The following is a 144,179-nucleotide window of genomic DNA, read 5'->3' on the forward strand; positions in this document are numbered from 1 at the left end:
CACAATTCGGCCCCCACCTACATCACTAACCTAGTCTCACAATACCAACCAAATCATTCCGTTTACTCCTCCCAAGACCTCCTGTTATCTAGCTCCCATGCCCATCTCCAGGACTTCTCCTGAGCCTCTCTCATCCTTTGGAACTCCATATCCCAGTCTGTCCGACTATCTCCTACTCGGTCCACTTTTAGGAAATCCCTGAAAACCCTTCTCGTAAGAGAGGCCTATCCTGCCCCCTACTTAACAAATGGACTTTTATTTTCTCCATCAGCCTATCCCCCACGGATATTAGGCCAGATTCAGATAGATTAGCGGATCTTTAGATCTATCTGATTTACGATCCGCCTGTGCAATTTTGCAAGGCTAGTGCAGTATTCACAAAGCACTTACCTCGAAACTTGCACCGGCGGATCGTAACTCCCCCGGCGGAATTCAAATTCCGCAGCTAGGGGGAGTGTAGTATTTAAATCAGGCGGTGCATTGCTCACAATGACGTCGCTAGGACGTCAGTGGTTTCGGCGTGAGCGTAACTAGCGTCGGGCCGAATTCTGAATCGACGTACGCAAACGACGTTAAAATGTAAAACTCGGCGCAGGAACGACGGCCGACCCCGACGGGTGGGCGTTCGTTTCTGAATCGGCGGTTTTCCTCATTTGCATATTCGTTGCGTAAAAAACCGAAGCGACACCTAGCGGCCGGCGGGAGATTGCAGCCTAAGATCCGACGGTGTAAATCACTTACACCTGTCGGATCTAAGGTAGATCTATGCGGAACTGATTCTTATGAATCAGTCGCATAGATCCGACCGTCGGATCTCAGAGATACGACGGCGTATCAGGAGATACACCGTCGTATCTCTTTGTGAATCTGGCCCAGAGTCTTTTGTTTCCTTTGGCCCTCCCTCTTAGATTGTAAGCTCTAAAGAGCAGGGCCCTCTGACTCCTCCTGTATTATATTGCATTGTAACTGTCCTGTCTGCCCTTGTGCTGTGGCACAATATAAATCCTGTGTATATGTGTGTATTATTATCTGCTGGAGATAAAAGACGTCACAGTGACTATGGAGGAAGAGGACAGACATGACGGGGTTACTGGGTGTAAATAGAAAATAAGATCTTATTACCTCCTCTGCTGCCACTTTCAGCCTTCACCTCTACGTCGTATTACAAGGAGCTTCCTGTCTGTAGCTGACATCACTTCCTGTCTTCCATAGAGACTTCCTGTCTAGGTAGAAGTGTGATCACCATCTTGTGGAGCTCAGAGGAACTGCAGCCCCGAGAAACGTCTTGTAGTGTGAACACGGCCTTGTGCTCTGTGTGTGTATGTACTGTATATCCTTATAGATGTGTAGCGCTCCCCCCACAGGAGCCACTGATGATAACTGGTTCTTTCCCAAACAGTACAGAGGCCCCTCAGTTACCCAAGTAACAATCCATTCACTCCGGCTCCAATAAACAGTCTAGGGGTCTTTTTGTAATGTATTGCTTGTAGAATCTGTAAAAGGAGAGTGCTTGGGGGCAGAGGCATAAATATAGGGCCGCAATTGTGACCTAGCCCCATGCTTCAAGGGGCCAATGCGTCTCCCCTGTCATATTTGTCTACACTTAGATACAAGGGGGGCGGCGTACAGAGGAGCCAATCGCCTCAATCTCCCTCCAGTCATCAATCTGCCTTCAAGTCCCACCCCTCCCCCCAACTTCTGGCTCCGTTTTTTTACCTGTAGGCTGCTCCTGGTTAAGTAAGAGAATTGCTTCCCGCCCCGAGGCCGCTCCCGCCTGGCAGCCTACAAATGCCACAGTGTATTCCTGAGTCTGGAGGAACAGACGGTGCCCAGCACCTGAGCGAGTATAGTGTGGGACTACATGTCCCTTCCTGTCACACCGGCACCCCGTCACACTGACTCCTCCCCTTCACACTTCCCACAACACACTAGCTCCCCCCGTCATACTGCTCCCCTCCTGCATTCTGTGTATTACACTACTCCCGTCCCCTGCATTCTGTACATTACACTTTCCCCTCCCCTGCATTTTGTACATTACACACTCCCATCCCCTGCATTCTGTACATTACACACTCCCGTCCCCTGCATTCTTTACATTATACACTCCTGTCCCCTGCATTCTGTACATTACACACTCCTGTCCCCTGCATTCTGTACATTACACACTCCCGTCCCCTGCATTCTGTACATTATACACTCCTGTCCCCTGCATTCTGTACATTACACACTCCTGTCCCCTGCATTCTGTACATTACACACTCCCTTCCCCTGCATTCTTTACATTATACACTCCTGTCCCCTGCATTCTGTACATTACACACTCCTGTCCCCTGCATTCTGTACATTACACACTCCCGTCCCCTGCATTCTTTACATTAGACACTCCCGTCCCCTGCATTCTGTACATTACACACTCCTGTCCCCTGCATTCTGTACATTACACACTCCTGTCCCCTACATTCTGTACATTACACACTCCTGTCCTCTGCATTCTGTACATTACACACTCCTGTCCCCTGCATTCTGTACATTACACACTCCTGTCCCCTACATTCTGTACATTACACACTCCTGTCCCCTGCATTCTGTACATTACACACTCCTGTCCCCTACATTCTGTACATTACACACTCCTGTCCCCTGTATTCTGTGCATTACACACTCCTGTTCCTTACATTCTGTACATTACACACTCCTGTCCGCTGTATTCTGTGCATTACACACTCCTGTCCCCTGTATTCTGTACATTACACACTCCTGTCCTCTGCATTCTGTACATTACACATTCCTGTCCCCTGTATTCTGTGCATTACACACTCCTGTCCCCTGTATTCTGTACATTACACACTCCTGTCCCCTGTATTCTGTACACACGGCTTCTCCTTTGTGTGAGATCTCTGATGTCTGCAAAGATGGGACTGCCGTTAAAAACATTTCCCGCACTCAGGACAGGAATACGACTTCCAGCAGACTGGTTGGGGAGTTGAGCTAAGGAATGTTCTGTTTTTGTCTTTTTAGATCTCTGATGTCAGCAAAAATAGGACCATTAAAAACATTTCCCTCACTCAGGACTGTTGTGGAAATTTCAAGATGTATTTAATATGTATTGTCATCGTGTCACCCAGTGTTTAGCACTTCCGCAACCCGCTCTAAAGAGCTGACTGGGGCAGTCTGAGGCTGGTTGAATCCCGTCTGGTAGTGGAAAATGTCTTGAGGTTGGAGTGTGATGTTTGCGGCGTGGGGATATGTCCGCCAACGAGGGGGCCCTCTGTGTATTAGCGCGGACGATCGCTGAGGAGGGGATATGCTCACTCCGTAAGAACATTAGTGGTTATAGGCGGATGTGCACTCTTGTCTCTGCTGTGTCTGATCAGCATGGTCGGGATTCGTAGCACACGCCTGTAGATAGCCTCCATTCCACCTACAATTATGGCATAATCAGAATATGCGTTATTCTATGAAATGGCGCAAAATAAGGATTCCTATCAGCGGTAATATGAGAGCTTGTGAGCGTATTCAGAGTCAGGGAAGGCGTCCATGTTTTAAAAGCAATACGGTTTTGTTTGCTACTAGCATACATGCGTTTCCTGTCCAGACACGCCCATAAGACTTTAGCCAGCATTGTATTGTGTTGTATACATGTATTGTATTCATTGTATTGTGTTGTATACATGTATTGTATTCATTGTATTGTGTTGTATACATGTATTGTATTGTGTTGTATTCATTGTATTGTGTTGTATTCATTGTATTGTGTTGTATACATGTATTGTATTGTGTTCTATTCATGTATTGTATTGGACATCCTGTTAGAGGGATGCCCTTATATGGTGTTTCCTGTGTGAAGGGGACATCCTGTGATGACCACTCCCATGGGGGAGGTGATTAGCTGCTGCAGCGATCACTTCCTGTTTGTGAGAATAAAAGGAGCCATGAGGAGCTGGGCAACCCAGTGATTGCTGTGATGCTGAACTGAGAACAGGATGGTGGTGTTTGGTTATTTGATTGAATGGCAGAGTGAATTAATGGCGAGTGAACCTTTTAGCTTAAAGATGGATTATTTCACTGAGACGAAATGTGTTACTATTAGAGACTAGATTCAGGTAGGGGCGCGCAATCTAACGGCGGCGCAGCGTATCGTATTTACGCTACGCCGCCGCAACTTACAGGAGCAAGTGCAGTATTCACAAAGCACTTGCTCCTTAAGTTGCGGCGGAGTAGCGTAAATGGGGCCGGCGTAAGCGCGCGTAATTCAAATGTGTAAAGGGGGGGCGTGTTTTATGTTAATGTGTCCGTGTACATATCCCAGTGTGCATTGCTCCAAATGATGTCGAAAGGACGTCATTGGTTTAGACTTGAACGTAAATTACGTCCAGCCCTATTCGCGAACGACTTACGCAAACAACGTAAAAAATTCAAAAATCGAAGCGGGAACGACGTCCATACTTAACATTTGGTGCGCCTCATAGAAGCAGGCACAACGTTACGCCGAAAAAGCCTTACGCAAACAACGTAAAAAACGAATGCAGGGCGCACGTACATTTGTGAATCGACGTAACTAGGTAATTTGCATATTCTATGCCAAAAACAACGGAAGCGCCACCTAGCGGCCAGCGTGAGAATGCACCCTAAGACACGACGGCGTAATAGAATTACGCCAGTCGGATCTTAGGCTAATGTCGGCGTATCTAGCTTTCTGAATACAGAAAGTAGATGCAAAGCTGCGCCGGCGTATTTACACGGTGTATCTATGGATACGCCGGCGTAATTCTTTGCTGAATCTAGCCCGATATTTGTCCGTGTGCTCCGCATACAGCCTGATTTCCCTTACAGGGACAGGAATATGGCTTCTCCCCCGTGTGAGATCTCTGAGGCCTCGTACACACGGCCGAGGAACTCGACGTGCCAAACACGTCGAGTTCCTCGGCGAGTTCAGCCCTGAAGCCGCCGAGGAGCTCGGCGGGCCGAGAGCTCCCATAGAACAACGAGAAAATAGAGAACATGTTCTCTATTTTCTCGACGAGTTCCTCGGCGGCTCCATCGGGCTGAAAGTGTACACACGACAGAGTTTCTCGGCAGAATCCGGCTCTGACCGAGTTTCTCGCCGAATTCTGCCGAGAAACTCTGTCGTGTGTACGAGGCCTGATGTCTGCAAAGATGGGACTTCCATGAAAAACATTTCCCTCACTCAGGACAGGAATACGGCTTCTCTCTCCCCTGTGTGAGATCTCTTATGCCGCGTACACAGGATCATTTCAAAGTTTTTCAGGCTCTCGAAAAAACGACTTTTTTCAACTTCATCATTAAAACGGCCTTGCCTACACACAATCGTTTAAAAAAATGCTCTAGCAAAGCGCGGTGACGTACAACACGTACGACGGCACTATAAAGGGGAAGTTCCATGTGGATGGCGCCACCCTTGGGGCTGCTTTAGCTGATTCCGTGTTAGTAAAAGTCGATTCGCTCTTTTCTGTCTGTTACAGCGTGATGAATGTGCATTACGAACGCTAGTTTTACCAGAACGAGCGCTCCCGTCTCATAACTTGCTTGTGAGCATGCGCGGGTTTTTCACTTCGTTAAAGCCCACACACGATTATTTTTTACAACCCGAAAGACGACATCGTTTAAAACGTCGTGAAAAAATAGAGCATGTTCGGAAAAAAAACTGTCGTTTTTCAGAACCCGAAAAATGCTCTGAAGCCCACACACAATCGTTTTAAATTACATTTTTAAAAAAACTTTGGGCCGGATTCAAAGAGATTTGCGCATTTATTACGGAGGCGCAGGGCAACGATTTTGCCCTGCGCCCCCGCAATTTTTTTGTGCTGCCCTCGATTCACGGAGCATAAGCTCCGTAAATTGTGCGGGCGCGCCGGCAAAATGCCCGGCGCAAGAGCACGCAATTTAAATGATCCTGTAGGGGGCGGGAATCATTTAAATTAGGCGCGTTCCCGCGCCGAGCGTAGAGCGCATGCTCCTTCGGGAAAGTTTCCCAACGTGCATTGCGGCAAATGACGTCGCAAGGACGTCATTTGCTTCAAAGTGAACGTGAATGGCATCCAGCGCCATTCACGATTCACTTACGCAAACTACGTAAAATTCAAATTTCGCGACGTGGGAACGACGGGTATACGTAACATGGGCTGCCCCTGCTAATAGCAGGGGCAGCCTTGCGCGAAAACCGCCGTACGTAAACGACGTAAATTGCGTACGCAGGGCTCGCGCAACGTTGTGAATCGGCGTTAGTATGCGATTTGCATACTATACGCTGAGCACAACGGGAACGCCACCTAGCGGCCACCGCTAGAATGCAGCCTAAGATATGCGGGCATAAGAGCCTTATGCCACGCAGATCTTAGGCTGCAGTCGGCATAACGAGGTTCCTGAATCAGGAGCACTCGTTACGCCGGGGCACGTAAGCAATTGCGCTGTGTAACTATGGTTACACAGGCGCAATTGCTTCTTGAATCTACCCCTTTGTTTTTTACACCCCGAAAAATTATCGTGTGTACGCAGCATAATGGTTAAAAAATCTGATCTTATCTGAAAAACATTTCCCGCACTCAAAACAGGAAAACGGCTTCTGCTTCATGCGAGATTTCCAGTGTTTATTTAAACTGTACTTATCTGAGAAACATTTCTTGCACTTAGGACAACAATACGGCTTTAACCCCCCCCGTATGAGACCCCTGATGAATGACAAGTTGTGACTTTTGTACAAAACATTTCCCTCACTCAGTACAGGAATACGGCTTTTCTGCTGTGTGCAATCTCTGATGTCTGTAAAGGTTGCTCGTTCGTGAAAAACGTTTCCCACATTCAGGACAGGAAAATGGCTTCTCCCCCGTGTGAGACCTCTGATGTGCAACAAATTCAGATTTTTGTACAAAACATTTCCCGCACTCAGAACAGGAATACGGCGTCTTTCCCATGTGAAATTTGATGTGTTTATAAACATTGCACTTATCTGAAAAACATTTCCCGCACTCAGGACAACAATACGGCTTTTCGCCCGTGTGAGACCTCTGATGCGTGACAAGTTTTGAATTTTTTACAAAACATTTCCCGCACTCAATACAGGAATACGGCTTTTCTCCCGTATGCAGTTTCTTGTGTGTGTGACAATTGGATTTCCTCGAAAAACATTTCCCGCACTCAGGACAGGAAAACGGCTTCTCCCCCGTGTGAGAGTTCTGATGTGCGACAAGTTCTCTTTTGTGCCCAAAACATTTCCCACACTCAGTACAGGAATACGGCTTCTCACCTGAGTGTGATATCCGATGTCTGTCAAGATGGGCCTTCCGTGAAAAACATTTCCCGCACTCGGGACAGGAATAAGGCTTATCACCTGTGTGCAATATTATATGTGCGTTAAGATGGGACTTCCGTGAAAAACATTTCCCGCACTCGGAACAGGAAAACGGCTTCTCCCCCATGTGCATTCTCTGGTGTCTAAAAAATTTGGACTTATCTGAAAAACATTTCCCGCACTCAGGACAGGAATAAGGCTTATTACCTGTGTGCAATCTTATATGTGTGTTAAGATGGGACTTCTGTGAAAAACATTTCCCGCACTCAGGACAGGAATACGGCTTCTCCCCCATGTGCATTCTCTGGTGTCTAGAATATTTGGACTTATCTGAAAAACATTTCCCGCAATCAGGGCAGGAATATGGCTTCTCGCCTGTGTGAGTTATTTTATGCAAATTAAGTTTGGATTTCAAACGGAAACACTTCCCGCACTCAGTACAGGGAAATCTCTTATGTGTTGGAAGGACGGCACCGTCCCGCACAGTCTGAGGTTCCTCAGGATAAGAGGAATACGATGGTCCGGCACCGTCCCGCACAGTCTGAGGTTCCTCAGGATAAGAGGAATACGATGGTGCGGCACCGTCCCTCACAGTCTGAGGTTCCTCGGGATAAGAGGAATACGATGGTCCGGCACCGTCCCGCACAGTCTGAGGTTCCTCAGGATAAGAGGAATACGATGGTCCGGCACCGTCCCGCACAGTCTGAGGTTCCTCGGGATAAGAGGAATACGATGGTCTGGCACTGTCCCGCACAGTCTGAGGTTCCTCAGGATAAGAGGAATACGATGGTCCGGCACCGTCCCGCACAGTCTGAGGTTCCTCAGGATAAGAGGAATACGATGGTCTGGCACTGTCCCGCACAGTCTAACCAGAAAATCTACTACTGCAGGAGGGAACAGACACAAAAGATACACTCCGCATCTTCCCAAATGTGGCGTAGCCGTTCTCCGGGTGAAAGTGTGTGGTGTACATTCCTTCTGTGTGAATGGGGGGGGGGGGGAAGATGAATGTTACAATCGTTTCCCAGCCGTTCCGAATTCTGGCCCCGATTTAAAAAAAAAACAATAATTTCCTATAATCGTCGGCAACATCGAGCGGCCATAATTTCTTCTGAAAAACCTTAATCGTAAAAATAGAGAACTAACACATTATGGCCACTAGATGGAGCCAATGACCATAGGAAATCACTGAAATAAAATATGACCAATACCGGTCACGACTGGGGGGATGCGCGTCACATTTGTTCTGGAATTTTATTGATAGGCAACTCCTATCCTCATATTGATTGGCGGTTCCAAATAAATAACTACTGCAGGAGGGAAGAGACACAGAAGATACGCTCCGCCTCTTCCCACATAAGTGTTGTGTTTTATTATGAGACAATGGAAGGTTTGTATACACATGATTACGTAGCGATCACATTAATATTACAATTGTACTTTTATGGTAACAAGGGGCGTAACATAGGCGGGGCTAATTCTAATCAGGACTGGAAAGAATGCAAACATGGAATGAAAACATTATTAGTGCCGTGTGCAATACATACAACATAGAATACAATTCTATACAGAACTTACACATTTCCTTTACACATTCATTCTACAAAGTTTATAGAAACAGACCTGGAAGTGTTTGTGAAATCTTCCCCCACAAAATGTCCTCAGCCAATGAGAGGGAATGACTCCATTTTTATTTTAAAAGGCCTAGAGGACCGCCTTTTAAGTGGTGGGGTTAACGTGTTTCGTCCTGGAAGACGACTTGAGAAAACAGACCTCTTGCAAGACAATAACAGACCTCTAAGTCTCCATACCACAAAATGTACTCAGCCAATGAGAGGTGATGACTCCATTTTTATTTTAAAAGGCCTAGAGGACCGCCTTCTTAGTGGTGGGGTTAACGCTTTTCGTCCTGGAAGACGACTTGAGAAAACAGACCTCTTGCAACAGAATAATAGACCTCCAAGTCTCCACACCACAAAATGTACTCAGCCAATGAGAGGTAATGACTCCATTTTTATTTTTCTCCTGCTATCAATGGCCAACACGGTACAACACTTCATCCATGTCTTTGGTGATCTCTGATCTCCTTATGAAGTGTTTCTTACATGATGAAGATCAGCCATGGAGTATATCTGAGGTGTATATCAGGGTGTGCTTCTTCCCCACATGTCCAGCAACATTCATATACAAGACATTTCCCGCACTCACTAATACACCTCGAGGGTTGTGTGGGACCCCTGATGTACAGGAGGACCGAACTTCAGTGAGGAACATTTCCCTCACTCAGGACAGGGAAGTGCTGTCTTTGTGTGCAATTTCTGATGTCTGGAAAGATCAGACTTCTGTGAAAAGCATTTCCCACACTCAGGACAGGAATACGGCTTCTCCCCCGTGTGAGACCTCTGATGTGCGACAAGGTGTGATTTTTGTATAAAACATTTCCCGCACTCAGAACAGGAAAATGGCTTCTCCCCCGTGTGATACCTCTGATGTTCGACAAGGTGTGATTTTTGTATAAAACATTTCCCGCACTCAGAACAGGAATGCGGCTTGTCTCCCGTGTGAGATCTCCGATGTTTATTAAAACTGTTCTTTTCTGAGAAACATTTCCCGCACTCAGGACAACAAAACGGCTTTTCCCCTGTGTGCAATCTCTGATGTATGACAAGTTCTTTTTTTTGTACAAAACATTTCCCGCACTCAGCACAGGAATGTGGCTTCTCTTCGTTGTGAGATCTCTGGTGTTTATTAAAACTGTACTTCTCTGAGAAACATTTCCCGCACTCAGGACAACAAAACGGCTTTTCCCCTGTGTGAGACCTCCGATGTATGACAAGTTCATTTTTTTGAACAAAACATTTCCCGCACTCAGTACAGGAATGCCGCTTTTCTCCTGTATGAATTCTCTGATGTGTATAAAGGTTGTCCTTTTGTGAAAAACATTTTCCGCACTCAGGGCAGGAAAATGGTTTCTCTCCCGTGTGAGACCTCTGATGTTTGGCAAGATGTGATTTTTGTATAAAACATTTTCCGCACTCAGGGCAGGAAAATGGTTTCTCTCCCGTGTGAGACCTCTGATGATCGGCAAGATGTGATTTTTGTATATAACATTTCCCGCACTCAGAACAGCAATACGGCTTCTCTCCTGTGTGAGATCTCTGGTGTTTATTAAAGTAGGACTTCTCTGAAAAACATTTCCCGCACTCATCACAGGTATACGATTTTTCTCCCTTATGCAATCTCTGATGTGTGTAAAGATTGGACTTCCTTGAAAAACATTTCCCGCACTCAGGACAGGAAAACGGCTTCACCTCCGTGTGAGATCTCTGATGTTCAACAAGTGCTATTTTCTCTCCAAAACATTTTCTGCACTCAGGACAGGAATACGGCTTCTCCCCTGTGTGAGATCTCAGATGTCTGTTAAGTTGGGACTTCTGTGAAAAACATTTTCTGCACTCAGAACAGGAAAATGGTTTCTCTCCTGTGTGAGACCTCTGATGTTTGACAAGATGGAATTTTTGCATAAAACATTTTCCACACTCAGGACAGGAAAATGGCTTCTCCCCCGTGTGAGTCCTCTGATGACTGGCAAGATGTGATTTTTGTATAAAACATTTCCCGCACACAGAGCAGCAATACGGCTTCTCTCCTGTGTGAATTCTCTGGTGTTTATGAAAATGGGACTTCTCTGAGAAACATTTCCCGCACTCAGCACAGGAATACGGCTTGTCTGCCATATGCCATCTCTGATGTATGTAAAGATTGGACTTCCTTGAAAAACATTTCCCGCACTCAAGACAGGAAAATGGCTTCTCCCCCGTGTGAGATCTCTGATGTGTGACAAGTTCTATTTTCTCTCCAAAACATTTCCAACACTCAGTACAGGAATATGGCTTCTCCTCCGTGTGTGATCTCAGATGTCTGTTAAGTTGGGACTTCTGCGAAAAACATTTCCCACACTCAGGACAGGAATGCGGCTTCTCACCTGTGTGCACTCTCATATGTCCATTAAGATGGGACTTTTGTGAAAAACATTTTCCGCACTCAGAACAGGAATACGGCTTCTCCCCCGTGTGAGATCTCTGATGTCTTGAAAATTTGGACTTATCTAAAAAACATTTCCCGCACTCAAGACAGGAATACCTCACATACGTTGGAAGGACGGCACCGTCCCGCACAGTCTGAGGTTCCTCAGGATAAGAGGAATACGATGGTCCATCTACACTGTGTGGTGCCGGATGGACATTTGAGGTAGTCGGGTTTTCTCCTGGACTATACTGTGTGATGTCCTCATCTTCTACTTTACAGTCTGGAGACAAAGTGAAACAATGTTTAGAGGGGAGAGAGCAGAAGTCAAGACTATGAAATGTACAAGATATTGTATAAGATAAAACACTTAAGACTGTATAACATATGTACAGGATATTTCCTGTCTGAGATCTTGCTACACTCAGGGCACCGGACAGGTTGAGAAAATGGTGAAACTGGAAGCCAACATTTTGCTGCCAGCTGAACCCCAGAATCTCCATAAATCCAGTCTAGAGACATAAATTGTGTCTGCAGCACAGAGAAGGAAGATTATCCGAGAGAAATACAGGAATACAGGACGGGGAACACAGCTCAGGAAAGTGACCAGGGGATTACAGGCTGATATCACCCAGTCCCCGCCCTACTCTGGACCAATCAGTGAGCAGTATAGGTGGAGGAATGGATTTAGTGTTAATGACCCACCTGTGCTGATCTCTGTAGGAGTGTCCTCCTCTATAAATGTCCCCGTTATTCCATCCTCCTCCATAGACTGCTGATCATCCCTCACATACGTCTCTTCTTCTTCTGATTTCACCTCAAATTCTATATCGATTGGATCTCCACTCTAAACCAAGAAAAAGAGAGAGAATATCATCTGTAAGATATAAGCTTTAATATTGTGACGTCACATAAATAAATCCCCTTGTCTACTCAAGTCCATGTTCTAGATGTTCCGTTCCACCAACCTTTAAATATTGAGGGATGGTGTGACCTTCCTGTGTGGAATCCCGGGAATACAGAGGACGGGGACATCTCTCTGGTGGGTTCCTGGTATTAGGTGGCTCCATCATATCCTTGTGTCCTTCTGAAAACTCCTCCATCACTCCATACTCCTCATCCTCCTCTTTATACTCTTCTTTAATATCAATATTATCATCCCCGAGGTTTCCACTCTGAATATATAATAAAACATTCATTATAATAAACATGTTTGTGTATAAATCATAACCACCAATAATTGTTCCTCATCTACCTGATGATGGTGGGGGATGGTGTGACCTTCCTGTGTGGAATCCCGGGAATACAGAGGACGGGGACATCTCTCTGGTGGGTTCCCATTACTGGATCCATCTGTAGGAAACACACACACTGACTGAATACATTGTTTCTATGTGTTTATCAGATGATGGGGGATCTAGGTGGAGCCTCCGTACTGCTCTCTCCTTTACAATAAAGTCTCCTCTTACCCGGTGATGTGAGGGGCGGCTGATTCTCCATCATGACGTCCTTCCCGGCACCGCTCACCTCTCCTGTCAGCAGCTCGATGATCTCTCTGGTGACTTCTAGGATCTTCTTTGTATTTCTCTATTCTATCAGGGAGGGAGGTGGAGGCAATGTGATGGTCATGTGATCTCCAGACTTCACAGGAGGAAAACTCTAGATCTGAACACAAATAGTAAAATCAAATGACATTCCCAGAATCCTCCTCACCTCACTGGTCAGGTCTCTTTATTTAAACCCCACTTCATGCTGAGGTTTCTGATATTACATACAATGCAGGTCCAATAGCCCTACTTTGAAAGTGAGGATGCTATTGTGTGAAGATGTCCTGTGTTTACACTTATTATACTGTGTATTTTATAGCAGGTGAGCGAGGAGATGTGACGTCTACCCTGTAAGGTCATATCTATGTCACCTGGTCTGGGTAAATGATTAGTTAATTAGCTCATGTTAATTTATGTTCTAGTTACCTCCTCTTTAAGACCCCTTTCACACTGGGGCGTTTTTTGAGCGTTATTCGAGCGAAGCCTCTTCTGCAATCCCAATGTGAAAGCCCGAGTACTTTCAGAGCCTTTTCACACTGCCAGCGCCCGAAACGTTTTAGGGCGTTTTTGCAGTGCCTCAGTGTGAAAGGGTAAGGCGTTTTTACAGCGCTTTTCAATTCATTTTAATGGAGAGGGGCGTTTTTGGAGTGTTTTTTTCAGCGCCCAAAAGCTGCTCCAAAGATGCTGCTTGCAGGACTTTTCTCAACGACCCGCCAGTGCAACGCCTCAGTGTGAAAGGGTAAAGCGTTTTACAGCGCTTTCAATTCATTTCAATGGAGAGGGGTGTTTTTGGAGCATTTTTTTCAGCGCCCAAAAGCTGCTGAAAAGATGCTGCTTGCAGGACTCAGTGTGAAAGGGTCCATTGAGATGCATGGAGAGCGTTTTAATAGCGCTATTTTTAACGCTAAAACGCTGTAAAAACGATTCAGTGTGAAAGGGGTCTAACTGTATATAAGATTGTATTCTTATTTCTAATAAAGACTCCATGTTCAGCAGACAAACAAGTCTCGTCTCGTTGTGTGCTTGAGAGCAGCTGGAATATCTGATATCTATATCCAGACTGATAGGAAGCGGTATATGACGGAAGCACTCAAGCGGAGTGTGGGGGACGTTCCGTGACACCACTCAACTCACGTCTTCCAGCACATAGACAAAGGAGGTAGGGTGGGTCATTCCTGTGACTACGAGCCATAATGATAAGACTTGTCTCGGTGCCCAGCTGTTAATTAGATTAATGTTTAAAATGTTGCATTGTCGTGTTTTTACGTCTTATCTATGCCAATACCCCCAAGAGGGGAACGTCCTCCTGGGGGTATAAAGAATGTGTCTGACTCGCCTCTCACCCAGACTATGGCCCAGATTCACAAAGCACTTACGCCGACGTATAACAAGTTACGCCGACGTAAGTGCAAATGTGCGCCGTCGTATCTGTGCGCCAGACCAGGGTTTGACAAATTTGCTTGGAATCTAGGAGCCAGCTAAAAAAAGTTAGGAGCCAGAAAACGCGCCCCGTCCCGACGAGCTTGCGCGCAGAAGCGATCACATACGTGAGCAGCGCCCACATATGTAAACGGTGTTCAAACCACACATGTGAGATATCACCGCGATTGGTAGAGAGCGAGAGCAATAATTCTAGCCCTAGACCTCCTCTGTAACTCAAAACATACAACCTGTAGATTTTTTTAAACGTCGCCTATGAAGATTTTAAAGGGTAAAAGTTTGTCGGCATTCCACGAGCGGACGCAATTTTGAAGCGTGACATGTTGGGTATGAATTTACTCGGCGTAACATTATCTTTCATAATATTAACAAAAAATGTGGATAACTTTACTGTTGTCTTATTTTTTAATTGAAAAAGTGTAATTTTTTTCCCAAAAAAGTGCGCTTGTAAGACCGCTGCGCAAATACGGCGTGACAGAAAGTATTGCAACGATCGCCATTTTATTTTCTAGGGTGTTAGGATAAAAAATATATATAATGTTTGGGTGTTCTAATTAGAGGGAAGAAGATGGCAGTGAAAATAGTGAAAAATTACATTAGAATTGCTGTTTAACTTGTAATGCTTAACTTGTAATACCAACGGCCACCACCAGATGGTGCCATCTTACACATCTGGTGGTAATAACTTGTAATACCAACGGCCACCACCAGATGGCGCCAGCTCACACATCTGGTGGTAATAACTTGTAATACCAACGGCTCACCACCAGATGACGCCACCTTCCAAGCCAAGTCGCCAGGACACCATTTCTAGTCGCCATGGCGACCTGGCGCCCGGGATTTGTCGAGCCCTGGTTCAGAGCATTTTTGGAGTTCTAAAAAATGGTCCAAAAAAAATTCCAACATGCTCTATTTTTTCACTGCGTTTTTAACGTTGTAAAAAATGTTCGTGTGTGGGTTTTAACGACGTGAAAAAAACGAGCATGCTCAGAAGCAAGTTATGAGACGGGAGCGCTCGTTCTGGTAAAAGTAGCGTTCGTAATGGAGATCGCACATTCATCACGCTGTAACAGACAGAAATGCGCGAATCGTCTTTTACTAACACGGAATCAGCTAAAAGCAGCCCCAAGGGTGGCGTCATCCGAATGGAACTTCCCCTTTATAGTGCCGTCGTACGCGCTGTACGTCACCGCGCTTTGCTAGAGCATTTTTTTTTCACGATCGTGTGTAGGCAAGGCCGTTTTAATGATCGGGTTGAAAAAAACGTTGTTTTTTCTAGAGCCTGAAAAACGTAATTTTTTAGAACCCGAAAAACGGTCGTGTGTACGCGGCATTACTCCTGGATCTCTCTGTTGCCTTTAAATCCGTGGACCACGCCCCCCTCCTCAAAAAACTCCACTGCTTTGGTCTCTGGGAATGTACTCATTTGTTTTCATCCTACCCATCCCCCCTCACCTTCAGTGTCACCTACAATTCGACTTCTTCCTTTCTCTGTCGGGGTCCCCCAAGGTTCTGTTCTTGGACCTCTCCTATTCTTGATCTACACCTCCTCCATGGGTTAGCTTATAGCCTCCATGCCGCAGGGATCCTCAAACTGCGGCTCTCCAGCTGTTACGGAACTACAAATCCCATGAAGCATTGCAAAACTCTGACATTCACAGACATGACTAGGCATGATGGGAATTGTAGTTCCTGAACACCTGGAGGGCCGTAGTTTGAAGACCCCTGCTCCATGGCTTCCAATACCATTTCCATACTGATGCCACCCAAATCTCTCTCTCTACCCCTCAACCCACTCCTTCAGTCTCCTCACGTATCACTAATTTACTAACAGACATATCAATCTCGATGTCACACCACTTCCTCCAACTCGGTCTATTCAAAGCTGAGCTCATAACATCAACCCGTCGCCGCATTCCAGAGCTCTAGGTGTAATCCTGGACTCTGAACTTTTCGTACGGCCCCACATCCAATCACTGGCCCAGATTCAATAAGATTTGCGCGATATTTGCGTGGGAGCAGGGCAACGATTTTGCCCTGCGCCCACGCAAATATTTTGCGCTGCCCTCGATTCACGGAGCAGTAGCTCCGTGACTCGCGAGGGCGCGCCGGCAAATTTGCCCGGCGTAAGCTTGCGCAAGTTAAATGATCCCGCCGGGGGCGGGAATCATTTAAATTAGGCGCGCTCCCGCGCCGAGCGTACAGCGCATTCTCCGTCGGGAAACTTTCCCGACGTGCATTGCGGCAAATGACGTCGAAAGGACGTCATTTGCTTCAAAGTGAACGTGAATGGCGTCCAGCGCCATTCACGAAGCACTTACGCAAACAACGTAACATTTGAACGTCGCGATGCGGGAACGGCGGTATACTTTAGCACAGGCTGCCCCTGCTATTAGAAGGGGCAGCCTTGCGCTAAAGTAGCCGTACGGAAACTCCGTACCTGGCTTGCGCGGGGCCCGCGCAAGATTGTGAATCAGTGGTAGTATGCAATTTGCATACTACACGCTGATACACAATGGGAGCGCCCCCCGCAAGAATGCAGCCTAAAATCTGCGTGGCATAAGAGCCTTATGCCGCGCAGATTTTAGGCTGCAGCCGGTGTAACGAGGTTCCTGAATCAGGAGCACTCGTTACACCGGAGCAAGTAAGCAATTGCGCCGTGTAACTCATGGTTACACGGGCGCAATTGCTTCTTGAATCTGGGCCACTGTCCAAAGCATGCGGCCTCAACCTCCGCAACATCTCAAAAATACGCCCCTCTGGTCACCTCTGGCCCTGACTACTGCAACTTCCTCCTCATTGGATTACCTTAACATAGGCTCCTCCCCTTCAGTACATCATGAATGCTGCTGCCAGATTTGTTCACCTTACCAACTGTTCACTGTCCTCCACCCCTCTCCGCCAATTCCTCTACTGGCCTTCATACAGTGTCCTCCACCCCTCTCCGCCAATTCCTCTACTGGCCTCCAATTCAGTGTCCTCCACCCCTCTCTGCCAATCCCTCCACTGGTTTCCATTCAGTGTCCTCCACCCCTCTCCACCAATTCCTTTACTGACCTTCAGACAGTGTCCTCCACCCCTCTCCGCCAATTCCTCTACTGGCCTCCAATTCAGTGTCCTCCACCCCTCTCCACCAATTCCTCTACTGGCCTCCAATTCAGTGTCCTCCACCCCTCTCTGCCAATCCCTCCACTGGCCTCCATTCCGTGTCCTCCACCCCTCTCTACCAATCCCTCCACTGGTTTCCATTCAGTGTCCTCCACCCCTCTTTGCCAATCCCTCCACTGGTTTCCATTCAGTGTCCTCCACCCCTCTCTGCCAATCCCTCCACTGGTTTCCATTCAGTGTCCTCCACCCTCTCTGCCAATCCCTCCACTGGTTTCCATTCAGTGTCCTCCACCCCTCTTTGCCAATCCCTCCACTGGTTTCCATTCAGTGTCCTCCACCCCTCTCTGCCAATCCCTCCACTGGTTTCCATTCAGTGTCCTCCACCCTCTCTGCCAATCCCTCCACTGGTTTCCATTCAGTGTCCTCCACCCTCTCTGCCAATCCCTCCACTGGTTTCCATTCAGTGTCCTCCACCCCTCTCTGCCAATCACTCCACTGGTTTCCGTTCAGTGTCCTCCACCCCTCCCTGCCAATCCCTCCACTGGTTTCCATTCAGTGTCCTCCACCCCTCTCTGCCAATCCCTCCACTGGCCTCCATTCAGTGTCCTCCACCCCTCTCTGCCAATCCCTCCACTGGTTTCCATTCAGTGTCCTCCACCCTCTCTGCCAATCCCTCCACTGGTTTCCATTCAGTGTCCTCCACCCCTCTCTGCCAATCCCTCCACTGGTTTCCGTTCAGTGTCCTCCACCCCTCTCTGCCAATCCCTCCACTGGTTTCCATTCAGTGTCCTCCACCCCTCTCTGCCAATCCCTCCACTGGTTTCCGTTCAGTGTCCTCCACCCCTCTCTGCCAATCACTCCACTGGTTTCCGTTCAGTGTCCTCCACCCCTCCCTGCCAATCCCTCAACTGGTTTCCATTCAGTGTCCTCCACCCCTCTCTGCCAATCCCTCCACTGGCCTCCATTCAGTGTCCTCCACCCCTCTCCGCCAATTCCTCTACTGGCCTCCAATTCAGTGTCCTCCACCCCTCTCTGCCAATCCCTCCACTGGTTTCCATTCAGTGTCCTCCACCCCTCTCTGCCAATCCCTCCACTGGCTTCCATTCAGTGTCCTCCACCCTCTCTGCCAATCCCTCCACTGGTTTCCATTCAGTGTCCTCCACCCCTCTCTACCAATCCCTCCACTGACCTCCATTCAGTGTCCTCCACCCCTCTCTGCCAATCACTCCACTGGTTTCCATTCAGTGTCCTCCACCCCTCTCTACCAATCCCTCCACTGGCCTCCATTCAGTGCCCTCCACCCCTCTCTGCCAATCCCTCCACTGGTTTCCATTCAGTGTCCTCCACCCCTCTCTGCCAATCCCTGCACTGGTTTCCATTCAGTGTCCTCCACCCCTCTCCACCAATCCCTCCCCTGGCCTCCATTCAGTGTCCTCCACCCCTCTCTGCCAATCCCTCCCCTGGCTTCCATTCAGTGTCCTCCACCCCTCTCTGCCAATCCCTCCACTGGCTTCCATTCAGTGTCCTCCACCCTCTCTGCCAATCCCTCCACTGGTTTCCATTCAGTGTCCTCCACCCCTCTCTGCCAATCCCTCCACTGGCTTCCATTCAGTGTCCTCTACCCCTCTCTGCCAATCCCTCCACTGGCCTCCAATTCAGTGTCCTCCACCCCTCTCTACCAATCCCTCCACTGGCCTCCATTCAGTGTCCTCCACCCCTCTCTGCCAATCCCTCCACTGGTTTCCATTCAGTGTCCTCCACCCCTCTCTGCCAATCCCTCCACTGACCTCCATCCAGTGTCCTCCACCCCTCTCTGCCAATCCCTCCACTGGCTTTCGCTCACCCAACCAATTTAATTCAAAATAGTTACAACAACTTACAAAGTCATACACAACTCGGCCCCCAGCTACATCACTAACTTAGTCTTACAATACCAACCAAATCGATCTCTTCATACCTCCCAAGACCTCCTGTTATCTAGCTCCCTCATCACTTCCTCCCGTACTCATTTCCAGAGCCTCTCCCATCCTCTGGAACTCCCTATCCCAATTTGTCTGACTATCTCCTACTCTGTCCACATTTAGGCGATCCCTGAAAACCCTTCCCTTCAGAGAAGCCTATCCCACCCCCACCCAACACCTGGACTTCCATTTTGTCCATCTGCCCATCCCCCACAGTTATTGCCTTTTGTATCCTTTGGCCCCCCTTCTAGATTGTAAGCTCTAACGAGCAGGGTCCTCTGATTCCTCCTGTATTGTAACTGTACTGTCTGCCCTCAATGTTGTTAAAACTGTTGTCTTAATATAAATCCTATATAAAAATAATATATATGTGTGTATCATCATCTGCTGGAGATAAAGGATGTCAAAGTGACTATGGAGGAAGAAGACGGACATGACGGGGGTTAAAAAATAAGATCTTATTACCTCCTCAGCTGCCACTTCCAAACACGTCTCCTCTCTACTTCTTCCCGACTCGCCTCTCACCCGGAACTTCTTATTTGTACCTGACATCACTTCCTGTCTTCCATAGAGACTTCCTGTCTCTATGGAAGAAGTGAGATCACCGTCTTGTGGAGCTCAGAGGAACTGCAGCCCCAAGAAACGTCTCGTAGTCTGAACACGGCCTTGTGCTGTGTGTGTATGTATTGTATTATCCTTATAGATGTGTAGTGCTCCCCCCGCAGGAGCCACTGATGATAACTGGTTCTTTCCCAAACAGTACAGAGGCCACCAGTCACCCACCCAAGTAACAGTCCATTCACTCCGGTTCCAATAAACAGTGGCCCAGATTCAAAGAGAATTGCGCTTTTTTTGCGGAGGTGCAGGGCAGCGATTTTGCCCTGCGCCCCCGCAAATTTGCTCCGCTGCCCTCGATTCACGGAGCAGTAGCTCCGTAAATTGCGAGGGCGCGCCGGCAAAATTGCCCGGCGCTAGAGCACGCAATTTAAATGATCCCGTAGGGGGCAGAATTCATTTAAATTAGGCGCGCTCCTGCGCCGAACGTAGGGCGCATGCTCCATCGGGAAACTTTCCCGACATGCTTTGCGGCAAATGACGTCGCAAGGACGTCATTTGCTTCATAGTGAACGTGAATGGCGTCCAGCGCCATTCACGAATCACTTACGCAAACGACGTAACATTCAAATATCGCGACGCGGGAACGACGGGTATCCTTTAGCATTGGCTGCCCCTACTATTAGAAGGGGCAGCCTTACGCTAAACACGCCATACGGAAACGACGTAACTTGCGTACGCAGGGCTCGCGCAACATTGTGAATCGGTGTTAGTATGCAATTTGCATACTATACACTGAGCACAATGGGAGCGCCCCCTAGCGGGCATCGCAAGAATGCAGCCTAAAATATGCGTGGCATAAGAGCCTTATGCCACGCAGATTTTAGGCTGCAGTCGGCGTTACGATGTTCCTGAATCAGGAGCATTCGTAACGCCGGAGCAAGTAAGCAATTGCGCTGTGTAACCTATGGTTACACAGGCGCAATTGCTACTTGAATCTGGGCCAGTGTCATGTGTTTGTATTTTTGTAATGAATTGCTGGTAGAAGTCGGGGGTTTGGGATACTCCAAAACGGCTGGCAACATTAACCCCTTGCCTACCGGGCAATTTTACCCCCTTCCTACCCAGGCCAGTTTTCAGTGCAGTCACACTTTGAATGACAATTACTCGGTCATGTAACACTTTATATGACATTTTTATAATTTTCTTCACACAAATAGGGCTTTTTTTTGGGCGGTATTTAATCACTGCTGGGATTTTTTATTTATTTCTTCATAAAAAAAACTTAAAAGACAGAAAATGTTCTTAGTTTCTGTCAGTAAATTTTGTAAATAAGTGATTTTTCTCCTTTACAGATGTGCGCTGATGAGGCGGCACTCATTGGCACCAATAGGCTGCACTGATTAGGTGGCACTGATGAGTAGGCACTAATATTCTGCACTTACGGGCAGTTATAGGTGGCACTGATGGGTGGCAGTGGTGTACACTGATGGGTGGCAGTGGTGGACACTGATGGGTGGCAGTGGTGAGCACTGATAGGCATTAATAGCTGGCACTGGTGGGCACTGATGGGTGAAACTGATAAGCTTTACTGCTGGGCAGCACTGAAAGCCAGCACTGAGTGGCATTGCTAATGGGCACTGATTTCTGGCTCTGGTGGGCGCTGATTGCTGGCACTGATAGGTGGCACTGACAGGCATTGATATCTGGCACTGATGGGTGGAACTGATAAGCTTTACTGCTGGGCAGCACCGTTAGGCAGCACTGAAAGCAAGCACTGAGTGGCATTACTAATGGGCACTGATTTCTGGCTCTGGTGGGCGCTGATTGCTGGCACTGACAGGCATTGATATCTGGCACTGGTGGGTGGAACTGATAAGCTTTACTGCTGGGCTGCACTATTAGGCGGCACTAAAAGCCAGCACTGAGTGGCATTACTAATGGGCACTGATTTCTGGCTCTGGTGGGTGCTGATTGCTGGCACTGATAGGTGGCACTGACAGGCATTGATATCTGGCACTGGTGGGCACTGATGGGTGGAACTGATAAGCTTTACTGCTGGGCAGCACCGTTAGGCGGCACTGAAAGCCAGCACTGAGTGGCATTACTAATGGGCACTGATTTCTGGCACTTGTGGGCACTGGTTGCGCTCGAATGTAATCAGGGCACTGATGATCAGTGACCTGATTACATCTCTGACTGTTCCCTGCTAAAAGATCCCACTGATTGCCTCTCCTCCCCACACACTCTGTCAATGTGAGGCGAGGAGCGCCGATAAATGTCACTTCCTTGTTTACATGTGATCGGCTGTGATTGGACACAGCCGATCACATGATTAAAGAACCGCTTTAACCGTGCCCTAGCAACTGTGATCGCCATGCCCCATGCGGGACCAGCCGCTCGGGTGCGCCGCCACATGATGTTCACCCAGAATAAGAGGCACGAGGAAAGGAATGCCGATAACTGGCTTGTGTTTACATTGTGATCAGCTGTGATTGGACACAGCTAATCACATGGTAAAGAGCCGCCGATTGGCTCTTTAGCCCTAATTTATATTAATTCCCTCCTACTTTTCATTTAACCCTGAGTGCAGCCTCATCGCCCATGTGATGTCCATCTCTAGACCGCACCCTGCATACACCCACTTCCACGTTATCCATCTGAGGACAGACACCGCCACACACGGAGCCGCACAAATGAAGTGTGTTTGGCAGACGACCTCCATGTGGACTTTGTCCATGCGGCACTAGGAGCCTTTCAGCATGGTCGGGGAGTGGTGAGATTGCACGGTGTATATTGTCCATTGGACACCCACCCACATCCAGCCGGCTTCCTTGCGTCATCCTGCATGCACTCCGCTCCTACCGGCACCCACTTACAGACCGGCCCCATACAGCCAGATCAGTCACGGGGATACCATTCAGAGTACTGGTGTGCAGACATCTGTCAGCCATTTTTACTGTAGAGTGATGGTCAGAGGTATAGGGTGACCCCGGGGCTGCTGTTAAAAATCACGGGTCCCCAAACAGCCTGACAGGGCCCCCACACCCACCCCCAGCCAGAAGTGACTGAGGACACAGATTGACCAGTTTCGTTCTCTGTAGCCTCAGCTGCACAGATGAATGAATTTGAAGCACTCTGAAGGTTCTTTCTCATTCGCAAACTGAAGCATAGTATACACAGTTTACTATTCTTCGATTGTGAATGGGCACATGGGTGATTGGTACTGATCACTTACTGTGGTCGTTCAGGACAATAAGGGACCAATAAATGATATGTACTGGCCCCTTCCCCCGCTCTCCATCCTGAAACATCCCCCTGTGTGCCCGGCAGCAGAGGAGAGGAGGGAAGCCAGGAGCTGCTGTGGGGTTAAGGGGAGCACACGGGGGCCCAGATGGCAGATGGAAGGGTTGCATGTACTAGAACCACTCCCCCCTACAGGGCAGCCGGAAGGAGAAGCTGGCCGCACTGCAGGGGAAGACAGAAGAGGATAAGTATCTGCAATAAAACAGTACAGTCGACCCCCCTGCTCAGCAGGTGACTGGGCCCCCGCACCCCTTTTTAACTGATGGGGCCCAGTACAGGAGGGCTGTCTGTACTATTTTATCAGCTGCCCTGGGTGACCCTCTCTTACCTGTCCAATATGCTAGACAATATATAAAGTCCAAGGTTCATCCGTCATGGTGGGCATACCCCCCAAGGGGGTCCTCAGGGACTGGGTTCCATAGCGATGGACCCCCACTCTGGACCTGCATAGCAACCTGCAGCTAACTCGAGTTGCACAAAATGCCAGTGTGAGCGCCCCCACGCAGGATCCAGTGCCTGAAGCAACATTACAGGCCGTCTTCATGGTGCGGGGTCCAGGTACGACTCCCAACTGAGGATGTCCTCATCCGGACACATTGCTTCTGTATAGGTGTTAGAAGACGGCGAGGTGTTGATTGAATAATTCAAATAAAACTACAAAGAAACACGTCAAGCGGATTTCTCCATGAGGGAGAAGAGGTCAATCACCTTCAGACACCAGCAGAAAACTGAGGACTCACTGAGTGGGGGAGGGTTGGGGGAAGGTGCCCCAGAAGGGGAGGGCAGGTACTATACATCTCTATGAATTGGGGTAAAAAAATTATGTTTTTAGGCCATTTGAATGTTTTCCTTTGATTTAAAATGGAGAATGTTGCATTTGGCCACTAGGTGGAGCTAATGCCTATGATACTTAGTGCCATGTAATAGCCAAATGCAGTTTTCTCCGTATTACATTACTGGTTGGTATATTATTTCTGGTTTATGTCCTTTAATGTGACAAACATTCGCCCAGCTGTGCCAAATTCTGCCCGTATTTTTATTATCACAGCAATTTCCTATCACCGTCATCTCAATTATGGGACAATAATGCCGTATTAATACTGCAGTGCCACACTATGGCCACTAGATGGAGCCAATGACCACAGGAAATCACTGAAATAAAATATGACCAATACCGGTCACGGCTGGGGGGATGGGCGTCACATTTGTTCTGGAATCTTATTGATAGGAAACTCCTATCCTCATATTGATTGGCGGTTCCAAATAAATAACTACTGCAGGAGGGAACAGACACAGAAGATACGCTCCGCCTCTTCCCAAATAAGTGTTGTGTTTTATTATGAGACAATGGAAGGTTTTTATACACATGATTACGTAGCGATCACATTAATATTACAATTGTACTTTTATGGTAACAAGGGGTGTAACATAGGCGGGGCTAATTCTAATCAGGACTGGAAAGAATGCAAACATGGAATGAAAACATTATTAGTGCCGTGTGCAATACATACAACATAGAATACAATTCTATACAGAACTTACACATTTCCTTTACACATTCATTCTACAAAGTTTATAGAAACAGACCTGGAAGTGTTTGTGAAATCTTCCCCCACAAAATGTACTCAGCCAATCAGAGGGAATGACTCCATTTTTATTTTAAAAGGCCTAGAGGACCGCCTTTTAAGTGGTGGGGTTAACGCGTTTCGTCCTGGAAGACGACTTGAGAAAACAGACCTCTTGCAAAACAATAATAGACCTCTAAGTCTCCACACCACAAAATGTCCTCAGCCAATGAGAGGGAATGACTCTATTTTTATTTAAAAATCCCTAGAGGACCGCCTTTTATGTGGTGGGGTTAACACGTTTCGTCCTGGAAGACGACTTGAGAAAACAGACCTCTTGCAAGAGTTTCCACCACAAAATGTACTCAGCCAATGAGAGGGAATGACTCCATTTTTATTTTTCTCCTGCTATCAATGGCCAACACGGTACAACACTTCATCCATGTCTTTGGTGATCTCTGATCTCCTTATGAACTGTTTCTTACATGATGAAGATCAGCCATGGAGTATATCTGAGGTGTATATCAGGGTGTGCTTCTTCCCCACATGTCCAGCAACATTCATATACAAGACATTTCCCGCACTCACTAATACACCTCGAGGGTTGTGTGGGACCCCTGATGTACAGGAAGATGGGACTTCAGTGAGGAACAATTCCCTCACTCAGGACAGGAATACGGCTTCTTTTTCGAGTGCACTCTCTGATGTTTGGAAAGATGACACTTCTGTGAAAAACCTTTCCCGCACTCAGGACAAGAATACGGCTTCTCTCCCGTGTGAAATCTCAGATGTCTTTTATGAGAGGACGTGTCTGAAAAACATTTCCCGCATTTAAAACAGCAATATGGCTTCTCCCCCGTATGCAATCTCTGATGTTTGGAAAGATCGGCCTTCAATGAAAAACATTTCCCGCATTCGGGACAGGCATACGGCTTCTCCTCCATGTGCAATTTCTGATGATGGGTAAGATTGGACTTCTGTGAAAAACATTTCCCACACTCAGGACAGGAATATGGCTTCTCCCCCGTGTGCACTTTCTGATGATGGGAAAGATTGGACTTCTGTGAAAAACATTTCCCGCACTCAGGACAGGAATATGGCTTTTCCCCCGTGTGAGATCTCTGATGTTTGTAAAGACTGGACTTTTCTGTAAAACATTTCCCGCACTCAGAACAGGAATACGGCTTCTCCCCCGTGTGAGAGCTCTGATGTGCAGTAAGACGGGACTTCACTGTAAAACATTTCCCACACTCAGTACAGGAATACGGCTTTTCCCCCATGTGCAATTTCTGATGATGGTAAAGGGTGGACTTCTGTGAAAAACATTTCCCGCACTCAGGACAGGAATACGCCTTCTCCCCCGTGTGCAATTTCTGATGATTGGTAAGATGGGACTTCTGTGAAAAACATTTCCCGCACTCAGGACAGGTATATGGCTTTTCCCCCGTATGCAATTTCTGATGACCGGAAAGATGGGACTTCTGTGAAAAACATTTCCCGCACTCAGGACAGGAATACGGCTTCTCCCCCATGTGCAATTTCTGATGTCTTTGAAGATTGCTCTTTAGTGTAAAACAATCCCCGCACTCGGGACAGGAATACGGCTTCTCCCCCGTGTGAGATCTCTGATGTGTGGAAAGATGGGACTTCAATGTAAAACATTTCCCGCACTCAGTACATGAATACAGCTTCTCCCCCGTGTGAGATCTCTGATGTGTGGAAAGATGGGAGCTCTGTGAAAAACATTTCCCGCACTCAGAACAGGAATACGGCTTCTCCCCAGTGTGAGATCTCTGATGTGTGTAAAGATGGGACTTCTGTGAAAAACATTTCCCACACACAGAACAGGAAAGTGGCTTCTCACCCGTGTGCAATTTCTGATGATGGGAAAGATGGGACTTCTGTGAAAAACATTTCCCGCACTCAGGACAAGAATATGTCTTCTCCCCCGTGTGCAATTTCTGATGAATGGAAAGATAGGACTTCTGTGAAAAACATTTCCCGCACTCAGGACAAGAATATGTCTTCTCCCCCGTGTGCAATTTCTGATGAATGGAAAGATAGGACTTCTGTGAAAAACATTTCCCGCACTCAGGACAAGAATACGGCTTCTCCCCCGTGTGCAATTTCTGATGATGGGAAAGACGGGACTTACGTGGAAAACATTTCCCGCACTCAGGACAAGTATATGGCTTCTCCCCCGTGTGCAATTTCTGATGATGGAAAAGATTGGACTTCCGTGAAAAACATTTCCCACACTCAGGACAGGAATTCGGCTTCTCCCCCATGTGCAATTTCTGATGTTTGGAAAGCATAGACTTCATTGAAAAACATTTCCCGCACTCAGTACAAGCATACAGCTTCTCCCCCATGTGCAATCTTAGATGAGAGATAAGACTGGACTTCAATGAAAAACATTTCCCGCACTCAGTACAAGCATACGGCTTCTCCCCCGTGTGCAATCTCTGATGAGAGATAAGACTGGACTTCATTGAAAAACATTTCCCGCACTCAGTACAGGAATATGGCTTCACCCCCGTGTGCAATCTCTGATGATAGATAAGACTGGACTTCATTGAAAAACATTTCCCGCACTCAGTACAGGAATATGGCTTCTCCCCCGTGTGCAATCTCTGATGATAGGAAAGACTGGACTTCATTGAAAAACATTTCCCGCACTCAGTACAGGAATATGGCTTCTCCCCCGTGTGAGATCTCTGATGCGTGGAAAGACTGGACTTATGTGAAAAACATTTCCCGCACTCATCACAGGAATACGGCTTCTCCCCTGTGTGAGATCTTTTATGTGCATTAAGACGGTATTTAAAACGGAAACACTTTCCGCACTCAGTACAGGCAAATGTCTTATCTTTTGGAAGGACGGCACCGTCCCGCACAGTCTGAGGTTCCTCAGGATAAGAGGAATACGATGGTCCGGCACCGTCCCGTACAGTCTGAGGTTCCTCAGGATAAGAGGAATACGATGGTCCGGCACCATCCCGCATAGTCTGAGGTTCCTCAGGATAAGAGGAATACGATGGTCCGGCACCGTCCCGCACAGTCTGAGGTTCCTCAGGATAAGAGGAATACGATGGTCCATCTACACTGTGTGGTGCCGGATGGACATTTGAGGTAGTCGGGTTTTCTCCTGGACTATACTGTGTGATGTCCTCATCTTCTACTTTACAGTCTGGAGACAAAGTGAGACAATCCTCTGAGGTTTTCCTCATCTCCCGTCCATCTACTAAAATAGAAATACAAAGATTATTACTAGACATGAGCTGATTGGTTCCCCTAAACCAGGACTCCGCCCACATCAGGCAGCTTTGTCTCTGAGGATCTTACAATTCCCCCCTCAAGGTAACTAGTAAATGGGTCCTCTGATCTCCTACCAGATCATTTCTTTATATATGGACCTTAGTCAGAGAGTGAGGAAACAACGAGAACTGTCTTATATAGGAGTGACAGTTACATAGTAGGTGAGGCTGAAAAAAGACACAAGTCCCCCCTCTGTGTGTGATTATATGTCAGCATTACATTGTAAATCCCTGTATGTTGCGGTCATTCAGGTGCTTATCTAATCATTTTTTTTAACTGTCGATGTCCCCCGCTGAGATCACCGCCTGTGGAAGGGAATTCAAAACCCTTGCCGCTCCTACAGTAAAGAACCCCCTACGCAGTTTAAAGATAAACTTATTGTTAAGTTAAATTAAACAATAAATTAAATTACCTTACCTAGAAAAGTTTTCTCACCAGTACGGTATTTGTACAATGAAATCATCTCCCCTCTCAAGAGTCTCTTCTCCAGAGAGAATAAGTTCAGAGCTCACAACTAGAGTTGAGCGGACACCTGGATGTTCGGATTCGACCGAACTTCGGAAAAAAGTCTGGGTTCGGAACCCGAATTTGACCCCGTACCCGAACCCCATTGAAGTCAATGGGGACCCGGACTCTTGACTACTAAAATGTCTCTAAAAAAACGAATGGAAAGGGCTAGAGGGCTGCAAATGGCAGAAAAATGTGGATCGGGAAAATAACTTAAAATAACATAAAAAAAATAAAATAAAATCTTGACCTAGGAGGACGAGGTCCATATGGAGTAGGAGGTTGAGGGTTAGGGTTAGGGTTAGGGTTGGCTAGAGGGCTGCAAATGGCAACAAAATGTCGGGAAGAGCATGGCAAGTACTCTGCAAAGAATTGTGGATCGGGAAATAACTTAAACTAACATTAAAAAATATATATATGTAATCTTGACCTAGGAGGACGAGGTCCATATGGAGTAGGAGGTTGAGGTGGCGGTGTAGGTGGAAGCGGCGGTGGAGGAGGACGAGGTAGCCAACACAGCAGGTTTTGGTTTTTAATTGATTTATTTTTTAAATTAGGGTACACCCCAAAAGAGTGAGAAAGATCTACGGTTGCCACCTAATCCCTTTAAACCCGAACACATAGGCCCAGATTCTTAAAGGACTTACGACGGCGTAGCGCCATGTACGCCGTCGTAAGTCCGAATGAGAGCCGTCGTATCTATGCGCCTGATTCTTAGAATCAGTTACGCATAGATTTGTATTACATCTGACCAGCGTAAGTCTTTTACGCTGTCAGATCGTAACTGCATATTTACGCTGGCCGCTAGGGGCGTGTACGCTGATTTACGCTTAGAAATATGTAGATAAGCTAGCTATTTACGCTACGCCGCCACAACTTTGTTTTCAGAATACGGCACGTGCCCGAAAAAATTGCAGAGGCGTAACGTAAATAGGATACGTTACGCCCGCACAAAGATACGCGCATCTACATGAATCCGGGCCATAGTAATTACACAGGTTCTGGGGCTAATTTAATGTCGATAAGGCACCAAGTGAGTTTAATTAGCAGCACCTTAATCAGCCAGAGAACCTGTGTAATTAATATGTTTTTGCATTTAAAGGGATGAGGTGGCAACCCTAGAAAGCTCAGAAAAAAACAATGGCTGGGTAAGGCCGGCCCGGTGTCTATTCTGCACAAGGTACGGACAAGTCCTCTGGGATCCATGCCTGGTTCATTTTAATGAACGTGAGCTTGTCCACATTGTCTCTGGACAGGCGGCTGCGCTTGTCTGTGATAAGGCCCCCTGCCGTGCCAAATACACGTTCAGACAATACACTGGCCGCAGGGCAGGCCAGCACCTCCAAGGCGTAAAGGTCAAGCTCAGGCCATGTGCCCAATTTGGAGACCCAGAAGTTTAAGGGGGCAGACCCGTCATTCAGTACGTGTAGGGGTGTGCTCACATACTGCTCCACCATGTTGCTGAAATGCTGCCTCCTGCTAAAACGTTCCATATCAGCTGGTGGTGCTGGTTGTTGTGGCGTGCTGACAAAGATTGTCCACATTTTGGCTATGCTAACCCTGCCTTCTGAGGTGCTGGCGGTGCCCCGGCTGCGTTGGCAACCTCTTCCTCCTCCTCTGCCTTCGCCTTGTGCCCCCGCTGTCAGGTGGGAATTCCACCAGCAGTGCGTCTACCAGTGTGCGCTTGTACTCGCATCTTGCGATCACGCTCCAGTGAGGGAATTAAGGACGGTACATTGTCCTTGTAACGGGGATCCAGCAGGGTGGCCACCCAGTAATCAGCACCTGTTATAATGTGCGAAACACGCCGGTCGTTGCGGAGACACTGCAGCATGTAATTGCTCATGTGTGCCAGGCTGCCCAGAGGCAACAAAAAGCTGTCCTCTGTGGGAGGTGTATCATCTGTGTCCTCTGTATCCCCCCAGCCACGCACCAGTGATGGCCATGAGCTGGTCTGGGTGCCACCCTGCTGTGAACATGGTTCCTCCTCCACCTCATCATCCTCCAGAACTTTGCCCCTGCTGGACAATTGTGTACCTGGCCTTTGTTGGTGCACAAACCCACCCTCGGAGCCACTTGTGAATGACTGCCCTGAAAGCCTTGGAAATGATCCCGATTCCTCCTCCTCCTCCTGTGCCACATCCTCTTCCATCATCGCCCGTAGCGTTTTTTCAAGGAGGCATAGAACTGGGATAGTCACGCTGAGAGCGGCGTCATCGGCACTGGCCATGTTGGTGGAGTACTCGAAACAGCGCAACGAGGCACAAAGGTCTCGCATGGAGGCCCAGTTATTGGTGGTGAAGTGGTTCTGTTCCGCAGAGCGACTCACGCGTGCGTGCTGCAGCTGGAACTCCACTATCGCCTGCTGCTGCTCGCACAGTCTGGCCAGCATGTGCAAGGTGGAGTTCCACCTTGTGGGCACATCACATATGAGGCGGTGAGCGGGAAGGCCGAAGTTACGCTGCAGCGCTGCCAGGCAAGCAGCAGCAGGGTGAGAACTCCGAAAGTGCGCACAGATGGCCCGCACTTTCTGCAGCAGCTGTGGCATATCTGGATAAGTTTTCAGGAAACTTTGCACCACCAAATTCAGCACATGCGCCAGGCAAGGGATGTGCGTCAAACCGGCTAGGCCCAGAGCTGATACGAGATTTCGCCAATTATCGCACACCACCAGGACCGCCTTGAGGCTCACTGACGCCAACCACTCATCGGTCTGTTGTTCCATGTCCCTCCACAACTCATGCGCGGTGTGGGGTTTTTCCCCCAAACAGGAAAGTTTTAAAACTGCCTGCTGGCGTTTACCCATGGCTGTGCTGAAGTTGGTGGTGAAAGTGTTACGCTGACCGGTTGAGGAGGCGGTCTGCCTCCTCAACTGCCCTCCTTGTCGGTCTGCACAATTGCAAAAGCACCAGCAGTGGGAAACACGACAAGAAAAAAAGAGAGCTGGTTTAAAATTTTTTTGCAGGCAGTTTTTTCGTCGAGAAAACTGCTAGGGAGCATACACACGACCGGTGTTCACGGCAGATATAAAAAATGGCAGTTTTCTCGTTGTGAAAACCAGTCGTGTGTACAAGGCATTAGAGTTAGGAACAATGGTCTGGCAATTACTTGACTGAGTCCCTTAAGGAGCCTCGGGTGCAAGCCATCTGGTCGCGGTGACTTATCAATGTTAAGTTTCCCAAGTCTATTTTTCATTCTATACTCTATTAGCCATGAGGGTGCTTCCTGTGACGTGTTATGAAGAGAAACCTTGCAGTTTTGGTTACTGAAGCCCCCCGATTCCCTCGTGAAGACTGAGAAGTTCCTTGTGTTCTATCTTAGCCACCCTAATTGCACCCTTACATTTCTTGTTGCATTCTTTGTAAAGTTGGAATGCTGGTGATGATCCCTCAGTCTTGTATTTTTTGAAGGCCTTCTCTTTTGCTTTTATATGCATTTTTACGTTGGAGTTAAGTCACCCAGGACTTCTGTTCGCTCTTTTAAATGTATTTCCCATTGGGATACACTGGCTAAAACATTTATTTAATATGTTCCTAGAGCATACCCATTTTCCCTCCGTGTTCCTAAGATTTTATCCCAATTTATATCTTCTAGCAAGGAACGTAGTTTAGGGAAATTGGCCTCTTCCGAAATTCAGTGTCTTTGTATTCCCCTTTTGTTTTCCTATTTGTGTGATTTATACTGAAACTAATTGCCCTGTGATCACTGTTTCCTAAATTGCCTCGTATTTCCACATCCGTGATGAGGTCTGTATTGTTGGTAATCAGTAGGTTTAGTAACGCTTTGTTTCTTGTTGGTGCATTTACCAGCTGACCCATGAAATTTTAAATACAATGCCGGTATATAAACAGAATAGAGAAAAAAAGGGCAACTTCATCTTATCGAAATGGGACAATTTTTGGGTATTTGAGGCTTTTTGTTAGATCCAGCTCTGGCATTGGCAGAAGCCAAAATCCAGAGCAACCTCAATACGTACATGGTACGAACACCACAGATAGATAACCAAAACACCAGCTCCTCAAAAATTCAAATAACTGAGCGAGGTGGGGTTCACCGCTCCAGGGAAATCCCAAGTGGCCATGAATAAGCACTAAGTGTGAAACGCGTCGGCTGTTTTTGATTTCTGCTGTGTATTTGCGGTGTTTGCTTATGTTCCTTCAATAAAGACAACTCAAGACTTTTTTGGTGTGCGGCCGTCCGCAAATTAAGTACAAAGCGATTGAGCGTCTAGACATTCCTGTCTTCTTCCATGAGAAAGGACGCCGTCACCCGGATGCCCCCCATGTGCGGGATAATAGAGTATAAAGATTCTGGGCCAGATTCTTGAAAATTCTGCGGCGGCGTAGCGTAAGCCATTTACACTACACCGCAACTTACTGGAGCAAGTGCTGTATTCTTCAACCACTTGCTCCGTAGTTTGTGGCGGCGTAGTGTAAATGGGCCGGCGTATCCCCGCGTAATTCAAAGGGGGCGGCTTGTATTTAAATTAAGCGCGCCCCCGCGTCGATTGAACTGCGCATGCGCCGGGCTGAAAAATAGCCCAGTGCGCATGCTCCAGCTCACGACGGAAAACGTCAATGACGCCGACGTGTGCGTCATTGACGTAAAGTCGTATTCAAGAACGACTTAGGAAAACAACTTACCCGACGGGAAAAGACGACGCGGACCCGACGCCATACTTAACATGGCATACGTGGGACTGGCGTAAGGTTACCCCTCATATAGCAGGGCTAACCTTACGCCTACGGATACAACGTAAGCGACGACTACGCAACGCAAATTCGTTCGGGAATCTGCGTAGCAGGCTCATTTGCATAGTCAAATGAGACCTGAACGTAAACCCCACCTAGCGGCCAGCGGCGAATTACATTTAAGATCCGACAGTGTAAGTCACTTACACCTGTCGGATCTTGGCCGTATCTATGCGAAAATGATTCTAGGAATCACTCGCATAGATACGCGGGTCAAAAAAGAGAGATACGACGGAGTTTCCTGAGATACTCCGTCGTAACTCTTCTGAGAATCTGGCCCTCTATATCTATAGCAATGACAAGGGCGCTCAGGGAAACATGGGTTTATGCAAGACGGCACACATGCAACATGAGACTGTTGCATTTTGGACTCTTTTCTCCTTCCTCATGTTACATGTCTGCCATCTTACATAAAAGATACTCGAGCGACTGCCAGCTGAACCCCAGAATCTCCATAAATCCAGTCTAGAGACATAAATTGTGTCTGCAGCACAGAGAAGGAAGATTATCCGAGAGAAATACAGGAATACAGGACGGGGAACACAGCTCAGGAAAGTGACCAGGGGATTACAGGCTGATATCCAGTCCCCGCCCTACTCTGGACCAATCAGTGAGCAGTATGGGTGGAGGAATGGATTTAGTGTTTGTGACGGTATCGGTATGATATCCCCGTCAACGTTCCCTTCTTCCCATAACGAAAATCACCCCAATATTCCACGAGGAGGGATATCCCTGGAATCGCCCAGAAAGCCACACATGAGACAAGCTTACTGCTTGAACAACACAGACTTTAATGTTATATAATGTTATATCACACAGCTTATATGTCATTTCCAAAACTGTTACAATGACAAATCTCCGCCCCCCTCACACTGGGGCTTCCATACAGATGACTAGGTAGACACGACGGGGCCGATGCTGAAAACACATTTTCTTTAGACAATGACATCAATGACGCTGAGCACTAGCTGTACTGAATACATCAACCAGACCGCTCGACCCCGCATATAGAGAGATAATTACCACAATGAAGCAATCAGAATAATTAACACAAGCCACTTAAACACAGCTCTCCTTCACACAACACAATAGATCAATTAACCTTTAGAAATAGTGAGGGGACATTAGCACGTCAATAACCTGTCAGAGGAATGAATCACATGAAATTCCTTTCTACCTCTACCCATATGGCTAGCAGGGAGCAGTAAACTGAGACATATAGGCAAATGTATCACAATGGCCCCCCTTTTGCTCCCTGCTCCGGCAAACCCGGTTGGACCTTCCCTGGTCCAGTAGGGTTGACGGGTTCAGAGCTTTTAGTCCGAGGTTAACTCCGTTTGGCATGACTGACCTCCCTTGGCAACTGCTTCAGACTCAGGTATGTCACCGGGTCGTCAGATCACACGCCGGTCAGTCCCCAAGTCTTTGTGCGATCTGCAAAGTCACCAGAAGTCAGTGTGAAGACAGCGAATGGGTCTGTGCGCCGCCGTCTAGGTGTCCCGCTATGGGAGGGGGCAGGTTATGGCTCTGAAGTGACAATCCCAGGAGATTCATAAAAAGAAAAAGTTATATTTGTTGAAATGCTGTAGCACTGGTGCTCAGAGTCCTGGGGGGGGGGGGGGAATCAGAGCCCCATAAGGTCAGCCACCCCCTGCTCCCTCCGCAGCCGCCTGTTCTCCTCTTGGAGCTTCTCCAGCTCCATCTCCAGTTCATGGAGCCTGGGGGGGTCAGCCTGCTGTGACCTCAGGTGGTTGTTCTCCTCCTCCATGCGGCTTATGCACTCCTCCAGCTCTATGTACTCACGGATCAGATCCTGCTTGCTCATGTCCTGCAGGCTCTCCACGTGGTCCTTCATCATCAGGAACTGGGTGGTGGTGTAAGGGGCCACCGGTGGGCCCTTGGCGAACATCTCGGCACGCATCTGGGACGCCCGCTGCGACTCCCTCTCCTCCAGTCGCTTCTTCTCCTCCCAGGTCAGCTTGTTATACGGCTTCCAGGACCTCTTCTTCTTGAAGGGTGGCCGGCGGTGCCTCTTTCTGCCCAGCTCCTTCCAGGGCCCCTCCGGCTCAGGGCTGTCGCCCATGACCAGCTGACAATGGTGTTCCCTGTTGTCCGTAATAACAGATTGTACCATGAGGGCTTCGTAAGGGGTGCCCAATGGTTCTTCCTGACCCAGCTCCTGGGGATCCCAAGCCGAGTCTACACAATGGGCTGCTGCTGGTGGGCGGTACCCAGGTTGAGACCAATTTGACCTGGTGTTGTCATTCATGGGGCAATTCTGCTTGAAGTGACCCAGCTGTTTGCACCGGAAGCAGCGTTGTTCGTTGCCCTCCTGGCGTGGATAGCGAGGGCTAGATGTCACCGGTCTGTTAGGAGGTTGGTATCTAGCGGTTGGTGGGTGTGAGGGCACCGTTTGTGGTGGAAGTTGTTCCTGTGGTGTGACCTGGTTCGTCTTGCGAGTATCTGCATATTCATCCGCCAACTTAGCGGCCTCTGGTAGAGTCATGGGCCTGCGATCTCTCACCCAGTCTTTGACGTCCGTCTGGATGTGATTGTAAAATTGCTCCAGGAGCATTAGTTGCAAAATGTCCTCTGCGGTGGTGGCCTGGCTGCTGTTAGCCCAGTTAGAGGCCGACCGGGACAATTGGCATGCCCATTCCGCATAAGAGTCTTTCGTGGTTTTGCGTGAGTCCCTGAACTTCTGTCGGTGGGACTCTGGGGTTACTGCATAACGAGCCAGGAGCGCTTCTTTAACCCGGGCGTAGCTATGGATATCCTGATCTGGCACGGTACGGAAAGCATCAGAAGCTTTGCCTGACAGTTTGCCTGACAATATTGCAACCCACTCTCCTCTAGCTATTCGGTGCAGGTTACATTGTCGCTCAAAATCCGCCAGGAAGTTATCAATCTCACAGTCCTTTTCATCAAAAGCTTTAAAAGCGCTAAACGGAATCTTCCTTGCGTCTGCTGTGCTGTACTCACTGTTTGGAGAATGTGCGGCTGCTTGTTGGACTGCTGCCAGTTTTAACTGTAGCTCTGCGTCTCTTATTTCTTTAGCCTTCTGTAGTTCTGCGTCTCTTATTTGTTTATTTTCCTCCGCTAACAGGTCCATCACTTTCAGCACCACATCCGGCGTTGGGTTCGGGCCGAACCACGCTAGCTTCTCTCTCATTAGCTTGTTGGCTGGCGATTCCTCCTCCTGAATCACTGGTGTCTCCATCTCTTGTACTGCTGGCGTTGCTGCAATCCCGTCCTCCTGGTCTAGCTCCATTGATTCTGCTATGATGACCCGCTTGGTTTTGTTGCTAGCAATCCTTCCACGAACTTCCAGTAGTTCTTCCAGTGTCTGCTTGGAATCCGGGTGTGAAGGGGAATAGAAGGGAAAAATCCCACTGCTACCAACCAATTGTGACGGTATCGGTATGATATCCCCGTCAACGTTCCCTTCTTCCCATAACGAAAATCACCCCAATATTCCACGAGGAGGGATATCCCTGGAATCGCCCAGAAAGCCACACATGAGACAAGCTTACTGCTTGAACAACACAGACTTTAATGTTATATCACACAGCTTATATGTCATTTCCAAAACTGTTACAATGACAAATCTCCGCCCCCCTCACACTGGGGCTTCCATACAGATGACTAGGTAGACACGACGGGGCCGATGCTGAAAACACATTTTCTTTAGACAATGACATCAATGACGCTGAGCACTAGCTGTACTGAATACATCAACCAGACCGCTCGACCCCGCATATAGAGAGATAATTACCACAATGAAGCAATCAGAATAATTAACACAAGCCACTTAAACACAGCTCTCCTTCACACAACACAATAGATCAATTAACCTTTAGAAATAGTGAGGGGACATTAGCACGTCAATAACCTGTCAGAGGAATGAATCACATGAAATTCCTTTCTACCTCTACCCATATGGCTAGCAGGGAGCAGTAAACTGAGACATATAGGCAAATGTATCACAGTGTTAATGACCCACCTGTGCTGATCTCTGTAGGAGTGTCCTCCTTTATAAATGTCCCCGTTATTCCATCCTCCTCCATAGACTGCTGATCATCCCTCACATACGTCTCTTCTTCTTCTGATTTCACCTCAAATTCTATATCGATTGGATCCCCACTCTAAACCAAGAGAATGAGAGAAAATATCATCTGTAAGATATAAGCTTTTTTATTGTGACATCACATTGTCTACTCAAGTTCATGTTCTAGATGCTCCGATCCACCAACCTTTAAATAAGGAGGGATGGTGTGACCTTCCTGTGTGGAATCCCGGGAATACAGAGGACGGGGACATCTCTCTGGGGGGTTCCTGGTATTAGGTGGCTCCATCATATCCTTGTGTCCTTCTGAAAACTCCTCCATCACTCCATACTCCTCATCCTCCTCTTTATACTCTTCTTTTAAAGCAATATTATCCTTGGGGTTTTCGATCTGAAAGATACAATACTACATTCATTGTAACAAACACACTTGTATAACAATTTTAACTTAAAATAATTGTTTCTCATCTACCTGATGATGGTGGGGGATGGTGTGACCTTCCTGTGTGGAATCCCGGGAATACAGAGGACGGGGACATCTCTCTGGTGGGTTTCTATAGCTGGATGACTCCACCATGGTGTCCTGGTACAGATCTTTGTGTTCTTCCTCCATCACCCCATCCTCATCATCCTCCTCTTTTATCTCTTCTTTAACCTCAACTTTAGGATCTCTCAGGTTTCCACTCTGAATATAGAATAAAAATGACATCAATGGTAACAATGCAGATAATGTACAGATCCTAATGATACTACCAGTGATTGTTCCTCATCTACCTGATGATGGTGGGGGATGGTGTGACCTTCCTGTGTGGAATCCCGGGAATACAGAGGACGGGGACATCTCTCTGGTGGGTTCCCATTACTGGATCCATCTGTAGGAAACACACACACTGACTGAATACATTGTTTCTATGTGTTTATCAGATGATGGGGGATCTAGGTGGATCCTCCGTACTGCTCTCTCCTTTACAATAAAGTTTCCTCTTACCCGGTGATGTGAGGGGCGGCTGATTCTCCATCATGACGTCCTTCCCGGCACCGCTCACCTCTCCTGTCAGCAGCTCGATGATCTCTCTGGTGACTTCTAGAATCTTCTTTGTATTTCTCTATCCTATCAGGGAGGGAGGTGGAGGCAATGTGATGGTCATGTGATCTCCAGACTTCACAGGAGGAAAACTCTAGATCTGAACACAAATAGTAAAATCAAATGACATTCCCAGAATCCCCCTCACCTCACTGGTCAGGTCTTTTTATTTAAACCCCACTTCATGCCGAGGTTTCTGATATTACATACAATGCAGGTCCAACAGCCCTACTTTGAAAGTGAAGAGGCCAGGGGCCGGCCCACATCCTAAAAGCATCAGAAAAAAGAGTTGGATAGAGAGAGATATTAGGAGGAGGCGCTGTAAGGTCAGTGTGATGTCATAGTATTCTCTGACTCTGATTGGAGGGACGTCGGGAGGAGGAGCTGTGAGGTCAGTGTGATGTCCTAGGTTTCTCTGACTCTGATTAAAGGGACGTTAGGAGGAGGAGCAGTGTGGTCAGTGTGATGTCATAGGATTTTCTGACTCTGATTGGACGGACGTTGGGAGGAGGAGCAGTGAGGTCAGTGTGATGTCATAGGATTCTCTGACTCTGATTGGAGGGACGTTGGGAGGAGGAGCTGTGAAATTAGTGTGATGTCATAGGATTCTCTGACTCTGATTGGAGGGACGTTGGGAGGAGGAGCTGTGAGGTCAGTGTGATGTCATAGGATTCTCTGACTCTGATTGGAGGGACGTTGGGAGGAGGAGCTGTGAGGTCAGTGTGATGTCATAGGATTCTCTGACTCTGATTGGAGGGACGTTGGGAGGAGGAGCAGTGAGGTCAGTGTGATGTCATAGGATTCTCTGACTCTGATTGGAGGGACATTGGGAGGAGGAGCTGTGAGGTCAGTGTGATGTTATAGGATTCTCTGACTCTGATTGGAGGGATGTTAGGAGGAGCTGTGAGGTCAGTGTGATGTCATAGGTTTCTCTGACTCTGATTGGAGGGACGTTGGGAGGAGGAGCTGTGGGGGGCCCCTCTGTGAGGTTTCTGTACACATTTCTACAGGGTGTGTCCCTCTCCTAAACTGAAAGATTAACGTTTCTCATTAAAGGTTTGACCAGTTCCAAGGATAAACAATCATATCCACATCCCAATATATCTAGTAAAATCAAAGGATAGGGAGGAAAGAATCCCTCCCATACATTAGGTAGGATTTTTGAGAATATGATCACGTTCTCAGCTATTCATCCTAAAATGTGATCAGTAAAGTCTCCGGAGTACGCGGAGATCACAGGAATATGATGTGTCCTGGCAAAGCCCATAGACAGCGTTCATCTTTCAAAGTAAAATCAAAGGACAGGGAGGAAAGTTTCCCTTCCATACATTAGTTAGGATTTTGGAGGATATGAGGCTGCCGTTGAGGTGAACACAAAAACACAAAATGAATTTAAAATATAATTTTATTATACAAACACCAGTAAAAATATCATAAAAACATGTATATGTATGAGTAACATATGGCACATAGTCAATAATACTTGTTCCCTGTATATGGCCTCGTACACACCACCGAGAATCTTGTCGTAAAAGAAACGTCGTTTTCCTCGACGAGGTTCTTGTCTAGCTTTCTTTGCATACACACTGTCAAGACAAAATCTCGTCGTTCTCAAACGCGGTGACGTACAACACGTACGACGGCACTATAAAGGGGAAGTTCGATTCCACTGGCGCCACCCCTGGGGCTGCTTTTGCTAATCTCGTATTACCGCGTGTTAAAGCGGGAGTTCACCCATAAACATTTTTTTACCCGTAGATGGATGCTCATTTAGTTTAGGGGAATCGGCTAGTTGTTTTAAAATCCGAGCATTACTTACCGTTGTAGAGAGCGATCTTCTCCGCCGCTTCCGGGTATGGGTCTTCGGGAGTGGGTGTTCCTTCTTGATTTACAGGCTTCCGACGGTAGCATCCATCGCGTCACGAGTAGCCGAAAGAAGCCGAACGTCGGTGCGGCTCTATACGGCGCCTGCGCACCGACGTTCGGCTACTTTCGGAAAATCGTGACGCGATGGATGCGACCGTCGGAAGCCTGTCAATCAAAATAAGAAACGCCCAGTCCCGCAGCCCATACCCGGAAGCGGCGGAGAAGATCGCTCTCTACAACGGTAAGTACTGCTTCGATTTTAAAACAACTAGCCGATTCCCCTTCACAAAATGAGCCTCAATCTAAGGGTAAAAAGTGGTAATTCCGGGTGAACCTCCACTTTAAGTAAAAGTTTGGTAAGAGACGATTCGCGCTTTTCTGTCTGTTACAGCGTGACGAATGTGCTATCTCCATTACGAAACGCTACTTTTACCGAAGGTGCGCTCCTGTCTCATACTTTATTCTGAGCATGCGCGGGTTTCTAAGCATACACACGAACGTGTTTTTCTCATCGTAAACCGGCCCGACGAGAACCACGACCAGAAAATTGAGACTCCCGACGAGAAAAAAGAGAGCATGTTCTCCTTTTTTCAAGTCGAGATCCACGACAGTTTTCTCGACGAAAGACATACACACGACAGGAAAACTGTTGTGTGTACGAGGCCTATGATTAAATTCTTGAGCATAGAGTAGACCCAACGCGTTTCGCGGAGCTAGATCACCAATTTCATCGAAATCTGTCTGTGTATTGGTGAACACAATATCTATGGAATGCTTTTTTGATTGCCATTTTTTATGCTATTCTAAAATGATAAAATGGTATGTGGATTGTTGTGATTGGAATTATATCCCTTTAAATTTAATTTAAATGGTCACTAAAGGAAAACATTTTTTTTTCTGAAATGACTGTTTATTGGGTATAGAGACATAAAAGTTAACTGATTCCTTTTAAAAATGATTAAAAATTGAATTTAATCTATCATATAATGTGCCTCTAGTTTCACTTTCGGTTTTAAAGGTACATACATGAAGTTCCGGGTGAGAGGTGAGTCGGGAAGACTCACAGAACAAAAACAAACAAATCCAGGGCAGTGTTTTGTTTTTAAAATGAATCTGATTGGTTCTGAGGAGTTTTAGATACACAGTAATGACAGCTTAGACCACCGCGAAAATCTCCCAGTACCATGGTTATAAGGAAACAGGCAACCAGGAAGTGTGGAGATCACAGCAGAATTACAGCTACTTCAAAGCAAAAACGAACAATGAGGACATGAAACCAGTACTGCAGTAAGGTAAAGGAAGCTATTTAGCTAAAAAAAAAATTCCTTTAGTGACCCTTTAATTTAAAGTCTACATGCATATTGAGCTTCTCATAAGAAACGCGTTGAGGAATTGAAAAAGCATCTGCCAACCGTGACCCGTGTGACATCACAAGATCCAGATCGTCATTATTCAGTGAAGTGACCACTGATAGGATGGTAAGTTGGGCTGCTGGAACTCTCCCTCCAGATGAAGAGCGGACACGCCGCTGTGTATAGCTAAGGTCAGGTCCCTCCGAGTTCCCTGTGTCCATGGAGGGCTATCTTCCGGAATACGATGGAGTGCGGGCGTCACGTGACGCTGGTGACGTCAACGTGTTTCGCAAGGGGGAAAGCCTCGTCTGGACGGCAATTTTTTCATTGGATATTCCGACCGTGTTTGCGCCCCATCTGAGTTCTTCCATTGGAAATTCAGACGGACTTAGAAAGAGAACATGTTCTCTTTTTTTTACCCAATGAAAAAAAAACCTATAGAAAATTCAGTTCGTCTGTATGGAACTCCGACGGAGAAAAAAACCACGCATGCTCAGAATCAAGTCGACGCATTCTCGGAAGCATTGAACTTCATTTTTTTCGGCTCGTCGTAGTTTTGCACGTCACCGCGTTTTGGACGGTCGGAATTTGGTGTGACAGTGTGTATGCAACTCTAGCTCCCTCGCCAACTTCCTCCTCGCTTGCCTCCAGGACTTCTTCCGAGCCTCTCCCACCATCTCGAACTCCCGATCCAAATTCGTCTATTTCCTACTCTGTCAACTTTTAGACGATCCTTGAAAAATCTTCTATTCAGAGAGGCTTTTCCTTCCCTCACCCTAACCGGTTAAGGACCGGCTCCTGTACATATACGTCGGCAGAATGGCACGGCTGGGAAATGAACGTATATATACGTCACTTTGAAATTCCCGCTGTGCGGGCGCGCGCCTGCCACAAGCTCTGTGACCATGTCCGCAGGACCCGCGGACTCGATGTCCGCCGGTCGCCCCGCGATCGGGTCACAGAGCTGCAGAACGGGGAAAAGTGTAAACAAGCATCTCCCCGTTCTGCATAGTGACACTGATCGTATGCTCCCTCTCATCGGGAGCAGCGATCAGTGACGTGTCACTCGTATCCATGCCCCCTAACAGTTAGAATCACTCCCTAGGACACACTTAACCCCTTCAGCGCCACCTAGTGGTTAACCCCTTCACTGCCAGTGTAATTTTCACAGTAATCAGTGCATTTTTATAGCTCTGATCGCTGTAAAAATGACAATGGTCCCAAAAATGTGTCAAAAGTGTCCGATGTGTCCGCCATAAAGTCGCAGTCACGATAAAAATTTGCAGATAACCGCCATTACTAGTTAAAAAAAAAAAAAGTCATAAAACTATCCCCTAATTTGTAGACGCTATAACTTTTGCGCAAACCAATCAATAAACGCTTATTTCGATTTTACCAAAAATAGGTAGAAGAATACGTATCGGCCTAAACTGAGGAAAAAAATTTGCTTTTTTATATATTTTTTGGGGGATATTTATTATAGCAAAAAGTAAAAAATATTGGCCCAGATTCAGGTAGGGGGGCGCACTGTTACGGCGGCGCAGCGTTTCGTTTTTACGCTACGCCTCCGTAAATTACTGGAGCTACGCTTCATTCACGAAGCATTTGCTCCGTAATTTGCGGCGGCGTTTCGTAAAAGGGGACGGCGTAACCCCGCGTAATTTAAATGATCCCGTAGGGGCCGTGGATCATTTAAATTAGGCGCGTTCCCGCGCCGAATGTACTGCGCATGCTCCGTCGGGAAAATTTCCCGACGTGCATTGCGGTAAATGACGTCGCAAGGACGTCATTGGCTTCGACGTGAACGTAAATGGCGTCCAGCGCCATTCACGAACGAGTTACGCAAACGATGCAAAATTTGAAAATCGCGACGCGGGAACAACGTCCATACTTAACATTGGCTGCGCCTCCTAATAGCAGGAGCAGCCTTACGACGAAACCAACTTACGCAAACGACGTAAAAAACTAACGTCAGCTGCGCGTACGTTTGTGAATCAGCGCAAGTATGCAATTTGCATACTCTACGCTGACAACTACGGGAACGCCACCTAGCGGCCAGCGTCAGAATGCACCCTAAGATACGACGACATAAGAGACTTAAGCCAGTCGTATCTTTGGCTAAAGTCGGCGTATCTACCTTTCTGAATACAGAAAGTAGATACGCCGGCGCTACTTAGCAATTACGCTGCGTATCTATGGATACGCAGGCGTAATTGCTTGCTGAATCTACCCCCATTGTATTTTTTTCAAAATTGTCGCACTATTTTTGTTTATAGAGCAAAAAATAAAAACCGCAGAGGTGATCAAATACCACCAAAAGAAAGCTCTATTTTGGGTTGAAAAAAGGACATGAACTTTGTTTGGGAGCCACGTCGCACGACCGCGCAATTGCCAGTTAAAGCGACGCAGTGCCGAATCGCAAAAAGTCCTCTGGTCTTTGGCCAGCGAAAATGGTCTGGGGCTGAAGTGGTTAAACCTGGACTTTTATTTTCTCCATCAGCTCATCCCCCACAGTTATTACCTTTTGTATCCTTGGACCTTTCCTCTTAGGCCCCGTACACACGGAGCTGGATTCTGCCGAGAAACTCGGTCGTGTGTACACTTTTCAGCGAGGAAGCCGACGAGGAACTCGTCGGGCCGAAAAGAGAACATGTTCTCTATTTCCTCGTTGTTCAATGAGGAAAGTTGGCCCGCCGACATCTCGGCAGCTTCCACACGGAACTCGACGAGGAACTCGATGTGTTTGGCACGTCGAGTTCCTCGGACGTGTGTACGGGGCCTTAGATTGTAAGCTCTCTGGATCAGGGCTCTCTGACTCCTCCTGTATTATATTGTATTGTAAATGTACTGCCTGCCCTCACGTTGTGCAAACTGTTGACGCCATATAAATCCTGTATAATAATAATAATATATGTGTGTATTATCATCATCTGCTGGAGATAAAAGACGTCACAGTGACTATGGAGGAAGAGGACGGACATGACGGGGTTACTGGGTGTAAATAGAAAATAAGATCTTATTACCTCATCTGCTGCCGATCTCAGCAATGTGACCTCCAACACGTATCACAACAAGGCGTTTCCTGATTGTACCTGACATCACTTCCTGTCATCCATAGAGACTTCCTGTCTGGGTAGATGTGAGAAGATCATCACCTTGTGGAGCTCAGAGGAACTGCAGCCCAGAGAAACGTCTCGTAGTGTGAACACGGCCTTGTGATGTGTGTGTATGTGCTGTATATCCTTATAGATGTGTAGCGCTCCCCCCGCAGGAGCCACTCATGATAACTGTCTCTTCCCCATACAGTATAGAGACCGCCAGTCACAGTCACAAGAGTGACCTAACTGGTGGAATTATACGAGTTACCTCAATTCCCATCTATGCATGTTGCTTTTGAGCGTTTCCGCAGTGCTTTTTGAGGTCACCGCCCGGGGTATGATGGGTCAGTGACGTCACAAGGAGGCGTGGCCTCTGGATGACTTATTCCGATTTCCACGCCACCATCGTTATTTAAGAAATGCTTAATATTGGTGCGGACGCAGCATCGGAGGAGGGTCGTCGGTGGGAGCGACGGCAGAAAAAGAACAACAACGGACAACGAAGAAGAGCGGAAGAAAAAGCAGGGGAAGGAGAAGACCGGAGGATGACGATGTGGCAGAAGATGGAGGAAAAAGTGGAGAATAAGAAGATATTTTGTATAAAAGACTTTTCAAAAAACTGTCTGCTGTATTTTTTTTACCCCATACTCATTTACATGAGGGCCGTGATCTTCCATATTCCGATAAGCCTGCCCGCAGATCCTGACCCTGACAACCACCGGGCAAGGGTTGTTGGGAAGAGGCCCTTGTCCCCATCAATATGGGGGCAAGTGGCTTTGGAGTGGGGGATTCAGAGCCCCCCCTGTCCCAAGGCACCCACCCCCCCCCATGTAAACCTTGTGGAGCTCAGAGGAACTGCAGCCCCGAGAAACGTCTCGTAGTGTGAACACGGCCTTGTGCTGTGTGTGTATGTACTGTATATCCTTATAGATGTGTAGTGCGCCCCCCGCACGAGCATCTGGTGATAACCGGTTGTTTCCCATACAGTACAGAGGCCACCAGTCACCCAAGCAACCGTCCATTCACTCCGGCTCCAATAAACAGTCTAGGGGATTGTCTATTTGTAATGAATTGCTTGTAGAACTCGGGGTTTGGGATATTCTAAAGCTGCTAGCAACCTTCACAGCTGTGTATAAGGGGGGAACTAATGCGCAAAACCACTCTAACCAAGGGCACTAAAAGCTAAATATTAAAATAATATAAAATTGAGTACGAAATAAAATAGGAAATAAAAAGCAGCAGCCACTACCAAAAGGTGCTCACACACCGAAGATCATATGAAAAAGAGGGGGTGTAATGGCGCTTGCCAATAAAAAAGGTCAATATAAATAAACGCACATAAATTTAGATGCCTGACCAATGTATCCAATTAAAACGTGTTCCACTCCTAATTCCTTATGTCCCACCATACATCAACAACCATGATGAGAGGGGTGGATAACGTGAAGATAATGAATATCCAAAGTATATGATTGACTAAAAAAGATTTTTCGGTCATCAAAAATTGTTTGTGAAGAATAAATATGAGGGGCCAGATTCACAAAGAGATACTCCGGTGTATTATCTCCTGATATCTACAGATACACCATCGTATCTCTGACTTACACTGGTCCTATCTATGCGCCTCATTCATAGAATCACATACGCATAGATAGGGCTAGATCCGACAGTGTTACACTGTGTTACACTGTCGGATCTTATTTTCGATTTAAAAATGGCGCCGGGGGTGTTCCCGCTGATTTACCTTGAATAATATGTAAATCAGCGAGATACGCAAATTCACGAACGTACGCGGATCCGACGCAGTCTTCTTACGACGTTTCCGTAGCGGCTTTACCGTCGTATACTTACCCCTGCTTTTATCAGGCGCAGCCAATGTTAAGTATAGCCGGCGTTCCCGCGTCGAATTTGAATTTTCTAACGTCGTTTGCGTACGCCGATTCACAAACACGTGCATCGCAAGTCCCGCTCACGTCGAAACCACTGACGTCCTAGTGACGTCAGTGGGAGCAATGCACGCCGGGAAATTCCCCGGACGGCGCATGCGCATTTAAATCGGCGCGGGAACGCGCCTGATTTAAATAGTACACCTCCCCTAGCCGCGGAATTTGAATTCCGCCGGGGGATTTAGGATCCGCCGCCGCAAGTTTGGAGGTAAGTGGTTTGTGAATTAGCCACTTGCCTCTCAAACTTGCGGGAGCGGATCTTAATTCACGTAGATCGAGCGGATCTATAGATCCGCTGATCTACGTGAATCTGGCCCATAAAGTGAAAACCCCTTAGTGGGTGAAGATAGTCCAGTACAAAAATGTAATGAAAATATAATAAATAATGAAAAAGGTAATAATATAAATATATAATCAATAATAATACCAATAAATAATAAATGCAAAAAAAGTCTATAAGTGCACAATCACGTGCTAAATAAATCAAAGTGTTCAAAAATAGCAGTGTTTCAATAAAATTTCCAAAGTGCACAGTGCTCCAAAACAAAGTCCGGTAATAAAGTGCTTGATTGAATATTCCCAAAGTGCAATAGTGCTTGAAAAATGATGCTGCAATCCACCGCACGATCACTAAGGCCCCGTACACACGAGAGGATCCATCCGCTGGAATTGATCCACGGACCGGCTCCAGCGGATAGATCCCCTGGTGTGTACAATCCAGCGGATCTGTTTTTATCCCCTGGGATGGATTTCAAGCGGATAAAAATTTGAAGACATGCTTTCAAATCTATCCGCTTGAATCCATCCCAACGGATTGATCCGCTGGTCTGTACAGACTCACCGGATCAATCCGTCCGAATGGATCCCCCGTATGCGTCGTAATGATTCGACGCATGCGTGGAATTCCTTTTATGACAGCGTCGCGCGAGAGGATTTATCCACCGGACCGTTTCCGCGGATAAATCCTCTCGAGGATTTGCGAGGATTTGGATCCGATGGAGTGTACTCACCATCGGATCGAAATCCGCGCCGAAATCCCTTCGCGATGACGTGTCGCGACGTCGCCGCGTCATCATCGCGGCGACGGCGCGACACGTCATCGCGAGGGGATTTCGGCGCGGATTTCGATCCGATGATGAGTACACTCCATCGGATCCAAATCCTCGAGAGGATTTATCCGCGGAAACGGTCCGGTGGACCGTATCCGCGGATAAATCCTCTCGTGTGTACTAGGCCTCAGTGTAGTTGTGAAGACCAAACTCCAATATATGGTAATGCTAGCCTCTCACCTTAAACAAGGCTAAATGAGCCTGTAATGATGTCAAAGCCCAGCAGATTCAACTGCAGATCTGTGTCTCCAGGTCAGCCCCGCTGCTCCAAACACCCGGCCGCAGATCCCCCAGATCGCTCCCAGAATGGCACTCAATGAAAGCACAGTAGAATCCCCCATAGTGTAGTAGGTAAAACACGATTTTAATACAAATAATTAAGCACTTACAATTAAAATGACTGCAATCAGCATAAGGCTGGTGACCATGAGGTATCTACCTGAACAGTCTCAGACCCTCACAGCTGAGGACCATGAGTCTCTTTGCGGCATCCGTTTACCCTGTGCAACGGCACAGATATTGTCATCCAGTGCATTCTCAGGAACCCCGCACAGTTCAGGAGGGCGCTCTTCTTTTCGCTCACAGATGAGATTCTTACTGGGGACCGCGGAATGGCCAGTATCTGAAACCCTACGAGAGTGGTCTCAGTCCAAGCAGCCTCTGGCACCCAGTGTCAGCATAGCTCCCAACTGTCCCTGATTTGGAGCAATGTCCCTCTTTCCTTCTGTCCCCCTCATTTTGGTCTGATCTATTTAGTTGTACATAAAATGCACTTTTTATCTTTCAAAAGGTGTTTCTCAGTGCTAAACTTTTCAATCAAATTCTAAATTTCTACATTTGGAAATTTTAGAAGCCAATATAAAGGAATTGTAGTGGTAAAAAAAGTCCTTGTGAATTTAATTAACCTTTTTTTTGTCTAATTCTCCTTTAAGGGGGTGTGGCTGGGGGGCCGAGCGTGTCCTATTTAAAAAATTGTTTTTTAAAGCCGGTCCTCCGCTTTTATGTGGACCTAAAGCTCTTTACCAAATGACTTGCTTCTCGTCTCCAACCACGGTAATTCTGAAGGAAGGGAAGCATCCATCGGAATACGGGAGCTATCGGCCAATTTCATTTTTTAATCTGGACTTAAAGCTTTTTATCAAATTACTCTCGTCTCCAACCACGGTAATTCTGAAGGAAGGGAAGCATCCATCGGAATACGGGAGCTATCGGCCAATTTCATTTTTTAATCTGGACTTAAAGCTTTTTATCAAATTACTCTCGTCTCCAACCACGGTAATTCTGAAGGAAGGGAAAGATCCGTCGGAATGCGGGAGCCATCGACTAATTTCATTACTTAATCTGGACCTAAGGCTTCTTACCAAATTCCTCGCTTCTCGTCTCCACCCACGGTAATTTTCGAAGGAAGGGAAAGATCTGTCGGGATGCGGGAGCCATCGACCAATTTCATTACTTAATCTGGACCTAAAGCTTCTTACCAAATTCCTCGCTTCTCGTCTCCAACCACGGTAATTTTCGAAGGAAGGGAAAGAGCCGTCGGAATACGGGAGCCATCGGCCAATTTCATTACTTAATCTGGACCTAAAGCTTCTTACCAAATTATTTGCTTTCTCATCTCCAACCACAACTTTTTCAGCTGGTATTTAGATCAAGTAGGGTTTTTTTTTTTCTTCACGTGAAGCGAGGGACAATAGCATTAAAGTTCACCATGCTAATAAAACAAAAACTCCCTGGGCCAGATTCACAAAGAGATACGACGGTGTATCTCCTGATATCTCCTGATCCCCCATCGTATCTCTGACTTACACTGGTCCTATCTATGTGCCTCATTCATAGAATCAGATACGCATAGATAGGGCTTAGATCCGACAGTGTTACACTGTGTTACACTGTCGGATCTATTTTTAAATTTAAAAATGGCGCCGGGGGCGTTCCCGCTGATTTACGATAAATAATATGTAAATCAGCGAGATACGCAAATTCACAAATGTACGCGGACCCGACGCAGTCTTCTTACGACGTTTCCGTAGCGGCGTACCCGTCGTATACTTACCCCTTCTTTTATCAGGTGCAGCCAATGTTAAGTATAGCCGGCGTTCCCGCGTCGAATTTGAATTTTTTAACGTCGTTTGCGTAAGTCGTTCTCGAATACGGACGGACGTCGTTTACGTAAGCGTCGAAACCACTGATGTCCTAGCGACGTCAGTGGGAGCAATGCACGCCGGGAAATTCCGCTGACGGCGCCTGCGCATTTAAAGCGGCGCGGGAACACGCCTGATTTAAAAAGTACACTCCCCTAGCCGCGGAATTTGAATTCCGCCGGGGGAGTTAGGATCCGCCGTCGCAAGTTTGGAGGTAAATTGTTTGTGAATTAGCCACTTGCCTCCTAAACTTGCGGGAGTGGATCTTAATTCACGTAAATCGAGCGGATCTATAGATCCGCTGCGCTACGTGAATCTGGCCCTTTGCGTTTTTCTGAGCACTGATGCAGAAAAAAGCATTTGATAGAGTCAACTGGCAGTTGATGTTTGAAGTCCTGAGGCACATGGGACTGGGGGATCATATGCTCCGGTGGATTGCCGGGGTCTATACCTCCCCACAGGCTGTGGTGAAAGTAAATGGAGTATTCTCAAAACCCATTAAGATCTCAAATGGTATGCGTCAGGGATGTCCTCTCTCTCCCCTGTTGTTCGCTCTTTCGCTAGAACCATTATTGAACAAAATCCAGCAAAATCCTGATATTCAGGGACTACAATTAGAAGATTATACCTACAAAGTCTCAGCCTACGCAGATTATTTGTTGTTCTTTATGTTTAGGCCACACGTCTCACTGCCTAATCTTATTAAGGAGTTGAATGTTTACGGAGCTGTATCAAATTTAAAAATAAATTACACCAAATCGGAGGCTATGGGAGTTATATTGCCTTTATCGGCATGTCGCACTATACAACCTAACTTTAGCTTTAAATGGGTACCTGTAGCACTAAAATACCTGGGTACATAGGGCCAGATTCACAGAAGAGATACGCCGGAGTACCTGCTGATACTCCGGCGTATTTTCAAATTTGCTGCGTCGTATCTTAATTTGTGATTCACAAACAAAGATACGACGGCTTTTGGCTAAGATCCGACAGGCTTACGGCTTCGTACGCCTTCGGATCTTAGGATGCAATACTTCGGCCGCCGCTGGGTGGAGTTTGCGTCGTTTTCCTGCGTCGGGTATGCAAATTAGCTTTTACGGCGATCCACAAAGGTTTTCGCGTTCGTTACGTCGTCGCTAGTCATTTTTTCCGTCGCAAAGTTAAGCCTGTTTTTACATGGCATAACTTTAGACGAGCCATGTTAAAGTATGGCCGTCGTTCCCGCATCGAATTTCAATTTTTTTTCTTTTTTTGCGTAAGACGTCCGGGAATACGAAAGTACGTTACGCACGTCGCTGTTCAAAAAAATTACGTCACTTCACGCAAAGCACGGCGGGAATTTCAAAACGGAGCATGTGCAGTACGTCTGGCGTGGGAGCGCGCCTAATTTAAATGGTTAAAGCTGCTATTTCGTCGCGTATAGTTAGACTTGCCATGTTAAGTATGGCCGTCGTTCCCGCGTCGAAATTTGATTTTTTTTCTTTTTGCGTAAGTCGTCCGTGAATCGGAATGTACGCAAGTCACGTCTATGTTAAAAAAATGACGTTGTTGCGATGTCATTTAGCGCAATGCACGGCAGGAAATTTAGGGACGGCGCATGCGCAGTTCATTCGGCGCAGGGACGCGCTTCATTTAAATGAAACACGCCCCCTAATTGCCGATTTGAATTCCGTGCCGTTACGCCGCTTGAGATACACTACGCCGCCGTAACTTACGGCGCAAATTCTTAGGGGATTCGAACCGCCCTAATGTAAGTTACAGCGGCGTAGCGTATCTCACAAACGCTGCGCCAATGTATTTGTATGTGGATCTACCCCTAACTTATTTGCCGGTTATAATGAGTATTGCGCTATAACATGAAGCTAATATTTACATATATATGGATATAGCATAGAGATGCTGCGCCGGTCTGAAGTTTTCTGACTCTCTGACTCCCGGATTTCAGTTGTGTCACTTGTGGTGGTGGCGATACTGGGTACCGATGGCGGTGTGGGCCCTTCGGCCGGCTAGTTTAACCAAGACCGCTGCGCAAATACGGTGTGACAAAAAGTATTGCAATGACTGCCATTTTATTCTCTAGGGTGTTAGAAATATAAAAATATATATATAATATTTGGGGGTTTTAAGTAATTTTATAGCAAAAAAAAATGTTTTAGTCTCGTAAACACCGAATCTGAAAAACAGGCTCGGGGCTTAAGTGGTTAATGCCCATTGTATTTATATTCTTGTAAGTGGAATTCCTAAAAGGTTTTTTTTTTTAGTGGAAAAATCCTATCCTCATATTGATTGGCGGTTCCAAATAAATAACTACTGCAGGAGGGAACAGACACAGAAGATACACTCCGCCTCTTCCCACATAACTGTTGTGTTTTATTATGACACAATGGATGTTTTTTATACACATGATTACGTAGCGATCACATTAATATTACAATTGTACTTTTATGGTAACAAGGGGCGTAACATAGGCGGGGCGAATTCTAATCAGGACTGGAAAGAATGCAAACATGGAATGAAAACTTTATTAGTGCCGTGAGCAATACATACAACATAGAATACAATTCTATACAGAACTTACACATTTCCTTTACACATTCATTCTACAAAGTTTATAGAAACAGACCTGGAAGTGTTTGTGAAATCTTCCCCCACAAAATGTCCTCAGCCAATGAGAGGGAATGACTCCATTTTTATTTTAAAAGGCCTAGAGGACCGCCTTTTAAGTGGTGGGGTTAACGCGTTTCGTCCTGGAAGACGACTTGAGAAAACAGACCACCTGCAAGAGTTTCCACCACAAAATGTACTCAGCCAATGAGAGGGAATGACTCCATTTTTATTTTAAAAGGCCTAGAGGACCGCCTTTTACGTGGTGGGGTTAACGCGTTTCGTCCTGGAAGACGACTTGAGAAAACAGACCTCTTGCAAAACAATAATAAACCTCTAAGTCACCATACCACAAAATGTACTCAGCCAATGAGAGGGAATGACTCCATTTTTATTTTTCTCCTGCTATCAATGGCCAACACGGTACAACACTTCATCCATGTCTTTGGTGATCTCTGATCTCCTTATGAAGTGTTTCTTACATGATGAAGATCAGCCATGGAGTATATCTGAGGTGTATATCAGGGTGTGCTTCTTCCCCACATGTCCAGCAACATTCACATACAAGACATTTCCCGCACTCACTAATACACCTCGAGGGTTGTGTGGGACCCCTGATGTACAGGAAGACAGGACTTCAGTGAGGAACATTTCCCTCACTCAGGACAAGAATGTTACTTCTCCCCCGTGTGAGATCTCTGATGTCTGACAAGAGTGCACTTCCGTGAAAAACATTTCCCACACTCAGGACAGGAATACGGCTTTTCCCCTGTGTGAGACCTCTCATGTCTGGTAAGACTGGACTTTTGTAAAAAACATTTCCCGCAATCAGAACAAGAATATGGCTTCTCCCTCCTCATGTGCAATCTCTGATGTTTAGAAAGATCGGCCTTCTGTGAAAAACATTTCCCGCACTCAGGACAGGAGTATGGCTTTTCCCCCGTGTGAAATTTCTGATGTCCAGAAAGATCGAACTTACTTGAAAAACATTTCCCGCACTCAGAACAGGAATACGGCTTTTCCCCCGTGTGCAGTCTCTGATGTACAGTAAGACTGGACTTCTTTGGAAACAATTTCCCGCACTCAGGACAAGGATACGGCTTCTCCCCTGTGTGAGATCTCTGATGTATAAAAAAATTTGACTTATCTGAAAAACATTTTCCGCACTCAGGACAGGAATACGGATATTCCCCCGTGTGTGATCTCTGATGTCTGGAAATACTAGACTTGTCCAAAAAACATTTCCCGCACTCAGGACAGGAATACGGCTTCTTCCCTGTGTGCAATCTCTGATGTGTGGAAAGATAGGACTTCTGTGAAAAACATTTCCCGCACTCAGGACAGGAATACGGCTTTTCCCCCGTGTGAGATCTCTGATGTGCAGAAAGATAGGACTTCTGTGAAAAACATTTCCCGCACTCAGGACAGGAATACGGCTTCTCCCCCGTGTGAGATCTCTGATGTGCAGAAAGATAGTACTTCTTTGAAAAACATTTCCCGCACTCGGTACAGGAATACGGCTTATCTCCTGTGTGAGATCTCTGATGTGCAGAAAGACTGGACTTCTGTGAAAAACATTTCCCGCACTCAGGACAGAAATACGGCTTTTTCCCCGTGTGCACTCTCTGATGACAGGAAAGATGGGACTTCCATGAAAAACATTTCCCGCACTCAGAACAAGAATACGGCTTCTCCCCCGTGTGAGATCTCTGATGTCCAGAAAGATGGGACTTCGTTGAAAAACATTTCCCGCACTCGGGACAGGAATATGGCTTTTTCCCCGTGTGAGATCTTTTATGCCTATTAAGATGGTATTTATAAATAAAACACTTCCCGCACTCAGTACAGGGAAACCTCTTATGTGTTGCAAGGATGGCACCGTCCCGCACAGTCTGAGGTTCCTCAGGATAAGAGGAATACGATGGTCCGGCACCGTCCCGCACAGTCTGAGGTTCCTCAGGATAAGAGGAATACGATGGTCCATCTACACTGTGTGGTGCCGGATGGACATTTGAGGTAGTCGGGTTTTCTCCTGGACTATACTGTGTGATGTCCTCATCTTCTACTTTACAGTCTGGAGACAAAGTGAGACAATCCTCTGAGGTTTTCCTCATCTCCCGTCCATCTACTAAAATAGAAATACAAAGATTATTACTAGACATGAGCTGATTGGTTCCCCTAAACCAGGACTCCGCCCACATCAGGCAGCTTTGTCTCTGAGGATCTTACAATTCCCCCCTCAAGGTAACGAGTAAATGGGTCCTCTGATCTTCTACCAGATCATTTCTTTATTCATGGACCTTAGTCAGAGAGTGAGGAAACAACGAGAACTGTCTTTTATAGGAGTGACAGTGATGAGGGATTATAGGACGAGGGTCAGGAGTATGTAATGTACAACATAGAGTATATAGTGCAGGGGTCAGGAGTATGTAATGTACAATATAGAGTATATAGTGCAGGGGTCAGGAGTATGTAATGTACAGCATAGAGTATATAGTGATGGGTCAGGACTCATAATATTGGTATTCAGTAATCAGTGGTGGGTAAAATGTTTACTGGAGACAAGTTGCAGAGATCCCACACCGCTGCCTCCCATCTCCTGAGACTGCACTCAGTGACTTGGGTCTGAGACTATACAGACATATCCCTCCACCCGGCACAGCCAGCAAATAACAAAGCAAGTAACCCGGGAGAATTGTTCTGTCAGAGATCTCACTAGACCCAGGTAAGGGGCAGAAGACCCAAGGTACATACCCCAGGTGTCTAGGTCAAGCAAACCCTATGGTGAAAATCAACATTTTGCTGCCAGCTGAACCCCAGAATCTCCATAAATCCAGTCTAGAGACATAAATTGTGTCTGCAGCACAGAGAAGGAAGATTATCCGAGAGAAATACAGGAATACAGGACGGGGAACACAGCTCAGGAAAGTGACCAGGGGAATACAGGCTGATATCACCCAGTCCCCGCCCTACTCTGGACCAATCAGTGAGCAGTATGGGTGGAGAATTGGATTTAGTGTTAATGACCCACCTGTGCTGATCTCTGTAGGAGTGTCCTCCTCTATAAATGTCCCCGTTATTCCATCCTCCTCCATAGACTGCTGATCATCCCTCACATACGTCTCTTCTTCTTCTGATTTCACCTCAAATTCTATATCGATTGGATCTCCACTCTAAACCAAGAGAATGAGAGAGAAATATTGTGACATCACATAGAAAAAAAACAAATCCTCTCCACCAGTCCATATTCTAGATGCTCCGTCCCACCAACCTTTAAATATTGAGGGATAGTGTGACCTTCCTGTGTGGAATCCCTGGAATACAGAGGACGGGGACATCTCTCTGGGGGGTTCCTGGTATTAGGTGGCTCCATCATATCCTTGTGTCCTTCAGAAAACTCCTCCATCACTCCATACTCCTCATCCTCCTCTTTATACTCTTCTTTTACAACAATATTATCATCCCCGAGGTTTCCACTCTGAATATAGAATAAAACTTTCATTATAATAAACATGCTTGTGTATAAATCATAACCACCAATAATTGTTCCTCATCTACCTGATGATGGTGGGGGATGGTGTGACCTTCCTGTGTGGAATCCCGGGAATACAGAGGACGGGGACATCTCTCTGGTGGGTTCCTGTAGCTGGATGACTCCACCATGGTGTCCTGGTACAGATCTTTGTGTTCTTCCTCCATCGCCCCATCCTCATCATCCTCCTCTTTTATCTCTTCTTTAACCTCAACTTTAGGATCTCTCAGGTTTCCACTCTGAATATAGAATAAAAATGACATCAATGGTAACAATGCAGATAATGTACAGATCCTAATGATACTATCAGTGATTGTTCCTCATCTACCTGATGATGGTGGGGGATGGTGTGACCTTCCTGTGTGGAATCCCGGGAATACAGAGGACGGGGACATCTCTCTGGTGGGTTCCCATTACTGGATCCATCTGTAGGAAACACACACACTGACTGAATACATTGTTTCTATGTGTTTATCAGATGATGGGGGATCTAGGTGGAGCCTCCGTACTGCTCTCTCCTTTACAATAAAGTCTCCTCTTACCCGGTGATGTGAGGGGCGGCTGATTGTCCATCATGACGTCCTTGTAGAGATCCTTGTGTCCTTCTAAATACTCCCACTCCTCCATGGAGAAATAGACAGTGACATCCTGACACCTTATAGGAACCTGACACACACAATGATACAGTCACCATCCAGACACACCCCTTGTCTGTTACTGGATAATGTCCCAGAATCCTCCTCACCTCTCCTGTCAGCAGCTCCATCATCTTCTTGGTGACTTCTAGAATCTTCTCCATGTTGTGTCTCTCGGGTTTTAGGGAGTCACATGGAGGCACTGTGATGGTCATATGATCACCTGACTTCACAAGAGGAAATCTCTGTATTGGAGAACCAATAGGAATATCGTGTTAGATTCCCAGAATCCTCCTCACCTCTCCGGTCAGGTCTGTGTATTATTAATAGAGATAAGAGTGATGTCATGTGACCTCCCAGAATCCTCCTCACCTCTCCGGTCAGGTCTGTGTTTTATTAATAGAGATAAGAGGGATGCCATGTGACCTCCCAGAATCCTCCTCACCTCTCCGGTCAGCAGGTAGATGATCTCCAGGGTGAGGTTTAGTATCTTCTCAGTCATGTGACTCCGGTCCTCCTCCATCCTCATTGGTCAGGCTATCTATACAGGTTACATGTAGACCAATAATTGATGAGAGAGAATGTTGAGGACTGTCATGGTTGTACAATATTAGGATGGGGGATAATATGAGGGATTCTATCATGTAAGAACAGCCCCCCCCCCCCCATGGGATTACACATAAAGGAACATTCCTTTTAGCATTTGTAATGGTTTTTAGCATCCGGGCGCCTCTAAGTGGGACATGTGACAAAATGAAGAGAATTCTCCATGGGGAATGTTTTGCCCCTGAAGGGGTTAATCTAGGTCTCCACACTATATATGTGTGTATCATCATCTGCTGGAGATAAAAGACGTCACAGTGACTATGGAGGAAGAGGACGGACATGACGGGGTTACTGGGTGTAAATAGAAGATAAGATCTTATTACCTCCTCTGCTGCCGATTCCAAAGATGTCTTCCCGCTTTGTTCTCCCGACTCACCTCTCACCCGGAACTTCCTATTTATACCTGATATCACTTCCTGTTTGAAGCTGACATCACTTCCTGTCTTCCATAGAGACTTCTTTTCTCTATGGTAGAAGTGAGATCACCACCTTGTGGATCTCAGAGGAACTGCAGTCCCAAAAAACATCGTAGTGTGAACACGGCCTTGTGCTGTGTGTGTATGTATTGTATATCCTTATAGATGGGTCATCTCCACTCCCACCAAGGGGGATAGAAATATATTACTGCCTAGTCCAGCCTTTCTCAGCCTGGGTTCCTCCAAAGGGTTCTAGGGGTTCCTTGAGCAATGAACAATTTCTGTCTCTCTAACAACTGACATCAATGATCTGTAAGGAGGGCAGTCTTCCCACCGATGACGATGTAAGAATGTCCTTATCCTCTGATCACTGATATAAGGGGGTCCTTCTGTCATTGGTCTTCAATGTAAGGGACCACTACACTGACCACAGATGTAAGAGGGTCCTTCTCCCATTGGTCACCACTGTAAGGGACCAATAAACAGACCACTAAAACTAGAGCTCTGGGTTTGGACTGAACCCATGTTTGAACAGAATTTGGCTTGTTTAGGCGGATGGCGAATGGATGAACTAAATAGGTGTTCAGCCAATTACAGCTTCTGGCTGCAGTATTACTACCGCCTCTAAATGTGGCAGCTTCCTGCTCAGGTTGGTTGATAGGAGGTTGGTTGCCACAAGTTTCCGAATACCCAGTGATGTACACCCACCAGGCTTGTTCAGCTGTATACTGGGGATTTGCTGGTTGGCCAGGTAATGTAAACAAAATATTAAAAGAAGCACACAAAACTGTATGGACCCCCCTCCCCTCCGCTAAGACATTGGTAGCCAGGGGTTGCTACTAAAGTTATTATGTTGAGTAGTTTATTGTCCTTTAAGTAAGGGGTTGGCTCCCTCTAGTGACCACTGAACTCAATCAGGATATTCCTTCTGTTTAAGAAGCAAACAGTTATGCATTGTGGGATATATAGTTTGATGAGGAGGTGACTCATGTTGTTAAATCAGTCTGGGAACTACTAGACCCACAATGCCAAGTTACAGAACAGCCTGTTGGGTAGAGAGATAAAAGGACAGGCGTGGCCTGTTTTTGGCCTCTCTGGACTCCATTCAATTGCCAGCAGGAGGTCTGTGTGTGTGACCAGGAGTGAGAGACTGCGGCCTACAGTGGAGAGTCGGATCGACTGCCCCAGAGGGATCTTTGTGGACGGTAGATATGTGCATTCCCGTTCGTACGAATGTTATTTTCGTACGAAAATGTTCATTTTCGTACCCGCAGAATAATGTGTACATACGAAAAAATTTAAGCACCAAAATACGAAAACGACGGGATTACGAATGAGCCGCATAACGAACAACCGCAAATACGAACGAACGATCCGACGAAAATACGACAAAACGAAAACGGCAAAAGAACGAATATGACATCTATAACAAAAGACTTGCATTCTTTATTTTGTTTGAATCCTTGTTCTGTTCGTATTTTGATTTTCAGTCGTATGTTCATATGACATCTAACAAAAGATTTTCATTCTGTATTTTATTTGAATCCTTTTTCTGTTTGTATGTTCATATGACATCTTATAACAAAAGATTTGTATTCTGTATTTTGTTTGATTCCTTTTTCTGTTTGTATGTTCATATGACATCTTATAACAAAAGATTTGTATTCTGTATTCTGAATTCCTTTTTTCTGTTCGTAATTTGGTTTCAAAATACAGAATGCAAATCTTTTGTTATAAGATGTCATTTTCGTTTTTTTGAATGGACAGTGAGTGTAGTTAGTTAGTGAAGCAGCTTCTCTTTTGTGCAGTACAGTAAAGCCAAATAAACTTTTCTGTGGATTTTCGTCTGAAGGGAAAGATCAGTTGGCCAGACTTTTGAACCTGGAACCCAAAAATGGTTTTCTGATGGAGTTTAAAAACGAACGAACGTTCGGTAAAACGATCGTTTTTATGTTTGTTGTTAAAAAAGTCTGACCAAGTGTATGGGGCTTAACAATAGTTAATATGGATGAGCCGCGTGTTGAAAGTGCCGCGAATCCCGCGATATATTTACGAAAGTACAAAATGACGAAAATTCACGAAAATTGTTGTCTAACAAGTAACGAACATGAATTAAACAGAATAACGAACCATCCCGCATGTACGAAAATAAAACGGTAACCAAAATACGAAACGATCGGAATACGAAAAAATCGCATCGTACGAATAACGAACGAGAACGAACAGGAAAACGGGCGTCTTACGAAAAACGAACGGGAACGAACCTACGGAACGATACGAAACAGAACAAAAAAAAACGAAAAAAAATCCTGTGCACATGTCTAGTGGACGGCCCTGCTAATCAAGCGGGTGGATTGACCTGCGCTTCGGAGCGTTTGGGGCCATCTGCTTTCCTGCCCATCTGGAGTGGCAGCACGGCGTGGTGGAGCCATCTTCACTGACGGAAGCACCAGCAGGGGATTCCGGACGGAGCCAGCCAGCTGGGATCCACAGTGGTGAGAGGGCACCTGCCTATCTAAGTAATGACTGCAGTATCACTGAGTGAGTTTCTTTCTTACAGACTGCTGCTGAGACCTGTAGTTCCACGGCTGTGGATCTGCTGCACCTGAGCATCTTACAACCAGACTTTGGGGCCTTGCTTTCCTTTCCCCCATGCTGTAAGGTCAGTACTGTATTACTCACATATTAAAGGAATTACAAGTGGGAATAGTTCTTCAGCTAAGGAATCCATCGCCTCGTATTTCTACAGTCACTGCTTTCCCTCTGTTTCTCTTGGATTACAAAGAATTACACAACTCAACACTGCAGTATAAAATAAGCTAGCTGAAGACAAACTGGAACTTGAGGAACATTCACCACGTTATTCCTTTACAAAGCCTACTGCTCTACATTGGAGAAGTCATCTGAGCTGCAACCTAGGGGGCGCCATTTAGTGAGATATAGTTAGAACTTGTATTGTATTACTGTATTCACTGTTTTGCATTCTCTTAGTGCATTGGTCTGTGTGCTGAGGCCTCAGTGGGAGGGTATTCAATACATGTGTGAAAAGGTATTGAAGATCTATCTCCCTGTGTACCTGTTCACATATACCCTCATCAGGTTGTTACTGGGTACAAGTGTATGATATCATTGGATTGAACAAATACCTCTGTCAATCATAACCTGTGTTCATTCAGTGTTTAATCGTACCATTCCGTTGTGTTATCTTTTACCATAGTAAACGTTCTTTGAGTGGTTCAGTGACCTTGTCTGAGTTTCTCATTACTAACGTGGTATTTTACAATGGAACCCAAGGTGTCAGAGGTAAGAGTGGGTCTGCAGAGTCGGGGTGGCCAGTGGGGTATAGAGTCCATCAGCAGCCCCCATGGGGGTACAGCTACATTTGGAGGTCCCATGAGATACCCCATCTCAGATGATGCGTCCAGAGTGGAAGAGACCATGGACTCAGCCACAGCCGCACAGTGGAGTCAGGAGTATGGGAGTCGGCCAGAGCAAACCATAGTTCTGAGATTACCAGGAGTCCGGTGGTATGACAGGGAGGTACGGCAGTTGATGAGGAAGGTCACTCCGGAAAAGGGGTCCTACCTCTTGGACCTGAAACATGAGTTTGAAGAAGACTGTACATATGCCCCGATAGAATGGAAGGAGAGTATTCCAGCCGAGTTCCAGAAGGGTGCTGTAAGCTTTATATGCCACATGAGTTCGACTCGAACATCGGGTGTTCGCCCATTTGTCAAAAAATTAACATTACGGGGTGTTCGCTGCAAATTCGACTGCCACGTAACGCCTCATAATGCACTGTGGGATCGCATGCTTTGGCCAATCCCAGCACCCTCAGCTAAGAGAGCCATAATTGGCCAAAGGCACCCAGAATTAGACAGAGAGGAATACGGATTAAGACTGCAAATAAAAAAAACACATTTCATTACACAGAGGTGCCGGTGTCTCCACAGCACTAATAAAATTAGACGTCAGTCTAAAAAGGACAGGTGGCCACCACAGCCATGCACACAGCTTGCCTACATACACCTAAAGGGACCAGTCAGAGAACTGGGGCATGATGATGGATATCAAGGGACTGGATTGGTGATGGTATAGCCACAGACAGAGCTGTGATACTAGATAGATTTCAATCAAATTCTATCACCAGTTCATGGAGATATATTCCACATAGGGAGGAGGTAGGTTAACCTACAGTTCAGTAGTGGACATCAGCAGGTATGTCATTTGAAAGCACTGCTAGTTTAACAGTAAGACGTTTGATTAGCATGTGATAGGATCTGTTTATGCCGAGCAGAGATTGCTGTAGAGGCTACAATCAGAAAAGCGTACCATAGGTCAGTACAGCTGAAGGAGAAATCACAATACCAAAAACCAGCTTCTTGCTCAATTCTTCCCACCAGTGGACAGTTTTCCGTTCTGTGGATCACAGAGCTCCCTCTGGTTACAATGCTGGCGTGTCTGCAGATTCCTCCAGCAGGAGGGTACGGAGTGCACCGTCAATTGAGGTCCTGAGCATACAGCAACCAGGCAGGGCCGATCCTAGGCAGGGTGCACAGGGTGCTTTGCACCCAGGCGCCTGCAGAGGTGGGGGCACCGAAGTGTCAGAGTTCTCCACTCTCTCCTTCTTTGTGCCCGTCCAGAACTAGTGTTCTGAGCATAGGTGTGTGTCTGTCCAGAACTGATGTGTCTCTGAGCATCTCTTGTACTATGTCTGTAGTCTCTGACCATCTCCTTTACTGTGTCTACAGTCTCTGACCATCTCCTGTATTATGTTTGCAGTCACTGACCGTCTCCTGTACCAAGTCTACAGTCTCTGACCATCTCCTGTACTATGTCTGCAGTCTCTGACCATCTCCTTTACTATGTCTGCAGTCTCTGACCATCTCCTGTATTATGTTTGCAGTCACTGACCGTCTCCTGTACCAAGTCTACAGTCTCTGACCGTCTTCTGTACTATGTCTGCAGTCTCTGACCATTTTCTGTATCATGTCTGCAGTCTCTGACCGTCTTCTGTACCATGTCTGCAGTCTCTGATCATCTCCTGCATCATGTTTGCAGTCTCTGACCATCTCCTGTATCATGTCTGCAATCTCTAACTATCTCCTGTATCATGTCTGCAGTCTCTAACCATCTCCTGTATCATGTCTGCAGTCTCTGACCATCTCCTGTATCATGTCTGCAGTCTCTGACCATCTCCTGTATCATGTCTGTAGTATGTCTGGGGGTCTTTCTGTGTCCATCAGAGAGGCCCCCCTCCAGGTCCCAATAAAGTACTCTGCTTCTCTTCCTGTATTTTGTTTATTGTTAAGAGAACATGTAAGGCTCCCAGGGTAACGAAGACTTCGTGGGGGAGCATCTCTGTGGTTGAGTCATTGCCATAGAAACATTTGTAAAAGGGAGGAGTTAGTAAGATGACCACGCCCACGTGGGGGCGTCAGAAATATTTCTGCACCCAGGCGCCTGTGACCCTAGGATCAGCCCTGCAACCAGGGGATTTGGTTCCAGAGTGGATGAGCTCCTTTACGGAGAGGCCAGTAGATGGCAGTGTGAATTAGCAGTAAAGAATCAGCAGCTTTGCTTCCTTGCTGAATATCTCAAGACGATGTCCTTAAAGGGATATATGCTGAAATATGAAAATTCTCAAATTGGGAGAAAGGACCACCAGTAAAAATGTAGTTGAGTGGCTGGAATGGTGGCTAGTCCTGCTTCATCGCTGATGTGCGTAATGCTTACATGTTTCGATCATTTCTGATCTTCATCGGAGCATACATGTGTGTTCAGGGTCTCTTACTAAATAGCCCAAGGTAATTACCGGTCGTTTCATTTCAGCTGGGATAATTAGGAGTCAGACACATCCAACACAATAACATTCAAGACAGACTAACTAACTAAGGAAGTGATAGGGTAGAATATTGCCCGAATTTTTTAATACCCAAATAAAAATAGAGAATAAAATGTTTTTACACATTAAAATAGAAGTTGTGTAGCAAGATATATCCTGTAAATTAAGGAAAAGACACTGATTTAAAGCAAATAGACCGAAAAGGTATATCAAACATTAAGATAATTAGCCATTGCTATAGCAAAAGGGAATTTTACCTAAATTACCATACCTCCATCCGTGCCACATCCTTTAGTTTCACACAAAAGCATTAAAAAGGTTTGTGCAACGCGTTTCCAGAGCCTGGGAGGTTACATTTTTGTGGTGCTGGACAACGTGTTGCTGAGGCTTCGTTCAATCTCAGAGCGGTGGCCGGCTGACCAATGCCTTAAGACAATTCTTCAGTCCTCAGCCCCAAGGTCTGATCGGTTCCAACAACCATCACCAGCATCTGTATTACATGGTGCAGGAATATCTAGGGGCAAGATTAGACTTGGAGACGTGGAGCATCCACTGGGTTACTGGGTCTTGAGTATGGACTACTGGCCAGAGCTTGCACAATATGCAATTGAGCCACTGGCCTGTCCTGCATCCAGCATTCTTTCTGAACGCACATTCAGTGCTGCTGGAGGCTTTGTAACCGATCACAGAGTGCGCCTGTCCACAGACTCTGTTGATCGGCTCACCTTCATGAAAATTAATCAGTCTTGGATCTCCAGCTACCAAGCACCTGATGCTGATGTAACCAATTGATTTTTCTATGGATGTGGGATCCCTTGAAGACTGCCTATGCTGAGTGACTATCCTATTATGCTGAGTGACTATCCTATCCTCAATCTTGATGATGCTAGCTACTACGAATATTATTGGTTCAAGATATCACTACCTAAGGCCCAATTTATCTGCCCCTGTTTAACAGAGGCATGTAATTACAATTTTTGATCTAATATTTCATAGCAGGACTCGTTCCTGTGCTCAACAAGAGTATCTGTGAGGGGTTACAGTGTTGTGGCACCACCACCACGGCCTAAGACCCAATTTGTTTACCCCTGTTTAACAGGGGCGTGCAATTAAAATTTTTGATCTAATATTTCACAGCAGGGCCCGTTCCAGCGCCCACCAAGAGTAACTGTGAGGGGTTACAGTGTTTGGGTACCACCAACACCTAAGGCCCAATTTTCGGCAGAGTATATAGTGCAGTCCGCATAGTAAATACAGGCGGCCCCCTACTTTCAAACATTACATTACAGCCACAAGTAGTTTTAAACAAATTATTTTCCTTTAGAAATGTCATTTTGTGCAGGGACTGTTCTAAACACGGGGAAAAAATGTGCCACTTTACAGGCATACTATAGACACCCCCAGGTACAAAATTGAAAGGAATATTTAATTTTTATTGTTTCACTTTAACCATTATTATAATCACTGCTCCCGAGAAAACTGCAGTTTTTAAAACGTATTTTGCATTGACACATGTCCCCTGGGGCAGGACCCGGGTCCCCAAACACTTTTATGACAATAACTTGCATATAAACCTTTAAAATTTTAAGATTTTTCACATTCGTGTCCCATAGACTTTAACAGTGTTTTACTGCCAGTTCGCATGTTCTGCCGCAAACTGAACCGGGGGTGTTTCGGCTCTTCCCTATAAATTAGACAGATAAATTCCGATACCGATAATTTGTTATTATTTCGGATTTTCACATTTAGAATTTCCGGATTTTCAAATTTATTCAAATGAATGAATGTCGATCTCAACTAATGACCCGAAAAACGAAGAAACAAATGAAAGGAAAACAAAGAAATGTTGGGTCAGTGCACATGTCTACAGCTTAGTAGATGATAAATTAGACAGATAACTGAGAAGCCGCAGATGTCACTCACTAACAAGCTTTTAGATGTTTTACGAAGTTCCAAGGAATGTCTATACAAGAGGAAATCTATATGTTGTAAACGCCTAGAAGAGGCCACTTGGCATCCTGGCGTGAGTCGCTCCTTTCCCTGGTGAAATAAAAGGTTTGTTTTCCTGGAGTCCGTGTCCGGAGTCCATTCCTGGTTTCCCAGAACTCAAAGAGCCGTTTTGCTGCAACATTTATCTGGTGCATTGGCCCGGGAAACCAGGTGTGACGGCTGTGACAGGTGACAACACCACCAGCAATTCTTCTCATTCCACCGACACACACAACTTTTTTTTCTCTTCAATACATTTTTTTATTATAATTTTTACTTTTAAACAGATTACAGTCATAGAATCAGGAAATAGTAAAAAGGTAGAAATGCGATTGGTCAGGAAAATGACTTGTCTGGAATGTGAAGGCGGAGTCGTACAATACACAACGTGTTCCATTATTATAACAAAGTATTGTAGAAAAGATCACACCATAGAAAATGGGGGAAAAGGAGAAAATAAACCCGGATATTAAGGGGAAATTTGTGTACGAGGAACACCTTAACAATCACCACCATTTTATTCTCCAGGGCCTCTGCTATCAGATAATATATGTTTGGGGGTTTTATCTAATCTTCAGGCCTAAAATGTGCAAAAACATCTGACAGTGAAAGGGTTAATGTGAGCTAGATGGGATCACTCTGCTGTGCTCACACATTAGAGCTCCCCCTAGCTGCAGCCTGGTAATAACATTGCTAGGAGGTCTATTCATTTATCTGCTCCATACTTCCCATCTTTATATAAACGTCTCCTGACATTTAGGGGTCTATTCATAAAATATGTGCATAGCAATTCCCCCGGGGAAAGTCCATGTACATTCCTTCTGTGTGAATGGGGGAAAGATGAATGTTATTAGGATATTTGCTGTGCTGGTCGAACGGTTTCCATTCATTTACAATGGAAATTATTGCATTTGGCCACTAGATGGAGATAATTTCTATGCTACTTAGCGCCATCTAATGGCCAAATGTGATATTTTCTGTTTTACATCACTGGTCGGTATTAATCCCACAGGGGCAGATTTTTGCCACTAGAGGGAGCCGATGATCCAATATTTGTCATGATTGGAGGAACGCGTGTCACATTCATTCTACAATTTGTTTTATAATAGATCCCTAAATGTCTGTGAAATCTTCCACCACAAAATGTACTCAGCCAATGAGAGGGAATGACTCCATTTTTATTTTTCTCCTGCCATCAATGGCCAACATAATTCTAGTCCTAGACCTCCTCTGTAACTCAAAAGATCCAACCTATAGAATTTTTTAAATGTCGCCTACGGAGATTTTTAAGGGTAAAAGATTGGCTCCATTCCAGGAGTGGGGAGCAATTTTGAAGCGTGACATGTTGGGTATCATTTTACTCGGCGTAACATTATCTTTCACAATATTAAAAGAAATTGGGTTAACTTTACTGTTGTCTTATTTTTTTATTCGAAAAATATTTTTTTTTCCAAAAAAAGTGTGCTTGTAAGACCGCTGTGCAAATACGATGTGACAGAAAGTATCGCAATGACCGCCATTTTATTCTCTAGGGTGTTAGAAAAATATATATATAATGTTTGGGGGGTTTTAAGTAATTTTCTAGCAAAAAAAAAATGTTTAATCTTGAAAGGACAAAGTCTGAAAAACTGGCCCCGGTCCTTAAGTGGTTAATAATCAATTCCACTTCTATATCCCGGGGTGAAGGACATGAAAGAAAAAAACACAAGTACCATAGTGCTCTCTGCTTCTGAATTTATTATAAAAGCCCCCCCCCCCCTAAAAAGTTACACTTACAATAAAAACAGCAAGTATCAGATCACCAGCTCACTCACCGCCGATCGACATTCACATTAGATTTTATTAATGATTGTAATATGTTTATAAAGTGATATAAGCTCATGAAATGTGGGAGGGGTAACTCGGCTCGTTGGTCTAGGGGTACGATTCTCGCTCGGGGTGCGAGAGGTCCCGTGATCAAATCCTGGACAAGCCGTAGTTTTATATATTATTATTATTTTTTAGGATCGGTGTACAATTGATTTTTCATATATGTGATTGATTCATATTTATGTTTTCTATAATCATTTTTAATGAATGGACAACGAGGTCCTAAAAAAGATAGAATTTGTCCCGGTAGATAAAGATATACATAGGAACATCTTTTCATTTTATTTTACACTTGTTTTTTTATTGTATGTATATGGCGATACATCGCACACTCATGTGGAGATTAGATTGTAACGGGACATTACCACGGAGCTCAGCGGTGTGATGGAGTGAGAGCGCCCTGCTGGTTTGCAGATTCGGGTGACACGCTCTCCAGCTCTATGAAATGTGAGCTCTGTAGTCACAGGAAGAGGGCGTGTCCTCACAGACTGTGGTGATGCCTGAAGGGTTGCCTAGGCAACAGGCAGGTATATAAGGTTTCACCTCATTTGACCCACCCATCTACTGACGAAGGCCAATGAGAGGCCGACACGCGTTTAGAAGGGAGGAGCCCTATCTGTGACGTCAGGCGAAGCGCCGTGGGTCTAGATCGGCGGTGAATGAGCTGGTGATTTGATACTTGCTGTTTTTATTGTTATTTCTTGTAAGTGTAACTTTTTAGGGGACTCTCGCTATGACTAAGCACTAGTTCCAGTACGAAACGCGTCAGCAGTCAGGTTTTATTTTGCTGTGACTTGTAGTGCTGTCCTTCCTTTAATAAAGGTGACAATTTGTTCAGAGTGCGGCTGTCCAGAGACAATTTTTGTTCCTGTGTAACTTTTTAGGGGGGGTCTTTTATAATAAATTCAGAAGCAGAGAGCACTATGGTACTTGTGTTTTTTCTTTCATGTCCTTTCCCCCGGGATATAGAAGTGGAATTGATTATTAATAAGTGAATGGAGGAAGGTGGTGTTTGGAGACAATTTATACGTTGATTCCCCACACAGAGGTGCAGTCTGGAGACTTTAGGAATTACTACCATTGGTAAAGTGGACGGATCGTGATCGGACACGAGGAGTGATCTGTCTATGAGTTTTATACTCACCCTTGAGGTGAGCATGCATTTTAGCAGGTGGGGGTGCGCACTGAATATTGGATCCATTTAAATTCGGATTTCTCACAGCGGTGACAGCTTTGGAAACCTCCATATGAACTGTTTTTTTATCATTTATTTCTTTTTTCATAAATAGTTTTATGGAATGTATAATTATTTGTTTCTATAAGATTTATAGATACGCAGCGCTGCACTATTTTCACACAATTAATACGCAGCTTCTACTTTTCAGAGGTGCGATATCCTTCTCTGTACAATCCGTGTTTTATTGATTGCATGGAATATTGGAATTTTCTGAGATTGTGGATTTGGGGTTTTCATGAGCTGGAAGCCACAATCATCACAATGATGACAAATCACGGCTTGAACCCTCTTGCTTTGCATGTAATGAGTCTCTCTCATATATTAGTCTCGCCTTTTAGGTTGCATTAGTGAAATAAATGAACTTTTTCACCATATTCAAATTTTTCGAGTTTCACCCGTATATCAGGGTGTGCTTCTTCATTACACATGTCCAGCAACATCCACATACAAGACATTTCCCGCACTCACTAATACACCTCGAGGGGTTGTGTGGGACCCCTGATGTACAGGAAGACAGGACTTCAGTGAGGAACATTTCCCTCACTCAGGACAGGAATACGGCTTCTCCCCCGTGTGAGATTTCTGATGTGCGGAAAGATTGGACTTCAGTGAAAAACATTTCCCACACTCAGGACAGGAAAAAGGCTTCTCCCCCGTGTGAGATCTCTGATGTCTGGAAAGATCGGACTTCTGTGAAAAACATTTCCCACACTCAGAACAGGAAAAAGGCTTCTCCCCCGTGTGAGATCTCTGATGTGCGGAAAGATTGGACTTCACTGAAAAACATTTCCCACACTCAGGACAGGAATACGGTTTCTCCCCCGTGTGAGATCTCTGATGTATGGAAAGATGGGACTTATGTGAAAAACATTTCCCGCACTCAGAACAGGAAAAAGACATCTCCCCCGTGTGTGATCTCTGATGTATGGAAAGATAGGATTTATCTGAAAAACATTTTCCGCACTCAGAACAGGAAAAAGGCTTCTCCCCCGTGTGTAATCTCTGATGTGTGGAAAGACTGGACATCTGTGAAAAACATTTCCCGCACTCAGAACAGGAAAAAGGCTTCTCCCCCGTGTGTGATCTCTGATGTGCGGAAAGATTGGCCTTCAATGAAAAACATTTCCCGCACTCAGGACAGGAATACGGCTTCTCCCCCGTGTGTAATCTCTGATGTGTGGAAAGACTGGACTTCTGTGAAAAACATTTCCCGCACTCAGAACAGGAAAAAGGCTTCTCCCCCGTGTGAGATCTCTGATGTGCGGAAAGATAGGATTTATCTGAAAAACATTTTCCGCACTCAGAACAGGAAAAAGGCTTCTCACCCGTGTGAGATCTCTGATGTGTGGAAAGATAGGACTTCTCTGAAAAACATTTCCCACACTCAGAACAGGAAAAAGGCTTGTCCCCCGTGTGAGATCTCTGATGTGTGGTAAGATTGGACTTCTCTGAAAAACATTTCCCACACTCAGGACAGGAAAAAGGCTTCTCCCCCGTGTGAGATCTCTGATGTGCGGAAAGACTGGACTTCTCTGAAAAACATTTCCCGCACTCAGAACAGGAATACAGCTTCTCCCCCGTGTGAGATCTCTGATGTGCGGAAAGATTGGACTTTACTGAAAAACATTTCCCGCACTCAGAACAGGAAAAAGGCTTCTCCCCCGTGTGTGATCTCTGATGTGTGGAAAGATTGGACTTCATTGAAAAACACTTTCCGCACTCAGGACATGGAAACCTCTTATGTGTTGGAAAGACAGCACTGTCCCGCACAGTCTGAGGTTCCTCGGGATAAGAGGAATACGATGGTCCGGCACCGTCCCGCACAGTCTGAGGTTCCTCAGGATAAGAGGAATACGATGGTCCGGCACCGTCCCGCACAGTCTGAGGTTCCTCAGGATAAGAGGAATACGATGGTCCGGCACCGTCCTGCACAGTCTGAGGTTCCTCAGGATAAGAGCAATACGATGGTCCGGCACCGTCCCGCACAGTCTGAGGTTCCTCAGGATAAGAGGAATACGATGGTGCGGCACCGTCCCGCACAGTCTGAGGTTCCTCAGGATAAGAGGAATACGATGGTCCGGCACCGTCCCGCACAGTCTGAGGTTCCTCAGGATAAGAGGAATACGATGGTCCGGCACCGTCCCGCACAGTCTGAGGTTCCTCAGGATAAGAGGAATACGATGGTCCGGCACCGTCCCGCACAGTCTGAGGTTCCTCAGGATAAGAGGAATACGATGGTCCGGCACCGTCCCGCACAGTCTGAGGTTCCTCAGGATAAGAGGAATACGATGGTCCATCTACACTGTGTGGTGCCGGATGGACATTTGAGGTAGTCGGGTTTTCTCCTGGACTATACTGTGTGATGTCCTCATCTTCTACTTTACAGTCTGGAGACAAAGTGAGACAATCCTCTGAGGTTTTCCTCATCTCCCGTCCATCTACTAAAATAGAAATATAAAGATTATTACTAGACATCAGCTGATTGGTTCCCCTAAACCAGGACTCCGCCCACATCAGGCAGCTTTGTCTCTGAGGATCTTACAATTCCCCCCTCAAGGTAACTAGTAAATGGCTCCTCTGATCTCCTACCAGATCATTTCTTTATTCATGGGCCTTAGTCAGGGAGTGAGGAAACAACAAGAACTGTCTTTTATAGGAGTGACAGTGATGAGGGGATTATAGGACGAGGGTCAGGAGTATGTAATGTACAACATAGAGTATATAGTGCAGGGGTCAGGAGTATGTAATGTACAACATAGAGTATATAGTGCAGGGGTCAGGAGTATGTAATGTAAAACATAGAGTATATAGTGCAGGGGTCAGGAGTATGTAATGTAAAACATAGAGTGTATAGTGCAGGGGTCAGGAGTATGTAATGTACAACATAGAGTATATAGTGCAGGGGTCAGGACTCATGATATTGGTATTCAGTAATCAGTGGCGGATGAAATATTTACTGGAGACAAGTTGCAGAGATCCCACACCACTGCCTCCCATCTCCTGAGACTGCACTCAGTGACTTGGGTCTGAGACTATACAGACATATCTCTCCACCCGGCACAGCCAGCAAATAACAGAGCAAGTAACCCGGGAGAATTGTTCTGTCAGAGATCTCACTAGACCCGGGCATGGGGCAGAAGACCCAAGGTACATACCCCAGGTGTCTAGGTCAAGCAAACCCTATGGTGAAAATCAACATTTTGCTGCCAGCTGAACCCCAGAGTCTCCATAAATCCAGTCTAGAGACATAAATTGTGTCTGCAGCACAGAGAAGGAAGATTATCCGAGAGAAATACAGGACGGGGAACACAGCTCAGGAAAGTGACCAGGGGATTACAGGCTGATATCACCCAGTCCCCGCCCTACTCTGGACCAATCAGTGAGCAGTATGGGTGGAGGAATGGATTTAGTGTTAATGACCCACCTGTGCTGATCTCTGTAGGAGTGTCCTCCTCTATAAATGTCCCCGTTATTCCATCCTCCTCCATAGACTGCTGATCATCCCTCACATACGTCTCTTCTTCTTCTGTTTTCACCTCAAATTCTATATCGATTGGATCTCCACTCTAAACCAAGAGAATGAGAGAGAATATCATCTGTAAGATATAAACTTACATACAAAATCCACACATCATCTCCACCAGTCCATGTTCTAGATGCTCCGCCCCACCGACCTTGTAACAGTGGGGGATGGTGTGACCTTTCTGTGTGGAATCCCGGGAATACAGAGGACGGGGACATCTCTCTGGTGGGTTCCTGGTATTAGATGGCTCCATCATATCCTTGTGTCCTTCTGAAAACTCCTCCATCCCTCCATACTCCTCATCCTCCTCTTTATATTCTTCTTTTACAACAATATTATCATCCCCGAGGTTTCCACTCTGAATATATAATAAAACATTCATTTTAATAAACATGTTTGTGTATAAATCATAACCACCAATAATTGTTCCTCATCTACCTGATGATGGTGAGGGATGGTGTGACCTTCCTGTGTGGAATCCCGGGAATACAGAGGACGGGGACATCTCTCTGGTGGGTTCCCATTACTGGATCCATCTGTAGGAAACACACACACTGACTGAATACATTGTTTCTATGTGTTTATCAGATGATGGGGGATGTAGGTGGAGCCTCCGTACTGCTCTCTCCTTTACAATAAAGTCTCCTCTTACCCGGTGATGTGAGGGGCGGCTGATTGTCCATCATGACGTCCTTGTAGAGATCCTTGTGTCCTTCTAAATACTCCTACATAGGGAAATAGACAGTGACATCACCTGATACTTCCAAAGATAAAGTCACCATCCAGACACATCCCTTGTGTTGAACCTTCACAGACATCAGGAATAGTTATTTCCTCCTCCATAAAGATTATAAAATCAAACACAAGTATCATAAGTCCACCTCTAACTAAAACCCCCAACCCGTATTATCGTATATTCTGTTAGTATAAACTGAAATGAAGAGAATGTTCCGGCCTTGTAAGTGGGGGAATGTTCTTTTTTTTTGTAAACACTTCAGACTCCAACCTCATAGAGTGTGCGTTTATACGCTCATGTTCTTCTTACCAGCCCTTAGCGTCTCTATTTTGGTTTTGCATCATTAGTGTTACTTTTTCTTGTTTTGTTTTCCTCTTTCTCTGTTTATTATTGTAATTTTATATTTATGTATTCCTTTTTTTTTTTATTATTTTTAAAATTTACAAATTTTATCCCTCTTTCCCACACCCCGTCCCCTTATCTCACCAAAAGTAATCTCTTATGCCATAGAGTCTCTCTACTCTTCTCTTTGGATATCCTTTAGATCTCTTCCCTTAGATTTTCAGCGTAGCTCCAAGATTTCTTAAAAGCCCTCCATTTGTCCCATTTCTTGACTTGTGCCATGTTATTACCCTCCATGCCCTCTCTCAGTTCCTCCATTCTATAGGTCTCTTCCACCGAGTCGATCCATTCCCAGGTCGAGGGACATTCCACCTCTTGCCATTTCCTTGGTATTAACCTCTTAGCTGCATTAAGTAAATGCGGTACTAGGGGGTTTTCTGTAATTTTTAATACCTTCCTCTCCCCCGTGGAAAAGAACAACCCATGGGTCTTTCTTAATTTTTCCCTTTGTAATCTCTTCAATACATCCCAGAATTTTTTTCCAGAACTTCTTAACTTTAGGACACCCCCCACCATAAGTGGGCCATATTTCCCGGTAGTCCACAGCCCCTCCAGCAGTCTCCTGTTAGCTCATTGTTAAATTTAGATAGTTTGTCCGGTGTCATATACCATCCAGTTATGCATTTATAACTAATTTCCGCAGTGCGACTGTCTACTGCGGAGGTGTGTGTCAGAATCAACATTTTCTCTATTGTGGCCCTATCCCGTTGTGTCCCAAGTTCCCTTTCCCATTTTTTAACAAATGGAGGTATCTTCCGCTCGTCCATTTTCAATAGGATCTTATATAGCTTTGAGATAGATCCTTTAGATTTCTCTGTGGTACATAATTTTTCCAGTTCTGACAACTGGTCTCCTGACCTCAACGCATGTGGTAGTTTTTGGATAAAATGGTCTAGCTGCTGATACCTCCATTCGTTAATATCCATAAGATTTTTTTTTAGTTTTAACTCCTGTAGTGTTACTAAGTGCCCTTCCTTAATTAATTCTCTTAGTTGAATAGTGTCTTTTTTTATCCAATTTCCCCCTTCCCTGGTGCGAAGAAATCGATATTTTTTAGTGCTAAAAGAGGTGAATTATATTCCTTCTCGATTTTTTTTATAAACAGTGGCCCAGATTCAAGAAGCACTTGCTCCGGTGTAACGAGTGCTCCTGACTCAGGAACCTCGTTACACCGACTGCAGGCTCAAATCTGCGCGGCATAAGGCTCTTATGCCACGCAGATTTTTGGCTGCATTCTTGCGTGGGCCGCTAGGGGGCGCTCCCATTGTGATCAGCGTGTAGTATGCAAATTGCATACTACAACTGATTCACAAACTAGCGCGGGCCCAGCGCAAGCCAGGTACGGAGTTTCCGTACGGCAACTTTAGCGCAAGGCTGCCCCTTCTAATAGTAGGGGCAGCCAATGCTAAAGTATAGCTGGCCTTCCCGCGCCGTGAAATTTGAATTTCACTGCGTTTGCGTAAGTGATACGTGAATGGCGCTGGACGCCATTCACGTTCACTTTGATTCACGTTCACGTCATTTGCCGCAATGGACGTCGGGAAAGTTTCCCCGACGGAGCATGCGCTGTACGTTCGGCGCGGGAGCGCGCCTAATTTAAATGATTTCCGCCCCCGGCGGGATCATTTACATTGCGCGCGCTTACGCCGGGCAATTTTGCCGGCGCGCCCTCGCAATTCACGAAGCTACTGCTCCGTGAATCGAGGGCAGCGCAAAATATTTGCGGGGGCGCAGGTCAAAATCGTTGCCTTGCGCCTCCGCAAATATTGCGCGGATCTACTTGAATCTGGGCCAGTGTCCCAAATCTTAAGTGCATTTTTTGTTATCTCGTGTGTATTCATATCCAGTGTCCTAAATTGGGGAGGATTCCAAATTATCTTGTCCAGCCTCGCCTTCGACAATTCATTTTCCACACTAACCCACCCTTTTTTCTTTATTAACTCTGGCCCATTCCACTACTCTCGACAGTACTACTGCTTCATAATATTTTTTAATATCCGAAACTGCAAGCCCCCCCTTATTTTTTGGTTGTTTCAGGGTCTGGAGGGAGATTCTATGTTTCTTATTTCTCCATATATAGTTCATGATCAGTTTCTTAAGAGTTACAAAGAGTGTTTTAGGCAAAATTATGGGAATCATCTGAAACTTATAAATAATTTTTGGTAGTATGACCATTTTACAGTAGTTAATTCGTCCTATTCCAAGATATTGATCTATTTTTAACCCTTCTTATTTCTCTCTTTATTTCATTTAACAAAGGGATGAAATTATTCTCATATACCGTATTTTCCGGCGTATAAGACGACTTTCTGGATGCAAAAAAATGCATCCAAAGTCGGGGGTCGTCTTATACGCCGGGTACAGTCTCAGTACTCACTTTTTTTCCCCAGCGCTGACAGTCTAACATGCTGCGATCGCGAGCGTGTATTGATTTCAAAGCCGCGCCTTCACTGCAGAGTGTTCTGTGATAGGAGGAACAAAAATCTTCCCAGCAGCGCCTCTGTTCTTTGTTCCTCCTATCATAGATGCCTTCTCATCCTCGGACGAGATGAGAAGACGTCCGTGATAGGCGGGAAACATAACAGAGGCGCTGCTGGGAAGATTTTTGTTCCTCCTATCACAGAACACTCTGCAGTGAAGGCGCGGCTTTGAAATCAATACACGCTCGCGATCGCAGCATGTTAGACTGTCAGCGCTGGGGGAAAAAAGTGAGTGTTATTGCACTGGGGGGGGGGGGGGCAACAAGTTCAGGCACAGTGGGGGCAAGTGATGGCAATGTGGGGGCATGTAATGGCACAATGGCAATGTGGGGGCATGTAATGGCACAGTGGCAATGTGGGGGCATGTAATGGCACAGTGGCAATGTGGGGGCATGTAATGGCACAGTGGCAATGTGGGGGCATGTAATGGCACAGTGGCAATGTGGGGGCATGTAATGGCACAATGGCAATGTGGGGGCATGTAATGGCACCGTGGCAATGTGGGGGCATGTAATGGCACAATGGCAATGTTGGGCATGTAATGGCACCGTGGCAATGTGGGGGCATGTAATGGCACAATGGCAATGTGGGGGCATGTAATGGCACAGTGGCACAGTCTGGGCATGTAATGTAATGGCACAGTGAGGAATGTAATGGCACAGTGAGATTTGAAAAAGCCTGTTTCTGTCAGCGGTTCTGGCTCCCCCTCAGCTTCCAGAAAGACTAGTAAGAAGGGGGTAGTCTTATACAGTGAGTATATCCCAAAATCAAAATTTTTCCTGGAAAATTAGGGGGTCGTCTTATACGCCGGGTCGTCTTATACGCCGGAAAATACGGTATTTTTTTTATGGATTTTGCTGAGAGAATACCTAGGTATTTAAGTTCTTTTACCCAGGAAAATGGGTACTTTGCTCTAAGATCTTGCTCCTCTGGCTTGTTTATATTGATGTTCAGGATCTCTGTTTTGGCAACATTTATATTTAAAGTTTGATATTTCTCCATACTGCCGACATAGATCTAATAAGTTCGGAATTTAAGTTTCGGGATATTCCAAATAGAAGAGGACGTCGTCTGCAAACGCAGAGAGTTTGTGTTCGTCATCGCCTATTTTGACTCCTTTAATGTCTGGGCACTTACGAATCCTGGCCAGCAGAGGTTCTAGGGAAAGCACAAACAAGAGTGGCGACAAAGGACATCCCTGCCTTGTTCCATTTTTCATTATCAGTGCTTGGGAGAGACTGCCATTTATTTTTATTTTGGCCGTGGGCGACTGATAGAGGGTCGCTATCCATTTCATCATCCTCTGCCCGAACCCCATACCCTCAAGAGTAAGTAACATGAGTCCCCAGTCTACCCTGTCGAATGCTTTTTCTGCATCTATCGACAGGAGTAGACCCGGGGACCCATGCATCCTTATTTTCTGGATTATCAAAAGAGCCCTTACTCCATTGTCTCTCCCCTCTCGTCCTTGAATAAACCCCGTCTGGTCAGGGTGTACCAGTTTTGTCATTTCCTGTTTTACTCTCTCAGCCAGTACCTTTGCGAACAGTTTTATATCAGTGTTCAGCAAAGATATTGGTCGATAGCCTGAACAATCCCCACTATCCTTACCTTCCTTTGGAATGACAGTGATGGTTGCCTCTGATGCCTCTCTGCTTAATTTGAACTCTTGCCCCAACCCGTTGAAGTATTGACAGAGTCTTGGCAGGAGAATCTCCTTGCATTTTTTATAGGGTTGTCCCGATACCACTTTTTTAGGACTGAGTACAAGTACCGATACTTTTTTTCAAGTAGTCGCTGATACTGAATACCGATACTTTTTTTTAAATGTGTCCCCAAATGCAGCCATGTCTCCCCACAAATGCAGCCATGTCCCCCCACAGATGTAGCCATGTCCCCCCACAGATGTAGCCATGTCCCCCCCCATCCAGCCATGTATCCCCCCCATCCAGCCATTGTCTCCCCCCATGCAGCCATGTATCCCCCCATCCAGCCATTGTCTCCCCCCATGTATCCCCCCCATGCAGCCATGTATCCCCCCATCCAGCCATTGTCTCCCCCCATCCAGCCATGTATCCCCCCCATCCAGCCATTGTCTCCCCCCATGCAGCCATTGTCTCCCCCCATCCAGCCATTGTCTCCCCCCATCCAGCCATGTATCCCCCCATCCAGCCATTGTCTCCCCCCATGCAGCCATTGTCTCCCCCCATGCAGCCATTGTCTCCCCCCATGCAGCCATTGTCTCCCCCCATCCAGCCATTGTCTCCCCCCCATGCAGCCATGTATCCCCCCATCCAGCCATTGTCTCCCCCCATGCAGCCATGTATCCCCCCATCCAGCCATTGTCTCCCCCCATCCAGCCATGTATCCCCCCATCCAGCCATTGTCTCCCCCCATGCAGCCATTGTCTCCCCCCATGCAGCCATTGTCTCCCCCCATGCAGCCATTGTCTCCCCCCATCCAGCCATTGTCTCCCCCCCATGCAGCCATGTATCCCCCCATCCAGCCATTGTCTCCCCCCATGCAGCCATGTATCCCCCCATGCAGCCATTGTCTCCCCCCATGCAGCCATGTATCCCCCCATGCAGCCATTGTCTCCCCCCATCCAGCCATTGACTCCCCCCATCCAGCCATTGTCTCCCCCCATCCAGCCATTGACTCCCCCCATCCAGCCATGTATCCCCCCATCCAGCCATTGTCTCCCCCCATCCAGCCATGTCCCGCTTACCTGCATCCCCGCTGCCGCCGACTGTGTAATACGCCGGGAACATTACAGCTTTGAATCGCTGTAATGATTGGCGCCGCGCTGCGTATAGACACTCCCCCTCGCTCGGGATTGGACAGTTCACCCGAGCGAGGGGGTGTGTCTAAGCGCGGTGCGAATCATTACAGCTATTCAAAGCTGTAATGTTCCCGCCGCGTATTACACAGTCGGCGGCAGTGGGGATGCGGCGAACGGCGGCGGGATGCGGCGTCACGGCGACGGGGGGGGGGGGAAGTATTCTATTTTGGTATCCGGGGTATTTGCGGGAGTACGAGTATCTCCTTTTCCAAGATTGGCCTATCCATCACTGCTGTGTCACTTCTACTGATTTTTTGAAAGTCCCGCTTCCTTTAAAAATTCCACGATTTTATTTTTTTTCTCCCCATTTTGCCAGTTCTTTTGTTCTACTGAGTATAGCTTTTTGTAATATGTTCTGAAAGTTTCTGCTATATCTTTTGTTGTATGAAGGACCTCTCCTTTTCCGTTTTTAATTTTATCTATGTAATTTCTTGATTTCTTTTTTTTGTACCATACGCGCTAGGTGTTTGTTTGTTTTGTCCCCCCACATATGCCTTTCCCTTGCTATTAGGTTAAATTCCCTTCTGGTATCCTGGTCCATTAATTCTTTCAATTCATTTAGTTTATTCACTAAGTTCAAATATAAATCTTGTTGCTTTCCCATTTTCTTATGGTTTTGTTCTAGGTTATAGATCTCTTCTATCAGTTTTTCCCTTTTACTACTTTTTTCCTTCTTGCCCCTTCCGCGATCAAGGTCCCTCTTATCACTACTTTGTGTGCGTCCCATAATGTTGCTGCTGAGATTTCATCAGTCTCATTTAACCTAAAATACTCCTCTAATTACTTTTTAACCCTCGTTAAGCTGGTCTCGTCAATCATTAATTCTTCATTTAGCCTCCAGTTTTGATATGGCTTCTGATTCCCTAGGATATTTATAGACATACTGACAGGGGCGTGGTCTGAAATCGTCATGGTTTCTATTTTCGTCTCGACCACCAACTCGAACGTTCTGTGGTCCACCAATATGTGGTCGATCCAAGAATAGCTCCCATGCACCGGGGAGTAAAAGGTATAGTCTCGTTGACCTGGGTTGAAAATTCTCCACACGTCAACCAATTGGCTCCTATATAGGCTATCTTTTAATTTCCTTAATTGTACATTTTGGGATCCCGATGTCTGAGATGTCTTGTCTACTTTCGGGTCAATACAAAGGTTTAAGTCTCCTCCCAGGATTATCCTCCCCCTCCTGAAGTCTTTTAGTTTCCCTAGTATTCCTAAAAGGAATTTTATCAGTAGGGCGTTCGCAGCGTATATGTTCACTAAGGTACATTCCATTTGCTCCAACTTTCCCCTTAAGAAGAGGAATCTCCCATCCGGGTCTGTCAGTCTGTCAGTCAATGCAAACCGAGCCCCCTTTGCGAAGCCAATTGCGATCCCCCTTGCTCTTTTGGAGATGGTATCCCCATAAAACCATGTGGGAAAATCTGGGGGGTATAATCTCACATTTGATCCTAGAGTAAGGTGGGTTTCCTGTAGGAAGGCGATGTCTGCCCTATATCTTTTCAGCTCCTTTAGCACCTTGTGTCTCTTAGTTGGGCTATTAAGTCCTTTCACGTTGTATGACAGGCATTTAATTACTGGCATCTTTACTTTTCCCCATTCTCTCTCTTCTGATTATTTTGGTGAGATAAGATTTTTCCCCTCCCTCCCAACCCCTCCCTCCCCCTCCTCCTTTTCCCACCCTCCTCCCCAACCTCCCACTCCCAGACTCCCCCCCCCACCCTCCGACCCCCCATATTGGCCAATTAATGACCTCTGAACCATCTTCCATATCTTGGTTCAGATCTCTCTAGGTGGGGTTTGGGATTGCCTCCCCCCCTCTCACCATCTCGTGAGAGGGGGGGGGCTGGTCGGTCTTTCCCCTCTACTCCACCCCAAGGTCAGCTATTCTCCTCCTTCTTATCCTTGCTCTCCTCTCCTCATCTCTACTCCCAACCAGGGAGGTCAGGGACTTGGATACTCAATTTATTGCAAAATTTATTTAAATCTTCGGGGAATCTCAATGTTGCAGATTTCCCTTCTTTTGTCCCAATTAGGCATGCAGGAAAGCCCCAATTGTACTTAATATTCTGGTCTGTCAGCCGTTTTAAGAGTGGTTTTAATAATCGTCTCCTTGCCAAGGTTTCTGGTGCCAGATCGGTGAAAATCTGAAGATCAAACCCTTCAAACACTATCGGGGGTTGTCCCCTCAGCTTCTTCCATATTATTTCTTTATCCTCGTATAGCCAAAACCTTATTATAACATCTCTTGTTCGCTCATTGATCCCTCTTTTCGGGTTCCCGACGCGGTGGACCCTTTCGATCCTAATTGGATCTTCTAGTGTTCTTCTCAGCAGGGGATTGAAAATCTTCTGCATTATTTTCCTGAGGTCCTCTCTCCTCTCCTCTGGTATTGATCTTATCCTGAGATTTTGTCTCCGGTTTCTATTTTCCTGGTCCTCTAATTTATAGAGTATATACCTCTGTTGCAATTGTATTTGCTCAATTTGATCCTTTGTTATATTTGATTCCTGTTCTTGCTTCTCTATTCGTTCTTTTTACCAATGCTATTCTCGAGAGCATATGTCCAAAATCTGTCCGTAGGTTCTGTATTTCACCCTTGATCGCGTTTTCCAGTCTTAACAGCATCTCTGCCATTTCTCCCTTTGAAGGGGACTGTGCGTCTGTGCGTTGTTCGACCATCCTACTACTTTCCAATCCACTTTCTATGATCCCCTCTTCTCCTAGTTCCATGGATATTTCTCTGGGATTTCCAGCCTTGGATTTTTTGATCTCAGTCTTTTTCTCTTTCTCCACTTGTTGTGGCTTTGTCCGTCCCTGGGCTCCGGGGGGTCGTGGGCTCCCTCCTTTAGTCACAAAGGGTCTAATGGAACTTGTAGCTGTTGAGTTGCTTGGAGTTGTCGGGGGTCCCCCTTTTGTTGATCTACTCGTCATTCTGCGCATGGTCTTCTCCCTTCTTCTAATTCTCTTCCCCAGCTTGACCCTCGGTCTCCCGCCTCTTCCTTCCCTAATTCACCTCTCAACTTCTTTAATTTAGACAGAGAGGAGGATAGGGAATCCAGGGGGGCTCATAAGAGAGAGACTTTTTATCCCCCTACCCCCTGCAAAATTCGGCGCCGGGCGGAGTGGGACCGGTGCTCTCCGATGGCCTCGGAGTACTTTCTTGATTTTTTATATATATGTCGAGATTTTTATGCACTGAGGGCAAGAAAAAGAAGGGGAGAGCGGGGTCACCCCCTAACCCTTTATTTATGGGGCTTTATGGGAAGACACTATTTTTGAGCTTCAGATTTCTTCAGAGTTCTTTCCCCTTTTTCTCTCCCCCTCCCTTCTCTTTTTAAACCTGATGGAGAATACTAACAGTGTACAGAAAGTTCTCCGATTAGTCTAGTTACACTGGTTATCTGGATGTTTAAAGCCAGGGAGTAGGGAAGCTCTCCGTTAAACGAGAACCGTATCGCCTTTTCAGGGCGATAGGAAGATCCCTACTTAAACAGTCTTCTCAATTAAACAGCAAGACAGTAGGCAGAGGGGGGTCCATCATTCACACAATACACTGCGATTTGAGTTTTGAGTCATTAGCGTTTGTGTCAGTTAGATCTGTTTTAATTATTTTGTAATGGGTTTAAGTGGGTCCTCTTCCTCCCCCCAGTCTTAAGGTGAGAGTTTAATTCACCGCTGTAACCCTTGGGTTCGAATAGACCCCCTTCTCTTCGGTCCCCCTCTTTTCTTTTTTTTTGTGCAGACTACCGGGGCGGAAAGCACGCTCCCTCAACAACAGGCTCACCAAGAGAGCATGGCAGCTCAACAACAGGCTCACCAAGAGAGCCTTGCAGCTCACCGAGAGAGCATTGCAGGCTTGGAACAGAGACACCAGCAGCAAATGGAGGCCATCGTGACACAGCTTCAGAGACAGCAGACCAAGGTTGGGAGTCAGGCCAGTAACATACCGACTTTTCGGGTAAGACACTTATTGCCAAAGATGACTGCAGATGAGGACCCTGAGATGTTTCTGACCACGTTTGAGAGAACAGCGGAAAAAGAGAGTTGGCCTAAAGAACAGTGGGCTGGACTAGTGGCCCCCCTATTATCTGGAGAAGCCCAAAAGGCATATTTTGATTTGGAGCTTGTAGATGCAAAGAACTATGTTCGATTAAAAGAGGAAATATTGGCACGTTTTGGTGTAACCCTGGATGTCCGTGCTCAGCGGGTCCACAATTGGAGTTATCAGCTGAGGAAGCCACCTCGGTCGCAGATGTATGACCTCATCCATTGGGCTAAGAAATTGCTGCAGCCAGAAACTCTGTCCGGACCAAAAATTTTGGAGCGAGTAGTCATGGACAAATTTCTTAGGTCTCTTCCTAACACCCTGCAGAAATGGGTGAACCATGGTGGTCCGGAAACCGCAGACAAAATTGTAGACCTGGTCGAAAGGTACCTAACAACAGAGAATTTGTCCTCTTCCACCAGAGACGCACAGACTTTCCACCCCAAGACCCCCACCTATAGGTAAGACTGCATCAAGGGATGGGGGTGGAGAGAGGGACCAAGTAGCAACTAGAGGAATTATCGGGAATACTGCTAATGATTGGCGAGAGAGGCCTGGAAGACCCATCCCACAGGAGAGGACCAGAAGGTTGATTTGTTACCGTTGCCGGGAAGAGGGACATGTAGCAGCAGTTTGCCCAGCGGGTGATGAACCCATGCAGTGTGACTTTCTTACCGAGAGACGACAGTCCCTTTTTGCAACCACATGCACTGCAGAAAAGGGAAATGAGAAACCTTTATATAGAATGTGCTTAGATGGTAAAAATGTTGTGGTATTGTTGGATTCAGGTAGCCTGGTCACCTTAGTGAAAAGTGATCTAGTGGTGGGAAAAACCTTACATCCGAGGAAAATGGCTGTGGTTTGTGTACATTGGGACACTCGAGAATACCCGGTGACTACGGTTTCCTACCTGTGCCCATAAGATGCAGCCTACCAGTGCCTGTCAGATGCAGCCTGCCTGTGCCTGGATCAGAGTGGCGATCTCCCTGTGTCATGGAGCTGGATTTTAATTTCTTGGGCCGCAGTAACAATGTCCCGCCTCTGGCTCCCCCAAGGTAGCACTTGAAACAGTACGATTACCAGTGCACTTGGCGAGCTTGGCATTTCCTAACTTCTTCCTATATTACTTGGCATCCCAGCTGGTGCTCATCCATGATTGGCTGTGCCCAGGTCCGGCCAATGCCTGTACCTCCACGGAGGGGGCCATCGCATCTTCCCTGGAAACCCTACATAATATTATCTACAGAGGCCGGGTCCCTCATCGCCCCAGACACCTCTCTAATTGCCACTTCCCTTTCCTCTATATTGTCACAAAAGTATCCAAACACACCTGGCTGAAATCTCCTAACAACCCCCTGTGGTTTCACCCTAATCTGCAGGAACTGTACTCCCTTCCTGATCCCAATCGCTGGTACTCCAAGGGGGTTAAATATTTATGCCACTTGTACAACGCTCGGGGCTTTAAATCTTTTTCTCAGCTACGTTTAGACTTTGATCTACCGAGATCGTACCTATTTTATTATTACCAGCTCAGGCGCGCTATCCGTGCCCAGTTTGGCTCCCTGGACAATCCCACCGACCTGCCCCCGTTGGAAAAACTGCTCAGACAGCAAGACCCCACTAAACTTGTCTCCACCTACTATGCAGCTCTAATGACTGACTTTAACCCCAGGTATCACAAAGCTCAGGTAAAGTGGACCTCTCCCTGGTAGACGAGGACTGGTTAGAATTTAGTGATACGTATAAAACTTCAGTTATTGCTTCCCGGCACCGCATCATACAGGTCAACATTTTTCATCAAACCCACCTCACTCCGGCTAGGTTACACAGGATGGGTCTCCTGCCCTCGGCTGCCTGTTTCCGTGGCTGTGGCCAGGAGGCCGATTTCTCACACTGCTTCTGGTCATGCCCAGTAGTTCCGGGACTTCTGGGAGGAAGTGGGTGCTTTCATCTCATCGGCGATAGGCCTCCCAAACATAATCCACCACAAGAACTGCCTATTTTGGCAAATTACACCTATCATCACATGCCAAGAGACTGCTCCGCATACTCTACTTCTATGTTAGAAAAGCTATTTTACTGTCCTGGAAGGGCGCACAGACCTCTCTGAGGTCCCTCTGGGTAAAACGTATTAATGATTCTATCCCACTGTATAAACTTACTTTTGAACTCGGGAAACGGAGCAAAACCTTCCACAATATTTGGGGTAGATGGTTGGCTAGTCCGCTAACCCTCTCCCAGCACTGATTGTACTACTCTTGATTGACCATTGATGGGCCGTGCCCCAGGGATCTATGCCCTGGTAATACACCTGAACCTTTTACCATTGTGCCTACTTTATATCTTTGCACTGATATCTGTTTATTTTTCTATGTTTGAGCATATTGCCTACTGTTTATGACCAGATTGTCTGGTGGTATTGTTGTTGTTTTTTGTGTTTCTTTCTGTTTGTTGGTTTGTCTTAAATCCAATAAAAATATCTTAAAAAAAAAAACAAAAAAACAATGTCCCGCCTCCAGTGGTCACTTCACACTGATTCAATGTCCCGGCATTGGATCGGTGTGCCGTCTATCACAGGAGGCGGGACATTGTTACTGCGGCTCGAGCAATTCAGCTCCCTGACACAGGAAGATCACCACTCTGCAAGGAGAGGAGGAGGAGGGAGGGGAGGATGGGACCTTGAGCCATCAGGATGACACCCCGCAATGGGCGGACCCCCAGAGGCACGGCCACCGCATATGTGCAATTATCTGCACTTTTTTTCTTTCGGCAATATGCTGAAAACACCATTTTGGGACGATATGTTTTGGCCGATTACATTTTGGAGCATCCCTAATTATAAAAACACCTCTTAATAAAACCTCCATCCCGTATTATTGTATAATCTGTTATTATAAACGGAAAAGCTGAATTAGATTGGGGGAAAAAAAAACACATTTCCGAAATGAAGAGAATGTTCCGGCCCCGTAAGTGGGGAAATGTTCTGACCCTGAAGGGGTTAATGTACGACTCCACACTATATATGTGTACATACCTCTCAACTGTCTGAGATGGGAATGAGGGACTTCTATTAGCAAAAGTATGTAGGCATAGGACACACCCCCTGACACACCCCTTAATGGAAAAAAACAACTCGGATAAACCCACAAGTGCATTTTCACCACTAATATTGCTTTATATTGGCTTTTGGAATTTTTACAAATGCAGCAGAAAAATGTAGAAATTGGATGGAAGGTTTAGCACCGGGAAAGACTTTTTGATAGATAAAGAGTGCATTTTATATACATGTATATAGATCAGACCAACATGAGGGACACATGAGGAGGAAAGAGGGACTTTGTTGTGAATGAGGGACAGTGCCTCCAAATCAGGGACAGTTGGGAGGTATATGTGTGTATTATCATCTGCTGGAGATAAAAGACGTCACAGTGACTATGGAGGAAGAGGACGGACATGACGGGGTTACTGGGTGTAAATAGAAGATAAGATCTTATTACCTCCTCTACTGCCGATTCCAAAGATGTCTCCTCGCTACTTCCTCCCGACTCACCTCTCACCCGGAACTTCCTGTCTGTTCCTGACATCACTTCCTGTCTTCCATAGAGTTTTCCTGTCTCTATGGTAGAAGTGAGAAAATCACCACCTTGTGACGCTCAGAGGAACTACAGTCACAGGAAACGTCTCGTAGTGTGAACACGGCCTTGTGCTGTGTGTGTATGTACTGTATATCCTTATAGATGGGTCATCTCCACTCCCACCAAGGGGGAGAGAAATATATTACTGCCTAGTCCAGACTTTCTCAGCCAGGGTTCCTCCAAAGGGTTCTAGGGGTTCCTTGAGCAATGGGCAATTTCTGTCTCTCAGTAACAACTGACATCAATGATCTGTAAGGAGGGCAGTCTTCCCACTGGTGACATATAAGAGGGTCCTTCTCTCATTGGTCACCAATGTAAGGGACCACTACACTGACCACTGATATAAGGAGAAATTCCATCCAAACCATGAGATTGGTCAGAGACTAATTGGTATTATTCTGGGCATTGCCAGACTAGGTCTTGGTGACAGAGTGAAGGGTGATGCTGCTCATACTATATGTGACCCTCATCTACATCATGGACATCTTCTTCAGATTCTTAGTAAATAGGATAGAAATTTTCACAATCCTATATGTAGCTCCTGTTGAGTAGGCGCTATTTTGTAATTTAGTTATCTGAGCTGTAGTTGGCTCAGAATATTATGCCAAATTGTGGGTTTCTAGTTCAGCTGTGTTGCACATCTTCCACTTGACTGTGGGTGTCGCTGTCACCAGGAGTCAAGGTTGGAATGGCAATGGGCTGGGTGTATTGAGTGCCTTCTTCCCAGAAGCAGCCCAGTAGGCGTGGTCGGCGGACGCCATTCTGACCGGATGGCCCTTCTGGCCTCAGGGATGCATTAGCAGTATTTTCCGGTCTCTGGGACTGCTGGCCCGAGGCTCCGCAACTGAGAGTAGGCCCAGGAGTTTCTGGGGCCTACTGGTCCAGGGGTGGTCCTGTGCTGTCTTGCCTGCGGGAAGAAGCAGAACAATTGGGGACTCAATTGGAGGACGCATCCTGGCCAATTTACCTCACTGTGCTGCCGGCCTGGCTGAAAGATCCTGGCACCGTGAGCTGTGTGCTTTCTTTGGAGCTTTGCAGAGTGTGTGGTTACATGATCTTGTGGCAGAGGACTGTGTGACGACTCGACGACACTCATCAAGTCTGTGGCAGAGACGTTGAACGAGCTTCGCACCGGCTGCTAGGTCAGTGAGAGAGGCCTATCTAGTAGGTACTGAATCCAGTGTGGAACCAATTTGTCCGCTGGATCTAAGACTGTACCCGTGATCCACAAGCAAGGTACCTGAATCTCCCCTATCCCTCCACCCCTCTGATGAACCTTGTTTAATAAAACCCTTGAAGAAAAAGAAATTAAGTGTTGGTGCGGACATTTGTGAATAACTCTTCAAGAGGGACCCCTGGGACGAGTGTGGTGAACAGTAAGGTAACGGCAGGCCCAAATCTAAACCAGCAGCTCCTTCGGGGGTAGTGCTACATATAGAAGAGGTTGGGGGTCCTGAGTAGTCATAGAAAGGCCCAGCACCCCAATAGTAGAGGAAGAGGTGGTCTGGTGACATGGAGAAGAAGACTCCGGTCAGTCTCTGGATCTCCATCATTGGAAACATGGTGAGACAACAAATACAGCGGGATGGTGGAGGAGATGTTGGTGTCGGTGTGGAAATGGACAGAACACGGGATGATGACACTGAAAGAACAATACGGCTTCATTCTACGATATGTCAAGGAGAGAACCGTACAGGAGAGACTTTTCTCTCTAATTGATGTCAGAAGAAGACCCTGACCCCTGTATATGATATACTCCTGACCCCTGTATATGATATACTCCTGACCTCTGTATATGATATACTCCTGATCTCTGTATATGATATACTCCTGACCTCTGTATATGATATACTCCTGACCCCTGTATATGATATACTCCTGACCCCTGTATATGATATACTCCTGATCACTGTATATGATATACTCCTGACCTCTGTATATGATATACTCCTGACCTCTGTATATGATATACTCCTGATCACTGTATATAATATACTCCTGACCCCTGTATATGATATACTCCTGACCCCTGTATATGATATACTCCTGACCCCTGTATACGATGTACTCCTGACCACTGTATAGGATATACTCCTGACCCCTGTATATGATATACTCCTGACCTCTGTATATGATATACTCCTGACCCCTGTATATGATATACTCCTGATCACTGCACTCTAGGCCCATTATTCAGGGTTACTTTTAACCTGATGACCTGTGAAGACTTTTAACCACTTCCCACCTGGCCTATAGCAAAATTACGGCCGGGAAGTGGTTCAGTTATCCTGATTGGGCTTCATATGATGTCCAGCAGGATAAGACGTGATTGTCGCCCTAGGGGGAGCGCAGCGCGGCGATCACTGTTGTGGTTTGTCAGTCTGACACACCGCAAGACCGATCTCGATAAAGAGCCTCTGACGAAGGCTCTTTACCACGTGATCAGCCGTGTCCAATCACGGTTGATCACAGCATAAACAGGAAGAGCCGTTTATCAACGTTTCCTCACTCGCATCTGACAGACGAGAGTAGAGGAGAGCCGATCGGCTGCTCTCCTAACAGGGGGGGGTCTGTGCTGATTGTTTATCAGTGTAGTCCCCCACCCAGGACCACCAGTGATGCCTACATAGGATGCCCACCAGGTATGCTACCCTGGACCACCAGGGATATGCCAATCAGTGCCCATTAGCAATGCCTGCCAGTGCCCATCAGTGTTGCCTATCAGTGCCACCTATGAGTGCCCATCAGTGCTTCATATCAGTGAAGGAGAAAACTTACTTACTAATTTACAAAATGTTATAACAGAAACAAAGAAAAATGTTTTGTTATTATTATTAATTCATTAAGTTCCATTCGTTTAGAAGCGGCATTCGTTATTTTGGGTAATTTGTAACTTTGGATAAATTCGTATTCATTACGTTCACTAACAGCTAAATTTGAAAAGAAAATTCCGATAATTTGTTATTATTTTGGGATTTTCGAATTTTCCGGATGTTCAAATTTATTCAAATGAATGAATGTCGATCATAACTAATGACCTGAAAAACGAAGAAACAAATGAAAGGAAAACAAAGAAATGTTTGGTCAGTGCACATGTCTACAGCTTAGTAGATGATAAATTAGACAGATAACTGAGAAGCCGCAGATGTCACTCGCTAACAAGCTTTTAGATGTTTTACGAAGTTCCAAGGAATGTCTATACAAGAGGAAATCTATATGTTGTAAACGCCTAGAAGAGGCCACTTGGCATCCTGGCGTGAGTCGCTCCTTTCCCTGGTGAAATAAAAGGTTTGTTTTCCTGGAGTCCGTGTCCGGAGTCCATTCCTGGTTTCCCAGAACTCAAAGAGCCGTTTTGCTGCAACATTTCTCTGGTGCATTGGCCGGGAAACCAGGTGTGACGGCTGTGACAGGTGACAACACCACCAGCAATTCTTCTCATTCCACCGACACACACAACTTTTTTTTCTCTTCAATACATTTTTTTATTATAATTTTTACTTTTAAACAGATTACAGTCATAGAATCAGGAAATAGTAAAAAGGTAGAAATGCGATTGGTCAGGAAAATGACTTGTCTGGAACGTGGAGGCGGAGTCATACAATACAATACACAACGTGTTCCATTATTATAACAAAGTATTGTAGAAAAGATCACACCATAGAAAATGGGGGAAAAGGAGAAAATAAACCCGGATATTAAGGGGGAATTTGTGTACGAGGAACACCTTAACAATCACCACCATTTTATTCTTCAGGGTGTTAGAAAAAATATATAATGTTTGGGGGGTTTTAAGTCATTTTCTAGCAAAAAAAATGTTTAATCTTGAAAGGACAAAGTCTGAAAAACAGGCCCCGGTCCTTAAGTGGTTAATAATCAATTCCACTTCTATATCCCGGGAGGAAGGACATGAAAGAAAAAACACAAGTACCATAGTGCTCTCTGCTTCTGAATTTATTATAAAAGCCCCCCCTAAAAAGTTACACTTACAATAAAAACAGCAAGTATCAGATCACCAGCTCACTCACCGCCGATCGACATTCACATTAGATTTTATTAATGATTGTAATATGTTTATAAAGTGATATAAGCTCATGAAATGTGGGAGGGGTAACTCGGCTCGTTGGTCTAGGGGTACGATTCTCGCTCGGGGTGCGAGAGGTCCCGTGATCAAATCCTGGACAAGCCGTAGTTTTATATATTATTATTATTTTTTAGGATCGGTGTACAATTGATTTTTCATATATGTGATTGATACATATTTATGTTTTCTATAATAATTTTTATGAATGGACAACGAGGTCCTAATAAAGATAGAATTTGTCCCGGTAGATAAAGATATACATAGGAACATCTTTTCATTTTATTTTACACTTGTTTTTTTATTGTATGTATATGGCGATACATTGCACACTCATGTGGAGATTAGATTGTAACGGGACATTACCACGGAGCTCAGCGGTGTGATCGAGTGAGAGCGCCCTGCTGGTTTGCAGATTCGGGTGACACGCTCTCCAGCTCTATGAAATGTGAGCTCTGTAGTCACAGGAAGAGGGCGTGTCCTCACACACTGTGGTGATGCCTGAAGGGTTGCCTAGGCAACAGGCAGGTATATAAGGTTTCACCTCATTTGACCCACCCATCTACTGACGAAGGCCAATGAGAGGCCGACACGCGTTTAGAAGGGAGGAGCCCTATCTGTGATGTCAGGCGAAGCGCCGTGGGTCTAGATCGGCGGTGAATGAGCTGGTGATTTGATACTTGCTGTTTTTATTGTTATTTCTTGTAAGTGTAACTTTTTAGGGGACTCTCGCTATGACTAAGCACTAGTTTCAGTGCGAAACGCGTCAGCAGTCGGGTTTTATTTTGCTGTGACTTGTAGTGCTGTCCTTCCTTTAATAAAGGTGACAATTTGTTCAGAGTGCGGCTGTCCAGAGACAATTTTTGTTCCTGTGTAACTTTTTAGGGGGGGTCTTTTATAATAAATTCAGAAGCAGAGAGCACTATGGTACTTGTGTTTTTTCTTTCATGTCCTTCCCCCCGGGATATAGAAGTGGAATTGATTATTAATAAGTGAATGGAGGAAGGTGGTGTTTGGAGACAATTTATACGTTGATTCCCCACACAGAGGTGCAGTCTGGAGACTGTAGGAATTACTACCATTGGTAAAGTGGACGGATCGTGATCGGACACGAGGAGTGATCTGTCTATGAGTTTTATACTCACCCTTGAGGTGAGCATGCATTTTAGCAGGTGGGGGTGCGCACTGAATATTGGATCCATTTAAATCGGATTTTTCACAGCGGTGACAGCTTTGGAAACCTCCATATGAACTGTTTTTTTATCATTTATTTCTTTTTTCATAAATAGTTTTATGGAATGTATAATTATTTGTTTCTATAAGATTTATAGATACGCAGCGCTGCACTATTTTCACACAATTAATACGCAGCTTCTACTTTTCAGAGGTGCGATATCCTTCTCTGTACAATCCGTGTTTTATTGATTGCATGGAATATTGGAATTTTCTGAGATTGTGGATTTGGGGTTTTCATGAGCTGGAAGCCACAATCATCACAATGATGACAAATCACGGCTTGAACCCTCTTGCTTTGCATGTAATGAGTCTCTCTCATATATTAGTCTCGCCTTTTAAGTTGCATTAGTGAAATAAATGAACTTTTGCACCATATTCAAATTTTTCGAGTTTCACCCGTATATCAGGGTGTGCTTCTTCCCCACATGTCCAGCAACATTCACATACAAGACATTTCCCGCACTCACTAATACACCTCGAGGGGTTGTGTGGGACCCCTGATGTACAGGAAGACAGGACTTCAGTGAGGAACATTTCCCTCACTCAGGACAGGAATACGGTTTCTCCCTCGTGTGAGATCTCTGATGTGTGGAAAGATTGGACTTCTCTGAAAAACATTTCCCGCACTCAGGACAGGAATACGGCTTCTCCCCCATGTGAGATCTCTGATGTGCGGAAAGATTGGACTTCTGTGCAAAACATTTTCCGCACTCAGGACAGGAAAAAGGCTTCTCCCCCGTGTGAGATCTCTGATGTGTGGAAAGACTGGACTTCTGTGCAAAACATTTCCCGCACTCAGGACAGGAAAAAGGCTTCTCCCCCGTGTGAGATCTCTGATGTGTGGAAAGATGGGACTTCCGTATAAAACATTTCCCGCACTCAGAACAGGAAAAAGGCTTCTCCCCCGTGTGAGATCTCTGATGTGTGGAAAGATGGGACTTCCGTATAAAACATTTCCCGCACTCAGAACAGGAAAAAGGCTTCTCCCCCGTGTGAGATCTCTGATGTATGGAAAGATAGGATTTACCTGAAAAACATTTTCCGCACTCAGAACAGGAAAAGGGCCACTCCCCCGTGTGTAATCTCTGATGTGTGGAAAGATGGGACTTCCGTGAAAAACATTTCCCGCACTCAGAACAGGAAAAAGGCTTCTTCCCTGTGTGAGATCTCTGATGTGCGGAAAGATAGGATTTATCTGAAAAGCATTTTCCGCACTCAGAACAGGAAAAAGGCTTCTCCCCCGTGTGAGATCTCTGATGTGTGGAAAGATTGGACTTATGTGAAAAACATTTTCCGCACTCAGAACAGGAAAAAGGCTTCTCCCCCGTGTGAGATCTCTGATGTGTGGAAAGATAGGACTTATTTAAAAAACATTTCCCACACTCAGGACAGGAAAAAGGCTTCTCCCCCGTGTGAGATCTCTGATGTGTGGAAAGATTGGCCTTCTCTGAAAAACATTTCCCACACTCAGAACAGGAAAAAGGCTTCTCCCCCGTGTGTAATCTCCGATGTGTGGAAAGATTGGACTTCCCTGAAAAACATTTCCCACACTCAGAACAGGAAAAAGGCTTCTCCCCCGTGTGAGATCTTTGATGCGTGTTAAAATTTGCCTTATTTAGAAAACATTTCCCGCACTCAGAACAGAAATACAGCTTCTCCCCCGTGTGAGATCTCTGATGTGTGGAAAGATGGGACTTCTCTGAAAAACATTTCCCGCACTCAGAACAGGAAAAAGACTTCTCCCCCGTGTGTAATCTCTGATGTGTGGAAAGATTGGACTTCTGTGAAAAACATTTTCCACACTCAGAACAGGAAAAAGGCTTCTCCCCCGTGTGAGATCTTTGATGCGTGTTAAAATTTGCCTTATTTGGAAAACATTTCCCGCACTCAGAACAGAAATACAGCTTCTCCCCCGTGTGAGATCTCTGATGTGTGGAAAGATGGGACTTCTCTGAAAAACATTTCCCGCACTCAGAACAGGAAAAAGGCTTCTCCCCCGTGTGTAATCTCTGATGTGTGGAAAGATTGGACTTCTGTGAAAAACATTTTCCACACTCAGAACAGGAAAAAGGCTTCTCACCCGTGTGAGATCTCTGATGTTTGGAAAGACTGGACTTATCTGAAAAACATTTCCCGCACTCAGAACAGGAAAAAGGCTTCTCCCCCGTGTGAGATCTCTGATGTGTTGAAAGAGAGGACTTCTGTGAAAAATATTTCCCGCACTCAGGACACGGATACCTCTTATGTGTTGGAAAGACAGCACCGTCCCGCACAGTCTGAGGTTCCTCAGGATAGGAGGAATACGATGGTCCGGCACCGTCCCGCACAGTCTGAGGTTCCTCAGGATAAGAGGAATACGATGGTCCGGCACCGTCCCGCACAGTCTGAGGTTCCTCAGGATAAGAGGAATACGATGGTCCGGCACCGTCCCGCACAGTCTGAGGTTCCTCAGGATAAGAGGAATACGATGGTCCATCTACACTGTGTGGTGCCGGATGGACATTTGAGGTAGTCGGGTTTTCTCCTGGACTATACTGTGTGATGTCCTCATCTTCTACTTTACAGTCTGGAGACAAAGTGAGACAATCCTCTGAGGTTTTCCTCATCTCCCGTCCATCTACTAAAATAGAAATACAAAGATTATTACTAGACATGAGCTGATTGGTTCCCCTAAACCAGGACTCCGCCCACATCAGGCAGCTTTGTCTCTGAGGATCTTACAATTCCCCCCTCAAGGTAACTACTAAATGGGTCCTCTGATCTCCTACCAGATCATTTCTTTATTCATGGACCTTAGTCAGAGAGTGAGGAAACAACGAGAACTGTCTTTTATAGGAGTGACAGTGATGAGGGGATTATAGGACGAGGGTCAGGAGTATGAAATGTACAACATAGAGTATATAGTGCAGGGGTCAGGAGTATGTAATGTACAACATAGAGTATATAGTGCAGGGGTCAGGAGTATGTAATGTACAACATAGAGTATATAGTGCAGGGGTCAGGAGTAGGTAATGTACAACATAGAGTATATAGTGCAGGGGTCAGGAGTATGTAATGTACAACATAGAGTATATAGTGCAGGGGTCAAGACTCATAATATTGGTATTCAGTAATCAGTGGCGGATGAAATGTTTACATGAGACAAGTTGCAGAGATCCCACACCGCTGCCTCCCATCTCCTGAGACTGCACTCAGTGACTTGGGTCTGAGACTATACAGACATATCCCTCCACCCGGCACAGCCAGCAAATAACAGAGCAAGTAACCCGGGAGAACTGTTCTGTCAGAGATCTCACTAGACCCGGGCATGGGGCAGAAGACCCAAGGTACATACCCCAGGTGTCTAGGTCAAGCAAACCCTATGGTGAAAATGAACATTTTGCTGCCAGCTGAACCCCAGAATCTCCATAAATCCAGTCTAGAGACATAAATTGTGTCTGCAGCACAGAGAAGGAAGATTATCCGAGAGAAATACAGGAATACAGGACGGGGAACACAGCTCAGGAAAGTGACCAGGGGATTACAGGCTGATATCACCCAGTCCTCGCCCTACTCTGGACCAATCAGTGAGCAGTATGGGTGGAGGAATGGATTTAGTGTTAATGACCCACCTGTGCTGATCTCTGTAGGAGTGTCCTCCTCTATAAATGTCCCCGTTATTCCATCCTCCTCCATAGACTGCTGATCATCCCTCACATACGTCTCTTCTTCTTCTGATTTCACCTCAAATTCTATATCGATTGGATCTCCACTCTAAACCAAGAGAATGAGAGAGAATATCATCTGTAAGATATAAGCTTACATACAAAATCCACACATCATCTCCACCAGTCCATGTTCTAGATGCTCCGCCCCACCGACCTTGTAACAGTGGGGGATGGTGTGACCTTCCTGTGTGGAATCCCGGGAATACAGAGGACGGGGACATCTCTCTGGGGGGTTCCTGGTATTAGGTGGCTCCATCATATCCTTGTGTCCTTCTGAAAACTCCTCCATCCCTCCATACTCCTCATCCTCCTCTTTATACTCTTCTTTAATATCAATATTATCATCCCCGAGGTTTCCACTCTGAATATATAATAAAACATTCATTATAATAAACATGTTTGTGTATAAATCATAACTACCAATAATTGTTCCTCATCTACCTGATGATGGTGGGGGATGTTGTGACCTTCCTGTGTGGAATCCCGGGAATACAGAGGACGGGGACATCTCTCTGGTGGGTTCCCATTACTGGATCCATCTGTAGGAAACACACACACTGACTGAATACATTGTTTCGCTTTCAATGATTTTTATTGAAGTTTATCATACAATTGAAAGGTTAGAATGAGGATCATCATAACAGTCAGCTGCATTATAATACGCAAAAGAAACCTTTTGGGGAAGAGTGCTAACATCGTACGACCCAGACTTCCACAATCACAGGTAACCCCATATCGGGGAGTCAGAAACATGAAACAAGTCAACGATGAACACAACAAATAAAGCATCTAAAAGGGATTATTTCCGCCCCCTATAAACAACCATAAGTAACTCAGGGCCCTCCTGTCCCCCCCTCTAGTGGGAGGAGGGAGGGGAAACACCATGAAGGCCCCACCCAGAGATCATTCTCTACTAACCCATACTCTATGCCTTTTGGCTTTGCGCAGTAGCAGTATTTTAGCCAATGAAGTTTAACTAAGGCGCTTCTCGGCCTTTTGGCTAAGATCAAGTGTAGTATCTGTTCTTATCAGTTGCCAGGAGGGGGCGCTATGCTAACCGTACTTCGTACAGGGCGAGGTGGAAATGGATGGTGGTGGCAGATGCAGAACCTGCTGGCGTGGAGGTGAAAGCCTTTTGATCGGGACAGAGAAACATGCGTTCGAAGCCGAAGAGTCGGGTCCCTGGCCTTCTGGCCTGGGTTTTGTGGTACCTGCCCCGGACAGTTGTTTCGGGAGAGAACACTGGCCGCGCCTTCCTCCCTGGAGAGCGGTTAGTATTTCCCGAATGTGATTAGGAGGGAGCGACGGGAGTAGCCTTTTGTCTCAGGCTCTCCCCAATCTCTCAGAGCTCCTACCTTCCTGGCTGGGAAGGGTGCTGCTGGTCCGGGCTGTTGGTCAGTGTTGGTTGAAAAGCCCATGGTGATTGTGCCCCTGGAGTGGCAGTCCAGGGGTGACTTACTTGCACAAGTGTTTGGCACCTTGGCCACATCTCCACTACTTTTTTTCCACCTGCCTCTAGGGCTGGGCCTTTTGGCTGGGACCAGAGGAATTTTTGCTTCCTGGCCGGAGGGCCGGCCATCGTACTGCACGATGGCCACTTTCTACTCACTCTCCCATCTTCCTTCTCCCCCACTTTCTTTTTATTTATCCCTGTGTTTGTCACTTTATGTATTTTTTTGTTTGGTGTCACGTTTGTCACGAGCGATTAGTAGGGTGCCGGTGATCTGACATGCTGGTTCCATGTATCATGGAAGTTCCAGCGCATGCGCGAACTGATGCGCTGAGATGGTTCCAGCCATTGGGAAAGTTCCTTCAAGCACTGCGCAGGTGCAAACTTGCTGACGGAAATCCCCGAACGGCGGCCGGCATCCAGGGCGACGTGGATTTTGAGTTAAGTGGCTTCGCTCGCTCGGCCTCCTGGCTCTTTTTTTAACATCCTCCAATCCACGGGGATGTTAAAGAATGAGCCTGGATGCCGGGCGAGGTTCGGGGATTTCCGTCGGGAAGTTTGCGCCTGCGCAGTCAGTGGAGGAACTTCCCCCATAGGGGAACATTGAGGACAAGTCACCGGTCCTCGGGCCAGCCCTGAACGTCTTGGGAGTGGGTGGAGATCTTAGTACGCCTGCAGATGCAAAACCTGCTGGCGTAATGGCGAAAGCCGCCTGATAGGGATGGAGAACCATTGGGTCTTGGCGGAGGGCCGGGTCCCTGGCCTTCTGGCCTGGATTTGATGAAGTTCCTAACCCTGCAAGTTTTTCGGGAGGGAACGTTGACCCCACCCTACTGTTAAGGGGGGGGGGGGGTTAGAATTTTGGCTAGTACCTCCCGAATATAGTTAGGTAGGGAGCGAAAGAGGCGATGGGGGGAGTTTTACGCCCTGGCTCTCTCCCTGAGCTTCCAGAGCCCTTGTTCCTTCCTGGTAGGGAAGGGGGCTGTGACTGTCCGGGCTGTTGGTCAGGGTTGAGAGAAAAGACTGTGGCGATTGTCCCCCTGGAGTGGCAGTCCAGGGGTGCCGTACTTGCACAAGTGTTTGAGAGGGCACTTCGAGTATTGGCACCTTGGCCACGTCACCACACACACACTTTTTTGCACCTGCCTCTAGGGCCGGGCCTTTTGGCTGGGACAAGAGGAATTTTTGATTCCTGGCCGGAGGGCTGGCCATCGTATTGCACGATGGTCACTTTTCACTCTTCCTCATCTTCCTTCTCCCCACTTTCTTTTTATTTATCCCCGTGTGTCTCACTTTATTGTATTTTTTTGTTGGTTGTTACACGTTTTGTCACTGTGTGATTAGTAGGGTGTGGGTCCTCCGGCCTGCCCTGAACGTCTTGGGAGTGGGTGGACATGGCCTTCTGGCTTAGTTCGCCCACTCTCATGGGGTCTCCCTTCGGGGGAGCCCCACCTAGTACTTGGGTGGGTTCGTTTCGGCCAGATGGACCATGTGAAGTACCTCAGTCCCCATCTGGAGCCTAACGCCCCGGGGGATCAGGGTAAGGTCCTTCTTAGTGGAGGACAAGTGTAACACCGTTGCACGTTTTCTGTCACTCTTTATGTGTGTGCACTTTTTTTGGCACCGGGGGGAGTTTTTGGGTGTGTTGGGTGTGATCTAGAGAGACTTACATACTAGGGTTGTCCCGATACCGATACTAGTATCGGTATCGGGACCGATTCCGAGTATTTGCGGGAGTACTCGTACTCCCGCAAATACCCCCGATACCGAAATAGAATACTCCCCCCCCCCGCCGCCGCTGCATCCCGCCGCCGTTATGCTGCATCCCCGCTGTCCCCCCCATATGCAGCCATGTTTCCCCCCCATATCCAGCCATGTCCCCCATATGCAGCCATGTCTCCCCCCGTATCCAGCCATGTCCCCCATATGCAGCCATGTCCCCCATATCCAGCCATGTCCCCCCATATCCAGCCATGTCTCCCCCCATATCCAGCCATGTCCCCCTTACCTGCATCCCGCTGCCGCCGACTGGTTAATACGTGCGGGGAACATTACAGCATTCATTTGAATAGCTGTAGTGTTTCCCGCCGCACCACGTATAGACACTCCCCCTTGTTTGGGTGAACTGTCCAATCCCGAGCAAGGGGGAGTGTCTATACGCAGCGCGGCACGAATCATTACAGCTATTCAAATGAAAGCTGTAATGTTCCCCAGTCGGCGGCAGCGGGATGCAGGTAAGGGGGACATGGCTGGATATGGGGGGAGACATGGCTGCATATGGGGGGACATGGCTGCATGGGGGGGGACATGGGGGGACCTGGCTGCATGGGGGGGACATGGCTGGATATGGGGGGAGACATGGCTGCATATGGGGGGACATGGCTGCGGGACATGGCTGGATATGGGGGGAGACATGGCTGGATATGGGGGGAGACATGGCTGGATATGGGGGGAGACATGGCTGGATATGGGGGGAGACATGGCTGGATATGGGGGGAGACATGGCTGCATATGGGGGGAGACATGGCTGCATATGGGGGGAGACATGGCTGCATATGGGGGGAGACATGGCTGCATATGGGGGGACATGGCTGCATGGGGGGGGACATGGCTGGATATGGGGGGGAGACATGGCTGGATATGGGGGGGAGACATGGCTGCATATGGGGGGACATGGCTGCGGGACATGGCTGGACATGGCTGCGGGACATGGCTGGATATGGGGGGAGACATGGCTGGATATGGGGGGAGACATGGCTGGATATGGGGGGAGACATGGCTGCATATGGGGGGAGACATGGCTGCATATGGGGGGAGACATGGCTGCATATGGGGGGAGACATGGCTGCATATGGGGGGAGACATGGCTGGATATGGGGGGACATGGCTGCATGGGGGGGGACATGGCTGGATATGGGGGGCATGGCTGGATATGGGGGGAGACATGGCTGCATATGGGGGAACATGGCTGCATGGGGGGGGACATGGCTGGAAATGGGGGGACATGGCTGGATATGGGGGGAGACATGGCTGCATATGGGGGACATGGCTGGATATGGGGGGAGACATGGCTGCATATGGGGGGACATGGCTGGATATGGGGGGGGGAGACATGGCTGCATATGGGGGGACATGGCTGGAAATGGGGGGACATGGCTGGATATGGCTGGATATGGGGGGAGACATGGCTGGATATGGGGTGAGACATGGCTGCATCTGTGGGGGGACATGGCTGCATTTGTGGGGGGACATGGCTGGAAATGGGGGGATATGGGTGGATATGGGGGGAGACATGGCTGGATATGGGGTGAGACATGGCTGCATCTGTGGGGGGACATGGCTGCATTTGTGGGGGGACATGGCTGGAAATGGGGGGACATGGCTGGATATGGGGGGAGACATGGCTGGATATGGGGGGAGACATGGCTGGATATGGGGGGAGACATGGCTGGATATGGGGGGAGACATGGCTGCATATGGGGGGACATGGCTGGATATGGGGGGGGAGACATGGCTGCATATGGGGGGACATGGCTGCATATGGTGGGGAGACATGGCTGCATATGGGGGGGAGACATGGCTGCATATGGGGGGACATGGCTGCATATGGTGGGGAGACATGGCTGCATTTGTGGGGGGACATGGCTGGAAATGGGGGGATATGGGTGGATATGGGGGGAGACATGGCTGGATATGGGGTGAGACATGGCTGCATCTGTGGGGGGACATGGCTGCATTTGTGGGGGGACATGGCTGGAAATGGGGGGACATGGCTGGATATGGGGGGAGACATGGCTGGATATGGGGGGAGACATGGCTGCATATGGGGGACATGGCTGGATATGGGGGGAGACATGGCTGCATATGGGGGGACATGGCTGGATATGGGGGGGGGAGACATGGCTGCATATGGGGGGACATGGCTGCATATGGGGGGACATGGCTGCATATGGGGGGGGGACATGGCTGCATATGGGGGGGGGACATGGCTGCATATGGGGGGGGGACATGGCTGCATATGGGGGGGGGACATGGCTGCATATGGGGGGGGGACATGGCTGCATATGGGGGGGGGGGGGACATGGCTGCATATGGGGGGGGGGGGACATGGCTGCATATGGGGGGGGGGGACATGGCTGCATATGGGGGGGGACATGGCTGGATATGGGGGGAGACATGGCTGGATATGGGGGGAGACATGGCTGGATATGGGGGGAGACATGGCTGCATATGGGGGACATGGCTGGATATGGGGGGAGACATGGCTGCATATGGGGGGACATGGCTGGATATGGGGGGGGGGAGACATGGCTGCATATGGGGGGACATGGCTGCATATGGTGGGGAGACATGGCTGCATATGGGGGGACATGGCTGCATATGGGGGGGGGACATGGCTGCATATGGGGGGGGGGACATGGCTGCATATGGGGGGGGACATGGCTGCATATGGGGGGGGGGGGACATGGCTGCATATGGGGGGGGGGGGACATGGCTGCATATGGGGAGGAGACATGGCTGCATATGGGGGGGAGACATGGCTGCATATGGGGGGAGACATGGCTGCATATGGGGGGAGACATGGCTGCATATGGGGGGAGACATGGCTGCATATGGGGGGGAGACATGGCTGCATATGGGGGGACATGGCTGGATATGGGGGGACATGGCTGCATTTGTGGGGGGACATGGCTGCATTTGGGGACACATTTAAAAAAAAGTATCGGTATTCGGTATCGGCGAGTACTTTAAAAAAAAGTATCGGTACTCGTACTCAGTCCTAAAAAAGTGGTATCGGGACAACCCTATTACATACCATATATTCCAACCTTCCGTCAAATAGTGCATACAAAGTATCACATTTCGTATCATTGCTCTCCCTGACGTGTACCAGGAGAGCACATGGGGAGAAATTAGACAAAGGAAAGAGGAAAAAGAAAATAGAAGAAAAGAGGAGGAAAAGAGAAAAGGGGAAAGAAGTGCACTCTATTATAGAATTATCCGAACCCCTGCTACTCACAAGGGGTCAGACAAATATTGAATCCAAGGTTTCCAGATCATTTCAAACCTTGCTCGTTTGTCTAGCAAGATCGCTGATAGGCGTTCATTTATCATGATCCAAGATAGCTTGGATTTCACTAAATCAAGTGGGATCGTGGGTGTTCTCCAAGACCTAGTTATCGCTAAGGAGACCCCGCCCCTCTCTGATGCAACGGGAAACCTGCGTTGCATCAGAGGGGGGCAGGTTCACCCATACACGTCACTGGCTAACCCCCAGCGATTCCCCTTAGGTTTCTGGCCCCGCCCTCAGCTCTATAAGAGCTGTCAGGCTGGCGGCGCGTCATTCGTCGGATGCCTCCGGTGGAGGCAGGATCGTGTGCGTCGTATCTTGATCGAGAATGGATTAAATTGCTGGAATTATTATTATTTTTTTTAATAAAGGACTTGTCCCAAGCTGTCTCCTGTCGTTTTTAAAAATGTTGACACTTATTTTTGTGAAATGGTAGGGTTACAATATACCCCGTTACCAATTCACATGGGGGGGCCGGATATGCGGGCTTCCAGTTTCCGATAAGCCCCCCGCCCGCAGACCCCCACAACCACCAGGCAAGGGTTGTGGGGATGAGGCCCTTGCCCCCATCAACATGGGGAACTCCTCCCCATGTTGAGGGCATGTGGCCTGGTACGGTTCAGGAGGGGGGGGCGCTCTTTCGTCCCCCCCCTCTTTTCCTGCAGCCTGCCAGGTTGCGTGCTCGGATAAGGGTCTGGTGTGGATTTTTCGGAGGAACCCCACGCCATTTTTTTTTTAGTTTGGCGCAGGGTTCCCCTCAATATCCATACCAGACCTAAAGGGCCTGGTAATGGAATTTGGGGGGACCCCCATGCATTTTATTTTCAATGACTTTCATCTGTATTGTTGGGACCCGACAATTCATTATAACCGCGAGTAGTTTTAAATGACTTTTTTTCCCTTTAGAAATGTCATTTTGTGCAGAGACTTATAAACACAGGAAACATGCGCTACTTTACAGGCATACTATAGACACCTTCCAGGTACGAAATTTAAAGGAGTATTTCACTTTTATTTTGTTTAACCTGCTTTATGGGGCTTAACACCTGCTTTATGGGGCTTAACTTTACGCCGGACGTAGAACTTTACGCGCACTGCGTCGGGCGCACGTACATTCGTGAATTGCCGTATTTCCCTCATTTGCATATTTGAATGGCTGATCGATGGAAGGGTAAATATGCGCCAGCGTAAATGTGCGCCCACTCTACGCCAGCGTAGGCAAGTTACGTCGGTGGGATGAAGCCTGTTTTTAGGCGTATCTTAGTTTGTGGCTCCGGCGCACAGATACGACGGCGCATATTTGCACTTACGCAGCGTATCTGGAGATACGTCGGCGCAAGTGCTTTGTGAATCCGGGCCTAGGTTGCTAAGTGCGTCATAGGCGCCCAAGATTGCCACCTCTAGAATCACCAACGGGTTGGAGCGTGATTGGGTAAACCACCACCTCATCGTTACCAATACTGCCGCCCAATAGTACTGTTTGAAGCAGGGCAGTGCGAGTCCCCTAAGAGAGAGAGAGAGGCAATTGGAGGGTAGTTTGTGCGATTCTAGGTGTAGCCCCAGCCCATATAAAGGCGTTCACTGTCTGGTCCACCTTCCTAAAAAAGGAGTTGGGAATAGGAACAGGGGTGGTCCTGAAAAACGTATAGAAAGTTGGGGAGGAACGTCACTTTAAGTAAGTTGACCCTACCTACCGGGGACAGGGGCAGGGGTTTCCAGGTTTGGCATTTAGTAATGAGACTCCGGAGACATTATCCACCAGACACAGCGTGGGATCCCTCTGGACCTCTATCTCCAGGTAGCGAAATCTAGTGGTGCACTTTAGGGGTGTATGAGTAGACAAGGCGGGGGGCGTCTGAGAAAGGGGGAAAAGTATAGATTTATCCCAGTTAATGCGAACTCCGGGGAAGGAGCAAAATTCGTCAATAAGTCTAAGAGCCTCCTCTAGGGACGTGGACGCGCCAGGGAGGTACAGGAGAGTATCGTCAGCATAAAGGGATACTTTGTCAGTCTTGTTTCTATGGGCTAGATTCAGAAAGCCCGCCGTAAGTTTGTGCGGGCGTAGCGTATCTCAGATACGCTACGCCGCCGTAACTTAGTGAAACTAGGGCTGGATTCACAAAGAACCTGCGCCCTAAGTTACGGCGGCGTAGCGTACATCTGCCGGTGTAAGCGCGCCAAATTCAAATTCTGAAGAGGTGGGCGTGTTTTATGTAAATAAAACATGACCCCACGTAAATGACGTTTCTCACAAACGGCGCATGCGCCGTCCGTGAACGTATCCCAGTGCGCATGCTCCTAATCACGTTGCAAATAGTCAATGCTTTCGACGTGGACGTAATTTACGCAAAACCCTATTCGCGAACGACTTACGCAAACGACGCAAAATTTGACGCTGGCCCGACCTCCATACTTAACATTGGTTGCTTCTCATATAGCAGGAGCAACACTACGCCGGAAAAAGCCTTACAAAACATCATATTCTATGCTGAAATCGACGGAAGCGCCACCTAGCGGCCAGCGTAAATATGCAACTAAGATACGACGGCGTAAGAGACTTACACCAGTTGGATCTTAGCCTAATTTCGGCGTATCTTGCTTTCTGAATACAGAAAGAAGATACGCCGGCGCAGCTTTGAATTTCCCCGGCGTATCAATAGATACGCCAACGTAAATTCTCGCTGAATCTAGCCCAATGTATTTATCAGATGATGGGGAATCTAGGTGGAGCCTCCGTACTGCTCTCTCCTTTACAATAAAGTCTCCTCTTACCCGGTGATGTGAGGGGCGGCTGATTCTCCATCATGACGTCCTTCCCGGCACCGCTCACCTCTCCTGTCAGCAGCTCGATGATCTCTCTGGTGACTTCTAGAATCTTCTTTGTATTTCTCTATTCTATCAGGGGGGGAGGTGGAGGCAATGTGATGGTCATATGATCTCCAGACTTCACAGGAGGAAAACTCTAGATCTGAACACAAATAAATAAAATAAAATGACATTCCCAGAATCCTCCTCACCTCACTGGTCAGGTCTCTTTATTTAAACCCCACTTCATGCTGAGGTTTCTGATATTACATACAATGCAGGTCCAACAGCCCTACTATGAAAGTGAGGAGGCCAGGGGCCGGCCCACATCCTAAGAGCATCAGAAAATATGGAGTTGGGTAGAGGGATATTAGGAGGCGCTGTGAGGTCAGTGTGATGTCATTCTCTGACACTGATTGGAGGGACATTGGGAGGAGGAGCCTGACAGTTGTGTCTTCTCTCCTTAATCTCTCTTTCCCTCACCCCTCTTCTCCACCCCACAGCCTGTATATATCACCCTCACTTCTGTCCTCTCCCTATTACTGCACTCACCAACTCCTGATAATTCTAAACCCACATGCTAATAAAACCTCCAGGATGCTGAGGCCCGTCCCTTCATATAAATCACACTCCCATATTACCCCCCTCACCCTTCTGCTTCTCCTAACCTCTGGAGATTAAACCCCAAACCCTGGACCTCCATCATTTAACTGTGCCCGAATCTCCCATCACCCCATGCCCTCTGGCAGCAGCTGCAATCCACACAATTTCGTTTCTACCCCTCTTCTTCCTCAAACCAGCCTCCCCTTCTCTGTCGCCCTTTGGAACGCCCGCTTGGTCTGTAACAAACTCACTTCTGTCCATCACCTCTTTATCACCAACTACTTGCTGTTACTGAAACCTGACTTCATGAATCCGACACTGCTTCTCCTGCTTCCCTCTCCCATGATGGCCTTCTATGGACTCACTCTCCTCAGACCCACCTCCCTCTCTGTCACTCTCCTCATTTGACGCACATTGTATTTATCTATTTTCTCCACTTTCTTTAACCACTTAACGCCCGCCCACTGTATATATATGTCCTCTTTTTAAAGACGGATATCTCGGTAACGGCAGCAGCTGCTGCCACAACCGAGGTATCCATCTTTTCAGTGGGGGGGGGGCGTGTAAACGATAACGGCGGTCTCCGCCGCGAGATCGCCGTTATCGGTGGCGGGAGAGGGGGCCCCCCCTCCCGCCGCTCTTCCGCGCCCTCCGCCGCTTACCAGAGCCGTCGGTAGCGGCGGAGGTGATCGGATGCTGCTGCCTGAGCGGTGAGGACTTGAGTGAGGGCAAGATGGCCCCCACCCGTCCCCATAGCTTTGCTGGGTGGAAGTGACGTCAAAACGTCAGTCCCGCCCAGCGTCTTAAAGAGACAATTTTTTTGTTGTCATTTTTTTAAATGACAAATTTTCCTCTTTTTTTTTTTTTCTTGCATTTAAGTCTAATTATGAGATGTGACGTCTTTTTGACCCCCAGATCTCATATTTAAGAGGACCTGTCATGCTTTTTTCTATTACAAGGGATGTTTAACGAGTAGGGCCCTCTGATTCCTCCTGTATTGAATTGTATTGTGACTGTACTGTCTTCCCTGATGTAAAGCGCTGCGCAAACTGTTGGCGCTATATAAATCCTGTATAATAATAATAATAATAGTAATAATAATAATGTTTACATTCCTTGTAATAGGAATAAAAGTGATAAAAAAAAAAAAAAATTATTTCAGTGTAAAAAATTATAAAATCAATAAAAATAAATAAGAAAACAAAAAAAAACAATTTTTAAAGCGCCCCGTCCCGGCGAGCTCGCGCGCAGAAGCGAACGGTATTCAAACCACACAAGTGAGGTATCGCCGCGATCGTTAGAGCGAGAGCAATAATTCTAGCCCTAGAGCTACTCTGTAGCTCAAAAAAAATGCAACCTATAGAATTTTTTAAATCTCGCCTATCGAGATTTTTAAGGGTAAAAGTTTGACGCCATGCCACGAGCGGGCGCAATTTTAAAGCGTGACATGTTGGGTATCATTTTACTCGGCGTAACATCATCTTTCACAATATATAAAAAAATTGGGCCAAATTTATTGTTGTCTTATTTTTTAATTCAAAAAAGTGATTTTTTTTCCCAAAAAAAAGTGCGCTTGTAAGACCGCTGCGCAAATACGGTGTTACAAAATGTATTGCGATGACCGTCATTTTATTCTCTAGGGTGTTAGAGAAAACAAATATATAATGTTTGGGGGGTTTTAAGTAATTTTCTAGCAAAAAAAAAAACTGTTTTAGTCTTGTAAACACCGAATCTGAAAAACACCTTCTGTCCTTAAAGCGGTGGTTCCCCCTTAAAAACAACTTTTTTTTATTCCACTGCCCCCCCACATTCCATCACGATTAAGGCTCATATTTTTTTTTTCCTGCTGTACATACCTTACTACAGCATATTCACCCGTGCATCCGGGTTGCGAGTCCCGCGGGAGTGGGCGTTCCTCACATGCTGTTGATTGACGTTTTGCCCAAAAACGAGCTCTCCCCCCGTCGCGTAAGCCGCGTCACGATTGGCAAAAGGACCCGAACGGCGATGCGCATGCGCAGTATAGCGCCGACTCGCCGTTCGGCTCCTTTCGCCAACCGTGACGCGGCTTACGCGACGGGGGGAGAGCTCGTTTTTGGGCAAAACGTCAATCAACAGCATGTGAGGAACGCCCACTCCCGCGGGACTCGCAACCCGGATGCACGGGTGAATATGCTGTAGTAAGGAATGTACAGCAGGAAAAAAAAAATATGTGCCTTAATCGTGATGGAATGTGGGGGGGCAGTGGAATAAAAAAAAGTTGTTTTTAAGGGGGAACCACCGCTTTAAGTGGTTAAGAAGTGCCGTGCTTTCGGCCTGGACCGGTATCAACCTTTCTTGATGACTTCTCTGCCTGGCTACCCTACTTTCTCTCTCCTGAAATCCCCACAATCATTCTCGGTGACTTCAACATCCCTGTTAATACTAATACTCCTGCTACTTCTAAACTTTTCAGTCTAACCTCCTCTTTTGACCTGAAGCAATGGATACTTGACATGTGCACACTGATTCAGCCCTATACGTGAGGAATGTTCTGACCCTGAAGGGGTTAATCTAGGTTTCCACACTATATATGTGTGTATCATCATCTGCTGGAGATAAAAGACGTCACAGTGACTATGGAGGAAGAGGACGGACATGACGGGGTTACTGGGTGTAAATACAAAATAAGATCTTATTACCTCATCTGCCGCCACTTCCAGCAACGTCTCCTCACTACTTCCTCCCGACTCACCTCTCACCCGGAACTCCTGTCTGTATCTGACATCACTTCCTGTCTCTATGGTAGATGTGAGAAGATCACCACCTTGTGGAGCTCAGAGGAACTGCAGCCCTGAGAAACGTCTTGTAGTGTGAACACGGACGTGAGCTGTGTGTGCAGTGGTGGCTGGTGCTAAACAAATTGGGGGGAGTGCAAACAAACCCCTCCAAGTCCACACTCACCATGGTTACGGCTCCCCTGATACGGCTTCCGTGTTAACCAGGACTTTTTTTCTGGCTTCCAAATCTTCAGCCTCCTGATTGGCCGGGACGAGAAGATGGAAACTAGAAGTGATGCAATGGCGAATATTGATCACAAAAAAAAAAAACAAAGTAGGAGGACAATTTAAAGCAAGCCAATTAAAGCCTTAGGCTCTAATCACATGCTTGTCAAAAAATGTCGGGCATAATAGACTCTCATTAGTCGGGTGCCCCGCACAGTGCACACACATAGACCGATTTTTTTTTAAATAAATGATAATAGGCCATATTCCCGTAGATTTCGGGCGGGCGTCGCGTAAGCCATTTACACTACGCCGCCCCAACCTACAGGAGCAAGTGCTGTATTCCCCAAACACTTGCTCCGTAGTTTGGGGCGGCGTAGTGTAATTGGCCCGGCGTATCCCCGCGTAAGTCCAAGGGGGGCGGCTTGTATTTAAATTAAGCGCGCCCCCGTTTCGATAGAACTGCGCATGCGCCGGGCTAAAAATAGCCCAGTGCGCATGCTCCAGTTCTCGGCGTTAAACGTCAATGACGCCGACGTGTGCGTCATTGACGTAAAGTCGTATTCAAGAACGACTTAGTAAAACGACGTACCCGACGGGAAAAGAAGACGCGGACCCGACACCATACTTAACATGGCATACGCGGGACTGGCGTAAGGTTACCCCTCATATAGCAGGGGTAACCTTACGCTTACGTTAGCGACGGTTACACGACGTGATTTCGTTCGGGAATCAGCGTATCAGGCTCATTTGCATAAACAAATGAGACCTGAACGTAAACGCCACCTAGCGGCCGGCAGCGAATTACATTTAGGATCCGACAGTGTAAGTGACTTACACTAGTCGAATCCTAGCCTAAATCCAGCGTATCTTGTTTTGTGAATACAAAATAATGATACGCCGGCGGGAAATTCAATTTACGCCGGTGTATCAGTAGATACACCGGCGTAACTTGTTTGAGAATATGGCCCACTATGACCAACATTGTTTAACGTTAAGATGTTAAAATTTTTTTAGTCATATTATAATTTCTTTAAAAATAAATCGTTCTATGATTAGCTTTCCTATTAGTCAAAACATTGGGGTGGGGAGCGGTGCCTCACCCCATATAGACCATCCGACACTGTGTGTGTGTATGTGTATGTACTGTATATCCTTATAGATGGGTCATCTCCACTCCCACCAAGGGGGAGAGAAATATATTACTGCCTAGTCCAGACTTTCTCAGCCAGGGTTCCTCCAAAGGGTTCTAGGGGTTCCTTAAGCAATGGCCAATTTCTGTCTATCAGTAACAACTGACACCAATCATCTGTAAGGAAGGCAGTCTTCCCACTGATTACGATGTAAGACAGTCCTTCTCCACTGACCACTGATATAAGGGGCGTCCTTCTCCCATTGGTCACCCATGTAAGGGATCACTACACTGACCACTGATATAAGGGGTGTCCTTCTCCCATTGGTCACCAATGTAAGGGCCCACTACACTGACCACTGATATAAGGGGTCCTTCTCCCATTGGTGACCAATGTAAGGGACCTCTACACTGACCACTGATATAAGGGGGTCCTTCTCCCATTGGTGACCAATGTAAGGGCCCACTACACTAACCACTGATATAAGGGGGTCCTTCTTCCAATTGTCACCAATGTAAGGGACCACTACACTGAATTAAGGGGGTCCTTCTTCCATTTGTCACCAATGTAAGGGACCACTACACTGAATTAAGGGGGTCCTTCTCCCATTGGTCACCAATGTAAGGGACCACTACACTGAATTAAGGGGGTCCTTCTCCCATTGGTCACCAATGTAAGGGACCACTACACTGACCACTGATATAACGGGTCTTTCTCCCATTGGTCACCAATGTAAGGGCCCACTACACTGACCACTGATATAAGGGGGTCTTTCTTCTATCGGTTACCAATGTAAGAGACCACAAATATAATGGGGTCCTTCTTCCATTGGTCGCCAATGTAAGGAGCTCTACACTGACCACTGGTATTAAGGGGCCCTTCTTCCATTTCATAGATTCATAGTCGGGAAGGTTGAATAAAGACAATGGTCCATTCTTGTTCAACCTGTGTAGGTGTACGTGTGTCAGTGTCGATAATCAATTCCCCATATCCCTGTATATTGTGTTCACTAAGATGTACGTCCAATAGTCTTTTAAAACTATCAATACATCCTGCTGACACCACTGACTGTGGAGGAGAGTTCCACATGCTTATTGCCCCGACAGTGAAAAACCCCCTACACAGGTTAAGGTTAAACCGCTTCTCCTCCAATCTCGTTGTGTGGCCCCGTGTCTTCTCTTACACCCCCCGAGACTGAATAGTTTCCTACCTACACTGGGATCACCATTGAGATATTTGTATATCGTTATCATATCTCCTCTCAAGCGTCTCTTCCCCATCCAGAATACATTTAGTGCTTGTAGTCGTTCCTCATAACTGAGGTCCTCCAGTCCCCTTGTTAATTTTGTTGCCCTTCTCTGCACTTTTTCTAGTTCCAGCACATCTTTCCTGAGGACTGGTGACCAGAACTGGAATGGAATCATAGGTGTGCGCAGCCTATTGCATTAGGGTGTGCACCCCAAAGCTCAAACACACATGAACGCCACCTGCTGTCACAGGGAGGAGGCTCTGATGGTGGGAACATATTACGTTACATCCTAAGTATAGGTGTAATGTGTTCCTACAGTTGAACCTAGCCTTTAATATAATGGGGACATTTACACTCTCACCTCAACCACCCACCTGGTGCCACCCCTGGATAATACTAATGCACATGGGGTGATAAGGGTGTGCCCAGGCACACCCGGCACACCCTGTGCGCACACCTATGAATGGAATACTTCAGATGCGGCCGGACCAGAGTTTTATAAAGTGGAAGAATTATCCTTTTATCTCTGGTGTGTATCCCTTGTTAATGCATGCTAATTTTATGCTGGCTTTGGTAGCCACAGCTTGACATTGCATGCCATTGCTCAGTCTGTCTACTACTAAGACCCCTAGATCCTTCTCCATTCTGGAATTCCCCAGAGGTTCTTCCCCTAGTGCAGGGGTGCCCAACCTTTTGAAGAGTGAGGGCCACTTAAGCAACTTGGTGACCAGTCGAGGGCCACAATGACGGATGACAGGTCACGGCTACTCTATAGGCCCTCTGATCCGCCCAGATAGAAGGGGACAAATGTTTTTCGGATTGGAGGTAGGCGGGTGTAAAGGGACATCTGTCGCTCTGTAGAGGTGAATTGAGGGTCCCATTTGGTCGTGCTGATCGTGTGAAAAGGGCCTAAGACTGCTTTCACACTGTTGTGCTGCGGTTTACCTACACCGCTGTGTCTATCCTGCAGGTTAGCTGAACTTTGCCTTAGACTGAGCCTGTGGCAAAATCCGGCGTTGTAGAGGAAGTATCGGCTTATGGGGCTCTGCTCCTAGGCCGTTTTCTTCCTCTACCACCAGCTTCATTCACAACACTGATGCTGTGGTATGGCGGGTCGGCAACCTGCGATCGTTGCTTGCTAACCTGCCATTCCAGAGCAGGAGGTCGCGGGCCACATCAGAGGGCTCCGCGGGCCACATGTGGTCCCCGGGCCACCCCTGCCCTAGTGAGTCAGTAACTTGCATTTATATTTTTAGCCCCCAAGCGCATTACCTTAAATTTTTCAACATTAAACCTCATTTGCCAAGTAGTTGCCCACCCCATTATTTTATTCAGGTCCTCTTGTAAATTTTCTATATCTACTTATTTTTGTGTCGTCATCAAAAACTAAGATTGAGCCATTTACACCAACCTCTATACCATTTATGAATAAATTAAACAGAACTGGTCCAGGACAGGTCCTTGGGGTACCCCACTTACCACTCCAGACCAGTCTGAGTACATGTTATTTGTCACCACCCTTTGGACACGCCACTGTAACCAGTTTTCTATCTATGAACAAACTCTATGGTCCATGCCAAAGTAAAAAAAAAAGCTGCACTCCACCAGAATAGTCCAATTCGATTTTATTGTTCCAACATAAGTCACACGTGACAGCCACCAAGACTAATCCACAGCACCCAGGTACCTCCTGTGGATTAGTCATGGTGGCTGTTATGTGTGACTTATGTTGGAACAATAAAATCACGTTGGATCGTTCTGCTCTTTCCTTGCTTTTCCATTGTTGTCGGTAATGACCCGTGGCTAGCACCCAGCACATCCGGAGTACACTGATTCACTCACCTGGAGCGCCATTCCTCCCTCTGTATCTTCTATGGTCCATGCCTACAGACCTTGGCCCAGATTCAAGAAGCACTTGCGCCCGCGCAACCATAGGTTGCGCGGCGCAAGTGCTTACTTGCTCCGGTGTAACGAGTGCTCCTGATTCAGGAACCTCGTTACACCGACTGCAGCCTAAGATATGACAGACATAAGCCTCCTTATGCCTTCATATCTCAGGCTGCATTCTTGCGTTGGCCGCTAGGGGGCGCGGCCATTGTGATCGGCGTATAGTATGCAAATTGCATACTACCACCGATTCACAAAAGTTGCGCGGGCCCTGGGCACGCAAGGTACGGAGTTTCCGTACGGCAACTTTAGCGCAAGGTTGCTCCTGCTAATAGCAGGGGCAGCCAATGCTAAAGTATAGCTGCGCTTCCCGCTCGTGAAATTTAAATTTCACGTCGTTTACGTAAGTGATTCGTGAATGGCGCTGGACGCCATTCACGTTCACTTAGAAGCAAATGACGTCCTTGCAACGTCATTTGCCGCAATGCACATCGGGAAAGTTTCCCGACGGAGCATGCGCTGTTCGCTCGGCGCGGGAGCGCGCCTAATTTAAATGATTCCCGCCCCCGGCGGGATCATTTACATTAGGCGCCCTTACGCAGGGCTAATTAGCATAGCGCCCGCGCAATTTACGGAGCTACTGCTCCGTGAATCGCGGGCAAATCGAAATATTTGCGTGGGCGCAGAGAAAAATCTTTGCTCTTTGCCCACGCATATATTGCCCGGATCTACCTGAATCTGGGCCCTTAGGTTTTGTAGATTCTGGGCCATATTCTCAGAAGAGTTACGACGGAGTATCTCAGGAAACTCCGTCGTATCTCTCTTTTTTGACCCGCGTATCCATGCGAGTGATTCCTAGAATCATTTTCGCATAGATACGCTGAAGATCCGACAGGTGTAAGTCACTTACACTGTCGGATCTTTAATGTAATTCGCCGCCGGCCGCTAGGTGGCGTTTACGTTCAGGTCTCATTTGTTTATGCAAATGAGCCTGATACGCCGATTCCCGAACGAAATCGCGTCGCGTAAGGTTACCCCTGCTATATGAGGGGTAACCTTACGCCAGTCCCACGTATGCCATGTTAAGTATGGCGTCGGGCCCGCGTCGTCTTTTCCCGTCGGGTACGTTGTATTCGTAAGTCGTTCTTGAATACGACTTTACGTCAATGACGCACACTTCGGAGTCATTGACGTTTTCCGCCGAGAACTGGAGCATGCGCACTGGGCTATTTTTAGCCCCGGCGCATGCGCAGTTCGATCGGAACGGGGGCGGCGCTTAATTTAAATATAAGCCGCCCCCTTTGAAATACGCGGGGATACGCCGGGCCAATTACACTACGCTGCCGCAAACTACGGAGCAAGTGCTTGAGGAATACGGCACTTGCTCCAGTAAGTTGCGGCGGCGTAGTGTAAATAGCTTACGCGAGGCCGCTGCAGGAGTAATCACACTGGACGCCTGTTCAGTTCAATCACTTCCTTATCTCTGTTTACTGTGGGCGGTGCCCAACTTTTATACACGAAGAACAATAGAGTATACGTCACTACTGTGTAAATGTGATCAGTCTATAAGCACATATTAAATATATGGTGTGTCACCGGCGCAAAAGTAATTCCGTTATGTACCAAAGGTCTGCTACAGTACTGTGTACGCCTCAAGCGACGCAATGTTGATTGCGAAACGCGTAGAGGCTTCTGGGTAGCACATTGGATGGAATTACGCCACCTCCTGCCTCTGAACCGCACGGAAACAGAGGCGTGGAGCGCACGCCGATCGAGGGGATCAACACACTGGTGAGCGTCTTTGCGCTCGGTACTGCTGGAAGGACTTGGTTCCAGTCTGGAGGCACCGTACTTTGTGAGTGAGACCTTGTTTTTATAAATAAAATATTTTGGACATACTGCGCTATGATCAGTCCCTTGTCTTAGAGAAATGAAGGTACCATCAGGAGCCTTATAAGTGTATGGGAGGAGGAGGATTGCATATTGGCTGTGAGGAGGTCTGGTGAGTGTCCATTTCAGAAGTTGGTGACGGTGGCACGTTTTGGTAGAAAAGTTGTCACACTTTTCTTTATTCACAATAAGGAGCACCATGAGCATTGGACTTTTTATTTAAATTTTATACGGACTTTTCTTTATAATTCTGGACTTATTTTGTATTATATATATATATATATATATATATATATATATATATATATTAGGGATGTCCCGTACCAATACTAGTATCGGTACCAATACCGAGCATTTCCCCGAGTACTTGTACTCGGGGGAAATGCTCTGATGCCTCATCCGATACCTGGGCAGTCAGGGTGATCGTTGCGGCAGGGGATTTGCAAGTCTTCTCCCCCCCGTGCTCTGTGCTGTCTTCTCCCCCGTGCTGTCTTCTCCCCCCCGTGCTGTCTTCTCCCCCCATGCTGTCTTCTCCCCCCCGTGCTGTTTTCTCCCCCCATGCTGTCTTCTCCCCCCCGTGCTGTCTTCTCCCCCCATGCTGTATTCTCCCCCCCGTGCTGTTTTCTCCCCCCATGCTGTCTTCTCCCCCCCGTGCTCTCTTCTCCCCCCATGCTGTCTCCCCCCCCCTGTGCTGTCTTTTCCCCCCCATGCTGTGCCCCCCCCCCCCTGTGCTGTCTTCTCCCCCCATGCTGTCTTCTCCCCCCTTCCTCTGTGCTGTCTTCTCCCCCCGTGCTGTCTTCTCCCCAATCCTCTGTGCTGTCTTCTCCCCCATGCTCTCTCCCCCCTCGTGCTGTCTTCTCCCCCCTGTGCTGTCTACTCCCCCCCCCGTGCTGTCTTCTCCCCCGTCCTCTGTTCTGTCTTCTCCCACGTGCTCTCTTCTCCCCCGTACTGTCTTCTCCCCCTGTGTTCCGTGCTGTCTTCTCCCCCCGTGCTGTCTTCTCCCCCGTCCTCTGTGCTGTCTTCTCCCACATGCTCTCTTCTCCCCCAGTACTGTCTTCTCCCCCCGTGCTGTCTTCTCCCCCAGTGCTGTCTTCTCCCCCGTCCTCTGTTCTGTCTTCTCCCACGTGCTCTCTTCTCCCCGTGCTGTCTTCTCCCCCTGTGTTCCGTGCTGTCTTCTCCCCCCGTGCTGTCTTCTCCCACGTGCTCTCTTCTCCCCCAGTACTGTCTTCTCCCCCCGTGCTGTCTTCTCCCCCAGTGCTGTCTTCTCCCCCCCGTGCTGTCTTCTCCCCACGTGCTCCCAGCAGTCTTCTCCCCCCCCCTCGTGCTCCTTGCTGTCTTCTCCCCCCTCTGTGCCATCTTCTCACCCTCAATTTGTCAGGATGGAGAGCGGAGGTAGGAGCCGCTAAATCCAGCTCCTACCTTTTCCGAATGAACAGAGTCAGTAATCACTGACTCTGTCCATTCACACAACTGAGCATCGTAACCTGTGTTTACGATGCTTCAGTTTATGAAGGGAGAGGAGCTTCCCTCTATTCATTTTAGCTGAGGCTGCAGAGAAAGGGACGGGGGAATCTGTGTCCTTAGTCCCTTTCTCTGTCTTAAAGGGGAGATGTCAGAGATCTGTTAAGACCCCTGATATCTCACCAAAGCCCCCCAACAGGCCTGTGTACAAACGGAGGAGAAGAAAGCATTCAGAACAGTTGCCTTCTCCTTGTTTACCTGGGATTGGCCACTACACTGACCTCTGAAATAAAGGGGATCTTTTCCCTTTAATCACCAATGTAAGGGGCCACTACACTGACCACTGATATAAGGGGGATCTTCTCCCATTGGTCACCAATGTAAGGGGCCACTACACTGACCACTGATATAAGGGGGATCTTCTCCCATTGGTCACCAATGTAAGGGGCCACTACACTGACCACTGATATAAGGGGGATCTTCTTCAATTGGTCACCAATGTAAGGGACCACTACACTGACCTCTGATATAAGAGGGTTCTTCCCCGATTGTCACTCAGGCTTACCTCCCCAGGAAAAAAATAACCTTAGCCCTGTACTTTATTTCCAGGAGCACATTGGTGGATCCCTTAGATCTCACAGTAAAGCTGTAGGTGAGGCCAGAAACCTGCTTCATGATTGGACACGATATGGATCCTCCCTCATCTCAATCTTGGTTATGGAAATCTATGATATTACCTGTCCGGTATCAGAGTATCTTCCAAACACGAGGATTAGATATTTTACAGACATGGTCAATGGTGGAAAACACCAAATTACGATACTTGTCCCTCCTTACCTCTATGATTTAGGAGGTATCAGCCATAAATCCGGTAATATTTTTTGACCGGCGAATCTGTTTCTCATAAAAAGAGATCCGAGTGGCTGATTAGCTGTTGGATCGCTTTTAGGAGCAGTGCTTCTCAGGCTTACCATTCTTAGGGGCGAATAAACGATCCAACGGTTTGTGCGGCTGGCCATGGAGGTGAACAGAGACCAGATCATCTCTGATCACCTCTTAGATCTAGGACCATGACATCACTTCTGGTCTAGGGCAGAAGTAAACAGGTGACAGGTACTCTAATGAGCTGGTGACAGCTACTCGGGGACCCCAAGGCGCGCTGTCGGTATATGTAGGCTTTTTGCCGAGATACGTCAATGGTTCTGACAGCGTGCACGAGTGGCATGCACGAAGACCGTGCATGTGACTGGCTGTTATTGGACACAGCCGGTCACGTGGTAAAGACCCATTTTCATTTGCTCTTTACCCTGATCGGGGATGGGCTTTGTCCCCGAAGGGACACGCCTCTACCCCGATCGCCGCGCTCCCCTGGGACGTCATGTGACGCCCGCCCGGAGGGGCGGGGTGTTCCTTCCAGCGTCATTTGTCTATACACGTCTGTAGGAAGGTGGTTAAGCATCGCAGTTTGACGCCATTTTTACAAGCGTGCGCAGTTTTAAAGCATTTTGGGTATCTATTTACTCGGTATAACATTTTTTTTATTTTAACAAAACATTGGGTTATTTTTTTTTTTGCATTGTAAGATTTTGTAAGAATTTACACCACAAAATGTACTCAGCCAATGAGAGGTAAGGTCTCCATTTTTATTTTAAAAGGCCTAGAGGACCGCCTTTTAAGTGGTGGGGTTAACGCGTTTCGTCCTGGAAGAAGATTTGAGAAAACAGACCTCATGCAAGAGTTTAACCACAAAATGTACTCAGCCAATGAGAGGGAATGACTCCATTTTTATTTTTCTCCTGCTATCAATGGCCAACACGGTACAACACTTCATCCATGTCTTTGGTGATCTCTGATCTCCTTATGAAGTGTTTCTTACATGATGAAGATCAGCCATGGAGTATATCTGAGGTGTATATCAGGGTGTGCTTCTTCCCCACATGTCCAGCAACATTCATATACAAGACATTTCCCGCACTCACTCAGTCAGACCAGGAAAGTTCGTTCTCCTTCGTGTCCAATCTCAGATGACTGTAAACAGAGGACTTCTGGGGGTTACACCTCCTCCAATCAGAAGAGGAAAGTGGATCTACCTCCGTTTGTGATCTCACATGGGTGTCAAGATCCGACTTAAACTGAAAACATTTCTCGCACTTAGGACAGGAATACGGCTTCTTCACCGCGTGCCGTTTCTGATGCAAGACAAGATTGGCCTTCATTGAAAAACGTTTCCCGCACTCAGGACAAAAATAAGGCTTTTCACCTGTGTGAGTTCTTTTATGTCCATCAAGAGAGGTTTTAATACGGAAACGTTTCCCGCACTCAAGACAGGAATATGGCTTCTCACCTGTGTGAGTTCTTTTATGTCCATCAAGAGAGGTTTTCATACGGAAACTTTTCCCGCACTCAGGACAGAAATACGGCTTCTCACCTGTGTGAGACATTATATGAAGTTTAAGATGGCATTTCACAGAGAAACACTTCCCACACTCAGTACAGGAAAATCGTTTCACCTGTGTTTCACCTGTGTGTAATCTCTGATGTGTGGTAAGTGTGGACTTCTTTAAAAAACATTTCCCGCACTCAGGACAGGGATACGGCTTTTCCCCCGTGTGCAATCTCTGATGATAGGAAAGTCCGACCTTATCTGAAAATCGTTTCCCGCACTCAGTACAGCAATACGGCTTTTCCCCCGTGTGAGATCTCAGATGTCTGGAAAAACGATACTTCTTTGAAAAACATTTCCCGCACTCAGGACAGGAATACAGCTTTTCCCCCGTGTAAAATCTCTGATGATGGGAAAGTTCGGTCTTATCTGAAAAACATTTCCCGCACTCAGTACAGCAATATGGCTTTTCTCCCGTGTGAGATCTCTGATGTCTCAAAAGAAGGGACTTCTCTGAAAAACAATTCCCGCACTCAGTACAGCAATACGGCTTCTCCCCCGTGTGAGATCTCTGATGTTTGGTAAGTTGGGACTTTCTTAAAAAACATTTTCCGCATTCAGGACAGGGATACGGCTTCAGCGCCATGTGCATTGTCTGATGACTGGAAAGAGCGGAACTATGTGAAAAACATTTCCCGCACTCAGGACAGGAGTACGGCTTTTCCCCCGTATGCAATGTCTGATGATTGGAAAGCTTCCACTTGTATGAAAAACATTTCCCACACTCAGTACAGCAATAGGGCTTTTCCCCCGTGTGAGATCTCTGATGTCTCAAAAGACAGGACTTCAGTGAAAAACATTTCCCGCACTCAGTACAGCAATACGGCTTCTCACCCGTGTGAGATTTCTGATGTATGGAAAGATAGGACTTTCTTGAAAAACATTTCCCACACTCAGGACAGGAATACGGCTTCTTCCCTGTGTGGGTTCTTTTATGTACATTAAGTTTGTATTTATAATAAAAATACTTCCCGCACTCAGAACAGGAAAACCTCTTATCTGTTGGAAGGACGGCACCGTCCCGCACAGTCTGAGGTTCCTCAGGATAAGAGGAATACGATGGTACGGCACCGTCCCGCACAGTCTGAGGTTCCTCAGGATAAGAGGAATACGATGGTCCGGCACCGTCCCGCACAGTCTGAGGTTCCTCAGGATAAGAGGAATACGATGGTCTGGCACCGTCCCGCACAGTCTGAGGTTCCTCAGGATAAGAGGAATACGATGGTCCGGCACCGTCCCGCACAGTCTGAGGTTCCTCAGGATAAGAGGAATACGATGGTCCGGCACCGTCCCTCACAGTCTGAGGTTCCTCAGGATAAGAGGAATACGATGGTCCGGCACCGTCCCGCACAGTCTGAGGTTCCTCAGGATAAGAGGAATACGATGGTCCGGCACCGTCCCTCACAGTCTGAGGTTCCTCAGGATAAGAGGAATACGATGGTCCGGCACCGTCCCGCACAGTCTGAGGTTCCTCAGGATAAGAGGAATACGATGGTCCATCTACACTGTGTGGTGCCGGATGGACATTTGAGGTAGTCGGGTTTTCTCCTGGACTATACTGTGTGATGTCTTCATCTTCTACTTTACAGTCTGGAGACAAAGTGAGACAATCCTCTGAGGTTTTCCTCATCTCCCGTCCATCTACTAAAATAGAAATACAAAGATTATTACTAGACATGAGCTGATTGGTTCCCCTAAACCAGGACTCCGCCCACATCAGGCAGCTTTGTCTCTGAGGATCTTACAATTCCCCCTCAAGGTAACTAGTAAATGGCTCCTCTGATCTCCTACCAGATCTTCCCAACACAAGAAGTCCTGCACTTCCTTATTTAGTCCATGATTTAGTCATGAATAACAGCGGGGCTGAGCCCCACCAGAGGTCAGAGAGTGAGGATGGGGGGAGAACAACCAAGATGAAGACTGGACTGATCCTGAAGACCACCATCATTGGGTTACTGACTCCTCCCCCTCATTATCACTTTCTGTTTAAGGTTCCAAAGTCGGAGGACGTTATCACATTATTATCACCATGTAAAAGTCTGTGCTCCAATCACATCATCAGATATAAAATGTCTAGCTGGTAGGAAATGGGTGTAACAAAAGAGAATACATATTATGGGCTAGATTCATATAGCCCGCCGTAAGTTTGTGCGGGCGTAGCGTATCTCAGATACGCTACGCCGCCGTAACTTAGTGAGGCTGGGGCTGGATTCACAAAGAACCTGCGCCCTAAGTTACGGCGGCGTAGCGTAAATCTGCCGGCGTAAGCGCGCCAAATTCAAATTTTGAAGAGGTGGGCGTGTTTTATGTAAATAAAACATGACCCCGCGTAAATGACGTCTCTAACGAACGGCGCATGCGCCGTCCGTGAACGTATCCCAGTGTGCATGCTCCTAATCACGTCGCAATAGTCAATCCTATTCGCAAACGACTTACGAAAACGACGCAAAATTCGACGCTGTCTCGACGTCCATACTTAACATTGGATACGCCTCATATAGCAGGAGTAACCTTACGCCGGGAAAAGCCTAACGTAAACGACATAAAAAAATGGGCCGGGCGGAGGTATGTTTCTGAATCGGAGTATCTAGCTCATTTGCATATTATACACCAAAATCAAAGAAAGCGCCACCTAGCGGCCAGCGTAAATATGCACCCTAAGATACGACGGCGTAGGAGACTTACGCCGCTCGTATCTTAGCCCAATTTAAGCGTATCTGGTTTCCAGAATACGCGTAAATTTACGACGGCGTAGATTCAGAGTTACGCCGGCGTATCTACTGATACGCCGGCGTAACTCTCTCTGAATCTAGCCCTATGTGTATATATCTCCATAAATCCAGTCTAGAGACATAAATTGTGTCTGCAGCACAGAGAAGGAAGATTATCCGAGAGAAATACAGGAATACAGGACGGGGAACACAGCTCAGGAAAGTGACCAGGGGATTACAGGCTCATATCACCCAGTCCCCGCCCTACTCTGGACCAATCAGTGAGCAGTATGGGTGGAGGAATGGATTTGTGTTAATGACCCACCTGTGCTGATCTCTGTAGGAGTGTCCTCCTCTATAAATGTCCCAGTTATTCCATCCTCCTCCATAGACTGCTGATCATCCCTCACATACGTCTCTTCTTCTTCTGATTTCACCTCAAATTCTATATCGATTGGATCTCCACTCTAAACCAAGAGAATGAGAGAGAATATCATCTGTAAGATATAAACTTACATACAAAATCCACACATCATCTCCACCAGTCCATGTTCTAGATCCTCCGCCCCACCGACCTTGTAACAGTCGGGGATGGTGTGACCTTCCTGTGTGGAATCCCGGGAATACAGAGGACAGGGACATCTCTCTGGTGGGTTCCTGGTATTAGGTGGCTCCACCATATATTTGTGTCCTTCTGAAAACTCCTCCATCACTCCATACTCCTCATCCTCCTCTTTATACTCTTCTTTAACATCAATAATATCATCCCCAAGGTTTCCACTCTGAATATATAATAAAACATTCATTATAATAAACATGTTTGTGTATAAATCATAACCACCAATAATTGTTCCTCATCTACCTGATGATGGTGGGGGATGGTGTGACCTTCCTGTGTGGAATCCAGGGAATACAGAGGACGGGGACATCTCTCTGGTGGGTTTCTGTAGCTGGATGACTCCTCCATGGTGTCCTGGTACAGATCTTTGTGTTCTTCCTCCATCACCCCATCCTCATCATCCTCCTCTTTTATCTCTTCTTTAACCTCAACTTTAGGATCTCTCAGGTCTCCACTCTGAATATAGAATAAAAATGACATCAATGGTAACAATGCAGATAATGTACAGATCCTAATGATACTATCAGTGATTGTTCCTCATCTACCTGATGATGGTGGGGGATGGTGTGACCTTCCTGTGTGGAATCCCAGGAATACAGAGGACGGGGACATCTCTCTGGTGGGTTCCCATTACTGGATCCATCTGTAGGAAACACACACACTGACTGAATACATTGTTTCTATGTGTTTATCAGATGATGGGGAATCTAGGTGGAGCCTCCGTACTGCTCTCTCCTTTACAATAAAGTCTCCTCTTACCCGGTGATGTGAGGGGCGGCTGATTGTCCATCATGACGTCCTTTCCGGCACCGCTCACCTCTCCTGTCAGCAGCTCGATGATCTCTCTGGTGACTTCTAGAATCTTCTTTGTATTTCTCTATTCTATCAGGGAGGGAGGTGGAGGCAATGTGATGGTCATGTGATCTCCAGACTTCACAGGAGAAAAACACATTTGAACACAAATAGTAAAATCAAATAACATTCCCAGAATCCTCCTCACCTCACTGGTCAGGTCTCTTTATTTAAACCCCACTTAATGCTGAGGAGCTGTGAGGTCAGTGTGATGTCATAGGATTCTCTGACTCTGATTGGAGGGACATTGGGAGAAGGAGCTATGGAGGGCACCCTATGAGGTTTCTGTACACAGAATCATTTCTCCCGGGTGCGTCCCTCCTCTCCTAAAATGAAAGATGAACTCTATCTTTGGGCTTTGCCAGGACACATCATATTCCTGTGATCTCCGTGTACTCCGGAGACTTTCCTGATCACATTTTAGGATGAATAGCTGAGACTTGGACCATTATGGAAAAATATTTCCGGACACTTGCTACCAATTAAATGTTTCCCTTTTTCTTCTTTTTGAAATATTTTAAAATAAAGATATACATATCCCAATTCCCCATAAATAAACCACCCATCCCCCGCCACTAATAAAAGAACTATAATTCGTTTGTCAGGAGTGTGTTGCGCTCCTGCTCCTCATTCCAGCATCCTGGTTTTGGCTGTGATGCATTCTCTCTGTCTGTCTCTCCACCTGTAAGGTGATTGATGTGGTCAGTCTCTGGGTGGAGACAAAACCTGATTTAAGCCAGCCAAGCCTGCAGTCTCATGCTTGTAATATTTCATTTGTAACACCTGCTTCAAGCTCTTTGTTTGTCTGTCCTGCGCAACTGTTTGGATTCCCTCGTTGATGACCTCAGATTGGATATTGACTACTTTCTGAACTCTGCCTGCCTTCTGACTGCAGACTTGAACCTGACTATTTTAACCACTTCCAGCCCAAGGACGTCATATGACGTCCTGGACTTTCAGTGGGGATATCTGAAAGATGCCTGCAGCCACAGGCATCATTCAGATATCCATCTCTTCAGCCGGCGAATCCCTGCACCATAAGAACGATCATAGCGGCGGTTCCGCCGCTTGATCGTTCTTATAGGCGGCGGGAGGGGACGCCCCCCTCCCACCGCCATCCGGTGCTTCTCCAGGGCTCTACTTTGCCATCGGAGACCCGGAGAAACAATACAATCCGATGGAAACCATAGAGTAGACTGGTGACCAGATGTTCACCAGTCATCTCTATGATCGTCGGAGGCCCGGGCGCGATGTTATGACGTCACGCCCGGGTCCTGGAATGTAAACACCGCCGCAATCGCGGCTGAAAGCATTAGATCGGTGAATTTTTTTCACGATCTAATGCTTTCCAGCCTGGAGGAGAGATGTGGGGGGAGGGGAAGGTCTTATTGACCCTGCATCTCTCCATAAAGAGTACCTGTCACAAACCATTCCTATTACAAGGGATGTTTACATTCCTTGTAATAGGAATAAAAGTGATCAAAAAAAAAATTTCAAAAAAAGTGTAAATATAAAATAATACATTTTTAAACGCCCCTATCCCCGTTAGCTCGCGTTTAGAAGCGAACACACACGTAAGTCCCGCCCACACATGTAAACGCCGTTCAAACCACACGTGAGGTATCGCCGCGTGCGTTAGAGCGCCAGCAACAATTCTAGCACTAGACCTCCTCTGTAACTCTAAATTTGTAACTTGTAAAAAAAAAAAAGCGACGCCTATGGAGATTTTTAAGTACTGACGTTTGGCGCCATTCCATGAGTGTGCGCAATTTTAAAGCGTGACGCGTTAGGTATCTATTTACTCTGCGTAACTTCATCTTTCACATTATACAAAAAAATTGAGCTAACTTTACTGTTGTGTTAGTTTTTAATTCACAAAACCGTTTTTTTCCCCCAAAAAAAAGGGCGTTTGAAAAATTATTGTGCAAATACTGTGCGAGATAAAAAGTTGCAATCGCCGGCATTTTATTCCCTAGGGTGTCTGCTAAAAAAACATATATAGTGTTTGGGGGTTCTGAGTAATTTATTAACCAAAAAAAATGATTTATGCATGTAGGAGAGAAGTGCCAGAATAGGCCCGGTATGGAAGTGGTTAAACTTTACCTGCCTTGTACCTCGACTGCCGTTGAACCACACTGCCTGTCTGCCAACCGCAAGTACCTGTTTGCTGTACTCAGTTCATTCCTGCCCTGGTGTGGTGGCCAGGCACTATAGCACTGGGGTAGATTCAGTAAGCAATTGCGTCTGCGTATCCATAGATACGCAGCGCAATTGCTTAGTTGCGCCGGCGTATCGACTTTTCTGTATTCAGAAAGCTCGATACGCCGACTGCAGCCTAAGATATGACTGGCATAAGGCTCTTATGCCGTCGTATCGCAGGCTGCATTCTTACGATGGCCGCTAGGTGGCGTTCCCGTAGTGGTCAGCGTAGAGTATGCAAATTGCATACTCACGCCGATTCACAACCGTATGCGCGCTCTGCGTTCGCATTTTACGTCGTTTGCGTTCGTCGGTTTCTGCGTAAGGCTGCCCATGCTATCAGCAGGGGCAGCCAATGCTAAGTATACCCGTCGTTCCCGCGTCGCGATTTTTAAAAATGACGTTGTTTGCGTAAGTGAATCGTGAATGCGCTGGACGCCATTTACGTTCACGTTGAAGCAAATGACGTCCTTGCGATGTCATTTACCGCAATGCACGTCGGGAAAGTTTCCCGACGGAGCATGCGCACTACGTTCGGCGCGGGAACGCGCCTAATTTAAATGATCCACGCCCCCTAGGGGATCATTTAAATTACGCGCGCTTACGCCGGGCAGTTTTACGGAGCGCACAAGCAAATTACGGAGCTACTGCTTCGTGAATGAAGCGTAGCGCAGGTAATTTACGGAGGCGTAGCGTTAAAAACGGTACGCTGCGCCTCCGTAGTAGTGCGCGCCCCTACCTGAATCCACCCCACTGTGTATAAGTCCTGGGGGCAACTGAGTTCCAGGAGGCCTGCTTTCCTTATGGGAAAGGGGGCTTCTATAGGTGAAGAACACAGAAGCTATAGCGTATGACCACCTGCGTTAGAAGTAAGCGTGCGATTGTTATTATAGATGTAGGAGTTTTACAATAGACTGATGTGGTGAGAAGGTGATTGGTGGAAAAGGTGACATCTCCAAAATGAAGGAAATGTTTCAGGCCTGTAATTGAGGGAATGTTCTGCCCCTGAAGGGGTTAATCTAGGTTTCCACACTATATATGTGTGTATCACCATCTGCTGGAGATAAAAGACGTCACAGTGACTATGGAGGAAGAGGACGGACATGACGGGGTTACTGGGTGTAAATAGAAAATACGATCTTATTACCTCCTCTGCTGCCGATTCCAGCGATGTCTCCTCACTACTTTTTCCCGACTCACCTCTCACCTGGAACTTCCTGTCTGTAACTGACATCACTTCCTGTCTGTAACTGACATCACTTCCTGTCTTCCATAGAGACTTCCTGTCTCTATGGTAGCTGTGAGAAGATCACCATCTTGTAGAGCTCAGAGGAACTGCAGCCCAGAGAAACGTCTTGTAGTGTGAACACGGACTTGAGTTGTGTGTGTGTGCAGCAGTGCTGGGACAAGGTCATCCAGTGCCCAGGGCAAAGATGGCAAACAGCCCCCCCCTCCCACAATCGGACAAATAGTGGTGTAAGGTCTGTAATGTTTGTGGCATGCATTATAATAGTACTTAGTGTTACACTGCAGCAACCTGAGACTAGTGGGCGCACACATGTGGGGTAGCGGTTGGTGGTGTCAACGTGGAAAATAAGTTCTTGACCCTTTTCTAAAAATGTTTTGCACCAAATCACATCGTTTGGTTTGGTGTGTGTGAAAATGTGTGCGTTCGCAGATGTGGGGGTGACTTTATCTAACAACGGCACTGCTACATGTCTACCCGAGGACTGTGCGCTTCTGTGTTTGTCAGGAAAACCACCATTTTGTGCATGATTCTGACATGCAAGCGTGTGCTGTGGTTTGGCCACAGTGTGATTGTATGTGTGTGTGTAGCGCCTGGTTACTTCTAAGAACCGGTGCTAATTTAGATTTAGAGGGGTTCAGGGAGTTAGTTACCTCTGACCAGGCTGATTTGTTTGAATTTGGGTCTATGTCTCAGCTTGGCTGTGCTCTGGGCTCATTCTGTCACTTCTGGGGTGCTGATCCCACCCCAGGATGACAGGTGGCAGCAGTGGAGTCGAGGTTTGGGTGCTTTTCGCCCAGCAGCCTATCAGGAGGGTTTTTCCTCGCTGTGCATGCTGGGGGAGGGTATTTATGAGAGAGACGCCATTGGTCTGGGTTCTTCTTCCAGTGTGGCACCCACCTTTAGGGTGTCCACATCACGGCGCCCCCCGCGAAATGGCCGGGGTGCGCGTGCCACGCAGTGTTCCTGGTTCCGGGACCACGTTGGTCCGGAACATTGGAGCTGTGGCTGGGCCCCAGTGATCGACTGGGTCCCCAATCCTGAGAAGATCCCAAGCGTTGTCCCTTTGAAGAAGCTGTTCGGTGGGGAGTCCACCTGAGGAGAGCCAAGAGAGGCTGGCGATTCAATAGGGTCTCGACAATCCACCGGGGATCAAGGTAACCGGGTCCTGAAAGGCTGGACGTTGGTCACCTATCAGTCGGTAACCTCGTTGCAAACTACCTGAAGGAGATCCAGGAGCAAAGTCTGTCAAGGAGGATTATCTCCGCTATCTCAATCCTAAGGAGGGTCTTTGACAGAGACTTTTTGTCAAAAAATGGGTAAAAATTGCGCAACCAACATAAAAAACAAAACAAAGTGTCCTGTTATGAAGTGAAAAAATGTATACAAATAGATGTAACATTTAGTACATCCCACGGGTGAACAGTGCAAGTGATATTATACAGGGAAAGTGTCCACTGCAGATGATGTTGGTTAGGTGTAACCACAAGATAAAAATTCATCCATATGATTTTAAGCCGTTGATATACATTCAGACAGAGATGCCGCTTACGAGATCCGATGGACCTCTATTACGGAGGTCTTATGGGCTCATAAAAACTAGGGGTCACTCAGAGGGATCCTCGTTGCCTAAGCACTGGTGTACTGGCGTATCTGTCTTCCTTCAAGCTTCCCGGGGCTGTGATGGATCCTATTCCAGGCAATCGCAGCTTCCAATGGAATGGCGTGGTATACGGGTATGTTAGAGGAAGAGCAAAAAAGGCTTCATGGTGCAGTATGATTTGGGTAATCCAAAAAAAAACCTTTATTGATAAAGCAGGTTTACTGACATCAAGTTAAAAGCTTATTTCAGCAGAACAGTTTTAAAAAACAGGATAAGAACTTCCAGCAGCGGCTCCGGCCGATCAGCTGGGGCGTGGTGACGTCAGGTAATTATTGCTCCGCCCGACGCTGCGTTTCTCCTCAACAGGGATTACCATACATTACTACGGCAGAGACTTTTTCCCTTAAAGTCCAGAGTGATACTCTGGCTGCCAGGTCAGAGGCCTGTCCAGGTACACTGTGCCCACTCCGGCTGGAGTGGCGAAGAAAACAAAGTGTTGTTGAAAACAGGACTATTTCCTTATTGTTACGCCTGAATCTGCTGTTTCTTCTCCTACTGCATCTTTACACTTCACCACAAGTTTTATTTTTTTTACCCAGCTGGGTAATAAATAGCACAGAAAGACACCTGTCGTGGACATTCCTTTACGGCTGCTTTCACCATACACCCTAGGATGGCGGAGGAGCCACGAGGTAACATGCCACCCAAAACAAACCAGCAGCTCATTCGGGGGTAGTGCTACATGTGATTTACCTGCAGTTTTAGGTGTGCTCCTGATAAATTATATTGGACTGTGTGTTTTCTGAATGTGCATCAAAGATGTATTTTGCATTCATGAAAACAGTATAATAGAATTTAATGGGTGGGCACCTAAAACTGCGGGTAAACTGCACATACAATCAGACCACAGTGCAGTAGTGTGAACAAAGGTCAGATCTTTCTCTCACCCCCTCCCTCTCAGCCCCCTTCTCTCTCCCCCTCTTACACCCCAATCCCCTCCTCCCTCTTACACCCCAATCCCCTCCTCCCCCTCTCACACCCCAATCCCCTCCTCCGCCTCTCTCACCCCCTCTCTCTCCTGCCTCCTCATCCCCTTGCCTCCTTCTCACATCCTTTCTCACCTACCTCTTTTCCCCCCTCAGGGGGCAAGAGCCCCATAATTCCTAACAGCGGCCCTGTGAGTGAGAGCACAAGTTCGGATGTGTTTTTGATTCCTGTGTCCTGCCGACACACTTGGCACAGCGATGCAGCACCTGCCTCTACTTTGCCTTCTCTCCAAGCATCCCCACACAATGAAAGGAAAGAAGAAAAATGGCACTACAGTAGAGCAGCTTCGCTCCATCCCCAAACTACGGCTCCCACACTTCCTGGCTCGAAACGGCTCTCGGTAAGGCAGTCTAATGTGGGTCTTTAGAGGCAGGGGACACTGGTGGTGGGGGGGGGTTCCCTGATCTAATAAAGGTCTCTATGGGGGGGGGGGGGGTGCTGATATAAGGGGACCTAATGGGGATCCTCTATGGAGAACCTCTAAATTATGGAGGGCACCCAAAGGTGTCCCAGGTCTTTACAATCCTACAGTGTATGTGATGGACTGTGTTAGATATGAAATAAAATGAATATTTTTGTGTTATGATTAGAACCACTGAAATGAAGTGTATATTTTCCTTGAGATGATTCTTCAGATTTTGTTTTAAAGTTATGAATCCAGCATTGAATGACTTTTTTTATCAAGCACAAATGTGCCCAAGCCTTCTCATTTCCCTTCTCTACACTTTGAGGCTTGTAACGGACATTCAAGAAGGAAATTCCCAGCCCCCACTGCATTCCTGATAGCTTCAAGAGGAAACTGTGACTCTGCCACATCCTGTCTTCAGCCCACCAAAAAGGAATTTGTGACGTCGGAAGGAACTTAAGCTTTGTAACATGAACTGATTTTGAGCTATATGAAGAGGCCCTTCTATGAACTGGCCAATAACAGACTCACAAGGGGGTGGGTGTAATGGGTTGACGAATGAGAATGCATTTTTGTGTTTCTATGTTTTTTTATTAAAGCTGTGGGGGCTCGCTCGCTCTCTTGGCCGTTGAACGTTGGAAGGTGAGGATGTGGAATTTATTTTGTCTATGAATTGCATTTTCTCACTCATAGAGATTTGGGTCTTCCGGCAGAAATATGTGTAACCCTGAGTTTATCAGGATATCAATTAAGTAATAAGTCGAGATCAGTTGGCCGCCCAACGTTTGTTTTGCTCTATTGGGGAGATGCAGCGCCCCGGGATGTGGTGGGGTGCGTCTGTGCGGATGGTGACTGATCACCTCCATGGCTGCGTTTTTTTTTTGCAGCGATCTGCTTCCGTGCAGACGCACTTCATTCTCTCGGTCGTGCTGCGCCTCACCCAATCAAAGATGGGGAAAAGATTTCTTGAGCAAAAATATTTAACCCATCGTTCTTTTCTGCCGGTTTGACGTTTGTGTCTGTTTTATGTCTTTGATATCTGTGTTTTTATGTTTAAGTGTTATGTTAGTTTGAATGTGGCTGTTTCGGGGGTCTATGTCTGTCGGCGGTGGGTCTTCAGGGGTTCTGGAATTAAAATGGGAGGGGTTGCTTTGGCCTAAGCGAGTAGCGCTGGCTTTTGGCTTGACTCGGTATAGTCAGGCTGTATTGGAGTTTGTGTGGGGTGCATCCTGGCTTGGATTAGTCTTGGATTCAGCCTCTTAAGAAATTGGCTGCGAAGAAATGGGGGGTTGCTAGGTTTTTTTGGGGGATTTAAATTGGGGTGTATCAGTCACTAAGACGAGCGTTGACTGAGGGGGGATTAAGTTGCTTGGCTTGGTGAGCCGAGATCCTTGACTAGGGCAGTTCAAGGCGGAGTTTTTTTTAAGGGGTACAGGGTGCGGTAATGAGGGGGACCCGGATGTGTCCCAGATGCCAGCCCACTCTGTGAAATTGGGGTTACATATTTTTGGGGTTAGGGGTTAAGAAAGCAGGGTGCGGTAATGAGGGGGACCCGGATGTGTCCCAGATGCCAGCCCACTCTGTGAAATTGGGGTTGCATATTTTTGGGGTTAAGAATTAGCGCCCTGCAGACAGGGGGGCTGAAAGAGTCGTGTTTTGTGTGTTCTGTGTTGTTTTATTGTTTGTCCGTGCGTTTTTTTTTACATGCATTCCTGTCATGGGGGATGCAAGCAGCCCAGAAAATCTTGGGAGAGAAGCATGTACGATGCAGACAGTTTTTTTACTTTTTTTCACTCCCATCCACCCCCTCCCTTCAGGCTCAGGGGTTTGGGACAGCCCAGGATATTTGTATATCCAAATGTGTAAAGTGAGGTTTATTGTTATTTTTGCTGTTTTTTTTTAATAGTTCTGAGATGCCTCCCTGATCACGTTGATATAATATATACTCCTGCCCCCTCCCTGGTGGGGGGATAGAACTGGGTGTGTGAGGAATGTGGGAGGTTCGGACCCCCGCATCCTGCCTGCCCTGAGCTCTGCCACACTTGCAAGTTGGAGGACAGCCCCCCTCCCCCCCCCCCAGGGAACAACGGAGAAGCAATCTAACAAAGTTTTTTTTTATAAAAGGTTGAATTGGGATATTGCAACTGTTTCAGTATTGATGTATGTAGTGCTCATTGAGTAAAATTGAAGTTTTTTCTCTGTTAGATTGTACGCTGATTTATCAGATAATTCGATTTCAGTTACTTTGTCGCAATTACAAAACAGTAATCAAAACTAATAGGATATTTCTCCTGAGGTTTAACAACTATGGAAAAGACATTTGATGCACATAATAAGCAATTGTTAAGTCTTTATTTTACTGTTAAAATCTTCTATAGAGAATTAATTCAGGAGAATTATATGCCTCATGATGCTGGGCTTAGCTTAGCGGTTACATGGTGACCAGCCTGTTTTTTTTTATCCTTTTAATCGGATAGATTGAATGCGTGTTCTGTGGGGACCTGTCTCTCTGGGTTGCCCACTTACCCTGACGATGCATTGCATAGCCTGATACATAGAGGGCTTTTTGCCAGTTTGGTTGTTGTAATGTGATACCCAGGGCCTATTATTGTCTTTTCATTTCCCTCATGTTCTGCCCACGATGCCCCGACTGGTGGAGACATGGGCCACGCCCGAATGCTGTTCCCTGCTGGAAGCATGGGCCCCCGCCCGACTGCTTGAGGCCGTGCCCCTTCCTTCCTCTCACGTTCTGCCCAACTGTATGCCCGGCTGGAGGAAGCATGGGCCTGCCCGGATGCTCTTCCCTGCTGAAGGCTTTGCCCCGTCTTGAACGCAGATGGTATCACCTCCTGCCCGCTGCCCATACTGGATTCTGTGCCCTCCGGCCCACGGGCCTTCTTCTTCATGCCCTCCTTAGTCTGTCCAGGGGGGTAACTACAATGCCACTTTGCTGGACAGACACGTAAGGGAGGAGAATGATGTAGATGGGAGTGGCAGACCTACCTGAAGGTAGAATCCGCTCATATGCTGTCCTGTGTGCCCCGACCTCAATGCCTTGACCTCATGGGGTGCCCAAAAGCGGTAGAGAGAGTGTGTAAATCCTGGCGTTCATGGCTACAGACATTGTGTCCACAAGTCACAAATGAGGGATGAGGAGATTCTGGGTATCACATTGGAGCATTAGAACGTTTTACATAGTACATTTAAACGGTTTTATTCCACATGCTGTGCCATGCCACCCTCAGGGTTAAGTGGGTTAGTGGCCCCAAGGGGGAGCATCATTATTTTCTTTGAAATCTTGTTTGAGACAGTCTCTAGATTAGATTGTTATAAGCTATGATTATGTGACCGCTTTTGAAAATAATTAACTAATATTCGTGTACGAGTTTTTTCTCGCATTTCTGATGTAGGTACCTATAATTACCAATATCCCCTGGGTGATGATTAAGAGGTTCCTTCGAAAATATTCTCTGGAGATGAGATATTATGGATTGTGCCGCCCACATTTGAATGAAATTATATATCTTTTTTCAAATACATGGGATTGTGACCACTGGGGTTTGTGGGTTGGAATATCTCAAAGGGGGGTCCCGGTTACATGGGGTAATTAGTTAATTAATGTCAGAGTGTAAAAAAGTTCTCTAATGAGATAATTAAGTTTAATTCTGCCTGTAAGTGTTTATGAATATGTCATCCCCAACAACTGAAAATATATTATGACATGTCAAAGCATAAACATGGGATTAGAACAAAGGTTTAATGGGAAAAATTGTTGATTGAGATTGTGTGAAGAATTGTATACAATTCAGTTAATGGTAAACAACATGGTATTTTATATTTAACTGAAATCCTACAGATCTGGTTGTAAGAATTAATAAGTTGAGGTTTGAGCAATGTTTACAACAGATTCTAAACTTGGGTTTGGTTTATTATAAGGTTCCCCAGAGAAAAATATTAAAATATGAAAGTTATGTTTAATCTAAAAAACTTTATAAAATATAGTAAAAATAAAATAAAAAACAAACAAGTATTAAAAGGTTTTTATAACATGGTGTTTATGACAGGGTGGAGATATTGGATTGGTTGGAGAAGGTTCTCGTGAAAATGGCCACTTCACAGTTCATTAGGCTGGAGCTAGTCTGTGAATTTCACGAGTTTGTCCTCTAAACAATCTTTTGTCGCTACTAGAGTTAAGAAATGTCGTGTTATAGTGTGGTGTACATGATTTTTGGCAGATGTACAAACCAAATATGTTTTAAATTTTTGAAAAAGAGTTAAAAATGAGAAAAACGATGCAATTCGATTGTATTGTATATGGTCTAAAACTTGTACAATCTGTTCGAAGCAGTGGGGGGGAACAGATGTTTTCCCTTAGGCCCCATACACACGAGAGGATCGATCCGCTGGAATTGATCCGCGGACCGGCTCCAGCGGATAGATCCCCTGGTGTGTACGATCCAGCGGATCTGTTTCCACAGATTTTTGTCCCCTGGGATGGATTTCCAGCGGATAAAAATTTTAAGACATGCTAACAAATCTATCCGCTGGAATCCATCCCAACGGATTGATCCGCTGGTCTGTACAGACTCACCGGATCAATCTGTCCGAATCCATCCCCCGCATGCGTCGTAATGATTCGACGCATGCGTGGAATTCCTTATATGACAGCGTCGCGCACGTCGCCGCGTCATCATCGCGGCGACGGCGCGACACGTCATCGCGCTGGGATTTCGGCGCGGATTTCGATCCGATGGTGAGTACACTCCATCGGATCAAAATCCTCAGAGGATTTATCCGCGGAAACGGTCCGGTGGACCGTATCCGCGGATAAATCCTCTCGTGTGTACTGGGCCATAGAGGTCATTAACAGCAGATCAGGTTACAGGCTGTGGTGAATTACCCTTCTATCTGGAGTGAGTGCTAGCTTGAAATCCGACACCCAGTGTAAGCATCCTCAGCTGCTGTGCTTTAAAATGGCTCTTTGCCAAGTTTGAGGGAAAAAATAAATAAATATCAGGGTTTATGTTAAGTAGACTATAAAGCATATTACAGGGTAAATCTTTCTTTAATAATAAAAGGTAATTTGTACACAATCATTTGAAGATGTGAAAGAAAGCCCTTATTAATAAAATATTTTCTTTCTTTCTCTCTCTCTCTCTCTTTTTTCTCTCTCATTCTTTCTTTCTCACATATGTTACTAAACTGTAGGTTTTTGCACCATTTGTTTTGAAGAATACCTTACTTAAAGGGTGTCATTTTAAAGAGAATGAAATATGGTGTTAATCGGCATAGCTTAGGAAAAGGTCAGTTAAAATAGTTTAAAAATAAAGATACAACATGGATAGATGATGCGGTATGATACAGCCATATTTATGGATTAAAGGGTCATCTTCCAGGTTTTGGAGTGACGAAGGTGTTCAGTTGGAAAGGAGAGTTGTGTTTTGTAGAAGGATCCCTATGAGACACAGTGAATCTTTAAGACTGAACCAATTTATAAGAATATTCATGCTGCATGATCAGTCCTGAAAACTAGTGTAATGTAATAAAGTTTCTTTAGGAAATAAAATATTTAGGACAGAGCCCAATATAACATTAAAATGCTAATGAAGTGAAATATAGTAATTATGTGGGAATGGATGCTTTTATGAAATTGAATTTAGTAATGGGAATGTAGATTGGATAAATTATGGTTGCTATGGTCAATAGAGGTTTGTTAACTGTAAACAAGGATGCATTCCAGTATATTACTGAACACCTAGAGGCCACTTCACAAATGACTTTGTATGAAATGATGGCCTTATACATGACATTAGTAAACAAGGGGGGTGCATCTGGAATCATACCCGCGGACAGCATTTTGGGTGATAACACATTTGTGCTCAGGTATAGCAATTTTGTTTGTATTGGTTATGATAATGTTTTGTTATATTGACCGTGTCCTCCATTACAGTCACCTGTTAAGAAAAACACATATTACATTTTCACGTGAGGGAGAGAATAGTGTTTGACTGCCTCCTGAAGTTTCGTTGAAGAAGGACAACGGATTAGCCCTGTCTGGGAGCTATGCGGAAAATAAAAAGAGTTGCCAGTAAGGAGGCCAGACCAGGGACAAAGAGAATGTAGGGACAGTACTGATAAAATATTCGTTTTAAGGGGGGACTGTGATGGACTGTGTTAGATATGAAATAAAATGAATATTTTTGTGTTATGATTAGAACCACTGAAATGAAGTGTATATTTTCCTTGAGATGATTCTTCAGATTTTGTTTTAAAGTTATAAATCCAGCATTGAATGACTTTTTTTTATCAAGCACAAATGTGCCCAAGCCTTCTCATTTCCCTTCTCTACACTTTGAGGCTTGTAACGGACATTCAAGAAGGAAATTCCCAGCCCCCACTGCATTCCTGATAGCTTCAAGAGGAAACTGTGACTCTGCCACATCCTGTCTTCAGCCCACCAAAAAGGAATTTGTGACGTCGGAAGGAACTTAAGCTTTGTAACATGAACTGATTTTGAGCTATATGAAGAGGCCCTTCTATGAACTGGCCAATAACAGACTCACAAGGGGGTGGGTGTAATGGGTTGACGAATGAGAATGCATTTTTGTGTTTCTATGTTTTTTTATTAAAGCTGTGGGGGCTCGCTCGCTCGCTCTCTTGGCCGTTGAACGTTGGAAGGTGAGGATGTGGAATTTATTTTGTCTATGAATTGCATTTTCTCACTCATAGAGATTTGGGTCTTCCGGCAGAAATATGTGTAACCCTGAGTTTATCAGGATATCAATTAAGTAATAAGTCGAGATCATGTATACTACAAAAAAAATTGCCATGTACCGCTAAAGTGTTCGGGTTTGGCTTGAAGAAAAGGTGGCAACCCTACCCCTTGTGCTTTTAGGTGGGTTCACACTGGTTTGCTGTGTTTTGGCCCATTGCTGGTGTACCTGCAGTTTTCCTGCGTGTTACCCACAGTCCTATTGATTTCTATTATTGGGTTGTGTGTTTTTTCTGCATTTTCTGAAAGCGCACTAAAATTCCTACATGCTGCATCTTTGGCGCACTGTCAGAAAATGCAGCAAAAGCCTGGAACCTGATATAGATCAATTCCTGAATTCCTGCCCTCTGTACGTAGCGTACCCCTGACTCCCTACCCTCTGTATGTCGCGTACCCCTGACTCCCTACCCTCTGTACGTAGCGTACCCCTGACTCCCTACCCTCTGTACGTAGCGTACCCCTGACTTCCTACCCTGTGTACATAGCATACCCCTGAATTCCTGCCCTCTGTACGCAGCGTACCCCTGAATTCCTGCCCTCTGTACGCAGCGTACCCCTGAATTCCTGCCCTCTGTACGCAGCGTACCCCTGAGTTCCTGCCCTCTGTACGTAGTGTACCCCTGACTCCCTACCCTCTGTACGTAGCGTACCCCTAACTCCCTACCCTCTGTACGTAGCGTACCCCTAACTCCCTACCCTCTGTATGTAGCGTACCCCTGAATTCCTGCACTCTGTATGTAGCATACCCCTGAATCCCTACCCTCTGTACGTAGCGTACCCCTGACTCCCTACCCTCTGTATGTAGCGTACCCCTGAATTCCTGCACTCTGTATGTAGCATACCCCTGAATCCCTACCCTCTGTACGTAGCGTACCCCTGAATCACTACCCTATGTACGTAGCGTACCCCTGAATTCCTGCACTCTGTATGTAACATACTCCTGAATTCCTGCACTCTATACATAGCATACCCCCGAATCCCTACCCTCTGTACGTAGCATAATCCTGAACTCTGCACTCTGTATGTAGTGTGACCCATATACAACTGGCCCTTTGAGGCCAACCACACTGCTGATGCGGCCCTCGATGAAATTGAGTTTGACACCCCTGGTGTAAGACAATACTCTACAAGCCAGCTGGAGAAGGGGGCTGACCGATGAAGAGTGATTGGTCCAAGAAAAATGGGAGGGAGTTTTGAATGAGTGAGTTGTTGTAAAAGGTGCTTGTTGGCAATTCAGAGGTCTCTATTATCATCGATGCAAGGTTGAGTGAAGAGCTCAGCTGGGGGAAGGCCTCCTGCTTGTAGATTGTGCCTAGCCATGTGATCAAGGCCGAAGCCTTCCTCTCTTTCCCATCCAGAGCTCGGCCATGAGGTTGCACAGCTGTTGAGTGTTGAGTATAATTCCATCTTATTTGCCAGTATATATTAGGTCATAGACACTTTTGTTAGAGTATTGTTTTTTATGCAATAGACATTTTATGTTAAAGCATTGTTTATTATGCTATAGACATTTTCTGTTAGAATCAATATAACTGTTTGACTCAAATGTGTCGGTCTCTAACTAACTTCTAGCTTTAGGCCTAAACACATGCTTGGTCATTTATATACTCGCAAGCAAAGGGCTCATATACAGTAATACAGATGCAATCGTTATACATATATATTATAGGTTACAGTACACATATGATTAGTAGTAATTATTGCAAGTTTATTTCTAATACTTACTCACTAAGCAAAACACAAATACCCGAGGGCTTGAAGGCACATTCCACAAGGGCAATGGCGACCTACTGCAGAGTGTCCTCGGAAACTATTTGCCGAGCAGCGACTTGGTCATGTAGAAACACCTATATATCTCATTACAAGGTGGACTCTGCCCGACTGTCCACGGCAGAGTTTGGACGAGCAATTATTCAGTACAACGCCTCTATTCCATGTAAATAAACTTGACGTTATGCTCAGACCCACCCAGTTTGCAAGTTATTCCCCAGAGGTGTATGCTGCCATGATGTCTCTGAGGATCTTGCAATTCCCCCCCTCAAGGTAACTAGTAAATGGATCCTCTGATCTCCTACCAGATCATTTCTTTATTCATGGACCTTAGTCAGAGAGTGAGGAAACAACGAGAACTGTCTTTTATAGGAGTGACAGCGATGAGGGGATTATAGGACGAGTGTCCCCTCCCCCTCTATCACTCATTACCATCTTCCCAACACAAGAAGTCCTGCACTTCCTTATTTAGTCCATGATTTAGTCATGAATTACAGCGGGGCTGAGCCCCACCAGAGGTCAGAGAGTGAGGATGGGGGGAGGTGCATATATACACTGAGAATACCTGGGCGGGGGCCCTCTCTGGGTTTAATAGCTATGTGGTCCTATCAGGTTGTGGGGGCGGAGCCACAACCCAAAGGTGTATGCTGCCATGGAAGATGCGACAGGAAAGGAAAATTACGGAAAAGGTGAGTATACAATTTTCCATTTTCTTACATGATGAAGATCAGCCATGGAGTATATCTGAGGTGTATTTCTTTCTCACATGTCCAGCAACATTCATATACAAGACATTTCCCGCACTCACTAATCCACCTCGAGGGTTGTGTGGGACCCCTGATGTACAGGAAGACAGGACTTCAGTGATGAACAATTCCCTCACACAGGACAGGAATACGGCTTCTCCCCGTGTGTGATCTTTTATGTTGGGAAAGACTGGACTTCACTGAAAAACATTTCTCGCACTCAGGGCAGGGATACATTTTTTCACCCATGTGCAATCTCTGATGATGTGAAAGACTGGATTTCACTGAAAAACATTTCCCGCACTCAGGGCAGGAAAAAGGCTTCTCCCCCGTGTGAGATCTCTGATGTGTGGAAAGACGGGACTTCACTGAAAAACATTTCCCGCACTCAGAACAGGAAAAAGGCTTCTCCCCCGTGTGCACTCTCTGATGTGTGGTAAGATTGGACTTTGATGAAAAAAAATTCCCGCACTCAGGACAGGAATACGGCTTTTCCCCCGTGTGCGATCTCTGATGTTTGGCAAGATTGGAATTTGATGAAAAACATTTCCCGCACTCAGGACAGGAATACATTTCTTCCCCTGTGTGCGATCTCTGATGTGTGGAAAGACGGGACTTCACTGAAAAACATTTCCCGCACTCAGGACAGGAAAAAGGCTTCTCTCCTGTGTGAGATCTCTGATGTGTGGTAAGATTATACTTCAATAAAAAACATTTCCCGCACTCAGGACAGGATTACGGCTTTTCCCCCGTGTGCAATCTCTGATGTTTGGCAAGAGTGGACTTGTCTAAAAAACATTTCTCGCACTCAGGACAGGAATACTTTTTTTCCCCCGTGTGTAATCTCTGATGAAAGGAAAGATTGGACTTCAATGAAAAACATTTCCCGCACTCAGGACAGGATTATGGCTTCTCTCCTGTGTGCAATCTCTGATGTGTGGTAAGTTGGGCTTTCGATGAAAAACATTTCCCGCACTCAGGACAGGAATACGGCTTTTCCCCTGTGTGAATTCTTTGATGATGGTAAAGATTGGTATTGTTTGAAAAACATTTTCCGCACTCAGGACAGGAATACGGCTTCTCTCCTGTGTGCAATCTCTGATGTGTGGTAAGTTGGGATTTCGATGAAAAACATTTCCCGCACTCAGGACAGGAATACGGCTTTTCCCCTGTGTGAATTCTTCGATGATGGTAAAGATTGGTATTGTTTGAAAAACATTTCCCGCACTCAGGACAGGAATACGGCTTCTCTCCTGTGTGCAATCTCTGATGTGTGGTAAGTTGGGCTTTCGATGAAAAACATTTCCCGCACTCAGGACAGGAATACGGCTTTTCCCCTGTGTGAATTCTTTGATGATGGTAAAGATTGGTATTGTTTGAAAAACATTTCCCGCACTCAGGACAGGAATACGGCTTCTCTCCTGTGTGCAATCTCTGATGTGTGGTAAGTTGGGCTTTCGATGAAAAACATTTCCCGCACTCAGAACAGGAATACGGCTTTTCCCCTGTGTGAATTCTTTGATGATGGGAAAGATTGGTATTGTTTGAAAAACATTTCCCGCACTCAGGACAGGAATACGGCTTTTCCCCTGTGTGAGATCTCTGATGATTTGAAAGAGTGGACCTCTCTGAAAAAAATTTCCCGCACTCAGCACAGGAATGCGGCTTTTCCCCGGTGTGTGATCTCTGATGTATGGCAAGTCTGGAATTAACTGAAAAACATTTCCCGCACTCAGGACAGGAAAAAGGCTTCTCCCCCGTGTGAGATTTCTTATGTGTGGTAAGATTGGACTTCTCTGAAAAACATTTCCCACACTCAGGACAGGAATATGGCTTCTCACCTGTGTGAGATCTTTTATGCAAATTAAGATTGTATGTAGAACGGTAACGCTTCCCGCACTCAGGGCAGGGAAATTTCTTATGTGTTGGAAGGACGGCACCGTCCCGCACAGTCTGAGGTTCCTCAGGATAAGAGGAACACGATGGTCCATCTACACTGTGTGGTGCCGGATGGACATTTGAGGTAGTCGGGTTTTCTCCTGGACTATACTGTGTGATGTCCTCATCTTCTACTTTACAGTCTGGAGACAAAGTGAGACAATCCTCTGAGGTTTTCCTCATCTCCCGTCCATCTACTAAAATAGAAATACAAAGATTATTACTAGACATGAGCTGATTGGTTCCCCTAAACCAGGACTCCGCCCACATCAGGCAGCTTTGTCTCTGAGGATCTTACAATTCCCCTTCAAAGGATGATGGGATTATAGGACGAGGGTCCCCTCCCCCTCTATCACTCATTGTCATCTTCCCAACACAAGAAGTCCTGCACTTCCTTATTTACTCCATGATTTAGTCATGAATAACAGCGAGGCTGAGCCCCACCAGAGGTCAGAGAGTGAGGATGGGGGGAGAACAACCAAGATGAGGACTGGACTGATCCTGAAGACCTCCATCATTGGGTTATTGACTCCTCCCTCATTATAACTTTCTGTCTAAGGTTCCAAAGTTGAAGGATGTTATCACATTATTATCAACATGTAAAAGTCTGTATGTAATGTACAACACAGAGTATATAGTGCAGGGGTCAGGCGTATGTAATATCATTGAGCCCGATGTTCGAGTCAACCCCCCCTCCTGAACCGTACCAGGCCACATACCCTCAACATGGGTCCCCCCAAAGCACCTTGTACCCATGTTGATGGGGACAAGGGCCTCAACCCTTGCCCGGTGGTTGTGGGGGTCAGCGGGGGGGGCACTCATCGTAATCTGGAAGCCCCCTTTAACAAGGGGACCCCCAGATTCCATCCCCCCTTCCCCTATGTGAATGGGTATCGGGTAAATAAGTGTCAAAAAAGTAAAAAACAGGCGACAGTTTTGGACACTTGCCTTATTTTAAAAAGAAAAATGAAAAAAAAAATTCTCGCAATGTAAATGCATCGCCAATCACGGCGTCCAACGGTCCCGAAAAATATTTAAAAAAAAACCCAGCCTCCCCGCGACGGCCGGCTTTTTGCTTTGACAGCTGTTATATAGGCAAGGACGGGGCCACCCAGTGACGTAAATGGGTGACCCCTCCCCACTCTGACATCACAAATTACTCTGCCAGAGATCTTGCAAGACCCGGGCATGGGGCAGAAGACCCAAGGTACATACCCCAGGTGTCTAGGTCAAGCAAACCCTATGGTGAAAATCAACATTTTGCTGCCAGCTGAACCCCAGAATCTCCATAAATCCAGTCTGGAGACATAAATTGTGTCTGCAGCACAGAGAAGGAAGATTATCCGAGAGAAATACAGGAATACAGGACGGGGAACACAGCTCAGGAAAGTGACCAGGGGATTACAGGCTGATATCACCCAGTCCCGGCCCTACTCTGGACCAATCAGTGAGCAGTATGGGTGGAGGAATGGATTTAGTGTTAATGACCCACCTGTGCTGATCTCTGTAGGAGTGTCCTCCTCTATAAATGTCCCCGTTATTCCATCCTCCTCCATAGACTGCTGATCATCCCTCACATACGTCTCTTCTTCTTCTGATTTCACCTCAAATTCTATATCGATTGGATCTCCACTCTAAACCAAGAGAATGAGAGAGAAGATCATCTGTAAGATATAAACTTTATTATTGTGACATCACATGAATAAATCCCCTTGTCTACTCAAGTCCATGTTCTAGATGCTCCATTCCACCAACCTTTAAATAAGGAGGGATGGTGTGACCTTCCTGTGTGGAATCCCGGGAATACAGAGGACGGGGACATCTCTCTGGGGGGTTCCTGGTATTAGGTGGCTCCATCATATCCTTGTGTCCTTCTGAAAACTCCTCCATCACTCCATACCCCTCATCCTCCTCTTTATACTCTTCTTTAATATCAATATTATCATCCCCAAGGTTTCCACTCTGAATATATAATAAAACATTCATTATAATAAACATGTTTGTGTATAAATCATAACTACCAATAATTGTTCCTCATCTACCTGATGATGGTGGGGGATGGTGTGTTCGTCCTCCATCACTCCATCCTCATCATCCTCCTCTTTTATCTCTTCTTTAACCTCAACTTTAGGATCTCTCAGGTTTCCACTCTGAATATAGAATAAAAATGACATCAATGGTAACAATGCAGATAATGTACAGATCCTAATGATACTATCAGTGATTGTTCCTCATCTACCTGATGATGGTGGGGGATGGTGTGACCTTCCTGTGTGGAATCCCGGGAATACAGAGGACGGGGACATCTCTCTGGTGGGTTCCTGGTATTAGGTGGCTCCATCACATCCTTGTGTCCTTCTGAAAACTCCTCCATCACTCCATACTCCTCATCCTCCTCTTTATACTCTTCTTTAATATCAATATTATCATCCCCGAGGTTTCCACTCTGAATATATAATAAAACATTCATTGTAACAAACATGTTTGTGTATAAATCATAACCACCAATAATTGTTCCTCATCTACCTGATGATGGTGGGGGATGGTGTGACCTTCCTGTGTGGAATCCCGGGAATACAGAGGACGGGGACATCTCTCTGGTGGGTTCCCATTACTGGATCCATCTGTAGGAAACACACACACTGACTGAATACATTGTTTCTATGTGTTTATCAGATGATGGGGGATCTAGGTGGAGCCTCCGTACTGCTCTCTCCTTTACAATAAAGTCTCCTCTTACCCGGTGATGTGAGGGGCGGCTGATTGTCCATCATGACGTCCTTCCCGGCACCGCTCACCTCTCCTGTCAGCAGCTCGATGATCTCTCTGGTGACTTCTAGAATCTTCTTTGTATTTCTCTATTCTATCAGGGAGGGAGGTGGAGGCAATGTGATGGTCATGTGATCTCCAGACTTCACAGGAGGAAAACACATTTGAACACAAATTAGTAAAATCAAATGACATTCCCAGAATCATCCTCACCTCACTGGTCAGGTCTCTTTATTTAAACCCCACTTAATGCTGAGGAGCTGTGAGGTCAGTGTGATGTCATAGGATTCTCTGACTCTGATTGGAGGGAAATTGGGAGAAGGAGCTGTGGAGGGCACCCTATGAGGTTTCTGTACACAGAATCATTTCTCCCGGGTGCGTCCCTCCTCTCCTAAACCAAAAGGCTTTGCCAGGACACATCATATTCCTGTGATCTCTGTGTACTCCGGAGACTTTACCGATCACATTTTAGGATGAATAGCTGAGACTTGGACCATTATAGAAAAAATATTTCCGGACACTTGCTACCAATTAAATGTTTCCCTTTTTCTTCTTTTTGAAATATTTTAAAATAAAGATATACATATCCCAATTCCCCCTAAATAAACCACCCATCCCACGCCACTATTAAAAGAACTATAATTTGTTTGTCAGGAGTGTGTTGTGCTCCTGCTCCTCATTCCAGCATCCTGGTTTTGGCTGTGATGCATTCTCTCTGTCTGTCTGTCCACCTGTAAGGTGATTGATGTGGTCAGTCTCTGGGTGGAGACAAAACCTGATTTAAGCCAGCCAAGCCTGCAGTCTCATGCTTGTAATATTTCATTTGTAACACCTGCTTCAAGTTCTCTGTTTGTCTGTCCTGCGCAACTGTTTGGATTCCCTCGTTGATGACCTCAGATTGGATATTGACTACTTTCTGAACTCTGCCTGCCTTCTGACTGCAGACTTGAACCTGACTATTTTAAACTTTACCTGCCTTGTACCTCGACTGCCGTTGAACCACACTTCCTGTCTGCCAACCGCAAGTACCTGTTTGCTGTACTCAGTTCG

At 46.6% G+C, this 144,179-nt stretch overlaps 3 protein-coding genes and 2 pseudogenes across 3 annotated transcripts; 1 reads left to right on the forward strand and 4 right to left on the reverse strand.

Moving 5' to 3' along the window:
- Positions 1 to 6,594: 6,594 nt before the first annotated feature.
- Positions 6,595 to 7,798, reverse strand: LOC120910750 (gastrula zinc finger protein XlCGF7.1-like). Its single transcript, XM_040322483.1, has one exon. The coding sequence runs from the start codon at positions 7,608 to 7,610 to the stop codon at positions 6,732 to 6,734; it is 879 nt and encodes a 292-aa protein (XP_040178417.1). The 5' UTR covers positions 7,611 to 7,798; the 3' UTR covers positions 6,595 to 6,731.
- Positions 7,799 to 9,543: 1,745 nt separating this feature from the next.
- LOC120909715 (oocyte zinc finger protein XlCOF7.1-like) lies at positions 9,544 to 11,401 on the reverse strand. The gene has a single exon (XM_040321444.1). It carries the CDS (start codon positions 11,308 to 11,310, stop codon positions 9,589 to 9,591), a length of 1,722 nt encoding a protein of 573 aa, XP_040177378.1. The 5' UTR covers positions 11,311 to 11,401; the 3' UTR covers positions 9,544 to 9,588.
- Positions 11,402 to 24,696: 13,295 nt separating this feature from the next.
- On the reverse strand, positions 24,697 to 119,143 carry LOC120910639 (zinc finger protein 208-like). Its single transcript, XM_040322394.1, has 7 exons — positions 118,219 to 119,143; positions 92,323 to 93,966; positions 76,821 to 76,946; positions 69,348 to 70,522; positions 53,440 to 54,513; positions 25,481 to 27,616; positions 24,697 to 24,706 (listed from the first exon to the last, which is right to left on the reverse strand). Exons 1-7 carry the CDS (start codon positions 119,041 to 119,043, stop codon positions 24,697 to 24,699), a joined length of 6,990 nt encoding a protein of 2,329 aa, XP_040178328.1. The 5' UTR covers positions 119,044 to 119,143.
- Positions 96,456 to 96,590, forward strand: LOC120912548 (annotated as a pseudogene).
- Positions 119,144 to 138,508: 19,365 nt separating the features above from the next.
- Positions 138,509 to 144,179, reverse strand: part of LOC120909716 — a 22,114-nt pseudogene continuing 16,443 nt past the window's right edge.

Source organism: Rana temporaria, chromosome 8 (genome assembly GCF_905171775.1).
Source record: "Rana temporaria chromosome 8, aRanTem1.1, whole genome shotgun sequence".
Taxonomy (NCBI): Eukaryota; Metazoa; Chordata; class Amphibia; order Anura; family Ranidae; genus Rana; species Rana temporaria.

Excerpts from the sequence above, each read along its gene's own strand:
- LOC120909715 (XM_040321444.1), bottom strand. The coding sequence starts at position 11,310 with ATGAGAGTGCACACAGGTGAGAAGCCGCATTCCTGTCCTGAGTGTGGG.
- LOC120910750 (XM_040322483.1), bottom strand. The coding sequence starts at position 7,610 with ATGCACATGGGGGAGAAGCCGTATTCCTGTCCTGAGTGCGGGAAATGT.
- LOC120910639 (XM_040322394.1), bottom strand. The coding sequence starts at position 119,043 with ATGCACATGGCGCTGAAGCCGTATCCCTGTCCTGAATGCGGAAAATGT. Across the intron at positions 93,967-118,218 it reads GGAAACGTTTTTCAATGAAG|TCCTCTCTTTCAACACATCA; the intron begins GCCAATCTTGTC and ends TTTTCACAGAAG. Across the intron at positions 27,617-53,439 it reads AGTCTTACCAGACATGAGAG|ATCTCACACAGGGGAGAAGC; the intron begins GTCTCACACAGG and ends TGCACATAAAAG.